The sequence below is a fragment of the Mobula hypostoma genome, chromosome 12 (genome assembly GCF_963921235.1).
Source record: "Mobula hypostoma chromosome 12, sMobHyp1.1, whole genome shotgun sequence".
NCBI lineage: Eukaryota > Metazoa > Chordata > Chondrichthyes > Myliobatiformes > Myliobatidae > Mobula > Mobula hypostoma.
Window position 1 is genome coordinate 5,206,350 of NC_086108.1, and position 144,179 is coordinate 5,350,528.

At 48.1% G+C, this 144,179-nt stretch overlaps 1 protein-coding gene across 1 annotated transcript; it reads left to right on the forward strand.

The window, feature by feature from the left end:
- The first annotated feature begins 10,603 nt into the window (after positions 1 to 10,603).
- On the forward strand, positions 10,604 to 116,780 carry map3k10 (mitogen-activated protein kinase kinase kinase 10). The gene is made up of 10 exons (XM_063063529.1): positions 10,604 to 11,595; positions 82,398 to 82,578; positions 83,250 to 83,398; positions 85,123 to 85,298; positions 86,277 to 86,517; positions 88,579 to 88,713; positions 99,557 to 99,695; positions 104,245 to 104,357; positions 107,602 to 108,303; positions 110,656 to 116,780. Exons 1-10 carry the CDS (start codon positions 10,866 to 10,868, stop codon positions 111,084 to 111,086), a joined length of 2,997 nt encoding a protein of 998 aa, XP_062919599.1. The 5' UTR covers positions 10,604 to 10,865; the 3' UTR covers positions 111,087 to 116,780.
- Positions 116,781 to 144,179: the final 27,399 nt, after the last annotated feature.

A 144,179-nucleotide genomic window follows, 5' to 3' on the forward strand; every position in this document is an offset into this window, starting at 1 on the left:
CAATTCCTGCTGCTGTCTGTAAGGAGTTTGTGTGTTCTTGTTATGTATTTAATACTGTACCTCAGAAATATTTGAGTAATCTTACGTATATAAGTTGGTTGATTTAAGCATTCTTGTTTGTTTGGTGTCTGGAATGTGGATGCAAAGAAGGAGGTGTGTGGAAAAACTATATGTAATTCAGAGGAAGCATTGTAGACACATTGTAACTATAGAATTGCCGTCCTGTCACCTTTGATCTTTAGAATATAAAACGGCATGTAATATTGGGTCAGACAGTCTCTCTTCTTTCAAGAGTGTCTCAATATGATGCCTATTGCTCACTTTTATTGAATAAAACACTCCTATATCCACTAGCTTTAGTATCTCTCCGGTGACTTTATGCATGTCACAACATTAATTACGGGTTATATCTAAAAATACGTTAATTACATGTGATACGTGAGTGCTTTGCTTAAAGTACAGATGAAGTTACACCCATATTTCAGACTCCTGAATTCTTCGGAATTAGTTTACTGTTTTGAAGTTATAAAAGTTAACAGTTCTCCCTATGACCATGTAGCTTTCCTTTGGCTGCTCAGGTTTCCTCCCACAGTGATGGGTTAGGGTGAGTAAGTAGTGGGCAGGCTATGTTGGTGCCTGAGGCGTGGCGACACTTGTGGCCTCCCCGCAGCACACCCCTGCATTGTGTCGGTTGTTGACACAAATGACACATTTCACTGTAAGTTTTGATGTACGTGTGACAACTAAAGCTGATCTTGAAAGATCATTTCATCGCATCAGTACGTCGAGGCAAGGCAAAGGGAAAAGCAATCACAGAATATGGAATAAAGTGTTGGAGAGAAAGTCCAGTGCAGGTCCCATTCCAATATTGATGACGTTCCAATGTCCGACACATTCCAATGTTGGTTCTGTTCCAAAGTCCAATCCTTTCTAATGTTGGACCCATTCTAATGTCACATCTCAGCGGCCTGTGCGATCCATTCCAGTGTCAGTCCCACTCCAATGTCGATCCCGTTCCAATGTCTGACCCGTTTCAATGTCCGACCCATTCCAATATCCAATACATTCCAATATCTGACCCATTCCAATGTTGATCCCATTCTAATGTTGGTTCTGTTCCAATGTCTGACCCATTCCAATGTCGGTCCTATTCCAATGTCATATCTCAGCGGCCTGAAGAACATCGAACCCATTCCAATGTCCAATCCCTTCTAATGTCTGAACCATTCCAATGTCCAACCTGTTCCAATATCGGTCCCATTAAAATGTCTGATCCATTCCAATGTCGATTCCCATTCCAATGTCGATTCCCATTCCAATATCAATCCTGTTCCATTGTCGGTTCCATTCCAATGTGTGATCTGTTCCGATGTCCGACCCATTCTAACTTTGGACCCATTCCAATGTTAGACTTGTTCCAACGTCAGATCTGTTCAAATGCTGGACCCATTCCAATGTTGGATCTCATTTGCCTGAGGGACCCGTTCCAAAGTCAGACCTGTTCCAATGCTGGACTCTAACTCCCTGAATCGTGAGATCACAGATGACCGTGGCTCTGTTACATGCCAGTTGTCCTACTGTAGCACCAGTGAGCCGGGTTTAGTTCCACTGCTGTCTGTAAGGAGTTGGTACGTTCTTCCCATGACCACATGGGTTTCCTCCGGGTGCTCTGGTTTCCTCCCACATTCCAAAGACATATGGATTAGTAGGTTAGTTAATCACATGGGTGACTTCTGAGCAACCACTTGCTGGTGGCAAATAAAATAAAGAAAACAACTAAATACTCTATTAAACGCACTTTTTCTGGTAAATAATCACTGCAAACAATAGCCTGTAATGTCCCTGTTGTTGTTGAACTGTTGAACTGCCTGTACGACATGACCTGACATTTTTGTGGTGAGAACTGAAGTCTTGAAGGTGAAGGAGGGTTGCGGCGCGGTGTGTACCGACCGAATCGAGGCGGCAAGAGGGAAATGAGACAATTAATGGCCATTGCTGGAGGCAATTCAATGTGACAGAACCGAGGCAAGGTGGAGCCTGGGCCCTAGAGCGAGGAACGGCCTGCAGTTTGATCGATTTCAGCACCGAGCCCAATTGGAAAGGTTCAGTATGGGTGAAGTTGAGGAGCCAGGGCTCAGGCCTGAGAACAAGGAATGACCTGAGATTGGGAGGTTTTAAGCGGCAGGCCGGATTGGAGGGGTTAGGGTATCGGGGCCAGAGGTGAGGGACGGGCTGGTTCAACTTGCTGCTCAGTGAGGTCTACTCGTCACTGTGCTGAACTGAAGCTGTGCCCTGCAACTAACAGGCTCCTGGATGGGCTGCAGGGATGGCTGTGGACTCACTTCTGTAAACTTCAGCTTACTTTTACTGTTTGCATGATTTGTCTCTCTTTCTCTGCACATTGAGCGTTAGATGGTCTTTTGTTTTAATGGGCTCTGTTGGGTTTCGTTGTTACATGGCTGCCTGTTAGGAGAGGAATCTCAAGGTTGTATAAGGTACACATACTTTGACAATAAACGTACTTTGAACGTTGAATTGGGCAGCCCGGGCTTGTCGAGCCAGAAGGGTGTGTTACTGTGCTGTACCTCTAAACAAATGAGAAAAGTCAGTGTCCTGGCCACAGGAAGTCACGATGCTGGAAGACTGGAACCGTTGGTCACCAGAGCAGCCTGTCGGAGCTGAGTTACTGGAGTGATTCGTAAATCCCAGTCCCGGGACCGATGGATTAGAGCTGTTTAAACACCAGCTGCTTCATGTTCCTTCCCCAAGGCATTAACAGACCCAAGCACTGACTCATTTATAACCTTAGATTTTTATGGAATGAAATATTCTGCTTTTATTTTGTAACTGGATGCTGGAATATTGTGTTCAGTTCTGGTCCATTATTGTAGGAAGGATATGGAAGGTCTGGAGAGGGTGCAGAGGAGGTTTACCAGGATGCTGCCTGGATTAGAGAGCGTGTCTTATCAGGACAGGTGAGCTCGAGCTTTTTATTTTGGAGCAGCGGTTCCCAACCTGGGTCCAGAGACCCTTTGCTTAATGGTATTGGTTCAAAGCAGGTTGCGAACCCCAGCTTTAGAGCAAAGGTGGATGAGAGGTAACTCGACAGAGGAGTACGTGATGATCAGAAGCATAGATAGAGTGGACAGCCAGAGACTTTGTCCAAGGGCAGAAATGGCTAATATGAGGGGCCATAATATAAGGTGATTTGGGGAAAGCGTAGCAGGGATGTCGGACGTAGGTTTTTTACACAGAGAATGGTGGGTGTGTGGAATATACTGAAAGGGCTGGTGGTAGAGGCAGATACACTAGGGACATTTAAGAAACTCTTAGATAGGCACATGGATGATAGAAAACATGGAGGGCTATGTGGGAAGGAAGGTTAGATCGATCTTGGAATAGGTTAAATCTGCAGCACATCTTTGTGGGCTGAGGAGCCTGTATGGTGCTGTGGTGTTCTGTACTTGATGTTCTATGCCGAGATATCTGGGCCACCCGAACACGTGCTCTGCCAGTCAGCCAGCAAGTGAACAAAAAGGCTTTCTCATCCCCAGTTCCCCCCAAACTTGCTGATCTAGTTGTACTACCTCCAAGTGACCCTGAAGCATTGCTGGATGTTACAAGATGTCATCAAAAATGTTTGATGGTTGGTTGGCAAAAACTCTGTGCGTATATTGACCTGTCCCCATGACCTCTTCTCTCAGGTAGATTTTAATATTGTGTTGGTAATATTGAAAAAATTGATGGGAATGTGTCAGTACCATCAAAAAGATCGTGGTTCAAACAGATGATCTGGTTATTATCTTCTTACTCTTTGTGGGAGCTTTCTGTGCTCCAGTACTTACTTGTAACTTGTTACTGTCATTTCCAGCAGCAATGAAGGTCCTCTATCTCTGTCTGTCCTTGGCCATCTTCTCTATAGTGCCCCATGTGTGTTTCAGGGCCCTCATTTCTGCCTCTACGGTACAGAGCCAATCGTCTTTGGTTTCCTGCGATTCCTCTGCCCAGCAAAGTGCTGCCTTGGTGATGGAGTTGACCACTTTCATCATCACGTGCCAACCCATCCCCAACATCTCCTCCTGATGATTGCGGCCACGTCCTCTTGGTTGCACTGAAGGAGTAGGGCGTGGTTGGAGATCTTTCTTGACCACAAAATACGGAGGATCCAGAGGCTCGCGGTGTGGAATGACGACGGCTCGGCAAGGCCACTCTCAGTCATGCATCAGCAGCATGTCCTGTCAAAGAATGTGGACAGAACACAGTTCTGGTGCAGCTTCACCTTGGTGTGGACACTGTGCCTGGTTGATCTGAAGATGTTTCTCACTTCCCGGAGTCTGCACTGGGACGTTGGTCTCACCTTCGCCATCCTGCAAATGATGCTGCCCAGCTGGGCGAATCTGCCATAACCTTGAGAGGAGGAGGAGACTCTACATTGGGGGTCATGTTCTCAGTCTATCTCTTAGTGACTCCAAGTCCAACTTGTCCACCGAAACAAGTGCTCTCCCAGTCCGTCATCAAGTCAGCAAAGGTACAGTATGTGCTCCATATGACATATAGACCGTGGGGGGCAGGGGAACACTATTATAGACCATGTGGGCACCATGTAGCATAGCAGTTAGTGTAACACTATTATAGACCATGTGGGGGGGACATGTAGCATAACAGTTAGTGTAACACTATTATAGACCATGTGGGGGGGGGGACATGTAGCAGAGCAGTTAGTGTAACACTATTATAGACCATGTGGGGGGGGGACATGTAGCAGAGCAGTTAGTGTAACACTATTATAGACCATGTGGGGGGGACATATAGCATAACAGTTAGTGTAACACTATTATAGACCATGTGGGGGGGGACATGTAGCATAGCAGTTAGTGTAACACTATTATAGACCATGTGGGGGGGGACATGTAGCACAGCAGTTAGTGTAACACTATTATAGACCATGTGGGGGGGACATGTAGCATAGCAGTTAGTGTAACACTATTATAGACCATGTGGGGGGGGGACATGTAGCATAGCAGTTAGTGTAACACTATTATAGACCATGTGGGGGGGCATGTAGCATAGCAGTTAGTGTAACACTATTATAGACCATGTGGGGGGGGACATGTAGCATAACAGTTAGTGTAACACTATTATAGACCATGTGGGGGGGGACATGTAGCATAGCAGTTAGTGTAACACTATTATAGACCATGTGGGGGGGATATGTAGCATAACAGTTAGTGTAACACTATTATAGACCATGTGGGGGGGGACATGTAGCATAACAGTTAGTGTAACACTATTATAGACCATGTGGGGGGGACATGTAGCATAGCAGTTAGTGTAACACTATTATAGACCATGTGGGGGGGACATGTAGCATAGCAGTTAGTGTAACACTATTATAGACCATGTGGGGGGGATATGTAGCATAACAGTTAGTGTAACACTATTATAGACCATGTGGGGGGGGGACATGTAGCATAACAGTTAGTGTAACACTATTATAGACCATGTGGGGGGGACATGTAGCATAGCAGTTAGTGTAACACTATTATAGACCATGTGGGGGGGACATGTAGCATAGCAGTTAGTGTAACACTATTATAGACCATGGGGGGGGGACAAGTAGCAGAGCAGTTAGTGTAACACTGTTATAGACCATGTGGGTCTCACTCCGTAGCATAGTGGATCATGTGACTACTACAGCACCGATAATCAGGGTTCGATTCCTGCGCATGTCTGTAAGCAGCTGACACATTTGCCATGTGATTGTGTGCGTTTCCTCCGGGAGCTCCGGTTTCCAAAGTCGTCCCGGTTCAGCTTAGTAAGTTGTGGGCCCTGGAATCACGTCAACTCTTGTGGGCTGCCCCCAGCACACCCTCAGACCATTTGCCAAGCAATACTTTTCACTGTGCATTCCAATGTTTTGATGTATATGTGACAAATACAACTAATCTTTAATTGTGAAGTGTGTGGTATAGGAACAGGGCCCCAAACAGTCCTTCCAGGCAAGGCAACACTTCACCTGTGAGTCTGTATCTGATGCTCTCGTCGTGGCCTCCTGTTTATTGGTGAGATCCAGTGTAGGTTGGGAGAATGCCTCGTCAAGCACCTTATGCAAATAGCGGGATCTCCTGGCGGCCACCCATTTCAATTCCATTTCCCATTCCCATTCCGACATGTCACTCCAAGGCCTCCTGTTCTGCCACAATGAGGCCACCCTCAGCTTGGGGGAGCAACACCTCATGTTTCATTTAGGTAGGTTTCAACCTGATGGCATGAACATGGATTTCTTGAATTTCCAGTAATTGCCCCCTGCTCCTTCACCATCCCCCGTTCCAGTATCTCCTTACCTGCCCATCACTTCCCTCTGGTGCTCCTCCCCCTTCCCTTTCTTCCGTGGTCTTCCATCCTCTCCTGTCAGATTCCCCCTTCTCCAGTCCTGTATCTCCTCCACCAAATCAACCTCCAGCTCTTTACTCCACCCCTCCCTCTCCCTCTCCCAGTTTCACCTTTCACCCCACCTCCCACCATCTTACTCTGCCTTCCCCCCTTCCCTTCCAGCCCTGCTCAGTACAGCAGACAGCATAATCATCGTCCCGACCATCCCAGACACTCCCTCCCATCAGGCAGAAGATAGCATGCAGCACCAGGCTCAAGGATAGCTAATTATCAGACTCTCGAACAAGCCTCTTGTACAATAAGGAGCACGGTTGGCTTCACAATCTACCTCATTATGACCTTGCACTTTGTTTACCTGCACTGCGCTCTCTCAGTGCCTTTCACACTTTATTCTGCATTGTTGTTGCTCTACCTCAATGCACTGTGCAGAGATTTGATCTGTATGAACAGTGTGTAAGACAAGTTTTTCACTGGATCTCCATACACGTGACAATAACAATAAACCAATACCAATACCAGATCTAGGCAACATCCTGGTTAACCTCTTCTGTCCCTCCCCAACAGTTTCTCCCCCAGCCCGCGGGACGACGGAACTCCCTGCCACCACCTGGTTCTCAGCACACATGAAGCACCATTGGCATTATACCATTTACTTTGTACACTTGTGTTGTAAATGCACCTTACACTAAATGTCAGTCTTCTGGAATATATTTGTTAATTTACTTGTGGTAATATTATTTTATGTGCTGTGTGTGTGAGTTATACGTACTGTGCTGACACCTTGTTTCGTTTGGTGGTCATCCACTGCACCTAGTCCCATTCCCAGCCGTCTCGACTCTGTCTTGCCACTGGATCCAGATGGCAATTGGGAAGAGAGAGTGAGGTTGATGCTACACAACTCTCCCTCACTTAAATCCAAATCACATATGCTGGTCTCGACACCATCATAATGGTGTTGAGATCCTCATACCATTGAATGACAATGAACTTGAACTAATTTATTTAGGGATACAGGCCCTTCTGGCCCAACGAGCCCACGCTGTCCAATTACACCCGTGTGACCAATCACCCTACTAACCCGCACACCTTTTCAATTTCCACCATTGTCTTGAAGGAGTTTGTTTCTTCTCCCTGTTCCCACATGGGTTTTATCCGTGTGCTCCAGTTCCCTCCCACAGTCCAAAGATATCCACGGTCACCGTACTGTTTCTTTAAGTAAATAGAAGGATAAAATCTGGCCATCCTGAATACAGGACAGGCTTGAGGGGCTGAGTGGCCTTCTTGTGCAGCTATTTTCTGAAAGTCTTTTTTAATCCAACTAGTCCACAAGAGACTCTGCAGTTGCTGGAAACTTTGAGCATCAAAGATCAAAGTAAATTTATTATCAAAATACACGTATGTCACCATCTACAACTCTGCTTCATTTTCATGAAGACATATTCAATAAATCCATAATCGAATAATAACCATAAATAATAATCAATAAAAGACCACACCAACTGGTGTGCAAAAGGCAGCCACATAAAATGCTCAGCAGGCCAGACAGCGCCTATAGAGGAGAGTAAATGGTTAAGGTTTTGGGCAGAGCCCTCATCAGCACTGGAAAGAATCAGGGAAGAAGCCAGAACAAGGAGGTGGTGGGGGAGGGGAAGGTGAACAGGCAGGCAGGTGATAGGTGAGGGGAAGGTGGGTGGGGGAGAGGGGGGGATGTGAGAAACTGGCAGGTGATAGGTGAGGGGAAGGTGGGTGGGGGAGAGGGGGGGATGTGAGAAACTGGCAGGTGATAGGTGAGGGGAAGGTGGGTGGGGGAGAGGGGGGGATGTGAGAGACCGGCAGGTGATAGGTGAGGGGAAGGTGGGTGGGGGAGAGGGGGATGTGAGAGACCAGCAGGTGGGTGGGGGAGAGGGGGGGATGTGAGAGACCAGCAGGTGATGGGGGAGGGGAAGGTGGGTGGGTGAGTGGGTGAGGGAGAGGGGGGGATGTGAGAGACCAGCAGGAGATAGGTGAGGGGAAGGTGGGTGGGTGGGGGAGAAGGGGATGTGAGAAACTGGCAGGTGATAGGTGAGGGGAAGGTGGGTGGGTGAGAGGGGGGGATGTGAGAAACTGGCAGGTGATAGGTGAGGGGAAGGTGGGTGGGGGAGAGGGGGGGATGTGAGAGACCAGCAGGTGATGGGGGAGGGGAAGGTGGGTGGGTGAGTGGGTGAGGGAGAGGGGGGATGAGAGAGACCGGCAGGTGATAGGTGAGGGGAAGGTGGGTGGGGGAGAGGGGGGGATGTAAGAGACCGGCAGGTGATAGGTGAGGGGAAGGTAGGTGAGTGGGTGAGTAGGTGAGTGGGTGAGGGAGAGGGGGGGATGTGAGAGACCAGCAGGTGATAGGTGAGGGGAAGGTAGGTGAGTGGGTGAGTAGGTGAGTGGGTGAGGGAGAGGGGGATGTGAGAGACCGGCAGGTGACAGGTGAGGGGAAGGTGGGTGGGGGAGAGGGGGGGGATGTAAGAGACCGGCAGGTGATAGGTGAGGGGAAGGTAGGTGAGTGGGTGAGGGAGAGGGGGGATGTGAGAGATCGGCAGGTGATAGGTGAGGGGAAGGTGGGTGGGTGAGTGGGTGAGGGAGAGGGGGGATGTGAGAGACCGGCAGGTGATAGGTGAGGGGAAGGTGGGTGGGGGAGAGGGGGGGGGAATGTAAGAGACCGGCAGGTGATAGGTGAGGGGAAGGTAGGTGAGTAGGTGAGTGGGTGAGGGAGAGGGGGGATGTGAGAGACCAGCAGGTGATAGGTGAGTGGAAGGTGGGTGGGTGAGTGGGTGAGGGAGAGGGGGGGATGTGAGAGACCGGCAGGTGATAGGTGAGGGGAAGGTGGGTGGGTGAGTGGGTGAGGGAGAGGGGGGATGTGAGAGACCGGCAGGTGATAGGTGAGGGGAAGGTGGGTGGGGGAGAGGGGGGGGGGAATGTAAGAGACCGGCAGGTGATAGGTGAGGGGAAGGTAGGTGAGTAGGTGAGTGGGTGAGGGAGAGGGGGGATGTGAGAGACCAGCAGGTGATAGGTGAGTGGAAGGTGGGTGGGTGAGTGGGTGGGGGAGAGGGGAGGATGTAAGAGACCGGCAGGTGATAGGTGAGTGGAAGGTGGGTGGGTGAGTGGGTGGGGGAGAGGGGAGGATGTAAGAGACCGGCAGGTGATAGGTGAGGGGAAGGTAGGTGAGTGGGTGAGGGAGAGGGGGGATGTGAGAGACCGGCAGGTGATAGGTGGAAGAGGTAAGGTACTGAAGAAGGACTCATAGGAGAGGAGAGTGGACTTTGGGAGAAAGGGAAGGAGGAGGGGGCACCGGAGAGAGGCGAGGGAAAGCGAAGGAGTGAGAGGAGGACCAGAATGGGGACTGGAAAAAGAGAGAACGGGGAGGAGCGAGACATTACCGGAAGTTAAAGAAATCGATGTTCATGTCATCGGTTGAGACGTTTCTGTACTGAATCTCTTGCCAATTTCCCTCAGTTAAACCCAAATCTATCCGCGTAGACAATTGATCAACACTTTTACATATATCACGACAATGCATTTTTACAAGCGTGATTTTGTATTTTCTGCAGCTTCAGAATTATATCGCTCTCTCATACAACTCTACCGGTTGCGTCTGTGCGCGGAAAAAAAATTGAAAACTGCCGAACGCCTTTTCAGCGTCCGCTGCACAGCTTTAAATTGCAAATGCCGTGCTGGGAAGACATACCAAATCCAGCCTACATGACACTGGGCGCACGATGCAAGGGCTGAAACTTTAAGAATGCTTTTACTCAACCCAATATTGATAAAAACCAAGATTCAGCTCAAGAACACAGAGTGCTAAACTGAAATAAAGCAAGAAAAGCTCACGAACATTTTTATTTGCATTCTGCTTTTTAACTACACGCACAATGTCAATTAACCAGTTTCGCAAAGAGCCCGCCCTCTACCGCTTACATTGGTGCAAGGTCGTGCCAATTAGAACGCGTTGCCAGCTTTCTTGGCGTTTATTGGGTAATGTTGCGTGTCATTCACCTGGAGGCCCATCCCATTTGGTGCCCTGACCGGGGTGCGGAGCGGCTGAAGAGCGGCGCGACACGTTGTTCCCTGGGAGTTGTAGTCCTTCAAGCTTCACAGCGGTCGCGTCAGTCCTGGATTTAGAACTACAACTCCCAGGAAGCACTGCGCCGCCGGGTTCCCATGTAACAGCTGAGAGCCCCGGGGCGCTGTGACAAGCCGCAACCAGAACGGAACCCTTGTTTATTTCAACGCGGAAGTAGTGACCTTTTAAATCTTTTTTGTGGGGTGCCGGGGGTTAGGTCTTCTTGAAAATAATGCAATGCAAAAGAATAAAAGGGAGGGCAATAAAATAAGACGCCTTATGCCGAGGGAAAGGTTGCGCGGCTTCTCGAGGCTGGAGATACGGCGAACAGCGCAAGGCTTTCATTAAACCAGCCCCGGGACTCAATGGCCAGCCCGGTGCATGGATGCACAAGTCGGGATTTTTTGCAATGGAGCCAGCAGCGATGAATTGCAGTGGGTCCCCAGCTGCAGAGGCGACCTCATGCAATGGGGACCCACAGAGGCAAGCCCCCGGCTTCTGGACGGCGGTGTTCGACTACGAGTCGACGGCGGATGAGGAGCTGACCCTGCGCCGGGGTGACCTGGTCGAGCTGCTGTCCCAGGACTCCACCGTGTCCGGGGACGAGGGCTGGTGGACGGGCAAGATCAAGGACAAGGTGGGCATCTTCCCCAGTAACTACGTGAGTAACCGGGCGCAGCTCGGCCGGGACCTTCCCTCTCCGCCGGTCATTGACTTCGACGAGTTGCTCCTGGAGGAGATCATCGGCGTCGGGGGCTTCGGCAAGGTGTACAAGGGGCTGTGGAGGAACGACGAGGTGGCGGTGAAAGCGGCCAGGCAAGACCCGGACGAGGACATCAGCGTGACGGCGGACAATGTCCGTAAGGAGGCTCGGCTGTTCGGCATGCTGAGGCATCCCAACGTCATCCTGCTGAAGGGAGTGTGTCTGAAGGAACCCAACCTGTGCCTGGTGATGGAGTATGCCCGCGGTGGAGCCTTAAACCGAGCTCTGGCCGGTAGGAAGGTGCCCCCTCATGTCCTGGTCAACTGGGCGGTGCAGATCGCAAGAGGCATGAACTACCTCCATAACGAAGCCTTGGTCCCGGTGATACACCGGGACCTGAAATCCAGCAACAGTAAGTACGGGCGCCGGCCGGTGATGCGAGTGTTGGTTATATTCAGGTCTTCGTGGTTTCGCAACTCTCCGGCAGCACGGCTTGCGCCGGTGTTTGAATGCGCGGTCACAGAATAGGCCATTCGGCCGACTCGTCCATGTTGACCTCTTTGCCCAGTCAGCTGGCTCTATCTGCCCACGTTTGGCCCGCAGCCCCCTAAACCATTGCTCTCCAGGCACTGATCCGCCAACGGTTCCATTTAATTTCAGAGACTGTATACAGTACACAGTCTGAAATTACTATTGTTCACAGACAATTTAATATCAGAGACTATATACAGTACACAGCCTGAAATTGGTACTCCTCACAGACAATTTAATATCAGAGACTATATACAGTACACAGCCTGAAATTGGTACTCCTCACAGACAATTCAATATTAGAGACTGTATACAGTATACAGCCTGAAATTCTTACTCCTCACAGACAATTTAATATTAGAGACTGTATACAGTATACAGGCTGAAATTCTTACTTTTCACAGACATCCATGAAACAGAGAGGGGGAAAAGACCCCAAAGAATGAATGACAGAAAAATATTTGAACCCCAAAGCTTCCCTCCCCTCCCATGCACAAGTAGCAGCAAAAGCATCCACCCTCCCCCCACTTGTTCCACCAAGAAAGTATCAGCTCCCCAGCATCCACCATGCAATAGCAAAGAGACCATCAAAAACTGAACACATTGACATATTGCAAATATGCTCCCCCTCCCCCTCTCCCTCTCCCAGCCACTATTCAAGACCATCAGATATAGGAGTGGAATTAGGCCATTCAGCTTATCGAGTCTGCTCTGCCATTCCCTCATGGCTAATTTATTATCCCTCTCAACTCCATTCTCCTGCCTTCTCCCTGTAACCTTTCTCCCATGGTATTCCTGGCAGATCACTACCACCCTTTCTGTGAATCTCGCCCTCATCCCCCTTATAAATCTCTCTCTTCTGAGCTTAAATGTACGCTCTCTTGTTTTCAGCACCAACCCCTTTTGTGTGGGGGGGCACTATGTGCTGCCTACACCCCTCATATTCCTCTATTTTCTCGTGTTTATGGATGGCCACTTCACTGTGCAGTCTCTTCGAAGGATGCCTACCTGGAAGAAGCTTAAATATTCTCTTAAACGGGAGTTCAGTGAAACACTCTCATTGCTCCTCCTCTCTAGTCTCTGCTGCCCTCTGATTCCTCGTCTATGTGCTCACCTGTCGCCTTCCAGCTAGCCTCTTTCCCTCCCCCCATCCCCACTCACCTTTTTATTCTGACATCTCCCCCCCTTCCTTCTCAGTCCTCGGCCCGCCACGTTGACTGTTTATTCATTTCCATAGATGCTGCCTGGCCTGCTGAGTTCCTGCAGCATTTTACTTTCGTTCTTTTGGATTTCCAGCCTCTGCACATTTTCTCATGTTTGTGTTTGGGACTGAGGGGTTGCCTGATAGAAGTAGATGTCAGTGCTTTGGATGGTGGAGTTGATGACTTTGTGGCCAAGTTTGTGGATGTTATGAAGATAGATGGAGGGGCAAGGTAGTGTTGAGGAGGCAGAGAGGCTTCAGAAGGATTTAGATTAGGAGAATGGACAAAGAAGTGGCAGGTAGAATACAGTGTCGGGAAGTGTATGGTCACGCGCTGTGGTAGAAGAGATAAAAGAGTAGACTATTTTCCAAATGGAGAGAAAATTGAAAAATCCGAGGTGCAAAGGGAATTGTGAGTTGTGCAGGATTCCCTGAAGGTTAATTTGCAGGTTGAGTCTGGTGGGGAAGACAAATGTGATGTTAGCAGTCATTTCAAGAGGACTAGAGTATAAAAACAAGAATGTAATTTAGAGGCTTTATAAAACACTGGTAAGGCCTCACTTGGAATATCTGAGTAGCTTTGGGCCCCTTATCTAAGAAAGGATGTGCTGACGTTGGAGAGGTTTCAAAGGAGGTTCATGAAAATGGCTCTGGGATTGAAAGGCTTGTCATATGAGAAGTGTTTGATGGCTCTGGGCCTTTACTCACTGGAATTCAGATGAATGGGGGGAGGTGAGAATCTCTTTAGAACCTATTGAATGTTGAAAGGCCTCGATAGATTGGATGTTTCTGACGGTGAGGGAGTCTAAGACCAGAGGGGCCAGCCTCAGAATAGAGGGATGTCCTCTTAGACTGGAGATGAGGATTTCCTTTAGCCAGAGCGTGCTGAATTTGTGGAATTCTTTGCTACGGGCCGCTGGGAAAGCTAAGTCATTAAAGCAGAGATTGATAGATTCTTGATTGGTCAGGGCACGAAGGGAAATGGGGAGACGACAGGAGACTGGGGCTGAGAGGGAAAATGGATCAGCCATGGTGAAATGGCAGAGCAGACTCGATGGGCCAAATGGCCAAATCCTGCTCCTATATCTCATGGTCAGGAGGGGCATAGGCAGGGTGAAATCACATAGTCTTTTTCTTGGGCGAGGGATGATTAAAATCAGAAGGGCAGAAAGGAAGGTCTCAGCCTGAAACAACATCTACTTATCCCCCTCCACAGACGCTGCCTGACCTGCTGAGTTCTCCCGGCATTTTGTGTGTGTTGCTCTGGAATTCTAGCATCTGCAGAATCTCTTCGTTTATTTTATTTTCCCATTTTATTGAGATTTTCTTTTGGCTGCCCGTAAGGAGATGGATCTCAGGGTTGTAGAAAGTATACATACCTTGAAGATGCAGCATGGGACAGACCTTTCTGGTCCTTCAAACCCTGCCACCTAGCAACCCCCCGATTTAACCAAAACCTGATCACGGGAGAACTTACAATCACCAATTCACTACCAAATGGGACATCTTTGGACTGTAGGAGGAAACTGGAGCATCTGGAGAAAACTCACACAGTCACAGGGAGAACATACAAACTCCTCGCAGGCAGTGACGGGAATTGAACCCGGGTCGCTGGCACTGTAAAGCGTTGTGCTAACCACTACACTACCGTGCTGCCTCGTTATTACTGTCATGTGAAGGGCTTTTGATTAGCGTGCCACCTGGATGGTTCGCGCCATACACAAGTGCATGGAGGTGGTAGAAGGAAAAGCAGAATGTACTGGGGCCATAGCTGTCCATGCCCCTCCCATTCACGTACCTATCCAAACTTCTCTCAAACATTGAAATCGAGCTTGCGTGCACCACTTGCACTGGCGGCTCATTCTTTGCTTAGAGGGTAACCACCCTCCAAGCTAAGAAGTTTCCCCTCGTGTTCCCCTTAAAATTTTCACCTTTCACCCTTAACCATGACCTCTGGTTGTAGTCCCTCATAATTTTGTATGCCTCAATTGAATCTCCCCTCAATTTTCTATGTTCCAAGGAATAAAGTCCTAACCTATTCAATCTTTCCTTATAACTCAGGTGTTCCAGTCCCCCAGCAACATCCTTGTAAATTTTCTCTGTACTCTTTCAACTTTATTCACATCTTTCCTGTAGATAGGTCACCAAAACTGCACACAATACTCCAAATAAGGTCTTTCCAATGTCTTATACAACTTCGACATAACATCCCATCTGCTATACTCAGTGCGTTGATTTATGAGAGCCAATGTGCCAAAAACTTTCTTTATAACCCTATCAATCTGGGCCACCACTTTCAATCAACCTTTATTTCCAAAAAAAAAATTACCTTTACTTCATCTTTCGGTGTGTATGAGGTTTCTTCAACAGTCTGGTAACAACAGGGTAGAAGCTATCCTTAAGCCTGGTGGTACATATCCTCGAACCTTTGTATCTCCTGCCTGATGGGGGGGGGGAGAAAACAGAGAGTGACAAGGGAGGGAACCTTGACTGTATTTTCAGCTTTCCCGACGCAGCGGGAAGTGGATAGGGAATCGCTGTAGGTTTTCCATGTAGATAATTAAAGCGGGCCGCCTTCACTGAGATTGGGTGAGACTAGAGCTAGAGGTCATGGGTTAAGGATGAGAGGTGACATGAGGGGAAACGTCACTCAGAGGGTGGTGAGAGTGCGGAACGAGCTGCCAGTGCAGGTGCTGCATGTGAGCTCGACTTCAACGTTTAAGAGAAGTTTGGATAGGTACGTGGATGGTAGGGGTATGGAGGGCTATGATCGATGGGAGTGGGATGAAAGACAGGTCGGCATGGACACATTCATTATGTGCCGAGTCGTATGGCGTGGGCGATCGTGGTCTTTCCATGACCATGATTGTTATGGGCAAATATTTCCACAAAAGTGGTTTGCCATTGCCGCCTTCTGGGCAGTGTCTTTACAAGGTGGGTGACCCCGCCATTATCAATACTCTTCAGAGACTGTCTGCCTGGTGTCAGCGGTCACATAACCAGGACTTGTGATCTGCACCGGCTGCTCATACGACCATCCACCGCCTGCTCCCGTGGTCACTTCACCCTGATCGGTGGTGGGGGAGGGGCTAAGCAGGTACTACACCTGCCCAGGGGTGATCTACAGTCTAGCGGAGGGAAGGAGCGCCTTTCACCTCCTTTGGTAGAGACGTACCTCCACCCCATCACTCATTTTATACGTGGGCTAATAGAAACAAATGTACAAACCCATTTATCTATTTCTTATTGTGGTTTATATTTTTTATTCTGCCTTACAATGTACTGCTGCTGCAAAACAACACATTTCATGACAAATGCCAGTGATATTTAACCTGATTGTGTTTCTGAGACCTGATGGAGGTTTTCAAAATTAGGAGAAGCATAGACAGTGGTGTTCGCAGTCAGCATAATTTGCCCTGGATAGAACTGTCAACAATCGGAGAACAGGCTTTTAAAGTTGGGGGAGGGCGTGGAGGCAGGGGGAAGTTTGAAGGTGAAGTGAGGGGCAAGGTTTTTGTACGTAGTGAGTTTGGGAGTCTGGAGTGGGTTAGTGGAAGAAGACAATTTAGAGTTTGAGGGTTTCAGATCGACAGGTGTACAAAGGGAATGAAGGGATGTGGATGCAGGAGCGTAGTTAGGAGTTGGATTCATGATCAGATTGACATTTTGGGCCAAATGGCCTGTCCGGTGCTGTCCTGTCGTAGGTTTTATTTAAGAAATGAAGGGAAAAGATCCTTGGGGAGCTAGCAGCCTGATAACATCGTGTCAGTAGCAGAGGGATGCAGGCATGCGTTACAAAGGGTGCACTAACTCAACTTCACAGGACTGGGCAGATTCAACATGGGTTTATGACAGGAAATAACGCTTGACTGATCCACCAGCCTAGGAGTATGTGATTAGCAGAATAGATTTAGATTTTCGGTTGGCTTTTATCAGAATCAGGTTTAATATCACAGGCACATGTGAAACTTGTTAACTTTGTGGCAGCAGTACAATGCAATACATGATAAATTACAGTAGTATATATGTGTATTAAATAGTTAAATTAAGATGGGTAGTACAAAACCAGAAATTATATAAAAAGAAAGTAGTGAGGTAGTGTTTATAGGTTCAATGTCCATTTGGAAATCAGATAGCAGAGAAGAAGCTGTTCCTGAATCATTGAGTGTGTGTCTTCAGGCTCCTGTACCTCCTCCCTGATGGTAGCAATGAGAAGAGGGCATGACCTGGGTGATGGGGGTCCCTAATGATGGAAACCATTTTTCTGAGGCACTGCTCCACCATAAGGGAAGTTCTGACACAAGAGATTGGTAACAAAACGAAAGTTGGTGTTGAAGGTTATTTAGTGACATGACTGAGATCTTGTTCTCAGGCAGGGCACACAGGGTGGGTAAGTTCCCAAACCACGTCGAAGTGTACGGCAAATGAAGTTGATCCCTGATTGGTGATTGGACACTGGCCATTTATGGTTTGTGTCACCCATTGGCTAAGAGGAACAAATGTCATATTTCCAATTTGTTAACAGCGCGATATCGGTGATACTGAATCAGGAAGGAGGATGTTAATGGGGGCAAGGATTAGTTTTATTTGTCATATGTAGTTCGAATCTACAGTGAAATGTGCCATTTGCGTCAGCAACCGTCACAATTGAGAGGATGTACAGGGGGCAGCCCGCAAGTTTCCAGCACCAACGTAGTGTGCCCACAACTCACTGACCTGTGTGTTGGATATGTGGGTTATGACTAAAGGCAAGATAGCTGCAGTGGCTTAGCACTTTAGTGCAAGGGTGTTCAATAGTTGCATCAAAAATCAAACTTACAGAAAAATTAGTGAAAATGGTGCCAATGTTTACAAAAAAGGAATCTACTGTACCAGAAAACACAATAATAGCTCTGCACCTGTTATAGAAACATAGAAAATAGGTGCAGGAGTAGGCCATTTGGCCCTTCGAGCCTGCACCGCCATTTATTATGATCATGGCTGATCATCCAACTCAGAACCCCGCCCCAGCCTTCCCTCCATACCCCCTGACCCCCGTAGCCACAAGGGCCATATCTAACTCCCTCTTAAATATAGCCAATGGATTGGCCTCAGCTGTTTCCTGTGGCAGAGAATTCCACAGATTCACCACTCTCTGTGTGAAGAAGTTTTTCCTAATCTCGGTCCTAAAAGGCTTCCCCTCTATCCTCAAACTGTGGCCCCTCGTTCTGGACTTCCCCAACATCGGGAACAATCTTCCTGCATCTAGCCTGTCCAATCCCTTTAGGATCTTATACGTTTCAATCAGATCCCCCCTCAATCTTCTAAATTCCAACGAGTACAAGCCCAGTTCATCCAGTCTTTCTTCATATGAAAGTCCTGCCATCCCAGGAATCAATCTGGTGAACCTTCTTTGTACTCCCTCTATGGCAAGGATGTCTTTCCTCAGATTAGGGGACCAAAACTGCACACAATACTCCAGGTGTGGTCTCACCAAGGCCTTGTACAACTGCAGTAGTACTTCCCTACTCCTGTACTCGAATCTTCTCGCTATAAATGCCAGCATACCATTCGCCTTTTTCACCGCCTGCTGTACCTGCATGCCCACTTTCAATGACTGGTGTATAATGACACCCAGCTCCTTTTGTTCGGTTCGATGTCAGATCGTCTCTGATTACCCACAAAGTTAACTTCCGACTACACATGAATTAGAATATGATGCACCCCACAATGAGTTACAATCATATTACAAAATAAACAGAAGTAGCTCCCTTAAATACAGTGTGCAAACGACATATACACATTTACACAGCTCCATCACTTTAGAAATGGAATATTTCGCCTTTCATATCGGAAAAGGCACCATAAAGACAACCGGAGCCCATCAGCTCAGTTTAGGGCCCATTGTGAGAGTATATGGGGACAGACATTGAAATACAAGAGTGTGTGTGTGTGTCTGTCTGTCTGTCTGTCTGGGGTGTGTGTGAGTGTGTGTAAGTAAATGGGTACATTTACTAAGTGCCGTCTGTCTCACTGTACATCTTCGGAATGGGGAAGGAAATCGGAACGCCCAGACGATTGCGAGGAGAACGTACAGCCTCCTTGCTGAAAGCAGCAGGAATTGAACCCTGATCACTGGCACAGTAAAGCGTTTGATAACCACTGCACTTGCATATACTGAAGCCAAGTCAATGGGTAAGGACATGGCAGGTGCAACAGAATATAAACCAGGAAAAGCAGCGTATTGTTGCATGATGAGAGACTTGAGTAACGTATGTTATCGTATTTGTCGACGTGGAGTGGAAAGTGAGTTTGTAAATCTGACAGGAGCAAAGGATGTTGGGAATGGAGAGGGTGGAGCATTGTGGGAGGGATGTGGGACAGGTAAGGAGTGGGCTGGGGTGGCGTGGATACAGACACACCCAGCCCTGAGAAACCAGGCAAGGTCATTTGATTTCAAACAATTGGTTTATTGATTGTCACACAATGTCTCTCTGGTGCTTCTTGCTTCCTCCCCTCTCCCTTCCTCTTTTCCCAACCATGATTCCCCTCTCCCTGTCCCTTCCCACTCTCAGTCTACAGTAGAATCTGGTTTATCATCACTCACATATGTCATGAAGTTTTTTTTGCAGCACCACTCCCTTTCCTTAAAAAAACTTACCCCTGACATCTCCTCTGTACCTACTTCCAGGCATCTTAAAACTGTGCCCTCTCGTGCTAGCCATTTCAGCCCTGAAAAAAGCGTCTGACTATCTACGCAATCAATACCTCTCATCATCTTATGCACCTCTATCAGGTCACCTCTCATCCTCCGTTGCTCCAAGGAGAAAAGGCCGAGTTCACTCAACCTATTCTCATAAGGCATGCTCCCCAATCCAGGCAACATCCTTGTAAATCTCCTTTGCACTCTTTCTATGGTTTCCATATCCTTCCTGTAGTGAGGTGACCAGAACTGAGCACAGTACTCCAAGTGGGGTCTGACCAGGGTTCTATATAGCTGTAACATTACCTCTCGGCTCTTAAACTCAATCCCACGATTGATGAAGGCCAATGCACCGTATGCCTTCTTAACCACAGAGTCAACCTGTGCAGCTGCTTTGAGTGTCCTATGGACATGGACCCCAAGATCTCTCTGATCCTCCACACTGCCAAGAGTCTGACCATTAATACTATATTCTGCCATCATATTTGACCTACCAGAATGAACCACCTCACACTTATCTGGGTTGAACTCCATCTGCCACTTCTCAGCCCAGTTTTGCATCCCATCAATGTCCCTCTGTAACCTCTGACAGCTCTCCACACTATCCACAACACACCCAACCTTTGTGTCATCAGCAAATTTACTAACCCATCCCTCCATTTGCTCATCCAGGTCATTTATAAAAATCACGAAGAGAAGGGATCTCAGAACAGATCCCTGAGGCACACCACTGGTCACCGACCTCCATGCAGAATATGACCTGTCAACAACCGTTCTTTGCCTACTGTGGGCAAGCCAGTTCCGGATCCACAAAGCAAGGTCCCCTTGGATCCCATGCCTCCTTACTTTCTCAATAAGCCTTGCATGGAGTACCTTATCAAATGCCTTGCTGAAAATCCATATACACTACATCTACTGCTCTACCTTCATCAATGTATTTAGTCACATCCTCAAAAAATTCACTCAGGCTCGTAAGGCACGACCTGCCATTGACAAAGCCATGCTGATTATTCCTAATCATATTATGCCTCTCCAAATGTTCATAAATCCTGCCTGTCAGAATCTTCTCCATCAACTTACCAACCACTGAGGTAAGACTCACTGGTCTATAATTTCCTGGGCTATCTCTACTTCCTTTCTTGAATAATGGAACAACATCCGCAACCCTCCAATCCTCCAGAACCTCTCCCGTCCCCATTGATGATGCAAAGATCATCGCCAGAGGCTCAGCAATCTTCTCCCTCACCTCCCACAGTAGCCTGGGGTACATCTCATCCGGTCCCGGCGACTTATCCAACTTGATGCTTTCCAAAAGCTCCTGCACATTCTCTTTCTTAATGTCTATATGCTCAAGCTTTTCAATCTGCTGTAAGTCATCCCTACATTCGCCACGATCCTTTTCCGTAGTGAATACTGAAGCAAATTATTCATTAAGTACCTCTGCTGTCTCCTCCAGTTCCATACACACTTTTCCACTATCACACTTGATTGGTCCTATTCTCTCACGTCAAGTATGTGAATGCCTTGGGGTTTTCTTTAATCCTGCTCGCCAAGGCCTTCTCATGGCCCCTTCTGGCTCTCCCAATTTCATTCTTAAACACCCTCCTGCTAGCCTTATAATCTTCTAGATCTCTATCATTACCTAGTTTTTTGAACCTTTTGTAAGCTTTTCTACACCATGGTTCCTGTACCCTACCATCCTTTCCGTCTCATCGGAACATACCTCTGCAGAACGCCACACAAATATCCCCTGAACATTTGCCACAATTCTGCTGTACATTTCCCTTAGAACATCTCTTCCCAATTTATGCTTCCAAGTTCCTGCTTGATAGCTTCATATTTCCCTTTACTGCATTGTGATCACTATCTCCAAAATGCTCGCCCAATGAGAGACCTGACGCCTGACCAGGTTCATTTCCCAATACCGGATCAAGTACAGCCTCTCCTCTTGTACGCTTATCTACATATTGTGTCAAGAAACCTTCCTAAGCACAGCTAATAAACTTCACTCCATCTAAACCCCTTGCCCTATGGACATGCCAATCAAAATTTAGGAAATCTCCCACCATGACAACCCTGTTATTATTACACCTTTATAGAAATTGTCTCCCTATCTGCTCCTCGATGTCCCTGTTACTATTCGGTGGTCTATATAAAAAAAAACACCCAGTAGAGTATTGACCCCTTCCTGTTTCTAACTTCCACCCGCAGAGACTCAGTGGACAATCTCTCCTTGACTTCCTCCTTTTCTGCAGTCGTGACACTATCTCTGATCTACAGTGCCAGGCCCCACCTCTTTTGCCTCCCTCCCTGTTATTCCTGTCCCTGAGCCATCCAAGTCTCTGTAATGGCCACAACATCATAGCTCCAAGTACTGATCCACGCTCTAAGCTCATTCGCTTTGTTCATGATGCTTCTTGCATTAAAATAGACACATCTCAAACCATCGGTCTGAGCACATCCCTTCTCTATCACCTGCCTATTCTTCCTCTCGCACTGTCTCCAAGCTTTCTCTGTTTGTGAGCCAACCACCCCTTCCTCCGTCTCTTCAGTTCTGTTCCCACCCCCCAGCAATTCTAGTTTAAATTTTCCCCAATAGCCTTAGCCTGGATATTATCCTCCCTGCCAGGATATTGGTCCCCCTCAGATTCAAGTGCAACCCATCCTTTTTGTACAGGTCACACCTGCCCCAAAAGAGGTCCCAATGATCCAGAAATCTGAATCCCTGCCCCCTGCTCCACTCCCTCAGCCACGCATTGATCTTCCACCTCACTCTATTCTTTGTCACGTGGCACAGGCAGTAATCCCGAGATTACTACCTTTGAGGTCCTGCTTCTCAACTTCCTTCCTAACTCCCTGTAGTGTGTTTTCAGGACCTCCTCCCTTTTCCTACCTACTTTCATTTGGTACCAATATGTACCACGACCTCTGGCTGTTCACCTTCCCACTTCAGGATATCGTGGATGCGATCAGAAACATCTCAGGACAGGAAATAATAAAATATTATTATTTGGGAATAGTGGGTGGAGGTGTCGATCAGCCTTACTGCTTGGGGAAAGTTACTGTTTTTGAGTCTGGTGGTCCTGGTTTTGCATGCTATGGAGCCTCCTCGCTGATGGGAGTGGGACAAACAGTCCGTGAGCAGGGTGGGTGGGATCTCTCATGATGTTACTGGCCCTTTTTTCGCAACCATTCTGTATTTACGTCTTTGCTGGCAGGTAGGCTGCTGCCGGAAATGCATTGGGCAGTTTCGACTATCCGTTGTGGAGGCTTCCTGTCCACCACAGTTCAGTTTCCGTACCGTGCAGTGATGCTCTCGACTGCACATCTGTAGGGTGACGATGTGCATAGTCCAGCGCTGTTCCCGCTCCTCGGAAAGTAGAGGTGTTGGTGAGCTTTCCTCAAGTGTAGAAGTGTTCTAGGACCATGACAGGTTGTACGGGATGTGCACCCACAGGAGTTTGAAACTGCTCGTAGTTTCCATTGCGGTAAAAAAAAAGGGTGTGAGTGTTGCAAATTTTCCTGAAGTTGATAACCATCTCTTTTGTCTAGTTGCTATTGAGGAAGAGGTTATTTGCCTGGCACATGGCCTTGAGCTCTTCCACTTCTCATCTGTAGGCTGTCTCATCGTTGTTGGTGATGGGCCCCATTACTGCTGTGTCATCGGCAAAGGTGACGATGTTTTCGGCCGTGCGGTCATTTGTGAGCAGAGTGTACTGCAGTGGGCTCAGCACACAGCCCTAGGGGGCACATCCACTCTGTAAAGGCCCTTCAATGTTTAATAGACTTCAGTGATATTTTTCCATCATTCTCCACTCCAGGAAGTGGAGGTCTAGAGCCATCAAACAGCCTTTTGTTCCCGGATTGTTCTAGTGAAACTCCTTTGGGACCTCTCCAACGCCAGAACATCCTTTCTTAGATATGGGGCCCAAAACTGCTCACAATACCCCAAATGTAGACTGCTTGAGAGGACTAGACGGGTATTATCTGCAGTCTATGGCAGGGGGATAGGAACCCACACAGAAAAGAAGAGGGAAGTGATGCAGAGACCAAAGCTAGAGTTAGTGAAGAAAAAAGTAAGAGCAGAGGGCAAAAAAGTAAAAAGCAAAAATCGCATAGGTCACTAGATTCAAAAAAGGACAATGAGTACAAGGGCATTTTATCTAAATGCCTGTAGTATTAGAAACAAGGTTAGTGAACTTGTGGCACAGATCAATACCAAGGCATATGATTTAGTGGCCATTACAGAAACCTGGTTGCAAGGTGGAGATGACTGGGAATTAAATCTGAGGGTATCAGGTAATACGGAAAGATAGGCAGGAAGGCAGAGGAGGTGGGGTGGCACTCTTAATTAGGGATGAGATCAGGGTGATTGTGAGAGACGATATAAGATCTACAGAACAGAATGTTGAGTCCCTCTGGGTAGAGATTAAGAATAGTAAAGGGAAAAAAAATCACCGGTGGGTGTTGTCTATAGGCCACCTAATAAAAACATTGCAGTGGCAGAGGTGATTAACCAAGAAATAACTTAGGCTTGTAAGACCAGAACGGCAGTTGTCATGGGGGATTTTAACTTCCAACGTAGATTGGGTGAATCAGGTTGGTCAAGGAAGTCGTGAGGAGGACTTCATAGAATGCATCCGTGATGGCTTTCTTGAGCAGAATGTTAGTGAAACTACAAGGGAAAATGCTATCTTAGATCCAGTCCTGTGCAATGAGACAGGTAAGATTAATGATCTTGTAGTCAGGGATCCTCTTGGAAAGAGTGATCATAGTATGATTGAATTTCGCATACAGATGGAGGATGAAATAGTTAGATCTAAAACTGGTGTGTTAGGCTTGAACAAGGGAGACTACAACGGGATGAGGGAGGAGTTGACTAATGTGGATTGGGAGCACAGGCAATTTGGTAGGACATTTGAGGAACAGTGGAATACTTTCAGAGAGATTTTTCACAGTGCTCAACAAAAGTATATTCCAGTCAAAAGTAAAGACAGTAAGTGTGGGGAGAGCCAGCCTTGGATAACTAAGGAAATAAAAGATAGTATCAAATTAAAAGCTCGTGTTCAAAGTTGCAATGAGTAGTGGGAAACTGAAGGACTGGGAAAACTTTAAAAAGCAACAAGGAACAATTAAACAAGAAATAAGGAAAGGGAAGATAGAGTATGAAAGTAAATTAGCACAAAATATAAAAACAGATAGCAAAAGTTTTTATAAATATATCAAGTGGAAGAGGGTGGCTAAAATCAATGTAGGACCCTTGGAAGATGAGAAGGGGAAATTGATATTGGGTGATAAGGAAATGACTGAGGCTTTGAACAACTATTTTGTGTCAGTCTTCATGGTGGAGGACATGTCTACTCTGCCAAAGAATGATGTTATGGACGAAATGGGAGGTGAGGACCTCGATAAAATCACTGTCACTAAAGAGATAGTGATGAGCTAACTAGAGGGCCTGAAGGTAGATAAGTCCCCTGGTCCTGAGGGAATTGGCGGAGGTTATAGTAGACACGTTGGTAATCATTTACCAAAGTGCTCTAGACTCTGGGCAGGTCCCAGTGGATTAGAAGACAGCAAATGTCACGCCACTTTTTAAAAAAGGATGTAGGCAAAAGACGGGCAACTATAGGCCAGTTAGGTTTACATCTGTAGTTGGGAAAATGTTTGAAACTGTCATTAAGGAAGAAATAGCGAAACATTTAGAAAAGAGTGGTTCCATTAGACAGGTGCAGCATGGATTCCGAAAGGGCAGGTCCTGTTTGACAAACTTACTGGAGTTCTTTGAGGACATAATGAGTGCAGTGGATAGAGGGGAACAGGTGGATGTCATATACTTGGATTTCCAGAAGGTGTTCGATTAGGTGCCGCACAAGAGACTTATAAATAAGATACGGAGGCATGGAATCGGAGGAAGTGTTTTGGCATGGATAGTGGATTGGTTAACCAATAGAAGGCAGAGTTGGTATAAATGGGTGTTTCTCTGGTTGGCAGTCAGTGGTGAGTGGGGTGCCGCAGGGGTCGGTGCTGGGCCTGCAGCTGTTTACCATTTACGTTGATGATTTGGAAGAGGGGACTGAGTGTAGCGTAGCAAAATTTGCTGATGACACTAAACTGAGTGGAAAAGCAAATTGTACAGAGGATGTGGAGAGTCTGCAGAGGAATATAGATAGGTTATGTGAGTGGGCCAAGGTCTGGCAGATGGAATACAACGCTGGTAAATGCGAGATCATCCACTTTGGAAGGAATAATAGAAGAGCAGATTATTATTTAAATGGTGAAAGATTGCAGCATGCTGTTATGCAGAGGGACTTGGGAGTGCTTGTTCATGAATCGCAAAAAGTTGGCTTGCAGGTACAACAGGTTATTAAGAAGGCAAACAGAATGTTGGCCTTCATTGCTAGAGGGATTGAATTCAAGATCAGGGAAGTCATACAGCAACTATACAGGGTACTCATGAGACTGCACCTGGAGTACTGTGTGCAGTTCTTGTCTCCATACTTGAGGAAGGATATACTGGCTTTGGAGGCAGTGCAGAGGAGGTTCATCAGGTTGATTCCAGAGATGAAGGAGTTAACCTATGAGGAGAGGTTGAGTCGCCTGGGACTATACTCTCTGAAATTCAGAAGAATGAGAGGGGATCTTATAGAAACATATAAAATTTTGAAAGGGATAGATAAGATAGAAGTAGGAAAGTTGTTTCCATTGGTAGGTGAGACTAGAACTAGGGGACATTGCCTCAAGATTCAGGGGAGAAGATTTAGGACGGAGATGAGGAGAAACTGTTTTTTCCAGAGTGGTGAATCTGTGGAATTCAATGCCCAGGGAAGCAGTTGAGGCTTCTTCATTAAATATATTTAAAATACTAGTAGGAGAATTAAGGGTTATGGGGAAAAGGCAGGTGATGGAGCTGAGTTTACGGACATGAGTTTATGATCTTATTGAATGGCGAGGCAGGGTCGATGGGCCGAATGGCCGACTCCTGCTCCTATTTCTTAGGATGAGATCTCATTGAGACTTGCAGCATCTCTGTGGGGCTGGACAGTCTCGATGCAGGTTGGATCTTGCCCTCTTGCTGTGGAGTGTCAAGCAGAGAGGCTCAAAGTATGGGCCCGCCCATTTAGGAAAGAGGTAATGACCACAAGAGGTTCTGCAGATTCTTGACATCTTGAACAATGCAGCCAAAACGCTGGAGGAACTCAGCAGGTCAGGTAGCGTCAATGGCGAGTCCTGACGAGTTTCTCCAGCATCTTGTGTAGGAAGAGATGAGCAGTTCATTCACCCAGAGTGCAGTGAGCGTGCAGAGTTCTCATCCCTGGAGGTCTGTAAACTCTGAGAGTAATTCAAAGCCGAGCTCGGTAAATTTCCGGATGTGACAGGAGTTGGGGTGATAGGATCGTGCAAGGAGAAAGGCACTGAGGTGGGACATCAGCCGTGGCCCTGATCACTGGTGGCTCAACTGTCCACATGGAAGTTGTTAATTCTCAAAGGCTGCAGTGTGTCCGGTCAGAAGATGAATGTTGAGTGAACTTGTTGAACTTGGCACAGTGTACACTCATTGACCACAGCAACTCACTCTTTCTGCAGTTGTTTTTACCTGGTGGAGCAGACTGCATTGGGAGCAGCAGATGCAGAATCAGATTAATTAGCTTCTGTTATATTTTTTTTTTATGTCATTCATTCTTTGGGGTTTTCTTCTCTTTCATGGATGTCTGTGAAGAGTAAGAATTTCAGGTTGTATACTGGAAACATTCTCTGATATTAAGTGGAACCAATGAGCCATCACCTCCAACATGAGGTGAAATTTGTCGGTTTACAGCAGCAGGGCTGTGCGAGGGCGGAATGACAATGTAGCAGTTAATGTAACGCAGTCACGGCGCCAGTGACCACTGATCGGGGTGCGATTCGCGCCGCTGTCTGTGAGCAGTTTGTATGTTCTCCCTGTGACTGCGTGGGTTTCCTCTGGGTGCTCCGGTTTCCTCCCACAGTCCAGAGACGTACCGGTTAGGGTTAGTGAGTTGTGAGCATGCTATGTTGGCACTGGAAGTGTGGTGACAGTTCCGGGCTGCCCCAGCACAATCTGTACTGGTTTGAATTGACACAAGCAACACATGTCACTGTATGTTTCAATGTTGCCATGTACATGACAAAGCTAATCTTTTTAAAACAATATTTTAAAATGCCCCCATGATTCAGATTCCACGACCCTCCAAAGCAGAGTAACCCAAAGATTTAGGCTTGCATTCCAGGGTTCAAATCCCACCATGGCTGATGTAATTAAGGAATTGGCCACGAAATTACCATATCATCTCAAACCTGCTTATTCCAACGGTGGCCCCACAGGGAAGTCCTTTCCTGCTGTGGACTGTCTTTGGTTCCAGACCCACCAATGTGATTAACTTTTGAGTGGCTTGTTACACCTCTCAGCTCATGGGATTGAACTCTACAGCCCGTGTTCTCTACTTATTGCTTATTTGTTTATTTATTTTTTCCCCTCTGTATTTGCAGTTTGTTGTCTCTTGCACATTGGTTGTCCGTCTCTGTCGTGTGCGGTTCTTTAATTGATTCCGTTGTTTCTTTCTATTTGCTGTGAATGCCCTCAAGAAAATGAATCTCAGGTAGTACAGAATGACCTCTATGAACTTTGACAATTTTCTTGGAACGTTGAACATTTGACGAGGGCCTTACCAGATCCTCAAAGCCGAATTTTGAAACAAACTTGAGGGCTTTATTTTCTAGGACCCTCCTGATCATTACCACAGAATAGAAGTTCAGATTCAATCTTGATTGTCATTCAACCATACATGAATACAGCCAAGTGAGACATCATTACTCCAGGGCCAAGGTGCAAAACACAATACCAACTATCACACACAGCACAAGCCACATATAAGATAGCAGTAAAATGCAGTTACATACAAAATAAATACAGTCCAAGTCCCTGAGTCCATGGTTATTGCAGCAGTCTACAGTCGAACACAATACATCTTATCTTCTGCCGCGAGAACACTGGAGGCTAGCACCTACTCCTGCAAGGATGCCACAGTGGAGAACTTCTGACTCCCTCCCCAGACGGCTACAAACAGGCTACACTGTGGTCTGAGGCCTAGTCCTTGCTATAACCTAGGTCATGCAGCTTCCCTGCCATCTGCCAATTAAACAATGAACGGGACTTGCAGCATTCCACGTTAGCAATGTCCATTGGGGTCTTGCGACTAAGAGAATGTTCAACTGCACACCATCTTCACGCACCAATGCCTGTCTCACGCAGGCAGCGGTGTGATCCGCGTCAAGCCTAGCTCCTTCAGTCTCGCTGCTAACGAGCAACTCTTTGAGTTCCTAATGTCTTGCGATCGTAACAAATGCAGTTTAGAGAAAGGCAGTAACACCTTTGGTTGGTGTTACCTGTAGTAGTCCGAGTGTGCTGCCTTCTTACTGGAGACAATAGAAGTGAGTTGTGTGAGACAAACTGGTGATAGGAGGCCACCAGGTTCTGATACTTGGTCAGAAAGCTCTATAGGAGATGAAATGTTCTTGGCTTTTTTTATTTGGAGATACAGCATGTCAGGCCCTTCTGGCACAATGAGCCTGAAATGTCCAATTAGACATGGGAGAAATTAATCTACCGGTCCCTATATTTTTGGACTGCGGGAGGAAAAGTTAACTTGCAGGTTGAGTTGATGGTGAGGGAGGCAAATGTAGTGTTAGCATTCATTTCAAGAGGACTAAAATTTCAAAGCAAGGATGTAATGTTGACGCTTTATAGGGCACTGGTGAGGCCTCACTTGGAGCATGGTGAGCAATTTTGGGCCCTTTATCTAAGAAAGCATGTGCTGACATTGGAGAGGGTTTAGAGGAGGTTCACGAAAATGATTCTGGGATTGAAAGGCTTATCATATGAGAAATGTTTTATACTTCTGTGCCTGTCCTCGCTGGAATTTAGGTTTCAATGAGGTCACCCCCATTCTTCTATCAAATGTTGGAAGGTGTCAATAGGGCGGATATGGAGAGGATGTTTCCTGAGGTGGGGGGTTCTAAGACCAGAGGGGACAGCCTCAGAATAGTGGGACATCCATTTAGAATGGAGATGATGAATTTCTTTAGCCAGAAGGTAGTGAATCGGTGGAATTTGTTGCCACAGGCAGCTGTAGAGGCCAAGCTGTTTGGTACATTTAACGCAGAGGCTGATAGATTCTTGATGAGTCAGGGCATGAAGGGATACGGGGAGGAGACTGGGGCTGAGAGGGAAAATGGATCAGCCTTGATGAAATGGTGGAGCAGGCTCGATGGGCCAAGTGGTGGAATGCTGCTCCTATACCGTATAGAAACCGGAACACCACGTGGTCGTGGGGAGAATGTGCGAACTTCACACAGGCAGTGGCAGGAATAGAACCGGGGTCATTGGTGCTATTATGGCGTTATGCTACTGTGTCATCTACTTTACAAAATATTTTCAGAGCTCATTCCCTAAAAAGGGTCCTGTTAGCAGATTCCACAGAAGGAGTTGAGTGCTAAAGAGAGGCAAGGGTACGAGATAAGATATGGATCGCAATGGACAGGCTCAAGGCATGGCCTCCTGTTTGACTTGGCACTGTCCGTGTGGAGTTTGCTCATTCTCCCTGAGACTACACACATTTCCTTCCCCCAGAAGCTCTGGTTTCTTCCCATGTCTCAACACCTTGTTGGTCAGTGGGCCAAACAACTGTGGTAAGCTGTCCCTGGTGTGTAGGTAGACCATGGGGAGAATAAAAATGGGATCACTGTAGAAGTTCAAAGTAAATTTGTTATCAAAGTGCACATATCTTATCATATACAACCTGAGATCCATTGAACAGCACATTTGGAAAGCGGTGAAATCATCGGACAAAGTCAGCATGGATTTGTGAAAGGAAAATCATGTCTGACGAATCTCATAGAATTTTTTGAGGATGTAACTAGTAGAGTGGATAGGGGAGAAACAGTGGATGTGGTATATTTGGATTTTCAAAAGGCTTTTGACAAGGTCCCACACAGGAGATTAGTGTGCAAACTTAAAGCACACGGTATTGGGGGTAAGGTATTGATGTGGATAGAGAATTGGTTGGCAGACAGGAAGCAAAGAGTGGGAGTAGACGGGACCTTTTCAGAATGGCAGGCGGTGATTAGTGGGGTACCGCAAGGCTCAGTGCTGGGACCCCAGTTGTCTACAATATATAATTAAATGCAGCGTCTCCAAGTTTGCGGATGACTTGAAGCTGGGTGGCAGTGTTAGCTGTGAGGAGGATGCTAAGAGGATGCAGGGTGACTTGGATAGGTTGGGTGAGTGGGCAAATTCATGGCAGATGCAATTTAATGTGGATAAATGTGAAGTTATCCACTTTGGTGGCAAAAATAGGAAAACAGATTATTATCTGAATGGTGGCCGATTAGGAAAAGGGGAGGTGCAACGAGACCTGGGTGTCATTATACACCAGTCATTGAAAGTGGGCATGCAGGTACAGCAGGCGGTGAAAAAGGCGAACGGTATGCTGGCATTTATAGCGAGAGGATTCAAGTACAGGAGCAGGGAGGTACTACTGCAGTTGCACAGGGCCTTGGTGAGACCACACCTGGGGTATTGTGTGCAGTTTTGGTCCCCTAATCTGAGGAAAGACATCCTTGCCATAGAGGGAGTACAAAGAAGGTTCACCAGATTGATTCCTGGGATGGCAGGACTTTCATATGAAGAAAGACTGGATGAACTGGGCTTGCACTCGTTGGAATTTAGAAGATTGAGGGGGGGGATCTGATTGAAACGTATAAAATTCTAAAGGGATTGGACAGGCTAGATGCAGGAAGATTGTTCCCGATGTTGGGGAAGTCCAGAACGAGGGGTCACAGTTTAAGGATAAAGGGGAAGCCTTTTAGGACCGAGATTAGGAAAAACTTCTTCACACAGAGAGTGGTGAATCTGTGGAATTCTCTGCCACAGGAAACTGTTGAGGCCAGTTCATTGGCTATATTTAAGAGGGAGTTAGATATGGCCCTTGTGGCTAAAGGGGTCAGGGGGTATGGAGGGAAGGCTGGGGCGGGGTTCTGAGTTGGATGATCAGCCATGATCATAATAAATGGCGGTGCAGGCTCGAAGGGCCGAATGGCCTACTCCTGCACCTATTTTCTATGTTTCTATGTTTCTTGTGGGCATACTGAATAAATCCATAGAATAATAACCATAACAGAATCAATCAAAGACCATCACCCAACTAGGGCATTGAACCACTGTGGAAATACAAAAATAAATAAATAAATAAGCAATAAATATTGAGAACGTGAGATGAAGAGTCCTTGAAAGTTGGTTGTGGGAACAGTTCAAAGACTGGCCAAATGAAGTTGAGTAAAGTTGTCCCCCCAGTTCAAGAACATGATGATTGAAGAGTAATGACTGTTCCTGAACCTGGTGGTGTGGAACCTGAGGCTCATTGTGGTGAGTGAAGTTATCCACACTGGTTCAGGAGCCTGATGGTTGAGGGGTGATAACTGTTCCTGAACCTGGTGGTGTGGGACCTGAGGCTCATTGTGGTGAGTGAAGTTATCCACACTGGTTCAGGAGCCTGATGGTTGTGGGGTTATAACTGTTCCTGAACCTGGTGGTGTGGGTCCTGAGGCTTCTGTACTACCTTCCTAATGGCAGCAGTGAGAAGACAGCATGGCCTGGGTGGTGGGGGTCTCTGCTGATGGATGCTGCTTTCCTGTGACAGCATTTCATGTAGATGTGCTCAGTCTGGGAAGGACTTTACCTGTGATGGACTGGGCAGTATCCACTACTTTTTGTAGGATTTTTCATTCAAGGGCATTGGTGTTTCCATACCAGGCTGTGGTGCCTCTGCACCAAAGTTCACAGTAAGTTTCTTGTCAATGTATATAGATGTCACCACAGATAATCCTGAGGTTCATTTTCCTGCGGCATACTCACTAAATCCACTAACCATCATTGAATCAATGAATGACCAGACCCAGCATGGCTGACAGACAATAAGTGTGCAAAAGACAACAAACTGCAAATGCAAAAGAATCAGATTTATTATCGCCGGCATATGATGTGAAGTTCGTCAACTTAGCAGCAGCAGTTCAACGCAATACGCGATAATATGGGGGGGGGGAAAGTAAATCAATTACAGCAGTACTTATGTGTATACCGAATAGATTTAAATCATGCAAAAACAAAAATATACATTTTTAAAAAGTGAGGTAATGTTCATGGGTTCAATGTCCATTCAGAAATCTGAAGGCCAAGGAGAAGAAGCTGTTCCTGAATCATTGAGTGATTCTGGCTCCTGTACCTCCTCCGTGTTGGTAGCATTGGGAAGAGAGCATGGCCTGGGTGATGGGGTCCATGATAACGGATGTCTCCTTTCTGAGGCAGCTCTCCTTGAAGATGTCTTGGGTATGACAGAGGCTAGTACTCAAGATGGAGCTGATGAATTTTGCGACTTTAGTTTTTTTTCAGTCCCCCCCACCATACCAGACAGTGATACAATCTGTCAGAAAGCTCTCCATGGTACATCTCTACAAGTTTTTGTGTGTTTTAGTTGACCAACCAAATCTCTTCAAACTCCTAATGAAATATAGCTGCTGTCTTGCCTTCTCTATAGCTGCATGAATATGTTGGCACCAGGTTAGAGATACCACCTCAGAGATATTGGCACCGAGGAACTTGAAATTGCTCATTCTTTCCACTTCTGACCCCTTGAGGATTCGTTTGTGTTCCCTTGTCTTACCTCTTCTGATATCTTCAATCAGTCCTTTCATCTTACTGACATTGGGTGCGAGGTTGTTGCTGTGACACCACTCTACTGGCTGGTATATCTCGATCTTGTACGCCCTCTTGTCACCATCTGAGATTCTACCAACAATGGTTGTATCATCAGTAAATTTAAAGACTTTATTTGAGCTATGCCTAGCCACACAGTGATGGGTATAGAGGGAGTAGAGCAATGAACTAAGCACACACCCCTGAGGCACACCAGAGTTGAGTGTCAGTGAGGAGGAGATATTATCACCAATCTGCACAGATTGTGCTCTTCCAGTTAGGAAGTCGAGGATCCAATCGCAGAGAGAGGTACAGAGGCCCAGATTAGGAGTCCTTGAAAGTGAATCCATAGGATGTGGGAACATTTCAGTGATCTGGATAACGATGTGGGTAACTGGATGTCACCAAGGTTGGGAATGTAGTGGAAATTGAGGAAGAACATCAGAGCTTGCAGTGAGATCTGGACCAGCTGGAAAAATGGCAGATGGAGTTTAATGCAGACAAGTGCGAGGTGTTGCACTTCAGTAGGACTAACTAGTGTAGGTTTTGCACAGTGAACAGTAGCGCACTGAGGTGTGCAGTAGAACAAAGGGATCTGGGAATACAGGTTCATAATGGTGTTACGGGTTGACAGGGTCGTTACAAAAGCTTTTGGCACTTTGGTCTGCATAAATCAATGTATTGAGTACAGGAGTACAGGTTTGTTATGTTGAGGTTGTATAAGGCCTAATTTTAGTCACCTACATACAGGAAAGATGTAAATAAGGTTGACAGAGTACAAATTTCACGTCACATGCCGGTGATAATAAACCTGATTCAGATTCTGAGAGAAAATTTACAAGGATGTTGCCGGGTCTGGAGGACCTGAGTCATAAGGAGAGATTGAACAGGTTAGAACTTTATTCATTGGAACATAGAAGACTGAGGGAAGATTTGACAGTGATACACAAAATTATGAGGGGTATTGGCAGGGTAAATGCAAGCAGGCTTTTTTTTCCACTGCGGTTGGGTGGGACTGCAACTGGAGGTCATAGGTTAAGGATGAAAGGTGAGAAGTTTAAGGGGAACATGAGAGGAAACTACATCACTCAGAGGGCTGTGAGAGTGTGGAACGAGCTGCCAGCACATGGTGCTTGCAATTTTGATTTCAATGTTTAAGAGAAGTTTGGATGGAGGGCTATAGTCCGGCTGCAGGTCGATAGGACCAGGTAGTTTAAATGATTTGGCCTGGACCAAAAGGCTGTATTTTTCTTTGAACCTATGACTAAGTTTAAAGCATTGTCATAATAAGAGTCCTTCCCCTGACCTGTTTCCACAGGGAGCGGAAGTGATTGAATGCTGAAGTTACTTTGGGAATTTGCATGTGCAGAGGACATTTGCATTGCACCGAGGAAACAAGCCATTCAGTCCGTCGTGCTGGTGCTTGCCTATTTACTTGGTGGTGCTCAGGGCAGTTCAGGCAGTCCGGGTCCAGTTCCAGCGCCGGCTGTAAGGACTATGTCCATTCTCCCCGTGACTGTGCGGGGTTCCAGCAGGTGCTCTGGTTTCCTCCCACAGTCCAGTCGGTAGATTGGTCACATGGGTGAAACTGGAGAGTGCGGTCTCGTTGGGCCGGAGGGGCTGTCACTGTGCTGTGTCTCAGGATAACCACTCTACTGCTTGTTATGACACTGACGTTCAGGGCAGCAATGGCGGTCCTCCATCTCTGGCCGTGTTCAGGGCTTCTTTTATCTTGCCAGTAGCTTCCCCTCAGTTTTCACCACTGTCAGTCATGCAAGTCCTGGTGGAGACTCAGGAATACCCTCACACTCAGATGTAGAAGGATTCTTCATTGCTGTTTCCATAACAGTTTTGTTTGACCAGTCAGGGTTGTTGGCCCTGAGCTGAACCCCTGAACCTGGAGGACCGGTGGACCATTCTTAGATTGGCCTCTACCCTTTGACCTCTCTGGCATGGGTGACCCTACCAAGAGCCAAAGCGCAAAGCCCTGACTCCAGCCAATGTGGCTCTCCGGGTCATTGAGGCATGCAAATCTCCAAACTCTATGACAAGGTTGTGGTTGTCCTGGAGGTCTAGATAACTAAATAAAATAAATAATGTACTTTTGTTCTCGCTGCTATGTGCTGTAAAGCCTTATCCTCCCCCCTCTCTTACACCCAGCACTTGCCCCCCTCACCTGTGCCAGTGGGAGGAAGTTCCCCATCTCACCCACTCCCCCGGACTGGTGTATCAGTAATCTCTTCTGCTTCACAGCCTCTCCTTCTGGTCTCTTCTTGCGTCACCCCCCGCCCCCCCCCCCATCCACCCCAGATTCTAACCCTTCCCTACAAACACCGGGCAACTTACTGCGGCCTCTTATCCCACATGGGAGGACTCGACATGGTCGCAGGGAGAATGTGCAGACCACACAGACAGGGCCAATGTCAGATGTTATTCCACATGTCCAGTGGGCATAGGACTGTCCCTGTTTCTCAGAGACCTGGAGTTCCCAACCGTTTTTATGCCAAGGAGTGATACCATTAATTGAGGGATCTGCGGACCCAGGGTTGGGAAACCCGTCCTAAAGTCTGTCACTGGCTCGTGGATGAAGCCGATCCTTTCAGTCTCCTGCGTAGATATCAGAATCTGGTTTAATATCATCGACATATGTCATGGAATTTGTTGTTTTGTGGAAACAGTACAGTGCAATACATAAAAAAAACATAAATTATGACAAGAAATGCATATTTAAAAAATCAGTACAAAAAGAGATCAAAAATACTGAATACAAAATAATCTGCAGATGCTGGGGTCAAAGCAACACTCACAGCATGCTGGAGGAACTCAGCAGGTCAGGCAGCATCTGTGGAAAAGATTGGTTGACGTTTCAGGCCAGAACCCTTTGTCCTGTGTGTCTTCATGCTCCTGTACCTCGGTCCCTGACAATAGCGACAAGAAGAGGGCATGTCCTGGGTGACGGGGATCCTTAATGATGGATGCTGCCTTTTGAAGCACTGCTCCTTGTAGATGTCCTGGGTGCTACGGAGGCTCATGATGGAGCTGACTGAGTTTAGATCTGAATGCAGCTTTTTCCGATCCTGTGCACTGCCCCACTCCCCATACCGGACGGTGATCCAGCTAGCTCGAATGCTGTCCATGCTATATCTGTAGAGATTGGCAAGAGTCTTTAATCCTTCTTCAGTCTCTGACGGTGGTGAGAACTTAATGATGGTTGCCACCTTTTTTAGGAAACACCTTTCAAAGATGTCCTCTATGCGGGGGAGAGCACTGCCCATAATGGAGATGTTTCAATTTTATTTTTTTTAATTATCTTGTTTCTTCTTCTAACCAATAAGTCTGAGGTGTCTAATCCTGTTTACAAGAGTAGGCGATGACCCATCAGGTCTGTCCTTCTGTTCATTAATATCATGCCCAGTCTGACCTTGTCATCTCCAGCCTGCTGCCCTCAACTCCTCCTTAGATGAAAAATCTTGGCCTCGAGTATATTTAATTGTAGCAGTTGATAAAACTCCTTGAGTGGTGAGGTGGAGATAGGTAAGCCAGTCCTTCCTTCCTGGGCAAGGTGTAGCACCTGCTTAGCACCCCCCCCCCCCCAGTCAGGGTCACATGAAGCCAGGGGAGCAGGTGGGAGATGGTCGTATGATCAGCTGGTGCTGGTGCATATCACAAATCCTGGTTATGCGACCACTGATACCAGGCAGACAACCTCTGAAGAGTGTTGATAATGGCTGGGGTCACCCATCTTGTAAAGACACTGCCCAGAGGAACACAAAGCCAAACTACTTCGAGAGAAAAAATTTCCAAGAATGGTCATGGACAGGTTACGATTGCCCACATCATACGAAATGTCCCATGATGATGATGATATGGATAGACCCCCTGCGTCACAGTGCCAGAGTCCAGAGTTCAGTCCTGACCTCTGGCGCTCTCTGTGTGGAGTTTGCACGTTCTCCCTATTTTCCTTTAATCCAAAATTATGTCTGCAGTTGCAGCTTTTCCTCGTAAGTAACTCCATTTTAAGACTGTTCATATCCTTTACTTAGCAAAGGAAGAGCACTTCATATTCTGCCCGTGTAGGCAGCAACCCAGTTATAATGGGTTAATTTCTATCACAGGTTCTGTGGGAGCCATGCATCTGTTCTCTACCTGCGCTGTATTGTGTGTTGTACATTTATCATGGTGACTGGGGGCACGTACTCTTGCTTATTTTGTGGCAGATAGTAGCCTGAGACTGGTAGAGGTCATAACTTTAGCTGACCGCGCAGTAATGTTTAGCTTACACTTGGGTAAGACATCACTTTGAGGTTGTACTTTTGCTAATTGCTAATAAAGGAGCGAGTGAAAGATTCGACTTTGGGAGCAGTTGTAGGAGCCGGGGGCACATCGTGCAAGTCCACGGGGTGGCAGGCAGTGGCAGCTGCAGCTGTTTTGTTCTGGTTTGGTGTAGCTACAGAGGTGTGGTACAGTACATCAAAAAATGTTTTGCATGTTATATATACAGATCATTTCATCACATTAGTATACCAAGGTAGAACAGGGAAAAGCAGCAGTAATGGAAGGTAGAATACAGTTACAGAGAACGTGCCATGCAAGCAGATAGTCAGTGCAGAAATCATAGAGACAAACACGAGAGATTCTGCAGATGCTGGAAATCCAGAGTAACACACACAAAATGCTGGAGGAACTCAGCAGATCAGACAGTGTTGATGGTCAGAGTAACACACACAAAATGCTGGAGGAACTCGACAGGTCAGACAGTGTCGATGGTCAGAGTAACACACACAAAATGCTGGAGGAACTCAGCAGGTCAGACAGTGTCGATGGTCAGAGTAACACACACAAAATGCTGGAGGAACTCAGCAGGTCAGGCAGTGTCGATGGTCAGAGTAACACACACAAAATGCTGGAGAAATGCAGGTCAGACAGTGTCTATAGAAATGAATAAACAGCTGACGCTTCAGGACTGGAGAGGAAGGGGGAAGATGCCTGATTTAAAGATTGGTGGTGGGGGGGGGGGGAAGAGGGGAAGGATAATAGCTGGAAGGTGATAGATGAAACCAGTTGGGTGAGGGAGGGGTGAATTCATATGTAATATGCAAAACCTGCGTCCTGAAGAGAATTATCAACAATGTGATCTGTGTTGCAGCTTTGGCCGTCATCATTATGTGCCGGGTCATATGACATCGTCATTATGTGTCGTGTTGTATGACGTGGGCGATCACAGTCTTTCCATAACCAAGCAACACACATCAAAGTTGCTGGTGAACGCAGCAGGCCAGGCAGCATCTCTCAGAAGAGGTGCAGTCGACGTTTCAGGCCGAGACCCTTCGTCAGGACTAACTGAAGGAAGAGTGAGTAAGAGATTTGAAAGTTGGAGGAGGAGGGGAGATCCAAAATGCTAGGAGAAGACAGGAGGGGGGGGGGGATGGAGCCAAGAGCTGGACAGGTGATTGGCAAAAGGGATATGAGAGGATCATGGGACAGGAGGTCCGGGAAGAAAGACGGGGGGGGGGGAACTCAGAGGATGGGCAAGGGGTATAGTCAGAGGGACAGAGGGAGAAAAAGGAGAGTGAGAGAAAGAATGTGTGTATAAAAATAAGTAACAGATGGGGTACGAGGGGGAGGTGGGGCATTAGCGGAAGTTAGAGAAGTCGATGTTCATGCCATCAGGTTGGAGGCTACCCAGACGGAATATAAGGTGTTGTTCCTCCAACCTGAGAGTGGCTTCATCTTTATAGTAGAGGAGGCCGTGGATAGACATGTCAGAATGGGAATGGGATGTGGAATTAAAATGTGTTACAGTAGAGGAGGCCGTGGATAGACATTACAGTAGAGGAGGCCGTGGATAGACAATCCCATTCTGACATGTCTATCCACGGCCTCCTCTACTGTAAAGATGAAGCCACACTCAGGTTGGAGGAACAACACCTTATATTCCGTCTGGGTAGCCTCCAACCTGATGGCATGAACATCGACTTCTCTAACTTCCGCTAATGCCCCACCTCCCCCTCGTACCCCATCTGTTACTTATTTTTATACACACATTCTTTCTCTCACTCTCCTTTTTCTCCCTCTGTCCCTCTGAATATACCCCTTGCCCATCCTCTGGGTCCCCCCCCCTTGTCTTTCTTCCCAGACCTCCTGTCCCACGATCCTCTCTTATCCCTTTTGCCAATCACCTGTCCAGCTCTTGGCTCCATCCTCCCCCTCCTGTCTTCTCCTATCATTTTGCATCTCCCCCTCCCTCTCCAACTTTCAAATCCCTTACTCACTCTTCCTTCAGTTAGTCCTGATGAAGGGTCTCGGCCTGAAACGTCGACTGCACCTCTTCCTAGAGATGCTGCCTGGCCTGCTGCGTTCACCAGCAACTTCTATGTGTGTTGCTTGAATTTCCAGCATCTGCAGAATTCCTGTTGTTTGCTTTCCATAACCATGATTGTTCTCGGCAAATTTTTCTACAGAAGTGCTTTGCCATTGCCATCTTCTGGGCAGTGTCTTTACAAGATGGGTGACCCCAGCCATTATCAACATTCCTCAGAGATTGTCTGCCTGGTGTCAGTGGTCGCATAACCAGGTCTTGTGATATGCATCAGCTGCTCATTCGACCATCCACCACCTGCTCCCGTGGCTTCTCGTGACCAAGGTGGTGGTGGGAGGTGGGGGGTGGCTAAGCAGGTGCTACACCTTGCCCAAGGGTCACCTGCAGGCTAGTGGAGGAAAGGAGTGGCTTACACCTCCTTTGATAGAGATGTATCTCCCCTCCGCCAGATTGGATATTGAAATCATATCAATACCTGCATAAAACTCATTTTGTTCTCAAATGACACAGAACCCAAGCCACGTTTACTAACTTGTTCTGTCTCTGTTTGATCACTGCGAGGAATTTCTTTCGCCAGAGGATGGGGAATCTGTACAATTCATGGCCACAGACAGCTGTGGATGTCAAGTCACTGGGTATATTTAAAACAGAGGTTGACAGTTTCTTGATTAGTCAGGGTGTCAACGGTTACGGGGAGAAGGCAGGACAGTGAAAATAAATCAGTTGCAATCGAATGGCGGCGCAGACTCGATGGACCGAGTGGCCTAATTCTGGCAATAGTCTTATGGTGATGGGGTGGTACAGGCATGTTTTAACAAAAGGGTGAAAGCAAAATGCAAAACTATTAATTACTTTGTTTATTGCGATGTAGCGCAGAATAGGCCCCTCTGGAACTTCGAGCCTTGCCCCCCCCCCCCCCCAGTTTAACTTGAGCCTAATCAGGGGACAATTTACAATGACCCTTTAACCTACTGACCCTCATGTCTTTGTACTGTGGGAGGAAAGTGGAGCAGGCAGTCATGGGGAGAAGGGGCAAACTCCTTACAGGCACAGACGGGTACCTGTGCTGCTGAGAGAATGCTACGGAGTGGGGTTGAGAAGTAAAATAAATCAGCCATGATGTGATGGGCTGAATGGCATTATTTTGCTCCTGTGGTCTTGTTAGGGTCCTTGCAGATGCGCATCTGTGTGAATTCTTTTCCAAGTGCGGGTTAATGGAACATCTGACAGTGAGCTCTGCATCGTCCTGTTTGAAATCCGATATTCCGACTGTTTACACACAAGCATCTAAACGTCCTCTCCCTGCCGCTCATCCGTCACCTCGCCCCGCCTATCGTCCCCCTCCACCTCCCAGCTGTGCTCAGGATCTGAAGGCACGACCCCTGTTCTGTGGTGTGCCGCAGTTCACCGGCTGTGCTGCTGTCTGTCCCCTGGGTGGCTATGCTGCTTTCTCAGAGAGTGCCAACAGGTTAAAACACAGCCTCCCACGGCAGCTGTAATTACCCTCTAATTGACAATTAGCTGGGGAGCAGTTACCACAGGAGGTGAGAGGTGAATGTTTCCCGCTAATGTCGGGAAGTATTAATCCAAGCGTTTCCTCTGTGTTAGAACCATGGTACATATGTTTGCATTGTTAATACAAATAACTCTTTTCACTGTATGTTTTGATAATGTGTTAAATAACAATATAAATGTGTGATAAATAATAATTGTCTTAAAACGTGAGAAATCTGAATAAAACTGTAAAACATAGGGCCATTCAGCCCATCGAGTCTGCTTCACCATTCCATCATGGCTGATTTGTTTTTCCTCTCAATCCCCTTCTCCTGCCTTCTCCCTGTAATCTTTGACGCCCTGACTAATCTAGAACCTATCAACCTCCACTTTAAATATACCCAATAACTTGAGCTCTGCAGCTGTCTGCGGCAACGGATCTCACAGATTCACTGTCCTCTGGTGACATAAATTCCCACTCCCACTCCTCGTCTCTGTTCTAAAGGGACATTGTTCTATTCCGAGGTTGTGCCCTCTGGTCCTGGACTCCCCCGCTGTAGGAAACCTCCTCTCCACGTCCACTCTGTTGAGGTACTTCAATATTTGGCAGGTTTCAATGAGATCTTAACCCCTTCTCCTAAACCCCAGAGCCTTCAAACACTGTGTAATCGATTGTTGAGGACAAACCCCAGCAAGTAGCTGACAGGGTTGGTCGCCGAGTGATAGGAAGGATCTGATTAAGCTGGGAAGGGTGCCGGAAAGATTCACAGAGATGTTACCGTGACTGGAGGAAGTACATCTTACTGGGTGGAGAGGTAGAGATATGTCTCTCCCAATGAAGGTGTTAGGCATTCCTTCCCTCCAATGGACTGCAGGTCACCCTTGGGCGAGGTGTAGCACCTGCTTAGCCCCCTGCCCCCAGGTCAGGGTTTTGGGAGTCAGGCAGTGGATGGTAATATGAGCAGCCGGTGCACATCACAAGTCCCAGAGAGACCCTGGTTGTTCACGTCTAACGACGTGGCACTTAACAAACAAAGGAACTAATCATGAGCCGATTAACCTCTGCTTTAAATATTCCCAATGAATGGGATGATAACGGTGTAGTTTTTGCACACGTCCATCAAACAATCGAAGCAGACAGTGAAAAGCATCATTGGCGCCGACAGCCAACAAGGATGTGCTGGGGGCAGCCGGCAAGTGTCAGCATGGTGCCAGCACCAGCGCATCGTGCCCACGTCTCGCGAACGCGAACTGTTCGTCTCTGGAAGGTGGAAGGAGCGTGCAAACTCCTTACAGACAGCAGTGGCAAATGAACCCACTTCGCTGGCATTGTGAAGCGCCATGCTAGCCTCTGTGCTGGCGAATAACGCTAAGCCGGTGTCCAGTCAACCTCAACGGGACACAGTTACACCTCTGCCCCTGGGGTGAGGCGAGCACGCGGCGTGTCCCAGAGTGTGCCACACTCTCTACGGCTGGGTTGTGAAGGGGGCTTACCTTCTACCCCCAGAGGCACAAATCAACCTCACGTCCTGTATATAAACCCCTGGAACAGCGGAGGCTGAGAGAGGTTTACAAGGTTATGAGAGGCATAGATAGAGTGGACAGGAAGTGTCCGTTTTCCAGGATTGTAATAATACCAGAGGGCATGCATTGAAGATGGGGGTGGGGTGGGTTGAAGGGGGATGTGACGGGTAAGTTTTTTACTCAGAGAGTGGTGGATGCACTGCCTGGTATGGTTGTAGAGGCAAATACATTAGAGGCTTTTAAGAGAGATTTAGATAGGCACTTGAGTATTAACCTCTGCTTTAAGTATTCCCGTTGAGTTGGCTGCGATACAGCATTTGTGCCCATAAGGCACAGGAGCAGAATTTGCCCGTTGAGCCTGCTCCACCAGTCCATCATGGCTGTTTTATTAACACTGTTAATCCCATTCTCCTGCCTTTCCCCGTAACCTTTGGTGCCCTTGCTAGCCCGATAGGTTAGGCTGTCTTCTATAGTGGGGGGAGTCCAGGACAGAGGGCAGAGCCACAGAATAGAAGAAAGTTGATGTAGAACAGAGATGATAACAACAACTTTAGCCACAGGTTATTTGAAGCTGTGGAATTCGTTACTGTGGAGGCCGACTCATTGGGTGTATTTGAAGTGGAGGTTGATGGCAGCTTGATCACTCAGGGCTTCAAAGATTATGGGCAGAAGGCAGGAGAATGGGGTTAACAGGGATAATAAATCAGCCATGGTGGAATGGTGGAGCAGACTCGATGGGCTGAATGGCCTGATTCTGCTCCTTTGGCTTGTGGCTTTATCTAGTCAGGGACCTATAACCCTCCTCTTTAAATACACGCAATGGCTTGGCCGGAATGTGGCAAAGGATTCCGCAGGTTCGGCAACCTCTGGCTTAAGAAATATATTAAACCAGTACTGTTACGCTTTCTTTTACCAAGGTCGGCCTTTCATCTGAGACTTGGTGTGTGTCTCTTTCTCTGCCTGAGAGGGGGAGGTGTTTGTGTGTGGGTAGGCTATGTATGCACGCGAGGGGAGGACATTGTATGTGTGTGTGAGAGAGAGAGGGAGAGTGTGCTCATTAGAGGGATTGTGTGTGTGTGTGTGTGTGTGTACACACACTTGAGAAGGAAGGTGTAAGTCTGTCTGTTGGTATACACGCACATGGGGGAGGTGTGCCTGTTCACTCAGTGAACGAAAGAGAGGGAGAGTGTGCAGCCAATCAGAAGGAGAGAGAGAATCCCAGAAGCCAGCTCCTGGGAGACGAGTTTGGTCTGAGGATGACCCATGGGGTGAGGGGCAGAGTTGTCATCGTGGGGAAGTGCTTGGCTCTGTGTGTGTGAAAGAGATTGCTGCCCCATAGCCTGCTGGCAACTTTAGACCATCAGACCACAACTCTACTCACAAGCATGCTACATCTGCCCTCTGGTCCTAGACTCCCCCCACTATAGGAAACATCCTCTCCACATCCACTCTGTGTCCTCTGGTCCTAGACTCCCTCACTACAGGAAACACCTTCTCCACATCCACTCTATCTGTGTCCTCTGGTCCTAGACTCCCCCACCATAGGAAACATCCTCTCCACATCCACTCTATCTGTGCCTTCTGGTCCTAGACACCCCCCACTATAGGAAACATCCTCTCCACATCCACTCTATCTGTGCCCTCTGGTCCTAGACTCCCCCACTATAGGAAACACCTTCTCCACATCTGCTCTATCTGTGCCCTCTGGTCCTAAACTCCCCCACTATAGGAAACATCCTCTCCACATCCACTCTATCTGTGCCCTCTGGTCCTAGACTCCCCCACTATAGGAAACATCCTCTCCACATCCACTCTATCTGTGCCCTCTGGTCCTGGACTCCCCCACTATAGGAAACATCCTCTCCACATCCACTCTATCTGTTCCCTCTGGTCATAGACTCCCCCACTATAGGAAACATCCTCTCCACATCCACTCTATCTGTGCCCTCTGGTCCTAGACTCCCCCACTACAGGAAACATCCTCTCCACATCCACTCAATCTGTGTCCTCTGGTCCTAGACCCCCCCACTACAGGAAACATCCTCTCCACATCCACTCTATCTGTGTCCTCTGGTCCTAGACTCCCTCACTATAGGAAACATCCTCTCCACATCCACTCTATCTGTTCCCTCTGGTCATAGACTCCCCCACTATAGGAAACATCCTCTCCACATCCACTCTATCTGTGCCCTCTGGTCCTAGACTCCCCGACTACAGGAAACATCCTCTCCACATCCACTCTATCTGTGTCCTCTGGTCCTAGACCCCCCCACTACAGGAAACATCCTCTCCACATCCACTCTATCTGTGTCCTCTGGTCCTAGACTCCCTCACTATAGGAAACATCCTCTCCACATCCACTCTATCTGTGTCCTCTGGTCCTAGACTCCCTCACTATAGGAAACATCCTCTCCACATCCACTCTATCTGTGCCCTCTGGTCCTAGACTCCCTCACTATAGGAAACATCCTCTCCACATCCACTCTATCTGTGTCCTCTGGTCCTAGACTCCCTCACTATAGGAAACATCCTCTCCACATCCACTCTATCTGTGCCCTCTGGTCCTAGACTCCCTCACTATAGGAAACATCCTCTCCACATCCACTCTATCTGTGCCCTCTGGTCCTGGACTCCCCCACTATAGGAAACATCCTCTCCACATCCACTCTATCTGTTCCCTCTGGTCATAGACTCCCCCACTATAGGAAACATCCTCTCCACATCCACTCTATCTGTGCCCTCTGGTCCTAGACTCCCCCACTACAGGAAACATCCTCTCCACATCCACTCTATCTGTGTCCTCTGGTCCTAGACCCCCCCACTACAGGAAACATCCTCTCCACATCCACTCTATCTGTGTCCTCTGGTCCTAGACTCCCTCACTATAGGAAACATCCTCTCCACATCCACTCTATCTGTTCCCTCTGGTCATAGACTCCCTCACTATAGGAAACATCCTCTCCACATCCACTCTATCTGTGCCCTCTGGTCCTAGACTCCCCCACTACAGGAAACATCCTCTCCACATCCACTCTATCTGTGTCCTCTGGTCCTAGACCCCCCCACTACAGGAAACATCCTCTCCACATCCACTCTATCTGTGTCCTCTGGTCCTAGACTCCCTCACTATAGGAAACATCCTCTCCACATCCACTCTATCTGTGTCCTCTGGTCCTAGACTCCCTCACTATAGGAAACATCCTCTCCACATCCACTCTATCTGTGTCCTCTGGTCCTAGACTCCCCCACTATAGGAAACATCCTCTCCACATCCACTCTATCTGTGCCCTCTGGTCCTAGACTCCCCCACCATAGGAAACATCCTCTCCACATCCACTCTATCTGTGTCCTCTGGTCCTAGACTCTCCCACTACAGGAAACATCCTCTCTACATTCACTCTATCTGTGCCCTCTGGTCCTAGACTCCCCCACTATAGGAAACATCCTCTCCACATCCACTCTATCTGTGCCCTCTGGTCCTAGACTCCCTCACTATAGGAAACATCCCCTCCACATCCACTCTATCTGTGTCCTCTGGTCCTAGACTCCCTCACTATAGGAAACACCTTCTCCACATCTGCTCTATCTGTGCCCTCTGGTCCTAAACTCCCCCACTATAGGAAACATCCTCTCCACATCCACTCTATCTGTGCCCTCTGGTCCTAGACTCCCTCACTACAGGAAACATCCTCTCCACATCCACTCTATCCGTGCCCTCTGGTCCTAGACTCCCCCACTATAGGAAACATCCTCTCCACATCCACTCTATCTGTGCCCTCTGGTCCTGGACTCCCCCACTATAGGAAACATCCTCTCCACATCCACTCTATCTGTTCCCTCTGGTCATAGACTCCCCCACTATAGGAAACATCCTCTCCACATCCACTCTATCTGTGCCCTCTGGTCCTAGACTCCCCCACTATAGGAAACATCCTCTCCACATCCACTCTATCTGTGTCCTCTGGTCCTAGACCCCCCCACTACAGGAAACATCCTCTCCACATCCACTCTATCTGTGCCCTCTGGTCCTGGACTCCCCCACTATAGGAAACATCCTCTCCACATCCACTCTATCTGTTCCCTCTGGTCATAGACTCCCCCACTATAGGAAACATCCTCTCCACATCCACTCTATCTGTGCCCTCTGGTCCTAGACTCCCCCACTACAGGAAACATCCTCTCCACATCCACTCAATCTGTGTCCTCTGGTCCTAGACCCCCCCACTTCAGGAAACATCCTCTCCACATCCACTCTATCTGTGTCCTCTGGTCCTAGACTCCCTCACTATAGGAAACATCCTCTCCACATCCACTCTATCTGTTCCCTCTGGTCATAGACTCCCCCACTATAGGAAACATCCTCTCCACATCCACTCTATCTGTGCCCTCTGGTCCTAGACTCCCCCACTACAGGAAACATCCTCTCCACATCCACTCTATCTGTGTCCTCTGGTCCTAGACCCCCCCACTACAGGAAACATCCTCTCCACATCCACTCTATCTGTGTCCTCTGGTCCTCGACTCCCTCACTATAGGAAACATCCTCTCCACATCCACTCTATCTGTGTCCTCTGGTCCTAGACTCCCTCACTATAGGAAACATCCTCTCCACATCCACTCTATCTGTTCCCTCTGGTCATAGACTCCCCCACTATAGGAAACATCCTCTCCACATCCACTCTATCTGTGCCCTCTGGTCCTAGACTCCCCCACTACAGGAAACATCCTCTCCACATCCACTCTATCTGTGTCCTCTGGTCCTAGACCCCCCCACTACAGGAAACATCCTCTCCACATCCACTCTATCTGTGTCCTCTGGTCCTCGACTCCCTCACTATAGGAAACATCCTCTCCACATCCACTCTATCTGTGTCCTCTGGTCCTAGACTCCCTCACTATAGGAAACATCCTCTCCACATCCACTCTATCTGTTCCCTCTGGTCATAGACTCCCCCACTATAGGAAACATCCTCTCCACATCCACTCTATCTGTGCCCTCTGGTCCTAGACTCCCCCACTACAGGAAACATCCTCTCCACATCCACTCTATCTGTGTCCTCTGGTCCTAGACCCCCCCACTACAGGAAACATCCTCTCCACATCCACTCTATCTGTGTCCTCTGGTCCTCGACTCCCTCACTATAGGAAACATCCTCTCCACATCCACTCTATCTGTGTCCTCTGGTCCTAGACTCCCTCACTATAGGAAACATCCTCTCCACACCCACTCCATCTGTGCCCTCTGGTCCTAGACTCCCCCACTATAGGAAACATCCTCTCCACATCCACTCTATCTGTGCCCTCTGGTCCTAGACTCCCCCACTATAGGAAACACCCTCTCCACATCCACTGTATCTGTGCCCTCTGGTCCTAGACTCCCCCACTATAGGAAACATCCTCTCCAAATCCACTCTATCTGTGCCCTCTGGTCCTAGACTCCCCCACTATAGGAAACATCCTCTCCACATCCACTCTATCTGTGCCCTCTGGTCCTAGACTCCCCCACTATAGGAAACATCCTCTCCACATCCACTCTATCTGTGCCCCCTGGTCCTAGACTCCCCCACTATAGGAAACATCCTCTCTACATTCACTCTATCTGTGCCCCCTGGTCCTCGACTCCCTCACTATAGGAAACATCCTCTCCACATCCACTCTATCTGTGCCCTCTGGTCCTAGACTCCCCCACTATAGGAAACATCCTCTCCACATCCACTCTATCTGTGCCCCCTGGTCCTAGACTCCCCCACTATAGGAAACATCCTCTCTACATTCACTCTATCTGTGCCCCCTGGTCCTCGACTCCCTCACTATAGGAAACATCCTCTCCACATCCACTCTAACTGTGCCCTCTGGTTCTAGACTCCCCCACTATAGGAAACATCCTCTCCAAATCCACTCTATCTGTGCCCTCTGGTCCTAGACTCCCCCACTATAGGAAACATCCTCTCCACATCCACTCTATCTGTGCCCTCTGGTCCTAGACTCCCCCACTATAGGAAACATCCTCTCCACATCCACTCTATCTGTGCCCCCTGGTCCTCGACTCCCTCACTATAGGAAACATCCTCTCCACATCCACTCTATCTGTGCCCTCTGGTCCTAGACTCCCCCACTATAGGAAACATCCTCTCCACATCCACTCTATCTGTGCCCCCTGGTCCTAGACTCCCCCACATCCACTCTATCTGTGCCCTCTGGTCCTAGACTCCCCCACTATAGGAAACATCCTCTCCACATCCACTCTAACTGTGCCCTCTGGTTCTAGACTCCCCCAATATAGGAAACGTCCTCTCCACATCCACTCTAACTGTGTCCTCTGGTCCTAGACTCCCCCACTATAGGAAACACCCTCTCCACATCCACTCTATCTGTGCCCTCTGGTCCTAGACTCCCCCAATATAGGAAACACCCTCTCCACATCCACTCTATCTGTGTCCTCTGGTCCTAGACTCCCCCAATATAGGAAACACCCTCTCCACATCCACTCTTGAGGCCTTTCAATATTTGTGTTGGTTGTCCTTCGTTTCTGACGATGACATAACCTGTGGGAGGAGTTTTATGGTGAAAAAGCCATTGCACTGGGGCAGTTCACTGTCTTGGCCTCAAAAGTCTTGGTCCAGTGGTACAAAACATCATCATGTCTAGAGAGTTCCTCGGCTGCAGTGGATAGCTGATGCCTGCTGTGCCTTGTCTTGCCCCTCGCTCTCCACGAAGCGTTGCAGCACCAGCTTCTTGGCAGTTGGATCTCATCCGCCCAGTCCGCCGGAGCTGACTTCGCCTGCTGGGGTAGGCACGTCCCTGTTGGAGGTTGGAGGTTCCCGGCTGCCCTCACCTGGTGTAGCCGGCCTGTCGAAGCAGTGTACCGGGCTGTGGCCGCTGTCGCAGGCAAACGGTTACTTATAGCCTCCGGTGAGAGCTGAGTGTCCAGTGGGGACCAAAGGTGAGTGAGCTGCCCCCGGGCGGAGCACAACAAGCCCACCAGCAGAGCTGCTGCCTCTCCCTGGAAACCCCATACACCCCAGTATTTACTCGGTTTCTATTTGATCCCTGCCCTTTCGTTCTTCTAAACTCCAGCGAGTACAGGCCCAGAGCCGTCAAACAATCCTGCATGAAGCTGCTTTGCGGCCAAAAAGTTCTGTTTTACCTTCATTAGTCCACAGGACTTGTTTCCAAAATGCATCAGGCTTGTTCAGATGTTCCTTCGAACCTTTTGAATGGAGCTTTTTGGCCGCAATGAGCAAAGGTATGTTTGGAGAAAAAAGGGTGCAGAATTTCATGAAAAGAACACCTCTCCAACTGTTAAGCATGGGGGTGGATCAATCATGCTTTGGGCTTGTGTTGCAGCCAGTGGCACAGGGAACATTTCACTGGTAGAGGGAAGAATGAATTCAATTAAATACCAGCAAACTCTGGAAGCAAACATCACACCGTCTGTAAAAAAGCCGAAGATGAAAAGAGGATGGCTTCTACAACAGGATAATGAACCTAAACACACCTCAAAATCCACAATGGACTACCTCAAGAGGCACAAGCTGAAGGTTTTGCCATGGCCCTCACAGTCCCCCGACCTCAACATCATCGAAAATCTGTGGATAGACCTTAAAAGAGCAGTGCATGCAAGACCGCCCAAGAATCTCACAGAACTAGAAGCCTTTTGCAAGGAAGAATGGGCAAAAATCCCCAAACAAGAATTGAAAGACTCCGAGCTGGCCACAGAAAGCGTTTACAAGCTGTGATACTTGCCAAAGGGAGTGTTACTAAGTACTGACCAAACTTTTGCTTCGGGCCCTTTTCCTTTTTTGTTATTTTGAAACTGTAAAAGATGGAAATAAAAAAAAGTTTTCTTGCTTAAAATATTAAAGAAATGTGTCATCTTTAACTTTATGCCTTTTGGAAATCAGTTCATCTTTTACTCGCTTAGCTATTCACAGTAACGGAAATTTTGACTGGGGTGCCCAAACTTTTGCATCATCTGTAGTCCAGCTCTCTTTAGTCTGCTCAGAAAGTGAGATTCACACATAAAAGTTGCTGGTGAACGCAGCAGGTCAGGCAGCATCTCTAGGAAGAGGTACAGTCGACGTTTCAGGCCAAGACGAAGGGTCTCGGCCCGAAACGTCGACTGCACCTCTTCCTAGAGATGCTGCCTGGCCTGCTGCGTTCACCAGCAACTTTGTGTGCTGCTTGAAATTCCAGCATCTGCAGATTTCCTCGTGTTTGCAGAAAGTGACCTTTCCTGACTGTGTTGGATTTGTAAGGTGAAAGGAAAGGAAAAAGAGGGTGATGGAGAAGGAGATGAGTGAGGGAGGAGGGAGCTAAGGAAGGGGACCAAAGGAAGGTCTCCTTCCCTACCTCTGTCTTCCTCTTGTCTATCTATGGGGGTGGGATGGTAGCCTCACAGTTAGTACAGCACTAACGAAGCACTAGTGACCCGGGTTCAATTCCCGCTGCTGCCTGCAATTAGAATCCAGTTGAATATCACCGGCATATGGTTTGAAATTTGTTATGTGGCAGCAGTACATTGCAATACATAATATTAGAAAATAAACAGATGCATATTAAATAGTCAAATCAAGTAAGCAGTACAAAAATAGAAATTTAAAAAAGTAGTGAGATAGTGTTCATGGGTTCAATGTTCATTCAGAAATCTGATGGCAGAGGGGAAAAATCTGTTCCTGAATGGTTGAGTGTGTGTCTTCAGGCTCCTGTACCTCCTCCCTGACGGTAACAATGAGAAGAGGGCGTGTCCTTGGTCAAGGGGCAGGCGGGGGGTCCTTTATAATGGATGCTGCCTTTTTGAGGCATCGCTCCTTGAAGGTGTCCTGGATACCACAGAGGTCACTGCGTTTACATCTGTCTGCAGCTTGTTTCGATCCTGTGCAGTAGTCTGACCATCCCGCCACCCTCCCATACCAGACCGTGATGCAGCCAGTCAGAATGCTCTCCACAGTACATCTGTAGAAATCTGCAAAGGTTTCCTAAACATTTATTATCGAAGTATGTATGCAGTATACAACGCTTCCCCGCAGACAGCCACGAAACAAACACACACCCTGGAATCATTCAAAGAAAAACATCAAACCACACCCCCACCCAACATGAAAAAAACAGATCGCACAAACAGCAAAAAAGAAGAAAGAAAACGAGTGAGAAACATCGAATATAAAATTGAAAATCAGTGCAGGTATATCCAGTGTTCAGTTCGTCTCAATCTAGCACTGCTGAATGAAGTAAAAAATGACCGGAGGAATTGTGCAAGAATCTTCAGCAGGATATGCTGACAGGGGACAGAACAGCAGCTTGCATTTCTGTAGCCGTTCAGCGCATCCTGAAGCATTTTACTGCCAGTGAAATGACCAAGGATGGACTCCAGTCTACTGTAGGAACTTCCCTGCAGTTTAGTCACCCCAATGCAGTGCCGGCAGCCTCGGTTCAATTCCTGCCGCTGCCTGTAAGGAGTTTGTATGTTCTCCCCATGACCACGTGGGTTTCCTCCGGGTGCTCTGGTTTCCTCCCACAGTCCAAAGACCTGTGGGTTAGTAGGTCTCGGGTGTAATTAGGCGGTGTGGTTAGAAGGGCCTGTTACTGTCCTGTATCTCTAAATAAATAACGTTTATAGTAATTCTATGGAGAGTAATAGATACAGACTTTAAAGTGAGAAGACAGCAAGGTATTCATGAGGTTAAGAGTGTTGTCTGTGTGTGTGTTTGTGTCATGGTCTCTACACCAGATCGGGGCACCACTGTGGCGTAGCAGTTACTGTGATGCTATTATGGCTCGGCACTTTGGAGTTCAATTCCTCTGTAAGCAAGTTTTAACTTCCCATCCTGTGTGCACGTGATTTCCTCTGGGTGTTCCAGTTTTTTCCCACAATCCAAAGGGGTACCGGTTAAATGGACATTGTAAATTGTCCCTTGATTAGGCAGGGTTAAACTGGCGGGTTGCTGGGCAGGGCGAATAGAAGCTCTGATGGACCTGTCTGTCCATACTGTATCTCTAAATAAATAAATCCTGGTCTCCAATTTCTTTCACCCACAGTCCAACGTGCACTCCGATCAGATTCCTTCCTATAACTATATAACAATTACAGCATGGAAACAGGCCATCTTGGCCCTTCTAGTCCGTGCCAAATGCTTTCTCTCACCTAGTCCCATCTTCTTCGGCCCTTTGCCTCTCACACCCAACACCTCCTAGCTTTCCCCTTCCCTACCCACTCATCTTCCCCCTCACCTATCACCTGCCAGCTGGTATACCTCCCTCCACCTTTTTATTCTGGTTCCTGCCCCTCTTCCTTTCCAGCCCTGATGAGGGTTTACAGCCCGAAACGTCGACTGTTTATTCCCCTCCGTTGATGTCACTTGACCTCCAGCATTTTGCACGTGTCTGTCAGGATCTCCAGCAGCTGCAGAATCTCCTGTGTTTATGATCCAGTTGAAACAGCGAGCTGTTGGTCTCTGCTTTCATTGTTGCAGGTGTGATCTCTCTCCCTTGCTAGAGAGAGAGAGAGAGAGAGAGAGAGAGAGAGAGAGAGAGAGAGAGAGAGAGAGGGAGAGAGTGAACCTGTTTGAGACATCGAAGTGTTGGGATGTGGACTGTAGTTTTTGATGGACTCTAGGTTAAGGGCTCTTTGGGGGCTTTGCTGTTGCTGGTGTGGTGGGGGGAGAGGGTCAGTGCTTTTGCTGGAGCAAGTGGGGTGAGGGGGAAGGGGATTTTGATTTTTCTGTCGATCATTTTTTTTCCTGTTTTGTGGCTGTCTGTGAAGAGTAAGAATTTCAGATTATATACTGTGTACATTCTCTGATACGAAATGGAATCGTTTGATCCTGTACCACCTCACCTTTTGGAACAAGACCTGCCTCGTTTATCCTGAGCATGCAACGGTTGAACGGATCTGCGTACAGATACCACCCACCGTCCTCTCTGAGGCGGATCAGAATCGTCCCCAGCAACGAAGAAGGGGCAGGCAGACCTGTGTGCTAAATGCTCAGCTTGTATTTTTTTCTGTACTTGTTTTAAGTTCCAACCCCACTGAATATACAGGGTCTAAAATGTCCCTGTGCTGAGAAATAGATACATTGGTTTTGGTTGGTTCAATGGGGGAGATCAGTGGAGACATTGGAGATACCTGTACTTGCAATGTAATATTGCTAATGAAAGATTAATTGCCTCACCCATCAGACTGAAAGCGAGCCTCATTAGTAATTGCTCTACTCGGTGTCAACTAGGGAAGTGGGAGGGAAAATATGAGCAAAAAGGTGTCACCCATCATTACGGGCCCCATCACCCAGTCCATCGGGTGGGGTGCAGGAGCCTGAAACACACACTCAGCGATTCAGGAACAGCTTCTTCCCCTCTGCCATCCGATTTCTGAATGGACATTGAACCCATGAACACTACCTCACTACTTTTTATTTCCTATTTTTTCACTACATTTTTAATTAAACTATTTAATATATATACAATTGCTGTAATTCACAGTTTTCTCTCTATTATCATGTATTACATTGGACAGCTGCTGCAAAGTTAACAGATTTCCCGACATATGCCGGTGATATTAAACCTGATTCCGATTCTGTCGGCGGTTCAGCGCACGTTAACACTTTCACCTCCTGGGTTGGGGGGTAGTGTGGGGGGGGGTGAGGGAAGGCTGACACTATAATATTAAGGGCTAGCGCTAACAATATTATCTGTGACTGGATGTGCTATCGTTCGTATATATGGTGTGTGTGACTGTCTGTACTGTGTTTGCACCTTGACCCCCGGCAGAACACAGTTTCGTTTAGCTGTAGACACGGGTATTAAACTTGAACTTGATGGGACATCGACTAGTAAACAGTCTCAAGAGATTCTGCAGATACTGAAAATCTTGAGTAACACACACACAGACAGACACACACACACACAAAATACTGGAAGAACTCAGCAGGTTAGGCAGCCTCTGTGGAAATGAATAAACAGTGGATATTTCGGGACTGGAGAGGAGGGGGGGCAGACACCAGAATACGGAAGTGGAGGGAGGGGGAGGAGCACAAGCTGTCGGGTGATAGGTCAGACCAGGTGAGGGGGAGGGTAGGGGAGTGGGTATGAAGTAAGAAGCTGGGAGGTGATAGGTGGAAGAGGGAAGGGGCTGAACAAGAAGGAATCTGATAGGACAGAGGAGAGTGGACTATCTAAAAAGACACTGCAGACTGTAACTTGGAAACAGCGAGCTCTTGGCCTCCCCACTCACTGTGGAGGGAATGTTACCTCCGTGAGAGGGGAAGTCTGTGGGATGTCAGACTGTGGTTTCTGATGGCCTCTAGATCATGGTCTCTTTGGGGGCTTTGCTGTTGCTTGGGTGGAGTTGGGGGGGTTAATGCCTTTGCTGGAGCAAGTGTGGGAAGGGGCGAGGGGGGAAGGTTGATGCTGCTGCTTGTGCATGGGAGGGGGAGGGGGCCTTGGGGTTCAACATTTTCATGTTATCATTCTTTGGGGTTTTTCTGTTTTGTGGATGTCTGTGAAGAGTAAGAATTTCGGGTTGTATATTATATACAGTCTCTGATATTGAATGGAACCATCGAACCATAGGAAACTGGGAAGGTGGTGGAGAACCGGACAGAGGTCTGGACAGGTGAGAAGAGAAGGGGGTGAGAGGGTAGCCAGAATGGGAAATGGGGAAAATAGAGGAGGTGGGAAAGTGGGGAAATTACCAGAAGTTAGAGAGATTGATGTTCCTGCTGTCAGGTTGGAGGCTGCCCAGGTGGAATATGAGGTGTTGCTCCTCTGTTCTGAGTGAGGCCTCATCGTGACGGTAGAGAAGGCCGTGACTACAACATTTCAGCATGGGAAGGCAAATTGAAATGGAAGACCATCTCCCCCCCCCGGGGAAATCCTGCCGTTTGTAGTGGGCAGAGTGAAGGTGATCAGTGAAGTGGTTCCCGTCAATCTACATTTGGCCTCACCGACGTAGAGGGGGCCGCGCTGTGTGCATCAGGAACAGTAGATGAGCCTGCGAGACTCGCATGTGACGTGTCACCTCACCTGGAAGGACTGCGTGAAGCTGAGCTTTGCGTGTCTGGCCTTGGCTTTGAGGTCAGACGGACAGAGCTACCGCCCGCGTGTGTTTGGATGAGAGTCCCGTGGGTCAGTCCAACTCCCCCGTTGTGCAAAGCCTCTCGCACGGGTAGGGTTCTCATCTTGGGTCTGCAGGCCTACGTCTGTGCCTGCTGCAGGCTTGGCCTGGGGCGAAGAGACTATGTATGTGGATGGAGGGATGGACGAGAGGGAGGGAGGGAGGAGTGGTACTTGCTTTTCTGTTGTTGTCGTCTGCGTTTTCCTGCTGATCGTCGTGGCCACGTTATATTGGCGCCGGAATGTGCGGAGACACTTGCGGGCTGCCCCAGCACACTCTCGGGTGCGCTGGCTGTCGCATTTCACTGTATATTTCGATGTGCATGTGACAAATAAACTTGAGTCTTGACCTTGAACACTATACTGGGGCAAATCTTGAATGAAACCCTGAGGTTTGAGACCATCTTGCGTGCGGCTCGTTACCAGTGTCTGTATACTCTGGTCTCTCCTGCACGTTGTCAACCCAAGAGTCGCTTTGTCCCCAGTGGCCTGACCGACGCACTTAGTTTCAAGGACTCTTCATCTCATGTTCTTGATGTTGATTGCTTATTTATTTATTTATCTTTTTCTTTTTTCTTTTTGTATTTGCAGTTTTTTACCTTTCGCATATTAGCTGGTTGTCCATCCTGTTGGCAATATATCTACTTTGGTAATAAATTTACTTCGAACTTTGACCTCTGTAGAGGCACACAGATCGGAGACAGCCCCGTTAAGACTGTGCAGGCCGCTAGGTCCCTGTCCACACTCAGCCCCCTACCTCTCCCACCTAATACCACCATGCTTCTCATTTCATCACCCCTTCCCTACCCACCGCTTTCCCCCCTCACCTGGTCTCACCTATCACCTGGCAGCTTGTACACCTCCCGCCTTCCGATGCTGGTGTCTGCCCTCCTTCCTCAGTCTTGATGAAGGGACTCGGCCCGAAATGTCAACTGTTTATTCTCCTCCAAAGATGCAGCCTGACCTGCTGAGATCCTGTGGTATTTTGTGTGTTGCTCAGGATGTTTGAAGTGGCAGAGGTTGAGGGCGGTGACGATTAGCTTTATATGTCTCGCGTACATTGAAACATATGGTGAAATGTGTCATTTACATCAGCGATGTGCTGGGGAACAGCCCGCACCAACAAAGCGGGCCCACAACTTACTAATCCTAACCGGTGCGTCTTTGGACGGTGGGAGGAGACCGGAGCACCCAGAGGAAACCCACACGGTCACGGGGAGAACGTACAAACCCCTTACAGACAGCTGTTGGAATTGAACCCGGGTCGTACAGCTGACCTGTAAAGTGTTACACCAGCCGCTACGCCACCATTGTAAACAAAGTATATAAAATTCAACGATTCAAAGCACATTCATTATCAAAGTACATACACGGAATGCAACTCTGAGATTTGTCTTCCCGCAGGCAGCCACGAAACAATAAAACACCGTGGAACCTGTTCAAGCAAACAGCAAACACCCAGAGCGCCAAAAAGAACAAATTGCGCGAATGGCAAAAAGCAATCAGATAACAGAGAATATCGAACGTCAAAACAGGAGTCCAGTTCAGTTCAGTGCCGCTAGTCGACTGCAGGCTGCAGGGCAAAGCGTTCTTCGCAGTCTGCATTGATCAAACCGCCCAAACACAGCAAAAATTCGGTAACCAGAATCCAGAAACACGTGCACTATAACCTTCAGGGTCCACAGCCTTGTAACGTGGATCCCAGGACTCCTGCACTTGCCTCCAATAGCAGCAAACATGAGGGAGAGGAAGACAGGTCAAATGCAGATAAATGGTGCTGAATACCCACCCGTCTTCTGCTCTCGTCCTCATCGACTTCAAACTTGCTCAACGTCTCAATCGGAGAGAAGCAAAGGAGTCGATCACGGTCTCGCACCCTCGACATCTCAATCGGAGAGAAGCAAAGGAGTCGATCACGGTCTCGTACCCTCAACATCTCAATCGGAGAGAAGCAAAGGAGTCGATCACGAGCTCTAGGCCTCAGGCTGCATGCTCCGCTCCGAGCCTCACCAAACTCCCTTGGAGACAGCAAAGTGTCAAATCACTCCATCGGCCCAAAACCACACCATCAAAATGTAAATCACAGGTTCCAACTGCGTGCGGTTTAGAACTTGAATCGTATTTGAAAGAAGTAAATAAGTAGTTTTGTGAGCTGTCAGCAGGACGTTGTCACTGGTCGCGGTGCTGTTCGCCCTACCAGCTTGAAGAATGTGAGAGACACAGAGTAGGGAGCTGGTGTCTTTTCCCAGGAATGAAATGTCAAGTATTTGAGGTGATAGAGAACACATTTAAATGAAATGTGCAGGGCAAGCTTTTTTTTCTGACACAGAGTGATGGGCTGCCGGGGTGAAAGTGTTCAAGGAACTTTGTTTAGATGGACGCATGAACGTGTGAGGAATGGGGAGATGTATGTCATGTGAGCAGCTCTGGGCCCCTTGTCTAGGAAAGGATGCGCTGTCATTGGAGAGGGGCCAGAGGAGGTTCACGATAATGATCCCAGGAATGAAAGGAATATTTGGTGGCTCTGGGCCTGTACTCACTGGGGTTTGGAAAAATGAGGCATCTCATTGAAACCCAATGAATATTGAAAGTTCTGGATGGAGTGAATGTGGAGAGGACGTTTCCTATAGTGGGGGAGTCTAGGACCAGAGGACACAGCCTCAGAATAGAGGGTTGTCCATGAAACAGAGATGAGGAGGAATTTCTTTAGCCAGAGCTAAAGGGTCTGTGAATCTGTGGAATTCATTGTCTCAGACAGCTGTGGAGACCAAGTCACTGGGTATATTTAAAGAGGAGTTTGATAGGTTCTTGATTAACCAAGGGTTCAAAGGTTATGGGAAGGAGGCAGAGAATATTGTATCATTTCTTAATGCATGCATTACTAAATGACAATAAAAGAGGACTGCGTGTCCTCATAATCTTAAAGAAAAGGGACGAGAGGGGTCACAGTAGACAGCACAACAGTTTACAGTACCAGGATAACAGAGACGAGAGGGGTCACAGACAGAACAACGCTTTACAGTACCAGGAGAAGGGGACGAGAGGGATAACAGACAGCACAACACTTTACAGTACCAAGAGAACAGGGACAAAAGGGGTCACAGTAGTTGGCACAACTTTAGAGTATCAGCAACCCAAGTTCAATTCCCACCACTGCCTGTAAGGAGTTTGTAAGTTCTCCCCATGACTGCCTGGGTTTTCTCCGGGTGCTCCAGTTTCCTCCCACAGTCTAAAGATGTACCCGTTGGGAGGTTAATTGGTCATATTGTAGGTTTTCCTATGATTAGGCTAGGATTAAATCGGGGGATTCACAGGTGGATAGGGTAGTTAAGAAAGCTTATGGGGTGTTAGCTGCTGCCTGTGAGAAGTTTGTACGCTCTCCCCGTGATTGCGTGTGTTTCCTCTGGGTGCTCTGGTTTCCTCCCACAGTCCAAAGATGTACCAGTTGCGTGATTAGGCTAGGGTTAAATAGGGGATTGCTGGGTGGTGCAGTTGAAGGGCCTATCCCACAGTGCATATAGATAGATCAATAGACACAAAGACAAGCCAGCCACGATGGAATGGCGGAACAGTCTCGATGGACTGTATGGCCTGATTATGGTCTTGTGTGCAGGCAGAAGAGACATAATTTAATTTGGCATCACGATTGACACACCTTTGTGGGCGGAAGAGGTTTCATATAATTGGGCATCAGGTTCAGCAGACTTTTGTGGGCCGAAGGACCTGATCCTGTGGTGTGTCGGTGGTTAGATCCAAATCCGTAGTCACATCGCGGGCCGCAGCATGCCGCACTGGCTGATAACCACCACCAGAGCTGGAAAGACACACCCTATTGGACCTGTGCTCCCAGAATTCATCAGCAGCTCAAGTGGGAAGTTAAAGTTCAGGGTTTGTTTTTGATAGGTAAGTATGTTCTGCAATTGAAGGCAGGGGTGGGGGGTGGAAGAGGGTGATGTTCCTTATTTCGACATCTGATGGAACTGTGTGTGTAATGCATTATGTACAAGGATGGCAAATTCTGCATTAGTTTTCAGAATCAGGTTTATTATCACATGTTGTGGAATTTATTGCTCTTTTTATTGAGATACAATGTGGAATATGCCCCTTCTGCACCTTTGAGCCAGACTACCCAGCAAACCTCCCCGAACCAACTCAACCTGAACCTGATCGCGGGACAGTTTACAATGACTGATTAACCTCCCGACCGGTACGTCTTTGGACTGTGAGAGGAAACCCAGGGAGAACGTACAAACTCCTTACCGGCAGTGGTGGGAATTGAACCCTGGTCGCCTGCACAGTAAAGTGTTGGGCTGACTACTAAACCACTGCGCTGCATTCTCCTGCCTTCTCCCCATAACCTTTGACGCCGATGGATAATTGAGGGATCACAAATGAGCAGGAATTTGTTCAGCCTGAAGGTGGTGAATCTTTGGAATTTATTGCCACAGATGGCTGTGGACACCAGGCCATTGGGTATATTTTTAACACAGAATACTCTGCAGATGCTGGGGTCAAAGCAACACTCTCAAGGAAACCTTCAAGGGTTCCGGCCGGAAACGTCAACTGATTGTTTCCATGGATGCTGCCCGACCTGCTGAGTTCCTCCAGCGTGTTGTGGGTATATTTTTAAAGCAGAGGTCCATAGGTTCTTGATTAGTCAGGGCGTCAAAGGTTACGGGGAGATGGCAGGAGAATGGGGTTGAGAGGGATGGTAGATCAGCTTGTTGAAATGGTGGAGTAGACTCGATGGACCGAATGGCCTAATTCTGCTCCTATTTTCTATGGTCTTTTAATGCTTGGCCAGTCAGTAATCGTTACTGATTCCGTTCTCGTGCTTGCATCGAGCTGGTGTCTCCCCTTGTTTGGCTCAGAGCCGTTTTGACTTGGGTGTCCTTGGTGATAACACCTTTGGGCTGTTGTAGAACTGGGAGGGGAAGGTGTCAAGGCGGATTGGGCTTGGCAGGAAGCTGGATAATCCTCAGAGGGAGGGAGGGCAGTAGATAACATCGGTCGGGAACAAACAGTGGGAGGGGCACACATGTAGCCAAAGGCTACTGACACATAGCGGTGCAGATAGTTTCAGCTACTGAGAGATGGGTGTGGATGGTGGTGGGAGTGTAGTTTCCAATCATAGGGGACAGTTGGGTGTGGAGACGTATTTTCCCACGCCAACCCACCCTCCACCCCCTCCACAGATGTACTATATAATCTGTTTTATGTATTTATATTTATTGTGCCTTTTAAAATAATTGTGTTCCTTATCTAACTGTGTTTTTATTTCTGCTGAATCTGACCTGGAATAGCAATGATTTTGTTCTCCTCTACACGTATACTGGAAATTAAATTGAACAACCTTGAATCTTTCTGAGCTAACATGTTTAGAAACTCTTTGTGGGATTGGAGACTCAACTGAATTGTGTTTTAGCACCAAATAAAATACAGTGAGACATAGGAGCAGAAGTAGGCTGTTCATCTTGCTTCGCCATTCCATTTATCAGCCTTCTCAACCCCATTCCCTTCCCTTCTCCCCGTAACCTTTGATTCCTTATCTAATCAAGAACCTATCAACCTCCACTTTAAATGTACTCAACAACTTGGCTTCCATAGCAGTCTATGGCAAAGAATTCTACAGATTCGCCACCCCCAGGTAAGGAAATTCCTTTACATCTCTGTTCTAAAGAGACATTCTTCTATTCTGAGATGTGGCCTCAGGCCCCAGTCTACCCCACTATAGGAAACATCCTCTCCATGTCCACTATATCTAGGCTATTCAGTATTCAAAAGGGCTTTCAATATTTGATGGGCTCCCTCGGCCCTTCAGTGGGCGATATGTTATACACAGAAACACCTCTTCATCCACAGAGCCCAGCTTGATAGTATTCAAACCAACTTTTCAGAAATGTGGAAAGAGCCGATACAGACACAAACCCCCCGGGACGTCCTGAAAGAGCTTCATTGATGGACATTCCACATAATCCTTTATTCAATGTTGTCTTATTAGTAGTTTTTAAATTGCCAATTTTTGTCTTAGTATGATGTTATTTTGCTAAACCAAAGCTGAGACTTGTATCATCTATCTCTCACACTCTCTCTCTCACACTCACTCACTCGCTCTCTCTCTCTCTCTCTCTCTCTCTCTCTCTCTCTCTCTCACACACACACACACACACACACACACACACACACACACTCACTCACTCACTCACACGCTTGACACTTGGGGCCGCGTGAGGAGGAACCCAGCAACAGAAAGTAAAGCAAAGTTGTTCTGGGTACTGGTTTATGGTTCTCACATATTTGGCCATTTACCCCCTCGAGACCATTCAGCCATTCAATCATGGCTAACCTATTTTCCCTCTCCTGCCTTCTCCCTGTAACCTTTGACGCCCTGACTAAGCGGCAGGCAGTAGCTTTGTGGTCAGCGCGTCGCTTTACAACGCCAGCGACCACTGATTGGAGTTTGATTCCTGCCACCTGCGAGGAATTTGTACGTTCTCCCTGTGAATGGAGGGGTTTCCTCCTGGTGCTCTGATATCCTCCCACCTTCCAAATACTTACAGGTTAGGGGCATGTGGGCAGTTATGGACATGTTACACCACTGTGCAAAAGTCTTAGGTACATATATAGCTGGGGTGCCTAGACCTTTGCACAGTACTGCAGTAATTTTATGTATTGCACTGTACAGCTGCCACAAATAAAAACAAATTTCATGACGTATGTGAGCGATGATAAACCTGATTCTGATCTGGGTCTCTATTGTGGACTGAGAGTGGGAAGGGGGACAGGGAGAGGGGAGTCATGGTTGGGAAAAGGGGAAGGGAGAGGGGAGGGAGTGGGAAGCATCAGAGAGACATTCTGTAATGATCAATAAACCAGTTGTTTGGAATCAAATTATCTTGCCTGGTATCTAAGGGCTGGGTGTGTCTGCACCCACACCACCCTGCCCCTGGCACTCTTCCTGTCCCACACCCCTCCCGCGGTGCTCCACCCTCACCATTCCCAACATCCTTTGCTCCCGCCAGATTTACGGACTCATTCTCCGCTCCGCTGTGCAGTAGTCCGAGGCACCATAGATATATGTGTGTGTGCCTAAGACTTTTACACATTACGGTATGTTGGTGGAGGAAGTGTGGTGATACTAGTACGTTAACCGCAGCTCAATCCTCACTGGTTTGACACCAACGACACACTTCACTGTATATTTTGATATTTCAGTGTGCGTGTGACATATAAAGCTAATCGAATCCTGAATCAAGAATCCAGCGACCTCCGCTTTAGATATATGCAGGGAGATGTATGGATGGCGGGGTGGAGGTACGTCTCTACCAAAGGAAGTGTAAGGCGCTCGCTCCTTCCCTCTGCTAGCCTGTAGATCACCCTTGGGCAAGTCCCCCTCCCCCCGCAAATCAGGGTCAAGTGAAGCCATGGGAGCAGGTGGTGGATGGTCGTACGAGCAGCCAGTGCAGATCACAACTCCTGGTTATGTGACCACTGACACCGGAGAGACAATCTCTGTAGAGTATTGATAATGGCTGGGGTCACCCATCTTGTAAAGACACTGCCCAGAATAAGACAATGGCAAACCACATCTACAGGAAAACTTGCCAAGAACAATCACGGTCATGGAAAGACCATGATCACCCATGTCATACAACACGGCACACAATGAACAGACAAAATAGTCATAGAGCATTACAGCACAGAAACAGGCCCTTCAGCCCATCTATCTGTGCTGAACGGTCATTCTGCCAAGTCCCATTGACCTTAGCCCTTCATACTCCTCCATCCATGTACCTGTCCAAATTGAAACCGGGCATGCTTCCACCACCTTTACATCGAAGGGCCTGTTCCTGCTCAGTGCTCTCTGCAATCCACAGACTGAATTGCTCCTGGACTGGTAGCTGTGCCTTCAGTTGCTAGGATCGGGGTTGCAGAATTCCCTCCTTGATCACCCCCTCGCCATTCGTTACATCCATTCTCACTGAGCTCTCGGCTGTTCCGCTGACACCTCGTGCATGTCCGAGTGGATCCCTCTTGGGTAATAGCTGCTGCTGGACATGGGAACTCCTTTCTACATCCCTCCCCCTCCACCCTCCTACCTCTCTCTGGCCAAGCACCCCTCTTTATTTCTGGAGCCCACCAACCCCAGGTTACAGGGAAGTCCCTGACTGCTGTCTGCCTAGACAGAGTCAGAATCAAAGGTTTATTTAATATCAGAGAATGTATACAGTGGCATGCAAAAGTTTGGGCACCCCGGTCAAAATTTCTGTTACTGTGAATAGCTAAGTGAATAGAAGATGAACTGATCTCCAAAAGTCATAAAGTTAAAGATGAAACATTCTTTTCAACATTTTAAGCAAAACCCCCGTTTGACTGCAAGAGAACTTCAGGAAGATTTAGCAGACTCTGGAGTGGTGGTGCACTGTTCTACTGTGCAGCGACACCTGCACAAATATGACCTTCATGGAAGAGTCATCAGAAGAAAACCTTTCCTGTGTCCCCACCACAAAATTCAGCGTCAGAAGTTTGCAAAGGAACATCTAAACAACCTGATGCATTTTGGAAACAAGTCCTGTGGACTGATGAAGTTAAAATAGAACTTTTTGGCCGCAATGAGCAAAGATATGTTTGGAGAAAAAAGGGTGCAGAATTTCATGAAAAGAACACCTCTCCAACTGTTAAGCATGGGGGTGGATCGATCATGCTTTGGGCTTGTGTTGCAGCCAATGGCACGGGGAACATTTCACTGGTAGAGGGAAGAATGAATTCAATTAAATACCAGCAAATTCTGGAAGCAAACATCACACCGTCTGTAAAAAAGCCAAAGATGAAAAGAGGATGGCTTCTACTACTGGATAATGATTCTAAACACACCTCAAAATCCACAATGGACTACCTCAAGAGGCGCAAGCTGAAGGTTTTGCCATGGCCTCACAGTCCCCTGACCTAAACATCATCGAGAATCTGTGGATAGACCTCAAAAGAGCAGTGCATGCAAGACCGCCCAAGAATCTCACAGAACTAGAAGCCTTTTGCAAGGAATAATGGGCATAAATCTCCCAAACAAGAATTGAAAGACTCTACAGAAAGCATTTACAAGCCGTGATACTTGCCAAAGGGGGTGTTACTAGGTACTGACCATGCAGGGTGCCCAAACTTTTGCTTCGGGCCCTTTTCCTTTCTTGTTATTTTGAAACTGTAAAAGAAATAAAAAAGTAATCTTGCTTAAAATATTAAAGAAATGTATCATCTTTAACTGTATGCCTTTTGCAAATCAGGTCATCTTTTACTCGTTTAGCTATTCACAGTAACAGAGATTTTGACCAGGGGTGCCCAAACTTTTGCATGCCTCTGTACGTCCTGAAATTCGTACTCTTCACAGACATCCATGGAACAAGAAACCCCAAAGAATGAGTGGTAGAAACAACAGGTTTAATGTCACTGTTGTAAAATGTGTTGTCTTGTAGCAGCAGTACATTGCAATACCTAATAATAAAAAATATTTATTACAATAAAAAATAAAAATTAAATTAAGTAGTACAAAAAGAAAGAAAAAGTAGTTCAATGTCCATTCAGAGATCGGATGGCAGAGTCCCTGAATCATTGCATGTGTGTCTTCAGGCTCCTGTACCTCCGTCCTGATGGAGGCAATGAGAAGAGGGCATGACCTGGGCAGTGGGGTCCTCAACGATGCACACTGCCTTCTTCAAGCATGGTCTTTTGAAGATGCCAGGGAGGCTGTTGCCCATGGTGGAGTTGGCCGAGTTTCCCACTTGCTGCGGTTTTTCCCGATCCTGTGCCGTAGCCCCAGATGGTGAAGTGACTGGTTAGAATGTGCTCCACTCAGTGTCACTGGGCAGCGTCTGCAGTGTCAGGAGAGTAAGGCATCTGTGTGCCAGGTGGCTGGGATCCAATCCTCCTGGTGACATGACTGACTACCAGCTCCACACCCCCTGGCTGTTCACAGGAGTATTTGAATTCTCAGTACTGGTCCCTCACAGCAAACTGCACCGTTTGCTTCAACAGCCAACGCAGTCCGAGGGTTATTTGTATACAGAACTGTGCAAAAATCTCAGGCACATTTATATAGCTGGGGTGCCTAAGACTTTTGCACAGTACTGTAGTAATGTGATGTATTACACTGTAATGCTGCCGCAAAAGAAAAGTAAATTTCGTGGCATCTGTGAGTGATACGTGATTCTGATCTGGGTCTCCATCGTGGACTGAGAGTGGGAAGGGGACGGAGAGGGGGATTATGTTTGGGAAGGGAGAGGGGAGGGAGCAGGAAGCACCAGAGAGACATTCTATAATGATCAATAAACTAACCGTTTGGAATCAAATGACCTTGCCTGGTGCCTCAGGGCTGGGTGTGTCTGTATCCGTTCCCCCCTCCCAGCCCCTGGTTACTCCTTCTCAGCCAGCTATCCCAACCCCCGCAGCGTTCCACCCTCGCCATTCCCATCATCCTTTGCTTGAGCAACAGCAGTGTCGTTGGTAACCGTGGGGGCGCCATTCTCAATCACAGGCTGTAGGACTTCGTCCAGCCTGTGACCCGTAGGTTTATAGAGAGGATCAGTGCATGTGAACCAACTACAATCTTTAGGCTGGGGTGGGGAGCGGTGGGGTAACATCCCACAATGGCACAGGGAGCTGCGATATCTGTGGCGACCGCAAGGCTGTAGATTGAGGATTGGAGTTTTCCTTCTCCTAGAAAGACTGTCCAACAGGGCAAACAAGTTCGCATCTACCCAGGTTTGGAACCTGAGTTGTCCTTCTCCTAGAAAGACTGTCCGAAAGGTCTAACGAGTCCCTTCTACCCAGGTTTGGAATCTGAGTTGTCCTTCTAGAAAGACTGCCTGACAGGGCTAACAGGACCCCACCTATCCAGACAACAGGAATTCTGCAGACGCTAGAAATTCAAGCAACACACATCAAAGTTGCTGGTGAACGCAGCAGGCCAGGCAGCATCTCTGGGAAGAGGTACAGTCAACGTTTCAGGCCGAGACCCTTCGTCAGGACTAACTGAAGGAAGAGTGAGTAAGAGATTTGAAAGTGGGAGGGGGAGGGGGATCCAAAATGATAGGAGAAGACAGGAGGGGGAGGGATAGAGCCAAGAGCTGGACAGGTGATAGGCAAAAGGGATATGAGAGGATCATGGGACAGGAGGTCCGGGAAGAAAGACAGCGGGGGGGGGGGGAACCCAGAGGATGGGCAAGGAGTATATTCAGAGGGACAGAGGGAGAAAAAGGAGAGTGAGAGAAAGAATGTGTGTATAAAAGTAAGTAACAGATGGGGTACGAGGGGGAGGTGGTGCCTTAGCGGAAGTTAGAGAAGTCGATGTTCATGCCATCAGGTTGGAGGCTACCCAGACGGAATATAAGGTGTTGTTCCTCCAACCTGAGTGTGGCTTCATCTCTACAGTAGAGGAGGCCGTGGATAGACATGTCAGAATGGGAATGGGATGTGGAATTAAAATGTGTGGCCACTGGGAGATCCTGCTTTCTCTGGTGGACAGAGCGTAGGTGTTCAGCAAAGCGGTCTCCCAGTCTGCGTCGGGTCTCGCCAATATATAAAAGGCCACATTGGGAGCACAGGACGCAGTATATCACCCCATCTGTTACTTACTTTTATACACACATTCTTTCTCTCACTCTCCTTTTTCTCCCTCTGTCCCTCTGAATATACCCCTTGCCCATCCTCTGGGTTCCCCCCCCCGCTGTCTTTCTTCCCGGACCTCCTGTCCCATGATCCTCTCATATCCCTTTTACCAATCACCTGTCCAGCTCTTGGCTCCATCCCTCCCCCTCCTGTCTTCTCCTATCATTTTGGATCTCCCCCTCCCCCTCCAACTTTCAAATCCCTTACTCACTCTTCCTTCAGTTAGTCCTGACGAAGGGTCTCAGCCTGAAACGTCGACTGCACCTCTTCCTAGAGATGCTGCCTGGCCTGCTGCGTTCACCAGCAACTTTGATGTGTGTTGCCCACCTATCCAGGTTTGGAATCAGAGTTGTCTTTCTCCTAGGCTGATGAGCCCAGCCTGCCCACCCAGTTACACCACTGGGCACTCAATCACGCCGTGACTTAGCAAACTCAGTAAGAACAGGGACGCCATGTGAAGGCGCTGCTGTGGGCACAGTAGTGTAGGAGAGGCCATATGCAAGTGATCTCCTGCGTGCAGAGTCCTGATACAGGTTGCTGAAGAGATAATGGATGCATTGGTCATGATTTTTCAAGAATCATTTGATTCTGACATGGTTCCGGAGGACTGGAAGATTGCAAATGTCACTCCACTCTTTAAGAAGGGAGGAAGGCAAAGAAAGGAAATTATAGGCCAGTTAGCCTAACCTCACTGGCTGGGAAAGTGTTGGGAGTCTATTATTAAGGATGAGGTGTCAGGGTACTTGGAGATTAATGATAAACCAAGTCAAATTCAGTATGGTTTCTGTTAAGGGAAATCTTGCCTGACATCTGTTAATCGAGTTCTTCGAGGAACTAACCAGCAAGGTGGACAAAGGAGTGGCAGTGGATGTCATTTACTTGGATTTTCAGAAGGTATTTGATAAGGTGCCACACAGGAGGCTGCTTAACAAGATAAAATCCTATGCCGTTACAGGAAAGATACCGGCATGTATAGAGGAATGGCTGACAGGCAGGAGGCAGTGAGTGGGAATAAAGGGGCCCTTTTCTGGTTGGATGTCAGTGACTAGTGGTGTTCCTCAGGGGTCAGTATTGGGACCGCTACTTTTCACATTGTCAATGATTTGGACAATGGAATTGATGGCTTTGTGGCAAAGTTTGAAGATGATATGAAGATAGGTGGAGGGGTAGGTAGTGCTGAGGAAGCAGGACTTAGACAAGTTGGAAGAATGGGCAAGAAATGTGTCAGATGGAATACAGTGTTGGGAAATGTATGATAATGCATTTTGGTAAAAGGAACAATAGTGTGGACTATTATCTAAATAAGGAGAAGGTTCAAATGTCAAAACTGCAGAGGGACTTAGGAGACCTTGTTCGAGACTCCCAGAAGGCTAATTTGCAGGTTGAGTCTATGGTAAAGAAGGCAAATGTAATGTTGGCATTTATTTCCAGGGGAATAGAATATAAAAGCAGGGAGATAATGCTGAGCCTTTATAAGACACTAGTCAGGTCACACTGGATGGGCTGAATGGCCTCATTCTGCTCCTATATGTTACGTTTAGGGTTAGTAAGTTGTGGGCATGCTATGTTGGCATGAGAAGCCAAGTTTAATGGATTCTGTTTCTGCCTGTATTGTCTGTGAGGGGTTAATGAATAACCAAATGTCTTTGTTGATGGCTGTTTTTAGTTTCTGCCAAGGGTTTCAACTGCAAAATGGTGCAATTGCTTTGAATGTTGATTGTCTTTATCACATCCACCAACTTGGCGTTGGAAGCATGGCAACAGTTATTTGCTGCCCCCAGCGCACCCTCGGACTGTTATCGCAAACGACACATTTCACAGTACCTTTTTAATACACATATGACAAGTAAAGCTGATCCTTATCTTGTTCCTCTGACAGGAATAATCGGTCACTTTTGATGTCGGGGCTAATTGCTGCCACAAAAACACGGCCAAGGTGCCATAGCTTCCTGGTTGGTTCCCGCTATGGGCAGGAGTCAGTAGAAACTGACCGCAAATATTGGCAAGATCACCCTTTACTAGGCACTGTCCAGTTACGTGTGTGTCTCTCTCTCTCTCTCTCTCTCTCTCTCTCTCTCTCTCTCTCTCTCTCTCTCTCGCTCTTTCTCGCGCTCTCTCTTGCACTCTCTCACTCTTTCTCTCTCTGGCATGCTCTCTCGCGCCCTCTCTCTTTGTCGCCCTCTCTCCCTGTCATGTGATCTCTCTGTAGTACTTTCCTTCTCTGTTGCACCCTCTCTCTCTGTCGCACTCTTCACTACTGCTCTCTCTCTCCTTCCTCTCTGCCACTTCCTCTGTCCCTTAGCCGCGCTCTCTCTCTCTCTGCTGCTCTCTCTCTCTCCCTCTGTCACGCTCTCTCTCTGCCGCGCGCTGTCTCTCTACTTCACTCTGTCCCTCTGCCGCGCTGTCTCTCTCTCTCTCTCTCCGCTGTGCTTTCTGTGGCACACTCTATGTGCCTGTGTCGCGCTCTCTGCCTTGCTCGCTCTGTGTAGGTGTGTATCTCTCTCTGTCTATAAAATACTGTCAATCCCAGGTACATCAATACAATAAATGGCAGAACCAGTTCGAGGGGCCGAGTGGCCTTTTCCCTTGTTAACAAGGGAGATACATTTTAAATTTGGGAAACTCCTGGGGAGGAGCCCTTGGGTGGGATTTGGTGGATGCGGGCTTTTTGCCTGAAACAGAACTGCTTGGGAGGTGACAGAGTTGGTCATTTCAGTGTGGATGTCTGTGGACCTGCCTTCTCTTCTGGGTTTTGGTCTATTTTCATACCTCCTGGAGTCAGACCAGCTCACATGAATGAGGGATTTGATCCCCTGAAACAATTTGCATAGGGCACGAACATCTCTGCGCAGTGACAGATCTTCGCCAGACAAACATTGTGTTTGTTTAGCGCAGTGTGGGTTTTTTTTCTCTCTCCAAGAGCTTTCCTTTGTTGGGCTTTGCACGCTCTCAAACAAACATCGTTGGATCAGTCAAGCAGCTTAACCCTTGCTATGCCGATACAAATCTCGTTGGTCTCCGTCCTGATACAGCGAGTGCCTCCTGGAAGTTGGACGCGCATGTGCCTGTGGTGGGGTGGGTTGGGGGAGATGCCACAGTGTATGGTAGTCCTTCATAGAGCAGGGAATTGAGATCCAGCCAGCACGGTAGCGTTGTGGTTAGCAGAACATTATTATGGTGCCAGCATCCCAGGTTTAATTCCTGCCGCTGTCTGTAAGGAGTTTGTACGATCTCCCCGTGACCGCGTGGGTTTCCTCCGGGTGCTCCCGTTTCCTCCCACAGTCCAAAGACGTACAGTTCAGTAGTCCTGAAGAATGATTTTGGCCTGAAACATCAACTCTTTATTCCTCTCCATGGATGCTGCCTGACCTGCTGAGTTTCTCCAGTGTTTTGTGTGTGTTGCCTCAGGTTAATTGATCATGTGGGTGTAATTGGGTGCAAGGGCTCGTTGGGCCTGAAGGACCTGTTACCGTGCTGTATCCGGAAATAAAGTAAGTAGAAATCTTGTGATGCAATTGTAGTCAGCAAAATTGGGAGTGAATGTGCTTAGCTGGTGAGACTGTGCGAGTCCGCTGGGGAAATCGAAGCCCGATGCCTGCATGTTTGAGTTGGCTGGAGGCCAAAGAACATGGCCTGACCTGGGTTAAAATGGCCCAAGTTGTATAGACTTTCATTGGTTCCGTTCTGGATTTATTGAGAACACTTGCTTACTGTCCACTAAACCACGCGGGTTTGGGGCAGCGATGGTGGCCCTTCATCTCTGGTAGTGGTCAGGGCTTCCTGTCGGTTTTCACTCCTGTCAGTCATGCAAGTCCCGGGTGGAGACTCAGGGATACCGTCACACTCAGGTGTAGAAGGATTCTTCATTGATGTTTCCGTAACAGTTTTGTTTGACCTGTCAGGGTTGTTAGCCCTGAGCTGAACCCCCGAACCTGGAGAACCCGTGGACCACTCTTAGTCTGGCCTCTACCCTTTGACCTGTTTGGCATGGGTGACCCAACCAAGAACCAAAGCATAAAGCCCTGACTCCAGCCAACATAACTCCCCAAGTCACTGAGGCACGCAAGACTCCAAACCATACGACAAGGCTGTGGTCCTCTTGGAAGTTTTACTGAGTTTGCCTGCAAGAAGATGTACTTTGATAATGAATTTACTGAACTTTGAACTTTAAAGGACTGTCCTCAGCAGGGTGTGCTGGAGACAGTCAGGCCACGTGTGTCTGGAGTCACAAACTGGACCAGTAAGGGATAGAATCTTTACTGAACTAAATAGGTTTTCACAACCACCTGCTAGTTTCCTGACACTAAATGGAATGGAGAAGTAAATTATGCAGCGAATGCGGGGAGCCTGCAGGGACATGTAGCTGGATTAAGTGAGTGGGCAAGGGTCTGGCAGATGGAGTACAAAGTTGGTAAATGTGAGGTCATCCACTTTGGAAGGAAATATCAGTCAATAGAAGGTGTCTTGATAGAGTCAAGATGAGAAGAGGCATAGTTCAAGTGGATAGCCAGAGACCCCCTCCCCCACCCCCAGGAAAGCGAGAGATAAGATCAAGGCAGGGAAGTTGTTTCCTTTGGTGTGTGAGACTGGAACTAGGGGACATCGTCGCAAGATTTGGGGAGGTTAGATGTGAGGATATGAAGCTTTTCCCCGAAGGTAGTGAGTTTGTGGATTTCTCTATAGAGGAAGCAGGAGTAGTAACTCATTGAGTACACTAAAGCCACAGTTCAATGTTTGCATAGCGTGGGCGTTAAAGGTAATTGGGCGAAAGGCAGGTAGGTGAAGCTGAGTCCATGGCCAGATTAGTCATGAATGGTGATACAGGCTCAGCTACAACCCACTGCAGTCTCTTGCAATCCTCTATATTGATTCTCCACACCAGGGGGTGATGCATCCATTCAGGACCACATCGGCATCATAGTGTGCTGAGTCGTATGACCGGGGCGATCGCGGTCTTCCTTCTGTCTTTGCCCGTGAGGAAGTCCCCCTTAACGCTGCAGTTCTTACTCTTTTCTCCACCCATGGCCATGATTGTTCTTGGCAAATTTTTCTGCAGAAGTGGTTTGCCATTGCCTTCTTCTGGGCAGTGTCTTCACAAGTCGGGTGACCTCCAACCCATTATCAATATTCTTCAGAGAGCGTCTGCCTGGTGTCAGTGGTCACATAACCAGGACTTGTGACCATCCACCACCTGCTCCCCGGCTTCACGTGACCCTGTTCGGTGAGGGGGGGCTAAGCAGGTGACCTGCAGGCTAGTGGAGGGAACCACATATCTGTAGAAAATTGCACAAGTGTTTGCCGGCAAACCGAATCTCCCGATGAAGTGGGGCTGCTGCTGTACATCTCTGTGAATGTGTTGGACCCAGGGTAAAGTGGCAAGGGGCAAGATTCAGCGTGATCTCCCGTGCATGGAGAGAAAAGTGATGGGACAGATCTTATTGGATGTTTTTGCATCTGTATTTACTCACACGACAGACAACATTTTACTAAGTCCTTTGAATGTGTTAATGTTCTGCCTATCCACAGGTCTGTGTGTGGGCAGGTACGGTAACATCCAGAAGACATTTGAATAAGTATATAGATGGGAAGGGTTTTGAGGCTTAGAGAGCAAATGGGACTAGCTTGGCTAGCATGAACAAGTTGGACTGAATAACCTGTTTCCTTGCTGTGTGATTCTGACCCAACGACTCTCTCCTGGAGGAATGTCACGAGCTTCACAATGAACAGCAGGGTCTTCGTGTCAGGCAAGGAAGTAATGAATGTCTGGTTCAACACAAGTCTGGAGCCCCTCTGCTAGATTAGAGTGGGGTCCCATGTTGACATTCCCCACCCCATCATTGTAATGTTACACACTCCCCCTCTCCGTCAGGTGAATGTAGGCATGGAGAAGGACGTTCAGCATGCTTGCAAGCTCTCTGCCTGATCTACTGCCTCAGCGACACACTCCAGCCCTGGCCCTATCCCTTAAATCCTTTAATCTCCAAAGGACTCCTGGTCTGTACAAGATGATAAGAAGACATAGATCCAGTGGACAGCCAGAGACCTTTTCCCGGGGTGCATGTGGCCAATACTAGGGGGCATCATTTTAAGGTGTTTGGAGGAAAGTATTGGGGGGATGTCAGAGGTGTAGACTTTTGAGTAAGTTCACTGGCTGCCCGCCCCACCTGTCCTTTCTGTGGCCGGGAGGAGTCAACGTATATGGAGTGTGGGAGGTTGTGGCCTCTACTTGAGTATCCGAAGGGGCTGGTTACACCCCATGCTCTTGATCTGTGGTCTCCAGGCACGGAGGAGAGAGGGCCACCCAGGGGGTCTCCAGGTCGGCTTTCCCCTGGGCCGAGATAGCCAATCACATGTCCAAGTAGGGGCACCCAAGGGCTGTGTCCAAACCGATTGCCTCTCCCTCTTTTGGGGGTTCACCTGTGCCTGGGTGTCCCTGCAGAAGGAGCACATGTTCTTGATGGACATAATGGCAGGTTTCTGAGAACAGTGGGCCCTTCAGGGTGTCCCCAAGCCCTTGGGGCCAACAGAGTACTTCTGAATCGACATGCATTCAGAATTAGGTTCATTGTCACTGACATATGTCAAGAAATTTGATTTTTGCTGCTGCAGCACAGTGTAAGAAATAAAAAAATACTACAAGTCACAACTCATTTTCCAAAATTTCTTTTATTTTTAAGAACAGTCTCACTGTAAATTTTTTCATTTTTGTGATCTCAGTTGGTCTGTAGCACCAATTCATTGGAAATCAGCCACTTCTGACACCATTTTGTGTTCATTACTGAGGGAGAGTGCAGAGCTCACACCAGCACACCAGCATGTAGGATATGCAACTAAACTATATTGGCAACCCTACTGGTACAGTATGTGAACTCCTCCCATGTGGGCGTGGCTAGCTGAGTGGCATGGGAATAACAAGTTCAAAGTAAATCAAACTACATATATGTCACCACGTACAACCCTGGAATTCATTCGCTTATGGGCATACTCAATAAATCCATAGGATAACTGTAACAAATCAACAAAAGACCGCCCAAGTGGGGTGTTCAACCAGAATGCAGAGGACAACAAACTGTGCAAATATAAAAAGAAGGAATAATAATAATAATAATAATAATAATAAATAAGCAGTAAATACCTAGAACAGGAGATGAAGAGTCTTTGAAAGTGAGTTCATAGATTGTGGGAAGATTTCAATGAAGGGACAAGAGAAGTTGAGTGAAGTTATCCCCTTTGGTTCAAGAGCCTGATGGTTGAGGAGTAGTAACTGTTCCTGAACCTGGTGGTGTGGGTCCTGAGGTTCTAGTATCACCTTCCTGATGGCAGCAGCGAGAAGAGAGCATGGCCTGGGTGGCGAGAGTCCCGGATGATGGATGCTGCTTTTCCTGTGACACCGTTTCATGTAGATGAATGTGCCTGTGATGGAGCTGGCTAAGTCTACAACCCTCTCCTCAGCTTTTTCCGATCCTCCATACCAGGTGACGAAAAGCCAGTCAGAGTGCTCTCCACAGTGCATTTGTAGAAAATTGCTAGGGTCTTTGTAGACATATCAAATCTTAAGCAAAGGAAGGGTCAACATTTTGGGTTAAATTAGAACCCTGCATTACAGCCCTGCATGCAAGGTTTCAACTCAAAATATCAGCGGTCCCTACAGACGGTGCTCAGCCTACTGAGTGTCTCCGGCAGATTGTGTGTTGCTTCAGATTCCAACGCCTGATATCTCAGCTGTCTGGTTGCATCACCATCTGGTATGGGGGCTCCAATGCATAGGAGGGAGAGACAGCAGAGGGTTGTAGAGTCAGCCAGCTCAGCTCCATCACGGACACAACCCTCCTCAGCATCGAGGTCACCTTCCCTGCCGAGGAAGGAGGTGTCGGAGTCGGCTGTGTGCCGCTCGGTTCCGTGCTGGGGTGGGGTCTGGCCCCTCCCGTCAGTGCTGCCCCCTGCTGTTTGCTCCTGGGAGGACAAGCTGGATTGCGTTCATCTGCAGATGTACTTGTGCAAGATGAGGAATTGCTGTGGGCTTGTCCTTGCAGAAACATGGCTCCAGGACAATATCCAGGTACCATTCCCTTATGACACTCAGGGACTTGGACTATATATTTCTAATATTATTATTATTTTTATATATCTTTCAAGCTGTTGTAATTATTTGTGTTGTGTGTGGCTGTGGGTACTGTGTTTTGCAGCTTGGTCTCAGAGAAATGCTGTTTGGCTGTATTCATGGTTGAATGAAAATTAAATTGGACCTGGAGAAGTAGATGCCTCAGGAAGGCAGCATCCATCATTGAAGGCCGTCACCATGCAGGGCATGCCCTCCTCTCCTTGCTACCATAAAAAGAGGGGTGGTTATTACTGGACCTGTACTTGTTAGAGTTCAGAAGAATGTGGGGTGCTGGAGGAACTCAGCAGGCCAGGCGACATCTATGGAAAAGAGTACAGGCGACGTTTTGGGCTGAGACCCCGCTGAGTTCCTCCAGCCCTTTCAGTGTGGCTTGGATTTCCAGCATCTGCAGGTTTTCTCTTGTCTGAGATTGAGCGGAGACCTCACTGAATGTTGAAAGGCCTCACGAGAGTGGATGCAAAGAGGCTGTTTCCAGTAGTGGGGGAGTCCAGGACCAGTGGGCACAGTCTCAGAATAAAGGGACGCCCATTTGGAATGGATGTGAGGAGGATTTTCTTTAGCTGGAGAGTGGTGAGTCTGTGGAATTTGTTGCCACAGGTGGCTGCCGAGGACAGGTCATTAGGTGTATTTGAAGCAGGGGCTGATAGATTCTTGCTAAGTCAGGGTGTGAAGGGATATGGACAGAAGGCAGGAGACGGGGGCTGAAAGGGAAATGGATCGTCCATGATGAAATGGCAGAGCAGCTGCCTAATTCTGCTCCAATGTCTCACGATCTTACGTTAAACAGGAAATGAGGTAACCGAGCTGTATACAGCAAGTTCACACCATGTACTAAGAGATGAACAATAACGTGGCCATGGTGTAGCTGATAGACCCGGTCACTCAGAAACCCAGTGACCCAGGCTCAGTCGTGACCTCCAGCGCTGTCTATGTGGAGTTTACACGCTCTGCCTGTGGATTTCTGCGTGCTCAGTTTCCTTCTGTATCCCAATGATGAGCAGGGTTGATGGGCTAATCAGCCAATGTAAATTGTCCCCAGTGTGTGTCTGAGGGGCGGAATCTGGGGAAGGAGAGGTTGTTTATCTACATTTATTTATTTGGAGTTACAGTGCAGAACAGGCCCTTTAGTTATTTATTTATCTGTCTATCTATATTTATTTATTGGGGTACAGCTGAGAATAGACCCTTCCAGCCCTTCAACCTGCACTGGCAGCGGCCCACGCGCTCACGGGGAGAACGTACAAACTCCGTACGAGCAGCGGTGGGAATCGAACCCAGCTTGCTGGTGCCTAATACTGTAACACTAATCACTACAATACTATGCCGCAAACTGGGTGCAGGTGTCCCTGCTTTTTGTAAATCAGGTTAGGGCACGGCGATCTTTGCCCCGTGCCGTCCCGGGGTGGGGCCTCATTTACTCACTCACATTCCTGGGTGGTTTGGTAGCTGGGCAGGTGGGGGGAGGAGGTTAACCCAGACGAGGCATGTAAACTGATCTTTGGCCACACTGCTTTTGGCACAGGGCCCTTGGTGAGTTGGCATTCAGATGGTGTTGTGATCAACCCCTCCCCCTCTTTAAAAAGAATTGTTAGTGGTTTCTATTTAAGAAAAAGTTCTGCCCTTCTATAAGACTGCTCACATCCAATTCAAGTTGAATTATCGTTCGACCATACAGCCGAATAAGACAGTGTACCTCTGGAGCCAAGGTGCAAAACATACACAGCGCATTCAAAATAGCGAGCACGCACACAGCCATGCAGAAAAAAACCACGTATATAACCCGAGTCCCTGAGTGACATGTCCCGCAAATTGACGGTGCAGTTCCTGGGAGTGTGCAAACATACGCACGCAATCCAGCCTGTCATTCCACCGACCGAACACCGGAGGGCAGCACCAACGGGAGCCGCCAGCCCCCAACTGAGAATGGACGCCACACTTAGCTGCCTCTGGCATCTCCACTCCTGGAGTACGGCTGCAGGCAAGCCTGTGGCTCGTGGCCTAGTCCTCGCCACGACCGAGGCCATGCAGCTCCCTCACTGTCTGTCGCGCCAAGGGAAACAGGCCTGCAGCATCTTGCATTATCGATGTCCAAAGAGAAACATCCAAGTCAACCACCCATGGTCACAATGCCTTCCCGCACCAACTCCCATGCCTTCAGTGCCACCCAGCAACACGGTCTTTGCCCAGTCCAGCACCTCTGCCAATGAACAGCTCACGGGTGGCGTAGACCTGTAATACCCAAAGTTCTTGAAGTCCGGCGTTGTCTTGCAAGTGTGAAAAAGGCATTTAACAAAGAAGAAAGGGCCCCGAGAGGCTGCCCCATCCAAACGCACCACCATCTTACCAGAAGCTCTCTTCTCTGATATCCCTCAATCCTCACAGCCGGCAAAGTACTTTGTTTGTTTATCTATGTATCTATTTATATATTTAGATTGATTCATTCATTTATTGAGATACAGCATGGAATAGGCCCTTCCATCACTTTGAGACATGCTGCCCAGCGACCCCCCGATTTAATCTTGGCCTAATCACAGGACACTTTACATTGACCAACTAACCCACCAAGCAGTACGTCTTTGGACTTTGGGAGGAAACCGGAGCACCCGGAGGAAACCCACGTGGTCATGGGGAGAACATACAAACTCCTTACAGGCAGCGACGGGAATTGAACCTGGGTCACTGGTACTGTAAAGTGTTAAATTAACCACTGTGCAACTCCGCTGCCCTGAAGTGAGGTCACATTTGTCACGTGTGAAGCATGTAGGCGGTTGTTGGGTAGCGGGGGGGTAGGGGGTGCAAATAACCCCAGCTGGTGAGGGACAACTGTAACGTTCAAGATGATTGTTGATATCTTCAAATTCTAGATTTGTATTTTTTTTTCAAGAATTGTCCCAAGTTAAGCAGCTGCCCCAGTTAACCGGAACCTACTGTAGTTAGGAACACAAGATATAGGAGCAGAATTAGGCTATTTGGCCCATCAAGTCTGCTCTGCCATTTCATAATGGCTGATCCATTTTCCCTTTCAGAAGCAATCTCCTGCCTTCTCCCCGTACCCTTCATCCTCTTACTAATCAAGAATCTGTCAACCTCTGCCTTAAATATACCCAATGACTTTGCCTCTACAACTGCCTGTGGCAACAAGTTCCACAGATTCACCACCCTCTGGCTAAAATGGTGGTTGATAGATTCCTGATTAGCCAGGGCGTGAAAGGTTTCGAGGAGAAGGTAGGGGGATGGGGTTAAGAGGGATAGTAAATCAGCCATGATGGACCAAATGGCCTAATTCTGCTCCAGTCTAAACAGCCAATATTTTTGGGCCAAGACCCATCAATAGATGATTCCCCTCCATAGATGCTGCCTGAGCAACTTGTGTGTCATGCTTCAGATTTGTACAGAATTTCTTGTGTCATTTAAGCTAGCCAGCTCCTTAAAGCTGTGTAAACTGGTGCCTGAGTGCAGGAGGGAGCGACAGGCCACAAGAGGCTGCCGATGCATATCAGAATCAGATTTAGTATCACCGCTGTGTGTCGTGAATCATTGAGGGTGTGTCTTCAGGTTCCTGTACAGTCTCCAATCACCATCTGAAATTCTGCCAACAATAGTTGTATTGTCAGCTAATTCATAGATGACATTTGAGCCGTGCCTCGTCACACAGGCATGGGTCCAGAGGGAGAGCAGGACAGTGAAATCTGGAGCGACATGCAGTTTCCTGAAGGACCTCAGCAGGTCGAGCATCGTCTGTCAGGAGGGAAGGAATTGATGAGCATTTCGGGTTGAAACCCTACATCCTGACCAGGGGAACGGGAAGTAATGGGAATTTGGTGGGGAGGGGCGGAGGATGGGGAGAATGAGGTGGAATAAAATGGGATCAGTGTAAGGGCAAAATGCTGGAGGAACTCAGCAGGTCAGGCAGCATCTGTGGAGGGGAATAAACAGTAAATGTTTCAGGCCGAGACCCTTCTTCAGGCTGGAAAGGAAGGGGGAAGATGCCAGGACCAGGACGAAGGGGGAGGGGAAGTACTGCAAGCTGGCAGGTGATAGGTGAGACCAGGTGATGAGATGGGAGGTAGATGCTCATTAGTCAGCATGGACTCGATGGGCCGAACAGCCTGTTTCTATTCTGAAAAAGTCTATAATCAACCTGATTCCATTCCCCGGCTGTCTAACATATCCAGAAAACTCCTGTACACCCACCTCGAGCAGTGAGTTCTAACCCAGCCACTTACTGAGTGAAATTGCATTTCTTTTCCTTGCCCTTTCTCAAACCCTTCTATGAGTTGACATACCATTGATCCTAGATACTGACCCCTTTAACTTATTGACCCTAGATACTGACCCCTTTAACCCATTGACCTTGGATATTGACCCCTTTAACCCACTGACCTTGGATACTGACCCCTTTAACCCATTGACCGTGGATACTGTCCCCTTTAATCTATTGACCCTGGATACTGATCCCTTTAACCCATTGACCCTGGTACTGACCCCTTTAACCCATTGACCCTGGATACCAATCCCTTTAACCCATTGACCCTGGATACCAACCCCTTTAACCCATTGACTGTGGATACTGACCCCTTTAATCTATTGACCCTGGATACTGACCCCTTTAACCCATTGACCCTGGTACTGACCCCTTTAACCCATTGACCTTGGATACCAACCCCTTTAATCCATTGACCTTGGAAGTGACCACTTCCCAATCTGTACTGTCAGTGGAAGCTGCCATTGCACTTAAAAATGAAAGATAAGCTTGATAAGCTCTCCCTTATTAGGGAGAGAGAGAAAACCTGTGGTTTGTCTAACGCCGGGTGAGACACGAAGTCTTTGGGGTAACTGCAAGTCTGTGTCTTTGCTATTGCCGAGCTCACGCTTGTGCTCGGAGGTGGTGCTGATGCGTTTTTTTTTTGCCGGTGGGGGGAGGGGGGATTGTTGCTCGCTGCCGTTTACAGGTGGGAGAGGGGAGCTGGGGGAGGACTTTGGGGTTCTCACGTTTAACTGTCATTCATTCTTTGGGGCACTTCTCTGTTTTCGTGGATGTTTGCGAAGAAAAAGCATTTCAGGATGTATATTGTATGCATTTCTCTGACATTAAATTGGACCTTTGAAGGTTTGATTTGATAGTTGTGGAGGACAAGCCGCTGGAAATATTGAAAGCAGAGATTGATAGGTTCTTGGTTAGTAAGAGCATCGAAGGTTACCGGGAAAAGGCAGGAGAATAGGGTTGAGAGAGTGGAAATATCGGCAATAATGGAGTGGCAGAGCAGACCGATGGGCCAAATGTTCTAAATCTGCTCCTGTAACTTGTGTCCTATGACTTGTCATGTGTACGTATGGTGTCATTCGTTGTTTGCGTCAACGGCCAGCACAATCCAAGGATTGCGCTAGGAGAAGCCCACAAGTGTCGCCATGATTTTGGCACCAACGTACCACACCCACAGCTTACTAACTCTAACCGGGACGTCTTTGGACTGTGAGAGGAGACTGGAGCACCTGGAGGAAACTATGTAGTCACAGGGAGAACGTACAAACTCCTTACAGACAACAGTGGGAGAACGCGCAAAATGCTAACTACTACGCACCCCTCCAGACTGTTCTTCCCCCTCAAGAGACCCTTCTCATGTTTCATTCCTTCCTATGAAGGAGGCCATTTGGACCATCAGGTCTCTGCTAGCACTGACCAATCCGATCAATCCCTCCCCAGCTTACATTCCTGTACTGGGTGACGGAGCGGAGATACATCAAAGGAGTTTTAAGGCACTCCTTTCCTCCACTGGCTTGCAGGTCACCCTTGGGCGAGGTGTAGCACCTGCTTAGCCCCCGAGCAGAGTCATGTGAAACCATGGGAGCAGGTGGTGGATGGTCGTATGAGCAGCCGGTGCAGATCACAAGTCCTGGTTGTGTGACCACTGACACCAGGCAGACAATCTCTGAAGAGTATTGATAATGGCTGGGGTCACCCATCTTGTAAAGACACTGCCCAGAAGAAGGCAATGGCAAATCACTTCTGCAGAAAAGTTTTGAAGAACAATCATGGTCATGGAAAGACTGTGATTGCCCACGTCATACGACACGGTGTATGATGATGATGTCATACGACACGGCGTATAATGATGATGATAACATCCCTTCAACCTACTTGTCCAACGGCTCCACGACTAATCACCGTCTGTTACGGTGGGGGTGGGGGGCAGCTACTGCACCGGATTGAAATGAGCTGCAGAGGGTTGTGAACTCAGTCAGCTCCAACATGGGCACTAGTCTCCCCAGCGCCCAGGGCATCTTCAAAGAGCAATGCCTCAAACAGACACCGTCTGTCATTACTGACCCCCATCACCCAGGACATGTCCTCTTCTCATCGTTACCATCAGGGAGGAGGTACAGGAGCCTGAAGACACACACTCAACGATTCAGGAACAGCTTCTTCCCCTCTGCCATCAGATTTCTGAATGGACATTGAACCCATGAACACTACCTCACTACTTTTTATTTCTATTTTTGCACTAGTTATTTAATTTAACTATTTAATATATGCATACTTACTGAAAAAGTTACAGTTTCTTACTATTATTATGCATTGCAATGTACTGCTACCACAAAGACAACAAAGTTCATGGGATACCCAGTGATTCTCCAGTAGGGAGTGTATACAGGGTGCACCGTGGCCGGGGAAGGGGGGGTGATTAGCCTTGTCTTTCGGAGGACCAACCAGGCAGTGAAGATTCCTCACGAGCTGGGAGGGTGCTGGCGAGATATTGCCGTGCCCTTGGATCGTTTTAACTCCCCCCTCCTCCTCTGCTCGTTACAGTTCTGATCCTCGAGAAGACAGAAGATGATGACCTCACCAACAAAACCCTGAAGATCACGGACTTCGGGCTGGCACGTGAGTGGCACCGGACGACCAAGATGAGTGCGGCTGGCACCTACGCGTGGATGGCACCCGAGGTCATCAAGCTGTCCCTGTTTTCCAAGAGCAGTGACGTGTGGAGGTGAGTCACAGCCGGAGAATGAACCCAGGCCAGCGAGCAGTCCACACTGCGTCAGTGTCAGAGCACACGCGGGAGCCACTTTCTCGAGCCCCTTCCCCCATCCGCTGCACGGGCAGAACCTCCCAGTGCCATCCGTTTCAGTTCAGCTTCCCAGTCCCATTCTCATAGATCGATCCACAGTGTCCTCTACAGTCACGACGAGGCCACCCTCAGGGTGGAGGAGCAACAGCCCCTATTCACTCTGGGTAGCCTCCAACCTGATGGCATGAATCCCTCCTCCTCTCCCTCGCCCTCTTCCCCTACCCCTCCCCTATTCCCATCACCCTCACCCTCCCTCCTCCTCTCTCCCTCTCAACCCTCCCTCTTCCTCCCCCTCAACTATACTCATTCTCCCCCTCTCCCCTCTCCCTCGCCCTCTCACCTACCCCTCCCTCTCCCCTCCCCTCTTCCCCCTCTCCCTCTCTCCCTCTCCCCACTCACCCCTCTCCCCTCTTTGCCTCCTCCTCCTCCTCCCCCTCACTCCCTTCTCTCACTCTCTCCCTCCCTCACTTACACAAACACTCTCTTGCACACTTTCTCACTGACTCTCTCTCGCACACCGTTGCTGTCTGTTTCGCGCACTCTAACTCTGTCTCCCGCACACTCTCTCACTCACACTTTCTCCCTCCCAGTTTTGGAGTGCTGTTGTGGGAGCTGCTGACGGGAGAGGTGCCGTACCGGGAGATCGACGGGCTGGCCGTCGCCTACGGAGTGGCCGTGAACAAACTGACCCTTCCCATCCCTTCCACCTGTCCCGAACCCTTCGGCAAACTCATGGAAGGTAGGAGCAGGATCCGATTCTGCGGCATCCTGGAGTTGGTTTAATGTTGTCATGTGCACTGAGATACACTGAAAAGCTTTTGTTTGCCTGCTGTCCTGACTGATCATCAAAGGTTTCAGTATATCGAAGTAGTCACCTCTAGAGTACTGCACGGAAGTCTCAGGCACGTGCATAGCTAGAGTGCCCAAGACTTTTGCACAGTATGGTAGTAATTTAATGTACTGCACTGTACTGCTGCAAAAAAAAACAAACTTCGTGACAAATGTGAGTGATGATATACCTGATTCTGATCTGGGTCTCTATTGTGGACTTGGCCACACTCCCCCCTAATCAGGGTCACGTGAAGCCATGGGATCAGGTGGTGGATGGTCGTATGAGCAGCTGGTGTGGATCACAAGTCCTGGTTATGTGACCACTGACCCCAGGCAGACAGTCTCTGAGGAGTATTGATAATGGCTGGGGTCACCCGTCTTGTAAAGACACTGCCCAGAAGAAGGCAATGGCAAACCAGTTGTGTAGAAAAATTTGCCGAACAATCACGGTGGGGAGACCATGATCACCCACGTCATACGACACGGCACACGATGATGATGTCATGCATAAATTATGAGGAGACTGGATAGGGTCAATGCAAGCAGGCGTTTTCCACTTAGGTTGAGTGAGATTAGAGGTCATGGGTTAAGGGTGAAAGGTGAAATATTTAAGGGGAACATGAGGGGAAACTTGATCAGTGGGGAACAAGCTACCTTCACAAGTGGCAGATTTGGATTTGATTTCAATGTTTAAGACAGATGGGAGGGGTATGGAAGGCTATGGTCCTGGTGTAGGTCCTTGGGATAGGCAGATTTATAGTTTAGCACAGACTAGATGGGCCAAAGGGCCTGTTTCTGTGCTGTAGGGCTCTACCACTCTACTTGGAAGGTTGTCAGTACTGTGCTCGAGGCCAGCCTGAGACCAGTTTCCGGTTTATTGTCACCTACAGTACACATGTATACTGCCAAACGAAACAACGTTCCTCCAGACCAGGGTGCACAATACAGTACATATAACTCACACACAACACATATTACCACAAATAAATTAACAAATAATTAGGTGCACCACACAGTACATATAACTCACATACAGTAATATGACCACAAATAAATTAACCCATAATAAGGTACATTTACAACACGTTAAAAAGTAAAGGGTATAACGCTGCTGGTGTTTCATGTGTGCTGAGACCTGAGTGATGGCAGGGAGTTCAGTCTCACAGCCTGGGGGAAGAAACTGTTTCCCATCCTAACAGTCCTTGTCCTGATGATACGGTACCTTCTGCCTGAGGTAGGGGGTCAAAGAGATTGTTGGATGGATGGGGAGGATTATTGACAAGGGCCCTGTGTACACAGTGCTCCTGATAAATATCTCTAATGGGTGGAAGAGAGACCCTGATGATCCTCCCAGCTGTCCTCACAATCGTTTGTAGGGACTTGTGGTCAGCTGCCCTGCAATTCCCACACCAGACAGTGATGCAGCTGGTCAGGACATCCTCGATGTGCTTCTGTGAAAATTGGTTAGAATGGTGGGAGCCTCACTCACCTCAATCTCCTCAGGAAGTAGTGTTGTGATTTCATGTTGGGGAGTCGGACAGGCTGTGTATACACAGGGTGCAAATGTAAAACGATGCCCCAGCTGGCACTCAAGGCCACTGTGCTCCTCACCGCGAGTGTGTTTGCCTGCAGACTGCTGGAATTCCGACGCACACAGCAGACCGCCCTTCAGGGACATCGTCTCTCAGCTGGTGGCCATCGAGCAGTCGACCCTCTTCGAGATGCCGTTGAACTCGTTTCACTCGCTGCAGGAGGACTGGAAGCTGGAGATCCAGCAGATGTTCGACGAGCTGCGGACGAAGGAGAAGGTAGGCGGGCTTTGAGCCGGGAGCAGGCACGGGGGTCCACACTCGCTCACCCTCCAACTCGGATAGACGGTGGGTGGTCCTGGAGGAGATAGCAACAGGCTCGATCGTGTGGAGGTGCTGAGGGGTTAACGCTGGCAGAGCAGAGAAAATGGGGCAATTAAGCAAAAAGGTAATTTGGCCACTCGGGGGAGATTTCAACAGGGCGTTCGACCTGGGACTTCCTGAGGGTTCTTAGCCCAGAACACCAGTCAGAACTGAAGGATTCTTGATGGAACAGGGCTGGGGGGGGGGGGGTGAGTGGTGGCAGGGAGTTCAGTAATCTCATGCCCGACACCCCCAGGACCCTGCAGGGCTCTGAACACCGGGGACACTGCATCTCTCGTTCCCCCCACCCCCACCCCCGGACGCTGCATCACTTGTTCTCCAAGAAAACTGCATCTCTCGTCCCCCCTCCCGGACACTGTATCCCCTCCCCCGGGACACTGCACACTGCATTCCCCCCCCGGACACTGTATCCCCTCCCGGACACTGTATCCCCTCCCCCAGGACACTGCACACTGCATTCCCCCCGGACACTGCATCCCCCACCCCGGACACTGCATCCCCCCCCACAGATACTGCACCTCCCCCTCTTCCCAAGACACTGCATTCCCCCCCCGGACACTGTATGCCCCCCCAGGACACTGCACACGGCATCCCCCCCCCCCGGACACTGCATCTCCCCCCCCCCCCGGAAACTGTATCCCCCCTCCCAGGACACTGCACACTGCATCCAACCCCCCCCGGACGCTGTATCCCCCCCCCGGACACTGCACACTGCATCCCCCCCCCCGGACACTGCACCCCCTCCCGGACACTGCACCCCCCGGACACTGCACACCCCCTGGACAATGCATCCCCCACCCCGGACACTGCACACCCCCCCACCCCCGGTCACTGCACACCCCCCCAGCTCTCCCTGTGGCCGTGCCCCCCCAGGAGCTGCGGAGCTGGGAGGAGGAGCTGTGCCGGGCGGCGGTTCAGCAGAGGAACCACGAGGAGCTGCTTCGCCGCCGGGAGCAGGAGCTGGCCGAGCGGGAGATCGACATCGTCGAGCGAGAGCTGAACATTATCATGCGGCAGCTGTACCAGGAGAAGCCCCGCGTCAAAAAGCGCAAAGGCAACTTCAAGAGGAGCCGCTTGAAACTGCGGGACGGGAACCGCATCAGCTTACCGTCAGGTGGGTCCGCGACCTCGCCCATCCCCGTGCCTCAGCGAGCTACAACCGGCAATTCCGTCCTCAGTCCTGACCCGACCCTGCGCTGGAGGCAGCAACTGGCCCTTCACCCATCCCTACCCGTGCCGCGGGCTAGAACAGGCCAATCGGCCCACAATCTCCATCCCTACCCATACCGCGGGCTAGAACAGGCCAATCGGCCCACAATCTCCATCCCCACCCGTGCCGTGGGCTAGAACAGGCCAATCGGCCCACAATCTCCATCCCTACCCATACCGCGGGCTAGAACAGGCCAATCGACCCACAATCTCCATCCCTACCCATACCGCGGGCTAGAACAGGCCAATCGGCCCACAATCTCCATCCCTACCCGTACCGTGGGCTAGAACAGGCCAATCGGCCCACAATCTCCATCCCTACCCATACCGCGGGCTAGAACAGGCCAATCGGCCCACAATCTCCATCCCCACCCGTGCCGTGGGCTAGAACAGGCCAATCAGCCCACAATCTCCATCCCTACCCATACCGCGGGCTAGAACAGGCCAATCGGCCCACAATCTCCATCCCTACCCATACCGCGGGCTAGAACAGGCCAATCGGCCCACAATCTCCATCCCTACCCGTACCGTGGGCTAGAACAGGCCAATCGGCCCACAATCTCCATCCCCACCCGTACCGCGGGCTAGAACAGGCCAATCGGCCCACAATCTCCATCCCCACCCGTACCGCGGGCTAGAACAGGCCAATCGGCCCACAATCTCCATCCCCACCCGTGCCGCGGGCTAGAACAGGCCAATCGGCCCACAATCTCCATCCCTACCCGTACCGTGGGCTAGAACAGGCCAATCGGCCCACAATCTCCATCCCCACCCGTACCGCGGGCTAGAACAGGCCAATCGGCCCACAATCTCCATCCCCACCCGTACCGCGGCCTAGAACAGGCCAATCGGCCCACAATCTCCATCCCCACCCTTGCCGCGGGCTAGAACAGGCCAATCGGCCCACAATCTCCATCCCTACCCGTGCCGCGGCCTAGAACAGACCAATCGGCCCACAATCTCCATCCCTACCCGTGCCGCGGCCTAGAACAGGCCAATCGGCCCACAATCTCCATCCCTACCCGTGCCGCGGCCTAGAACAGGCCAATTGGCCCACAATCTCCATCCCTACCCACACATTGCAGGTTAGAACAGTCCAATATGCCCACAATCTCTATCCCTACCCACACACTGCAGGTTAGGACAAGCCTTTCGTCCCATAATACTTGTCCCTACCCATCAGTGCAGGCAAGAACAAGCCAATCGGCCCACAATACTCTACTGAAATAATTAACCAAGTAATTAACCAGTTAACTAAACTCATTTGTTCTGCGTAAGCCTTTTCCACTCCTGCGCTCACTGTGCAAGGTTTAAAGGGGGCCCTTGGTGGATGCCAGGGCGAATGAGTTCATCAGGCGAAGGGATCTATTTCAACAGAGCTTTTCCCATCCCTTTCCAGATCTTTTCCAGTGCCTCTCATGCCACTGAAATGTCTTACTGTCAGATTCAAAGCAGCCACCATGTGTACATGATGATCCCACAACCAGCAATGCCATGGGGGTGTCAGTCAAGGGATAAGCACTGAGCCCAGATCAGTGGGAGGGGGGGAGAATTGTCCCGCGGTCACATCTCCCCCTCTGGTTTTCAGACCAGGAAACTCTCCTGTCCCCCCCGTGTCAGTGTGCCCACTTCCTCAGCCCCTCTCCTGCGGTCCCGCCTGTGTTTGCGGCTCGAGTCCCAGGTCTGCGGAATTGAACCCACGACCTACAGAGGGCACTGGGCAGCAGGCTGAGCCTTTGCAGGTGTGTTTGTGCGGAGAATGATATTTCCTCGGTAGGAATGGACACAGTTAAATCCGAGTTTAATTATCAGGCAACCATACCCATGTATACAGCCCAACGAAGCAATGTTCCTCTGGGGCCACGGTGCAAAACACAGCACCAACAGCACACAGCACATATGGTTATGCTATGATATAGTTGTGCTTTGTGGTTGTTACTGAGGCTGATTTCTGCTTGTTCCAAAGGGTTTGAGCACAAGATCACGGTGCAGGCCTCTCCCACGGTGGACAAGAGGAAGGGGCAGGGGCAGGGACAGGGGCTCAGTGGTCTGAGTCCTCCTGGCAGCCCCCTCATCATCCCCAGACTCCGCGCCATTCGCCGTAAGTCTGCCCGTGGTTCCCACTGCCCCAGTTAAGGTGAATGGGACCCGTAAGTAACTCCAGAATCAGAAACGGGTTTATTCTCACTGATGTACGTCATGAAATTTGTTGTTTGGAGACAGGAGTACATCGCAAGGCGCAGGTGCGTAGACCAGGCAGGCATTCTGACAGAATGAGAGAGTAAACGAGGAGTAGTGAGGTAGTGTTCACGGGTTCAATGTCCATTCAGAAATCGCATGGCAAAGGGGAAGAAGCTGTTCCTGAATCGCTGAGTGCAGATCTTTAGGCTCCTGTAACTTGTTGTTCTTTCCCTCCACTAGCAGCTGGTGCTTATCACAAGTCCTGGTTATGCGACCACTGACACCAGGCGGACAATCTCTGAAAAGTGTTGATACTGGGTGGGGAAAATTGGCCAAGAACAGTCATGGTCATGGAAAGACCATGATCGCCCACATCATATAACATGGCACGTAATGATGACGTCATAAGACACAGCACAGAATGATGATGTCATACACCACAGCACATGATGATGATGATGATGATGATGACTTTGCCCCAGTGGTAGTAATGGGAAGAGGGTATGTTCTCGGGGGTGGGAGTCCTGAATGATGCATTCCGCATTTTCGTCACATCACCTGTATAACTGTTGCCGTGCCTTTGTCACAACTGCATCAATGTGTTGGGCCCAGCTCCTACGACCTTTGTTCCCCAGATCTACGTGTCTTGCTGCAGAGGGTGGGGGGCGGGGGACAGCGGGTTTGCACTGCCCTGTTGTATAACTGCGCTCGCCTAGCTGTGTTGTGGGGGTGTGGGGAGGGTTTTGCCAGTGGGGTGGGACATCTCTCTAGAACCAGACTCGCTTACTGCCTGTTACACCGCTGGTGTTTAGAGCAATAATGAAGGTCCTCCATCTCTGGTGGTGTTCAGGGCTTCCTTCATTGTGTCAGTAGTTTCCTCTCAGTTTTCACTCCTGTCAGTCACGCAAGTCCCGGGTGGAGACTCAGGAATACCATCACACTCAGGTGTAGAAGGATTCTTCATTGCTGTTTCCGTAACAGTTTTGTTTGACCAGTCAGGGTTGTTAGCCCTGAGCTGAACCCCCGAACCTGGAGGACCGGTGGACCACTCTTAGTCTGGCCTCTACCCTTTGACCTGTTTGTCCTGGGTGACCCTACCAAGAGCCAAATCATAAAGCCCTGACTCCAGACAACGTAGCTCTCTGGGTCAAGCAAGCCTCCAAAACTGCGACAAGCTAATGGTCATCTTGGCGGTCTGGCACCAGACCTCGAGGTCAGTCCCGGGAATCTCGGTCCTCTCTTTTCCGGGTTCCAGCTCAGTGCTGTTTCTGTCAATGTTGTGAGATCTGCCGAGCTGTAGGGAAGGGACTGACCCTGGAGATACTGTCCTTGTGCAGCAGCATGGGGAATTCCTAAATCCGGATCCCTGACGGGACTCCTGAGAGCACAAGGAGCAGGTGATGAGGTGGGCAAAGACAGACTGGGACACTGGCAAAACGCTAGAGGAACTCAGCAGGTCAGGACAAGACCAGACCATTCATCAAGTCTGTCTCAGCCCGAAATGTCGACTGTTTATTCAGTTCCATAGATGCCGAGTTCCTCTCGCATTTTGTGTGTGTGCGTTGCTCTGGGTTCCAGCATCTGCAAGATCTCTTGTGTTTTAGTGGCCTGGTGCACTGAGGTGAGACATGGGGCTTGTGTTCTGAGACATGGCGTGCCTCACTAATGGAGCGACACTGCCCTCTTGTGGGCACTGCAGGTGTGAACTTGAATTCCAAGTTTGTGGAACTTCCATGTAATCAACGTAATCAACATTGATTTCTATAAATGCCTGTACGTAATCACTCCCTTTTATTTCCCTTCGCTTCCCCTCCCCTGCCCTCATCATCTGCCTTCCTTTCTCCTGTGGCCCACTGTCCTCTCCTATCAGATTCCTCCTTTTCAGCCCTTTAACACTTCCACCTAACATCACACACAAAATGCTGGAGGAACTCAGCAGGTCAGACAGTGTTGATGGTCAGAGTAACACACACAAAATGCTGGAGGAACTCAGCGGGACAGACAGTGTCGATGGTCAGAGTAACACACACAAAATGCTGGAGGAACTCAGCGGGACAGACAGTGTCGATGGTCAGAGTAACACACGCAAAATGCTGGAGGAACTCAGCAGGTCAGACAGTGTCGATGGTCAGAGTAACACACACAAAATGCTGGAGGAACTCAGCAGGTCAGACAGTGTCGATGGTCAGAGTAACACACACAAAATGCTGGAGGAACTCAGCGGGTCAGACAGATCGATGGTCAGAGTAACAACACAAAATGCTGGAGGAACTCAGCAGGTCAGACAGTGTTGATGGTCAGAGTAACACACACAAAATGCTGGAGGAACTCAGCGGGACAGACAGTGTCGATGGTCAGAGTAACACACACAAAATGCTGGAGGAACTCAGCGGGACAGACAGTGTCGATGGTCAGAGTAACACACACAAAATGCTGGAGGAACTCAGCAGGTCAGACAGTGTCGATGGTCAGAGTAACACACACAAAATGCTGGAGGAACTCAGCAGGTCAGACAGTGTCGATGGTCAGAGTAACACACACAAAATGCTGGAGGAACTCAGCGGGTCAGACAGATCGATGGTCAGAGTAACAACACAAAATGCTGGAGGAACTCAGCAGGTCAGACAGTGTCGATGGTCAGAGTAACACACACAAAATGCTGGAGGAACTCAGCGGGACAGACAGTGTCGATGGTCAGAGTAACACACACAAAATGCTGGAGGAACTCAGCGGGACAGACAGTGTCGATGGTCAGAGTAACACACACAAAATGCTGGAGGAACTCAGCAGGTCAGACAGTGTCGATGGTCAGAGTAACACACACAAAATGCTGGAGGAACTCAGCAGGTCAGACAGTGTCGATGGTCAGAGTAACACACACAAAATGCTGGAGGAACTCAGCGGGTCAGACAGATCGATGGTCAGAGTAACAACACAAAATGCTGGAGGAACTCAGCAGGTCAGACAGTGTCGATGGTCAGAGTAACACACACAAAATGCTGGAGGAACTCAGCGGGTCAGACAGTGTCGATGGTCAGAGTAACACACACAAAATGCTGGAGGAACTCAGCAGGTCAGACAGTGTCGATGGTCAGAGTAACACACACACAAAATGTTGGAGGAACTCAGCAGGACAGACAGTGTCGATGGTCAGAGTAACACACACAAAATGCTGGAGGAACTCAGCAGGTCAGACAGTGTCGATGGTCAGAGTAACACACACAAAATGCTGGAGGAACTCAGCGGGACAGACAGTGTCGATGGTCAGAGTAACACACACAAAATGCCGGAGGAACTCAGCAGGTCAGACAGTGTCGATGGTCAGAGTAACACACACAAAATGCTGGAGGAACTCAGCAGGTCAGACAGTGTCGATGGTCAGAGTAACACACACAAAATGCTGGAGGAACTCAGCGGGACAGACAGTGTCGATGGTCAGAGTAACACACACAAAATGCCGGAGGAACTCAGCAGGTCAGACAGTGTCGATGGTCAGAGTAACACACACAAAATGCTGGAGGAACTCAGCGGGTCAGACAGATCGATGGTCAGAGTAACACACACAAAATGCTGGAGGAACTCAGCAGGTCAGACAGTGTCGATGGTCAGAGTAACACACACAAAATGCTGGAGGAACTCAGCGGGACAGACAGTGTTGATGGTCAGAGTAACACACACAAAATGCTGGAGGAACTCAGCAGGTCAGGCAGCGTCTCTGGGAAAAGTTGACGTTTTGGGCGTTGCTCGGATTTCCAGCATCCGCTGATGTTCTCTAGTTTGTGGTTTGACCTCTTCCACCTGTCACCTCCCAACTTCTCACATCCCCCCCCTCACCCACTCACCCTCCACCTCACCTGGTCTCACTTATCACCTAACATCTTGTACGCCTTCCCCTCTTGCTCCTTCGTATTCTCTGGTCTGCCGCCTTCCTGATGGGGAGTCTCGGCCCAAAGCATCGACTGTTTATTCCTCTCCATAGGTGCTGCCTGACCGCGCCCCCCCCCATTTGTGTGTGTGTTGCTCTGGAATCCTCACCTGCACTTCAAGTACACGTTAACAGGGACACACACACCTCCTGTACCGTAGAAAGTGGCCACTGCGTGGATGTTTGTGGTCTTCAGCTGCTAGAGCACTCCAGACCTGCACACCACTGCCGTAACGCCTGATTGATTGAGTTCCTGTCGGCTTGAACCCGTCTGGCCATTCTCCTCTGACCTCTCTCATTGATTAAGCACTTTCACCACAGACCTGCCACTCACTAGATTTTGTTTTTTTGCACTGTTCTCTGTAAACTGTAGAGCAGGAGTTCCCAACCTGGGGTCCACAGACTCCTCAGCTAATGGTGGCGGTCCATGGCATGAGAAAGGTTGGGAACCCCTGACTCTGGAGACTGTTGTGTGGAAAAATCCCAGCAGATCAGCCTTTTCTGAGATCCTTAAACAAACTCCCCCACCCCCAGTCTGCCACCAACAATCAATCATTCCACGGTCAAAGTCACTCTGATCACATTTCTTCCCCATTCTGACGTTTGGCCTGAACAACAACTGAACCTCTTGACCATGTCGGCATGCTTTTATGCACTGAGCAGCTGCCATATGATTGATTAATTAGATATTTGCATTAATAAGCAGGTGTACCTAGCAAAGTGGTCACTGAGAGTAAGTTATCATAAAATGACATAAATTACACAACAGAAAACGGATCCCACCAGCAAACATATCTTTACTTCCCCCCCACCCCTGCTTTCCGCAGGGATCACTCCCTCTGTGATTCCCTTGTCCATTTGTCCCTCCCCACTTCTAGCCGAAGTGCTACCCCTGCCCAATCACCTCCATTCAGGCCCCAAACAGCCCCTCCAGGTGAGGCAGCACCCCACCTGCGAAGCTGCTGGGGTTGTCTGTCTTGTCCGATGCTCCTGGTGCGGCCTCCTCTGCTTTGGTGAGACCCATCGTCATAAATTGAGGACCACTTCATCGAGTATCTTTGCTTCATCTGCCAGAAGTGGAACTTACTTGTGGTGAATCATTTTAATTCCCATTCCAACACTTCAGTCCCCATTGTGCCAAGATGAGGTGAACCTCAGGGTGGAGGAGCAACACCTTATATTCCACCTGGGTAGCCTCCAAACTGATGGCATGAACGTCGATTTCTCCTTCCAGTGAACCAATTTCCCTCTTCCACTATTCCTCACTCTGGCCTCTTACCTCTTCTCACCTGCCTATCACCTCCCTGGGTCCTCTCTTTCTTCCCATTCTCCTATCGTCTACTGTCCTCTCCTATCAGATCCCTTCCTCTTCAGGCCCTTATCTTTCCTACCCACCTGGTTTCACCCATCACCTAGCTATCCTCCTTCCCCCTACCCCCCCCCCCACATTTTTATTCTGGCATCTTCTCCTTCCTTTCCAGTCCTGAAGAAGGGTCTCAGCCCGAAACGTCGACTATCTACTCTTTTCTATAGATGCTGCCTGATCTGCTGGGTTCCTCCAGCGTTTTGTGTGTGTTGCTTTGAATTTCCAGCATTTGCAGACTTTCTCGTGTTTAACATGACATTATGATTTGACAGATTAGGATAAAGGGCAAGAAAGTGGCAAATAGAAACATAGGAACATAGAAAACCTACAGCCCAATACAGGCCCTTCGGCCCACAAAGTTGTGCCGAACATGTCCCTACCTTAGAAATTACTGGGCTTACCTATAGCCCTCTATTTCTCTAAGCTTCATGTACTTATCCAAAAGTCTCTTAAAAGACCCTGTCGTATCCGCCTCCACCACCGTTGCCGGTAGCCCATTCCACACACTCACCACTCTCTGAGTAAAAAACTTACCCCTGACATCTCCTCTGTACCTACTCCCCGGCACCTTAAACCTGTGTCCTCTTGTGGCAACCATTTCATCCCTGAGAAAAAGCCTCTGACTATCCACACGATCAATGCCTCTCATCATCTTATACACCTCTATCAGGTCACCTCTCATCCTCCGTCACTCCAAGGAGAAAAGGCCGAGTTCACTCTACCTATTCTGATATGGCATGCTCCCCAATCCAGGCAACATCCTTGTAAATCTCCTCTGCACCCTTTCTATAGTTTCCATATCCTCCCTGTAGTGAGGCGACTAGAAATGAACACAGTACTCCAGGTGGGGTCTGACCAGGATCCTCTATAGCTGCAACATTACCTCTCGGCTCCTAAATGAAATACAATGTTGGAAAATGCATGGTCATGCACTTTGGTAGTAGAAATAAATATGTGAACTATTTTCTACATGGGGAGAAAATCCAGGAATCTGAGATGCAGAGGGACTTGGGAGTCCTTGTGCAGAACACCCTGAAGGTTAACTTACAGGTTGAGTCAGTGGTGAGGAAGGCAAATGCCATGTTGACATTCATTTCAATAGGTCCAGAATACAAGAGCAAGGATGTGATACTGAGGCTTTATAAGGCACTGGTGAGGCCTCACCTTGAGTATTATGAACAATTTTGGTTCCCTCATCTTAGAAAAGATGTGCTGGCATTGGGGAGGGTTCAGAAGAGGTTCTCAAGGATGATTCCAGGAATGAAAGGGTTATCATAGGAGGATCGTTTGATGGCTCTGGGTCTGTACTCACTGGAATTCAGAAGGATGAGGGGAGGATCTCATTGAAATCTTTCAAATGTTGAAAGGCCTAGACAGAGTAGATGTGGAAAGAATGTTTACAGTCTAGGAATAGAGGGCACAGCCTCAGGATAGAGGGCGCCATTTCAAAACAGAGATGCGGAAAAATTTTGTTAACCAGAGGATGCTGAATTTGTGGAATTTGTTACCACATGCAGCTGTGGAGGCCAGGTTGTTTGGGTGTATTTAAGGCAGAGATTGATAGGTTCTTGATTGGACATGGCATCAAAAGTTACAGGGAGATGGCTGGGAACTGGGGTTGAGGAGATTAAATAAGAGGGTCAGCCATGATTGAATGGTGGAGCAGACTCAATGGGCCAGATGGCCTAATTCTGCTCTTGTGTCTTATGGTCTTATGGTGTCAGCAGGTGATGGCTGATAACTGTGGTCCACGGGTCCAATGAAGGCTGGAGGCCCAGCCTGTACAGTGTTTGGAGGACTGTCTGTGTGTGTGGGTAGATGGGAGGGAGGAAGGGGCTCGTTTTGTTGCTGCTGAACACCGTGGACACACTAAGTTGGCGCCGGAATGTGTGGTGACACTAGCGGACTGCCCCCAGCACGTCCTTGATTTGTGTTGGTTGTGAATGCAATGGTGCTTTTCACCATATGTTTGATGTACACGGGATATAAATCTGAATCTGCACCTGAATGTTTGTGCAAACTGAGGTAGGCATAATCCGATGGAGAGGGAGGGATTTTCAGGTTGAGGGCAGTGGAAAGAAGCCATTGTTGAATGGTCCCAGAATGCACCTGAACACTTAACAGCCGACAAGGTATTTCATAACCTGTCAAAGCTGAGGCATTGTGGGAAATTCTGTAAGTGTCAACACCGTGGCATTGTGGGAAATTCTGCAGCATCCAATATCAAAGACCCCCATCCAGGCCTTGCTGTCTTCTCACCACTGCTACCATTGGGCAGGAGCCTCAGGTCCCACACCACCAGGTTCAGGAACAGTTACTACCCCACAACCATCAGGCTCCTGAACCAGTGTGGATAACTTCACTCACCACAATGAGCCTCAGGTCCCACACCACCAGGTTCAGGAACAGTTATTACCCCACAACCATCAGGCTCCTGAACCAGTGTGGATAACTTCACTCACCACAATGAGCCTCAGGTCCTACACCACCAGGTTCAGGAACAGTTATTACCCCACAACCATCAGGCTCCTGAACCAGTGTGGATAACTTCACTCACCACAATGAGCCTCAGGTCCCACACCACCAGGTTCAGGAACAGTTATTACCCCACAACCATCAGGCTCCTGAACCAGTGTGGATAACTTCACTCACCACAATGAGCCTCAGGTCCCAGACCACCAGGTTCAGGAATAGTTATTACCCCACAACCATCAGGCTCCTGAACCAGTGTGGATAACTTCACTCACCACAACTCTGAACTGATTCCACAACCTACGGACTCATTTTCAAGGACTCTTCATCTCAGGTTCTTGATATTTGCGGGTAAAGCTTTCTCGCTATTGAGCACGTCTGCACAAAACACTGTCTTTACAAGGCGGGTGACCCCAGCCATTATCAATACTCTTCAGAAATTCAAGCAACACACATCAAAGTTGCTGGTGAACGCAGCAGGCCAGGCAGCATCTCTAGGAAGAGGTACAGTCGACGTTTCGGGCCGAGACCCTTCGTCAGGACTAACTGAAAGAAGAGCTAGTAAGAGATTTGAGAGGGGGAGGGGGAGATCCAAAATGATAGGAGGAGGGGGAGGGGTGGAGCCAAGAGCTGGACAGGTGATTGGCAAAAGGGATATGAGAGGATCATGGGACAGGAGGCCCAGGGAGAAAGAAAAGGGAGAGGGGGGGAAATACCCAGAGGATGGGCAAGGGGTATAGTGAGAGGGACAGAGGGAGAAAAAGGAGAGAGAGAAAAAGAATGTGTGTATATAAATAAATACCGGATGGGGTATGAGGGGGAGGTGGGGCACCAGCGGAAGTCTGAGAAGTCAAGGCACTTCACCTGTGAGTCAGCTGGGGTGATATACTGCGTCCAGTGCTCCCGATGTGCCTTGACTTCTTAAACTTCTGCTAATGTCCCACCTCCCCCTCGTACCCCGTCTGTTATAGTGAGACGGAGTGCCTTATATCTCTCTGGAGTAATTATAATTACAATAATTTATTTATTCATCACTTTTAATACAGACGATGTAGTTCAAAGTGTTTTACAAAGTGCAATCATCCATGGAGGGAACAAAGAGTCAACATTTTGGGCCAAGACTCTTCATCAGTCTCTCAGCCCAAACGTCAATTGTTTATTCCTGTCCGTAGATGCTGCCTGACCTGCTCAGTTCCTCCAGCATTTAGATGCTCAGTGTATTGCTCTGGATTTCCAAGCATTTGCAGAATCTCTTGTGTTTATGGAAGGCTGGAGGAATTCAGTGGGTCGCGTGGCATCTCAAAGTTCAAAGAAGTTCAAAATACTTTTATTATCAAAAAGTAGGTATTCAACCTTGAGATTCACCTCCTTACAGGCAGCCACAAAACCAAGAAACCCAATAGAACCCATTACAAAATAGAAGTCTGTCAAACACCCAGTGTGCGGAGAAAAAAAAACACAAATTGTGCAAACAGTAAGAGTGAGCAAAGATCATTCAGAACTGAAGTTCAGGAAAGTGATTCCATAGCCACGAAGCCGGCAGCCCGATAGCTGCAGGCCGCAGCCTCGGTTCAGCGCAGAGACGAGTGAAGTTCATGGAGAGACGAGCTGAACAGTCCCATCCCTCGCCTGCAGCCCCTGACCTTTCCAATCTGGCCCGGTGCTTAAATCGTCCAAACCTGATGTCGTTCCTCACTCTGAGACCCAGGTCCTGCTGCTTCAATATGCTGTCAGGCCTGGGCCCTGCCGCCTCGATTCGACCATTGACATTTGAGGCTGGGACCCTTTATCTCGACTGAAAACACCCACAAGACAAAGGAGCAGACTTAGGTCATTCAACCTATCGAGTCTACTCTGCCACTTGCTTCCCACAGATGCTGCCTGATCTGCTGAGTTCCTCCTGCATCTTGTCTTGTGTTCCTGAGGAAACGTTCAGCTATCACACATGGCAGTGAGCATATAACACTGGATAACACATTTTTTTCAAAAGGGTTGCTTCCTCAGAATTTTTTTTTGTTAATGATAGACCGCTTGAAGCTGAACACAAATATAATTTCAGACCACCTGCACCACAGAGGAATTTGGAGAAATGAGAAATTAACTTTTATTGAATATAATGTGTTTAATTGCATAACAGTGTTGTCACTTTGCAATAGTTCAACCGAGCTAAAAATGTTTGGTTGTACTCAGTTTCTGAGTCTCGCTTAAGTGTCCGACAATAATCAGCCAGCATTGATGGATTCCAGTTGCCCTGATACCGTTTCTCCATGACCGCAATGTCCTGGTGAAATCTTTCACCATGCTCGTCACTGACAGCGCCAAGATTTGCAGGGAAGGAGTCTAAATGGGAATGCAGAAAACAAATCGTTAGTGACATGTTGCACTTCATGGTTTTGTATGCTTGAAGCATGCTTTCAACCAGCTGCATGTAGTTTGGTGCTCCGTAGTTGCCAAGAAAACTTTCAACAACTTTAGTGCCTTCCATGTGATTTTCTCCGGTCCCACTAAAAGTTCTTCGAATTGCCTGTCACTGATGACCTCCTGACTTGTGGACCAACAAAAATGCCTTCCTTAATCTTAGCATCAGTTATTCTGATTTGAATTATGAATTGAAATAACAAATATAGGCGATTTAAAAAAATAATGGTGCGTGATAGGGAAATTTTCCTGGTGATTTTCCCAGAAGTATTCAGGAAGCAAAATCTTTTTTGTCCAGTGTTAACGGCTTCAGTTAAAGGCAAAATATCCGGTGAACTCGCCTGTGAGATTGCAGCCATGAATTTCTCAGTGTCCACCCGCAAGGTCAGATAATTCCTCACCTGAAAGGCCACATCAGTAACACTGCAGCCCTGGCGCCCAGAGTTTGACGTGTGAGGGTCGGGGAGCTGGACGTGAACCCACGATCTGCTGCCCGTGGGCGAAGGCGTGACCCACGGGGCTGCGATGTCAGCGAGGGGTGCTGCGGCCTGGTGCGTGACTGTGTTGTTTCCCATTTGGCAGTGACTCCGGGCGAGGGCTGCCAGACCTGGGGCCGGACTGCGGTGTACAAGCACGAGGAGCTCGAGGGCCACAAAAAGAAGGGGAGAACGTGGGGGCCCAGCTCAACTCAGCCAAAGGAGCGGCTTGGCGGTGAGGAGAGGTGAGTTCTTCAGGAAGGCCAATGCAATGTTGACAAGTACTGAACATAAACCAGCGTTAGAGGTGATGAGAGGCACAGGTTGGGTGGACAGCCAGGGACGTTTTCCCAGGGCCAAAATGGCTTACACCAGGGAGCATAATGTTAAGGTGATTGGAGGAAAGAATAGGAGAGGATGTCAGAGATAGTTTTTTTTAACACAGAGAGTGGTAGGTGTGTGGGGCACCCTGCCAGAGTTTGTAGAGTCAGATACATTAGGGACGTTTAAGGAACCTGGAGGACCGGTGGACCACTCTTAGTCTGGCCTCTACGCTTTGACCTGCTTGGCATGGGTGACCCTACCAGGAGCCAAAGCACAAGACCCTGACTCCAGCCAACGTAGCTCTCCGGGTCATTGAGGCATGCAAAGCCTTCAAACCCTACGACGAGGTTGTGGTCCTCTTGGAGCTTATAGTAGAGTGGGTAACAGAAATTGGTCCTTACAGAATTCACAAATAACCACCAAAAATCAGGGCGGTGGAATAAAAAATTGCCCTAGTGTGGCCCTGTGGGCCCGATTTCTCACTGGTGTTGCTAACCGAAGGGTCGCAGGGAGCTGGAGCGTCGAGACAGCGGGTGTGGCTGTCAGAGGCCTCTCCACAGGTGATCGCTGTGGTAGGAGTGATATCTCTCCCTCTCCCTGTCTCCCCCTCTCCCCCTCTCCCCGTCTCCCTCCCTCCTTCCCTCCACCCAAGTCTCGAGTCAGCGGGACTCAAAATGAAAGCAGCGCTACGGACTGTAACATGGAAACAGCGACTGTTTGTCTCCCCTCTCACTGTGGAAGCGGTGATATCTGTCTCTCCCCTGTCAGTGAGAGAGAGGGCCTGTGGGATAGTGAACTGTTGGGATGAACAGTTAGTTTTTGATGGACTGCAGACCATGGTCTCTCCTTGGGACTGTGCTGGTGCTTGTAGGGTGGCTGGTGGGAATGGTGATGTTTTACGCTAGAATAAGTGGGGGGAGGGGAGGGTTGATGCTTTGCTGTTTCTTGTGCTGGGGGGGGTTCGGGGTTCTAACTCTTTCTGTCTTTTGGGTTTTTTTTCTGTTTCATGGATGTCTGTGGAGAGTAAGAGTTTCAGGTTATATATTGTATACGTTCCCTGATATTAAATTGAACCGTTGAACCATATGAAATTTATGGGGTCGGGATTGGAGGTAAACAAACAGAAACTTATTTTTTTCAACTTGTGTTTTTAAATGGACCTGCAGAGAACTTGACTTTGTGTTATCAGAATCAGACTTAATATCACTGATGTATGTCGTGAAATGTGTTGTCTTTGTGGCAGACCCGCTTTGAAATACATGATCATATAGAGAAAAAAATTAAAAATAAGCAAGTAAGTCAGTAAATCATTACAGTAAGTATATATTTGTATATTAAATAGTTAAATTAAAGATAGTGCAAAAACAGAAATAAAAAGTAGTGAGGTAGTGTCAGTGGATTCAATGTCCATTCAGGAATCGGATGGCAGAGGGGAAGATGCTGTTCCTGAATCACTGAGTGTGGGTCTTCAGGCTTCTGTACCCCCTCCCCAAAAAAAAAGCTTTTGACTGTAATGTAACCGGACTACAGCGTCATCAATCAGGGTTCAGTCCCCACCGTTGTCTGTCGGGGGTTTGCACGTTCTCCCCGTGACCACACGGGTTTCGTCCGGGTGCTCCAGTTTCCTGCCACATTCCAAAGACATACGGGTTAGGATTAGTAACATGGGTATTGGTGTGATGGCATCGGACACTTGGGGGCAGAGTTCGTTGTTGGCGCTGTTGGGCGTATTCTGGAGTTAGAGTATAAACCAAATGCTAATTGCAACAGGAACCAGTCTTCAGGCCTGAATGATTGTAGATGGAATTTAAAATGGAGCTCAGATCAGTGGTGTTCCTGGACTTGATTACAAAGCAGGAAGCACTCCGTTGACCTGAGATGACTGCTTATGCATGAATGCAGCTCAGAGAGAACAGTAATTAACATTCAAAATGCCGGGGGAACTCATTAAGAGAACATTCGCTTTAGTCACCATGTGTACATGGAAACATACAGTGAAATGTGTCATAAAACAACAGTCTGCAGATGTGCTGGGGGCAGATCACAATATTGCCACACTTCCGGCAGGTCAGGCAGCATCTACGGAGGTGAATGCTAAACACCAGAGAGTCTCCAGATGCTGGGAATCTTGAGCGACACACACAAAACGCTGGAGGAACTCAGCAGGTCAGGCAGCATCTACGGAAATGAATAAACAGGCGATGTTTTGGGCTGAGAGTCACAAAGAAGGGATCCACTCTGAAACGTCGACGGTTTATTCATCTCCATGGACGCTGCCTGACCTGCTGAGTTTCTCCAGCGTTTTGTGTGTGTTCCCAGCGCTGAATAAACAGTTGATGTTTCAGGCTGAAAGGAATTAGTTTATTATTGTCATCTTTACTGAGATATAGTGAAAGGTTTTTGGTTGCATGCCATCCAGACAGAATATTTCACACGTAGGACTATAGGACATGGGAGCAGAATTAGGCTACTTGGCCCATTGAGTCTGCTCTACCATTCTATCATAGCTGTTTTATTTTCCCTCTCAGCCCCATTCTCCTGCCTTCTCCCCTGCATAAGTACTGTCGAGTATCTCTCCATGAAGTCTCACAAAACACAATAGCAACACTGCGTGGATCTTCATCAAGCACCTTCATTACTTGGAAGGGGAAAGTTCACGTCCACTCCCACCAGGGATGGCTGGAGACTTCCAACAAAGCACTATTTTTATATATGAGAATGAGGCGAGGTTACTATTTCCTGCGAGCTCCGTCCATCCGATCATCAACCAACACATTTGTTGTCATCTGCCATCTGCGGCTGAGTTGTCTCTGCTACTTGCTTATCCTTGCACAATGTTCGGTCCACTGGGTGCTTGTAGTCGCGTATTCCTTTAGTGAGCACATTTCTTGTAGCTTCCTCTTACTACTTTAGTCACGTACATAGATTGCAACATATTAGCTTGGCAGTCTGGGGTTGTACAACTCCATTTTGTCACATCAAACAGTTACGAAGTTCAATGCATATTCCCACAATATACAGAGGTGTACTTAGGAAAACAGAGCACAGAATAGCGTGTTACAGTTACAGAGAGAGTGCAGTGCAGGCAGACACACCAAGTTCAGGACCCACAACCATTCAGGAGCCTTATAACAGCTATCCCTAAGCCTGGAGGTACGTGTCTCAAACTTTTGGATCTTCTGCCCTTTGGGTGGTAGGAAAAGGGAGAAAACACTTGGAAATTTCTACAGATGTACCGTGGAGAATGTGCCATTCTAACTGGCTGCATCACCGTCTGGTTTGGGGGGGGGGTCTTCACTGCACAGCATCAAAGTAAGCTGCAGAGAGTTGTAAAATTAGTCAGCTCCATCATGGGCACCAGCCTCCATAGTATCCAGGACATCTTCAAGGAGCAATGCCTCAAAAAGGCAGCATCCATCATTAATGACCCCAATCACCCAGGACATGCCCTCTTCTCATTGCTACCATCAGGAAGGAGCTACAGGAGCCTGAAAACACACACTCAATGATTCAGGAACAGCTTCTTCCCCTCTGCCATCCGATTTCTGAATGGACATTGAACCCATGAACACTACCTCACCACTTTTTTAAAAATTTCTATTTTTGTACTACTTATTTAACTGTTTAATATATATAGTTCCTGTAATTCCGTTTTTTAAATCTATTATCATGTATGGCAATGTACTGCTGCTGCAAATTTAAAACTTTCATGACATATGCCGATGATATTAAACCTGATTCTGATGTCTGGGCTGGGAGAGGTCTTTAGCTGCTTTCTCGAGGCAGAACGAATCATTAGAAGGGAGGCTGGTTTCCGTGACGGGCTGAGCTTTTGTGGACTGAAGCTCCCAGTCAGATATTCCTACAGGGTGGGTGTGCATTCGATCTGGGGCGACGATATCCTCAGAATTGGAATCAGTTTTATTCCTAGGACAGAGTCAGTGTGTGTTCAATTTGGGGCGACGATATCCTCAGAATTGGAATCAGTTTTGTCATCACTAACGTGTCGTGAAATTTGTTGTTTTGTGGCAGCAGTACAGAGCAAAAGTATTTTTTTTAAATACTTTGCGTTTCATTAAGAAATGCATAAAAATAAATAAGTAATGCAAAACAAGAGGAAAGAAGTGATGTTATGTTTGTCCATTCAGAAATCTGAAGGCAGAGGAGAAGGAACTGTTCCTAACGTATTGAGTGTGTGTCTTCAGGCCCCTGTTCCATGTCCCTGATGGTAGCAGTGAGAAGAGGGCACGTCCTGGGTGGTGGGGGCCCATAATGATGGATGCCACCTTGAGGCTCTGCTTTTTGAAGCTGTCTTCGTCGGTGGGGAGGCTAATGCCCATGGTGGAGCTGGCTGAATTTACAACTCTCTGTGGTCTTTTCCGATCAATCCCACGTATTCGGGTGTTGAAGTTTTCAGGGTGCTTGCGTTTGCTGATCTCCGACCATACGTTTGCTTTTTGACGTTCGCAGGTTGAAGTCTCTGGGAGATGGCAGCAAGTTCTGGTCATCCAGTGCCCCAAGTTTGGGGAAAAGCCCCCGGCACCTTCCCATTACAATGGGATTCGCGAGTCTCACCGAGATGGGTAAGTACTCAAGCACATGCTTAAACTGAGAGGTCGAGAAATCGCGACTCTCCCCGCAGTTGGGTGCTTCAGGAACACAGGACAAGGTTGGCGGGATGGTGCACAAACAGGGAAATTTACCGGGCTTCCTGAGGGTGGATTCCTGCTGGGGAAAGACTTGGGAAGAGGTGGGATGAGACTGGTCTGGAGATCTTCCATTCACAACCTAGGCGCATGCCCAGCATCTTCCATTCAACGAAGTCTCCTGTTTTGAGATTGAAGGGTAGAAGGCAAGACACAAAATGAGATCACAAAAATCAGCAAAGCCAATCATGACCGCATCATCAGAAACAGAATCAGGTTTAATATCACTGACGTGAAATCTGTGGTTTTGTGGCAGTACAGTGAAATGCATAAAATACTATCAATTACAATAAAAATAGACAGTATAAAAATAGCACAAAAAAGAGAAAATTAATAAGTGTCCATGGGCCATTCAGAAATCTGATGGCAGTGGACAAGAAGTCATTCCTAAAATGTTGAGTGAGTGCTGTTAAGCTTCTGTACCTCCTCCCTGATGGTAGCAATGAGAAGGGGGCTTGTCCTGGGTGATGGGGGTTCATGATGGATGCTGCCTGCTAGAGGCACCGTTCTCTGAAGATGTCCTGGATGCTGGGGCGGCTCGTGCCCATGATGGAGCTGACTGAGTTCGCAAACCTCTGCAGCTTTTTTTCCGATTTGCACCTCCATACCAGATGGTGATACAACCAATCAGAAGGCACTCCACAGTACTTGTGCCATTGCCATTTAGGGCAGCAGTGAAGGAACCCCATCTCCATCTGTCCATACACAGATAAAGGAGGATTCTTCACTGCTCTTGTTTATTGACCAGTCAGGGTTGTTGGCCCTGAGCTGACCCCTCAAACCTGGAGGACCGGCTGACCACTCTGAATGTGGCCTCTACCCTTTGACGTGGGTGACCCTACCAAGGGCCAAAGCATAAAGCTCTGACTCCAGCCAACATAGTCCTCCAGGTCATTGAGGCACACGAGCCTCCAAACCCAGTGAAATGGTCGTGATCCTCTTGGAGGACTCCACAGTACATCTGTAGAAATTTGCTAGAGTCTTTGGTGACATACCAAATCTTCTCAAACTCCTCATGAACTATAGCAGCTGGCATGTCTTCATAATTGGGTTGATACGTTGGGGATGTTATTGAGAGGTGACTGTATAAGCCCGAGAGAGAACTCCCCTCCTCCTCCTCCTTGCTCAAACATACCAAAATCCAGAGAGGTGACACATCCACCAGAATATTTGACACCCATCTAACTCAATCAGTTATACAGCTCTTCAAATCGTCCATACTGACCATAGTGTCCATCTCAGCCAGTTCCCTTTGCCTCTCTCTGTTGCCCACACACCTGCCCAAATGCCTTTTAACTATTGTTGGGAGTTATTCCACAGGGAAACACCAACTGGTCCTTGTGGAAATGAACAGTCCTGACAAAGGGTCTCAGCCCGAAACGTTGACTGCTTGTTTCCACGTATGCTGCCCGACCTGCTGAGTTCCTCCAGCGTTTTGTAGGAGGATACAAGATGGATGGGCGGGATCCGTCATAATACCTAGGGCCCTGCATATGCAGCCCTCCTGATAGATGCCCCCAGTGAATTATCGAGAGACCCTTATGATCCTCTCGGCCGTTCTTACCGTCCTTTGTAGAGACTTCCGATCTGATGTTCGGCTGCTCCCAGACCAGATGGAGATGAGTTTGTCAGGATGCTCTCCATGGTGCTCCTGCAAAATTCAGTTAAAATAGGGGTCCCTGTGGTCCTGGTGATTTTATACACCTTGATAAGGCCACTGCTTGGTCCTCTAAACTCCTAGGAATAGAGTCCTAACCTGCCCAACCTGTCCCTCAAGTCCCTGGTGAAGTTCTATCGAACTTCTGTCCACCCTTTAATGACATAACGTCTGACCAGCTTGTGGTCCTGTTTGGACCAGGTTAGGCAGGGATGAGTTTTAAGTTGATACCCTGACAGACCCCCTGTGTACCAGAATGGCGTTGCCACCCCTCCTGAGTCCCCGTCTCCTGGGGAGAGACAGTAAGGCACGGCAGCAGGACTGGGCCCTTTGGCCGTCAACGTGCAGGTAAATCTTCTCATGTCCTGAAGTCTGAGCTTGGCACGGTAACCCTCAACATAGTCTCCCTTTCGCCCAGAGGGAGTGTCGGGTTCTGATGCTTTTAATCCAAGGTTCTTTGTATTTTCTAGAGGCACAAAACTTGGCACTTCACGATCGTTTTATTAAGCACTAATAGAACAAAGAAAATTGGAAACATAGAGAAGGAGAGGTCTAGTAGAGGAAGGAAAAGCAGAAGCGATGTAGCGGGCCAACGTGTTCAACTCTTTTTATACCATAGATAAGAAACATTCCATTCAAATTTGTAGATAAGAATTTTTTTTTCTTGTACTCTGTATTCTTATATATATATAAATTAATAAAAATATTGGAATAAAAAAATTAACCAATCAGACAGCCCCTCTTCAAATAATTGAATGCCAGAGAACATTCATACAGAATTGTAACCACAACAGGGTACACTGAACAATTGCACATACATATGGTGACCATTAGGAAGCATACTACACAGTTACGTGCATTTGGGTTCTCTTGTTCGTTACGTGCCATGTCTTATGACGTGGGCGATCATGGTCTTTCCATGACCATGATTATTCTTGGCAAATTTTTCTACAGAAGTGGTTTGCCATTGGCTTTACAAAAAGGGTGACCCCAGCCATTATCAATACTCTTCAGAGACTGTCTGCCTGGGGCCAGTGGTCGCATAACCAGGACTTGTGATCTGCACCAGCTGCTCATACGACCATCCACCACCTGCTCCCATAGCTTCACGTGACCCTGTTCGGGGTGGAGGGGAGGGGTGTCTAAGGGGGTGCTGCTCCTTGCCCAAGATGACCTGCAGGCTAGTGGAGGGATGGAGTGCCTTACACCTCCTTTGGTAAAGACACATCTTCCCCACCCGGCCACCCAACTGGTAGTTATATAAAATGCAAGCAGACAATTAATTGTTAAACTGCAAAGAAAATAACGAAGAGTAATTGGCTGCAAAGTTCTTGGGAAGGCCTCGTCAGAGATGGGAGCACAGGCAGGATCTGCATTTTGTTCAGGGGTGGGTTGGCTGCTGATTAACGAGCTGCGAGCGTGTCTCCCCTCACCCACTCACTCTCTCCCTCCGTCTCTCCGCAGAGGGCCTGACTCCCAGCACAGGAGGATCCCAGCGCCCACTCCAGTCTCCAGGCCTCCAGGACAGCGAGGGGAGCACGGCAGAGGAGTGCCCGACCCTACTGCCAGGGTTGGGGGACAGCCCGAGCCGGGGCGCCCATCGGCGGAGGAGGGATCTGGCGCTCCTGGGCTGCGCCAGCATCCTGAGCTCGGTGGGGCTAGGCCTCGACCTGCTGGAGCTGGGCCGGCAGCAGTCCGCACAGGAGGAACAGGAGGCCCGGGAGGAACGACGCAGGCCCGAGGGCCTCTTCCAGTGGGGAGGCCGCAGCCGCTGCTCGAGCAGTCCCAGCCGCCGGCCCTCGGCCTTGCCTTCTCTGGAGGTCTCCTCCTCCGTCACCCTCCTCTCCCTCTCCTCCTTCTCCGACTGTAACTCCACTCGCTCCCTGCTGCGCTCCGACAGCGAGGAGGGCGGTGGAGGGGGCCAGGAGGAGGGGTCGCAGAGTACCACTGCCCCCCGTGGCAACCCGCTGGTGGACCTGGCTGCCGAGAGCTTCAAAAAGGAGCCTGGGCTGTCCCTCACCCCCACCCATGTCAGCGCTGCCTCCGCCGTCAGCCACCGGCACAGGAGGATCCCGTCGGACGGCGCGATCCGTCAGCCCCCGGCACCGGGGCGGGCGCACAGGAGGACTCCATCAGATGGCAGTTCACAGGACCTGACAGGAGCAGGTAAGCGACTGGGTCCATTTCTTCCACCGCCTCGCACTCCCCTCACACCCCTTCCTTTCCTCCCCAACCTCGGCGTCTCCCCCCATCCCTCCTTCCTTCTCCCGTCTTTCTTTGCCCTTTCCCACTCCTCACTCCACCCTCCTCCGCACCATTTCCTTTCCCTCCTCCTACCATCCCTCTTCCCTCACCATCCTCCCCAAGCTTGCCCCCTCCTTGTCTCCCCAAAACCCAACCCCCTCACCCCTCCTTCCCTTCCCTCCCTCGCCCTACTCCCCTCTTCGGGCCCCCTTTTTCTCCCCCTTGCTTTCCTTCCATCACATCCCAACCCCTCACCTCCTCTCCAAGTCCTGCCCCATCCTCTTCCCCCTCACCCTTCCACCCTCTCCCCTCCAACCTACCCCTCACCCTCCCCCTCACTTACCCCTCCTCTCCCACCCTCTTCCTCTCCTTCCTCCTGAACCTCTCCGAAATTGGATGGCAGAGGGAAAGAAGCTGTTCCTGAATCATTGAGTGTGTGTGGCAATGAGGAGAGGGCATGTCCTGGGTGCAGGGGAGTGGGGGGCGGTGACGGGGGTCCATAATGACAGATGCCGCCTTTCTGAGGCGTTGCCTTTTGAAGATGATCTTGATACTGGGGAGGCTGGTGCCCACAATGGAGATGGCAGAGTTGACAACACTCTGCGGCTTTTTCCGGTCCTGTGCGTCGGTGCCTCTAAACCTAAGTTCAAAGTATGTGTGTATGTATGTATGTGTGTGTATATATATATCAAAGTGTATATATATCAGCACGTACATCCCTGAGATTTGCTTTCTTGCCGGTATTGTTCATTAAGTCCAAGAACCACAATATTCTATGAAAGACCACACCCAATAGGGCAGACAACCACAATGCAAAAGACTGTAAATACAAAGGAAGAAAAAATAATAATAATAAAGAAATAAGCAATAAATATGGAGAGCATGAGCTGAAGAGTTCATGAATGTGAATCCATACGTTGTGGGAACATTTCGATGATGTGACAAGTGAAGTTATCCTGTTTAGTTCAGGAGCCTGATGGCTGAGGGGTAATAGCTGTTCCTGATCCTGGTGATGTGAATCCTGAGGCTCCTGTACCACCTTCCTGGTGGCAGCAGCGAGAAGAGAGCCTGGCCTGATGCTGGGCAGGCTGGAGGAAATATGCCCCTGTGGATCCTCGATCCCGAGGACCAGGATGCTGAGTCACTGGCTTTGGTGTTTGGAAACTGGAGGATTTGGTAAGGTCAAGAAGGGAAGGGAATGACCCCTAGGCAGGTCGCGACGAGAGCTCAATCCCAGCCTCCAGCGCTATCTGTGTGTGAGGTCAGCAAGTTCTACTTGTGACCAGGTGGATTCCCCCGGGTGCTCTGGTTCCCTCCCACGTCCCACGACGTGTGGTACCACTGAGATGATTGGTCGCTGTAAACTTCCCTTGTGGGTGTCCAGAGAGTCAGGGTGTTACTGGGCAGCTGTTAGAAAATGGGTCGCAGTGATATAAGTGGGGTGGGGAAATAGGGCTGACGGGATTGGTCAGCACTGGCCAATGGTCCAACTAGTCTTCAGCTCTGGCCAATGGTCCATATGGTCATCAGCTCTGGCTAATGGTCCAAGTAGTCTTCAGCTCTGACCAATGATCTGTATGGTCATCAGCTCTGACCAGTGGTCCCAGTGGTCATCAGCTCTGGTCAGTGGTCCCAATGGCCATCAGCTCTGACCAATGGTCCCAATGGTCATCAGCTCTGGCCAGTGGTCTGTATGGTCATCAGCTCTAGCCAATGGTCCCAATGGTCATCAGATCTGGCCAATGGTCTGTATGGTCATCAGCTCTGGCCAGTGGTCCGTATGGTCATCAGCTCTGGCCAATGGTCATCAGCTTTGACCAGAAGTCCCAATGACCTTCACAGTAAAGAAATAAAAATGAGAATGGTGCCTTTAGGGGCAGAACAGGCTGGAGGGGCACAATGGTTGGCAAAACACTTTACAGCAGCAACGATCGGGTTCAAATCCCACCGCTGTCTGTAAGGAGTTTGAAGGAGTCCGCGTAGGTTTCCGCTGTGTGCTGCAGTTTCCTCCCACATTCCAAAGACATACGGTTTGGGAATATTGCGTTATGGGCGTGCTATGTTGGCTCGAGAAGCGTGGCGACACTTGCAGGCTGCCTCCAGCACATCCTCAGACTGTGTTGGTCATTGATGCAAACACCACGTTTGGCAGTACATGTGACAAATAAAGATAATCTGTATCATATTTGGGATCTGATGTCCGTCCCGGTTAGTTGGCCACTGAGCTACTATCCACCACAGTGCACTTACCTTGTCTTCTCTTTCCTTCCCAAGGCTCTCTGAAGGATCCCTCGGAGATCCCTCGACTCCCGGACCCTGCCTCCTTCCTATCCCCCATCCTGCGGCAGAAGGCCTCGGACAAGAACGCGGCGCTGGAGAGGCCAAAGACACTGGAGTTTGCACCCAGACCCAGGCCTTCGGCGGGGAGGCCCCGGATCGACCCCTGGCGTTTCGTCTCCCTCAGCCGGACCCTCAGCTCTTCACCAGCCAGCAGCACCGAGACACCCAGCAACACCGACTCTGGCGGCAGCGCAACTGACGAGAGACTCTGTCCCTCCGGTCTATCCGGCTCGGACACGGGACGCAGCCTGCTGGACACGGACATGGAAGGGCAGACAGCGGACGGGACGCTGCCTCTCTGCCGAGCTGATCTGGCTCCCCACAAGGAGTCTATCTACAGCGTGGAGGAGGGTCATATGCGTTGAGACCACCAGGCCCCAAACACGTTGCCCCTGGCAACCAGCTACTTAATTTGTGGCACCTTGGCATGTTGCTGGGATTGGTGTTTTGATTGGGCGGCTTACGCCACTGACAGGATTTGGCATTCTGATTGGGTGGCTCATACCACTGACAAGATCTAGTGTTCTGATTGGGTGGCTCAAATCCTTGACCATAAATTGGCAGGATCCTCTGTTCTGATTGGGCAGCACAAAGTTTTGAACCGTCCATTCTGGGTGCAAGATTGAACATCCAGCCACCTGATTGGATCGCGCATCATCCGAGTGGCCAGGCCTCAGTGGTTGAAATGTTTAGCCTCAAAGGTGATGGTAATGGGGCAGGCCTGGCCACAGTAAATTTTCTGTCACCCCACAGGAGAGTATTTCAGCAGAAGATCAAGTGGGTTTCCAGCTCTCCCTCCTCCTTGAATTAGGCCTTCGGGCTGCTCTTGCTGATCAAACGGGGATCAAAGAAAACAGCACAAATGCTCCCCACCCTCTTAGAACATCCAGCAATGTTCAGGAGAACCTTTGGATTCCAGAGATCCCAGCACTTTCCCCAGAGAAGCAGACCTCTCTGATCCATGAAGCCAAACCGTCCCTCCTATTTTCCCCTTGCACCGACCCTTCGCCGTTGAGGGGTGATGCTTTCTGCCTTTGGAGCAGGATGTAAAGTTCTGCTGCCAAAGCGGCCTCCAGTCAGGAAGGTGGCCTGATTGAAGGATTTCTCCTCTGCTGTTATGGTCTAGGTTGTTTAATCCTCTAAGCAACAATGGGGATTAGAGACTTCGGGGTACAATTGCATCTTGGACTGGCACACCAAAGCCAAAAGTTGGAGAACCATTGTGTCAGCACCAGGTTACGAGTTGAAGGCAGCCATTGTGTTTTGGGGAAAGGGCCAGTGGGGAAGCTCAAATGGGTTCCAGGCTCCAGGAATCCTGTCTTCCTGACCTACTGCAGTCATGGAGAAAGGGAACCTCATGGATGGGAGCCAGCTTTATTATCACTGACTGATATCTTGGGAATCGTTGTTTTGTGCAGCAGTGCAGTGCAATACATACAGTTACCATAAAATGCAATAAAGGTATCAAAATAAATATGTAATGTAAACAGAGAGCAAACTAGTGCGGTAGTGCACACTGAGTGTGTATCAAGGCACGACAGCGGCTATGTTCCATTAGGAGTTTGAGGAGATTTAGTACGTCACCAAAGGCACTCGCAGATGTACTGTGGAGGGCGTTCTGACTGGCTGCATCACCTTCTGGTATGCTGGGGGCGTGCACTGCGTAGGATCGAAATAAGCTGCAGAGACTTGTAAATTTAGACAGCTCCATCATGGGCACTAGTCTCTGTGGTATCCAGGACACCTTCAAAGAGCGATGCCTCAAAAAGGCGGCATCCATCATTAATGACCCCCATCGCCCAGGACATGCCCAGGGAGGAGATACAGGAGCCTGAAGGCACACACTCAACGATTCAATAACAGCTTCTTCCCCTCTGCCATCCGAATTCTGAATGGACATTGAACCCTGAATACTACCTCACTACTTTTTAATTTCCATTTTTGCACTACATATTTAATTTAATTATTTATCTATATATATAATTAATGTAATTCCGTTTGCTCTAGTATTATGTATTGCATTGTACTGCTGTCAAAAATACAACAACTTTTGCGACAAGTGATATTAAATCTGTTTCTGATATCTTCATGCTCCTGTATCTCCTCGTTGAAGGTAGTAATGAGAAGAGGGTATGTCACAGGTGGTGAGGATTATTAATGATGGATACCACTCTCCTCTCCAATCATATTCCTTCTTCTTCAGCCCTTTTCCTCTTCCACCTATCACCTCCCAGCTTCATTCTCCCTTCCCTACCTACCCAACTTCCCCCTCACCTTCCAGCTTGTACTCCTTCCCCCATCTTATCCTGGCTTCTTCCCCCTTCCTTTCTAGTCCCGATGAAGGGTTCCAGCCCGAAACATTAACCTTTTATTCCCCCCCACAGACTGGCCCTCTGAGTTCCTCCAGCATTTTGTGTGTGATTTACATGTGGATTTGTTGCAATCAGAGCAAGTGGCCGAAAACGGCGGTGGAAGCAGGTTCAAGTCCCAGAATCAAACTGGATCTCCTGCAGCCCAGGAGAATGTTCACTCCATTTATTTCCTGTGTTGGCTCTTTGGTAAAAAGCCCTGAAAAGAAAATACTTGTGGGACAGTGCAGAAGAGAGCAGGAGGAGAGACGAGTGGCAGAACTTGCTTTGAGAAATGAGGGACCAGAAAATGAATTCTAAATAGAATTGCCATGGAACAATCTAGATCTGGTGTCCGTGTTGGGTTCCTTAATAAACTGTGGTACAGTGTAGCTGTTTAATGAATCTACAAAAAGTCCCAATATAAGGTCTCAGCCCGAAACATCGGCTGTTTACTCAATTCCATAGGTGCTGCCTGATCTGCTGAGCTCCCCCAGCGTTGTGCGTGTGTTTTGCTCTGGATTCCCACCACCCACAGAATCTTGTGTTTAAATCTTCCCCGAGGTTAAGCGTTGCTGGCCTCGTTGCTTGAACTTTTCTGGTTTCTGGGACTGAACTGAGTGGTTCTTGGAGAGAAGATATTTCTGCACAGCTTTAATGGTGAAAGGGGACTATTTTCTAAGTGGACAGAAAATTCAAAACTCTGAGGCGCAAAGGAACTTGGGAGTCCTCGTGTAGGATTCCTTAAAGGTTAATTTGCAGGCTGAGCCGGTGGCGAGGGAGGGAAATGCAATGTTAGCATTCATTTCAAGAGGACGAGAATATAAAAGCAAGGATGTAATGTTGAGGCTTTATAAAGCACTGGTGAGGCCTCACTTGGAGTATTGTCAGCAGTTTGGTCCCCTTATTTTAGAGAGGATGTGCTGAAACTGGAGAGAGTTCAAAGGAAGTTCACAAAAATGATTCCAGGATTGAATGGCTTGTCATATGAAGAATGTTTGATGGCTCTGGGCCTATATTCACTGAAATTCAGAAGGATGAGAGGTGACCTCATTGAAACCTATTGAATGTGGAAAGGCCTCAAAAGAGCGGATGTGGAGAGGATGTCTCCTATGATGGGAGAGTCTAGGACTAGAAGACACAGCCTCAGAATAGAAGGGTGCCTTAAAATGGAGATGATGAGGAATTTCTTTAGCCAGAGGGTAGTGAATCTGTGGAATTGTCACAGGTGACTGTGGAGTCCAAGTCATAGGCTGTACTTAAGGTAGAGGTTGATAGATTCTTGATTGGTCAGGGCATGAAGGGATATGGGGAGAAGGCAGAAGACTGGGGCTGAGAGAGGAAGTGGATAAGCCATGATGGAATGGTAGATCAGACTCGATGGGCCGAATGGCCTGCATGCACACCTTCGTAAATACAGGTCAGATTCAATTAGTAAATCTTACTGCAGGAAAGGAGTTAAATGTGTCATCTGCTGCAGTGAGTGGTGACGGACCACATTTGGACTTAAACCCAGGTCTATAAAAGCCAGAAACCATTCATTACATCACTGAAAGAAATCTATTAAACAAGGAAGCAATTTAAAATAAGGGGGAAACACTCTCTTGACCAATTGGCCTCCCCCACCTGGTAATAATCAACACGAGATAGATGACTTAGTGGTTGTGGAAACTGTGAGGTGATTCACTTTGGAAGGCTGAGTTTGAAGGCAGAGTACAGGGATTGTCAGCAGTGTGGAGGAGCAGAGGGATCATTAGTCGGGGGACTGAGTTCAAGAGCCTCTAGGTAGTGTTTCAGCTCTATAAAACTCTGGTTAGACCACACTTGGGGAATCACCTACCACCTTGTACTCTTCCTCCCCTCCCCCCACCTTCTCACTCTGACTTCTCAACAACTTCTCCAGCCCTGAAGAAGGGTCTCAGCCCGAAATGTCAACTGTTTGTGCTGCCAGGCCTGCTGAATTCCTCCAGCATTTTGAGTGTGTTGCCTTGGGGTATTGTGCTCAGTTCTGCTCGCTTCACCATAGGCAGGATGTGGAAGCTTTAGAGCAGGTGCAGAGGAGAGTTACCGGGATACTGCCTGGATTAGAGAGCGTGCCTTTTGAGGAGAGGTTGAGCAAACTAGAGCTTTTCTCTTTGGAGCGAAGAAGGATGAGAGGCGACCTGATAGAGGTGTACAAGATGATAAAAGGCAGAGATCGAGTGGACAGCCAGAGACTTTTTCCCAGGGCAGAGATGGCTAATGTGAGGGAGGATAATTTTAAGGTGATTGAAGGAGAGTTTGGGGGGGATGTTAGAAGTAGGGTTTTTTTTTACACAGGAAGTGGTGGATGCGTGGAACATGCTGCCAGAGATGGTGGAAGAGGCAGGTGCATTTGGGGCATTTAAGACACTCTTAGATAGGCATATGGATGAAATGAAAATGGAGGGTTTATGGGGGAAGAAAAGGGTTAAAGGGTTGGCATAGCATGGTGGACAAAAGGGCATGAACTGTACTCTACCGTTATTAAATCTTTGCTTTTGATTTACTGATGTCTTCCAAGCTGGAGACTGATTAGCCCCCAGTGACTTTCTCCATAATCTGGCACAGCTGGTATTCCCTGCTAAGGTTAACGGTTCACTGTACCTCGCGCTATCAAACTTTTCTCATAACAGAATATTCTCTCGGAGTCTGACCTCTTCATTAACTGGGTGAGAGCTGCACGAAAGAATTGTGTTAATCTCCAGTAAAAGTGACAGCCCCATCCTTAGCACAGAGTATTACTTGGTGGTCACCTGAGCACCGGCCTGTCAATGCAAATATCTAATCAGCCAATCATGTGGCAGGATGTCAAAGCATAAAAGCATGCAGACATGGTCAAGAGGCTCATTTGTTGTTCAGACCAAACATCAGAATGGGGAAGAAATGTGATCTCAGTTTGCTTTGACCATGTAATGATTGTCGGTGCCAGATCGGGTGGTTTGAGTATCTCAGAATCTCCTAGGATTTTCATGCACTACAATTTCTAGCGTTTACAGAGGATGGTACTAAAACCAAAAGCCAACCAGTGAGTGGCAGTTCTGTGGGAGAAAAAGCCTTGTTAATGAGAGAGGTCAGAGAATAGACAACTGGTTCAAGCTGACAGGAAGGTGACAGTAATTCAAATTAAAACATTAAAAAATTAAAACACATTAAAACGGTGGTGTGCAGAAGAGTAGCTCTGAATGCATAACACATTGAACCTTGAAGTGAATGGTCTACAGCAGCTGAAGACCATGGACATACACTCAATGGCCACTTTATTAGTTACCTCCTGTACACCTTCCTATAGAAAACACTTCAGAAGGAGTTTGAGAGAATTCCAATCACTGTATAATAAAAGAAGGAAAAATATTAATATTTTTTTCCTTTCAAACTGGGACCACTTGTGCCCAATCATTGCAATCTCAGTCAGGTAACACTAATTAAATATGTAAATTATGTAAATGAAGGTAAATAATATGCAAGCACCTGCCCACGCACTGTAAGGACATACTGAGGATGCAAAAAATAACTTCATGGGAGATGTAATATAAACTGTCTAGGAATGATGTTTAAATTTTTAACTCTGTGTAAATACCTGTAAATTATTATCTGAAATTTGCCAGGATTTCCTGGCTGATTTATCCTTAAATTATACCGTGAGGCAAATGGTGGAGCTGTGATTCGTAGAGGAAATTAAAACGATTTGTCAGTGAGCGGCTCATTGTTTTTATTTGTGAATACTTATCTCTGATTTTAATTCAACCCATGCAGTTGTAGTCATAGAGCACTACAGCACAGGAACAGGCCCTTCAGTCCACCTAGTCCATACCTGAGCTGTTATTGTGCATAGTCCCATTGACCTCACGCCTGGACTATGGCCCTCAATAGCTCTCCCATCAACGTACCGATCCAAATTTTTCTTAAATGATGAAATTGAGCCTGAATCCATCACTTCTGCTGGCAGCTCGTTCGCTCTCAGCGTGAAGAAGTTTCCCTGAAATATTTCACTTCTCACACTTAACCTATGACCTCAGTGGAAAATCCATCTCTAAAACTTCCACATCCTTCCTATAATGAGGCGACCAGAACTGAACACAATATTCCATGTCTAGTCTAACCGGAGTTTTATAGAGCTGCAACGTGACCTTGTGGCTCTTGAACTGCAACACCTGACTAATGAAGACCAACACATATGCTTTCATAACAACCTTATCAACTTGTGCAGCAACTTCGAAGGATCTATTAATGTGGCCCCAAGATCCCTCTGTTCATACACACTGTTATGAATCCTTACCCCATCTGCAAATTCGACCTTCTGAAATGTGTTTCATTGTCTCTTCACTCAACCCCGAAACATCTGGACAGCAAAGATGCATAGACCAGGAGACTGTATCGACTATAGCTCAGCATTCAATACCATCATGCCCTCAAAACTAATCAATTGTCATGGTCCGGATCGAGGTCCCTTTAACTTTACTTTGTTTATGCTACTATCTGGACCATTGACTCCCTGTTTTCCTTTGGTTCCCTGTTTTCCCGTGTCCCTCGGCTTTGGTGATTGGAGGCAATTTACTCTCAACTGAACCGGTAGTTTATAGTCTCCGGCTTTCAGCTGTTCGGCGGGAGAGCGTTTGCAAAGTCACCAAGGTACAGCGTGCCAATGTCATCTGGCCGGAGCAAGCCTAGTCTCTGCCTGAAGCAAGTGCCGGTAATTTGCCTTTCCTCACCGGAGCAACCCTGTCAAGTTACCTCGCCAAAGCGCGCCTGCAAAGTTTCCTCACCGAGGTGGGTCCATTAGTTAACCCACCGGAGGGAATCAAGAACCGCTGTCTACCGTTCCCGGGCTGAGTTGAGAGCTCGCCGCTACCTGGCGGCATCCATGTACCAAGTCAAGTCCCGTCCCTGGCGGTCTGTGATTCCTGTCCTACCCCTCAGTCTGAATCCCTTCTCTGCCCCTCTCACCTCTAGCCCTTGTCTGCAGCCCTCGCCTGCCCCTCGGTCTAGTTCTATCGCCGGAGCTAGATAGGTACTGTCTGGTGTTCTTTCGTGTTGGTCTTGTCTTGTCCTCGCCTCCGTGGGGTAAGTCTGGCCGTCTTGTGTTGCCCCGCGGGGGGTCATGTCTTGTCTCGTCTTGTCCTCACCTCTGTGGGGTAAGTCAGGCCATTTTGCCGTTGCTCCGAGGGGGGTCATGAGTCCCGGCCCTATGTCCTGTACCCAAGGAGGGATCCCGACTCTGTGTTCTGTGTATGTGTCCATGGTTCCATGTACCTGCTCTCCGAGACCGAGGCTCTGTGTTCCCATGTTCCTCCTCTCCCTAGCCCATGTCATGTCCATGCCTGGTTCTGGGGTCCTTGCCCAGTCCCTGGCTCGGAGTCCATACCCTAGCCTCTTCATTTCACCTGTAGTTCTGGGAGCCGATTCCGAGTCCAAGCCCAGACCCCTAGTCCCAGCCTAGTCGTAGTCCTCAGTCCTTGTCCAGTTCGCTGTTCCTGCTTTTGCTTTGCTCTCCTGGTATCGAACAATAAACTAAATCTAAGTAACCTCACAAGATGTGTCTTGCATTTCGGTCCACCCTTGCTCCCAATGCCCCCCTATTGTGACATCAATAAGCTACCAGACCTTGGCCTCAATGCCTCCTTGTGCAGTTAGATCCTCGATTTCCTCACTTGCAACCCCAGTCAGTTCGGACTGGCAGCAACATCTCCTCCATAATCTCCATCAGCACTGGTGCACCACAGGGATGTGTGCTTAGTCCCCTGTTTGACTTGCTTTACACTTATGACTGTGAGTCTAAGCACAGCTCCAATGCCATATTCCAGTTTTCTGACAACACCACTGTTGGCTGAATCAAAGGTGGCGATGAATCAGCATAGAGGAGGGAGAACGAAAATCCGGCTGAGTGATGCTACAGCAACAACCTCTCATTCGATGTCAGAAAGACCAGAGAGCTGATTACTGACTTCAGGGGGAGGAAACCAGAGGTCCATTAGGCAGTCCTCTTTGGAGGGTCAGAGGTGGAGAGCATCAGCAACTTTAATTTCCTTCAGATGATCATTTTGGAGGAATTGAACTTAAATGCAATTACGAAGAAAGCCCATCCTCCGGCGTCTCCAAAGGGACCCTACCATTAAATATATCTTCAGCTCCCTTCCTCTCTGCTTTCTGCAAGAATCACTCACTTATCCATTCATCCCTCCCCACGACTCTCCCCCAGTGCTTATCCCTGCAAGTGGCCCAAATTCTACACCTGCCCTTTCACCCTCACCTCCATTCAGGGCCCCACCCAGTCCTTCCAGGTGAGGCAGCACTTCACCTGCAAATCCACTGGGGTGGTCTATCGTGTCCAGTGCTCCCAATGTGGCTTCCTCTACATCGGTGAAGCCCACCGTAAACTGGGGGACTGTTTTGTCAAGCACCTCTGCTCCACCTGACACAAGTAGGACTTCCCACTGGCCAAACATTTAAATTCTGATTTGCATTCCCGTTATGATGTGCTCGTCCAGCCTCCTCTTGTGCCAAGATGAGGCTGCCCTCAGGGTGGAGAAACAACACCTTATATTCCACCTGGGTAGCCTCAAACAGAGTGAATATTGATTTATTGATTTCTCCTTCCTGTGAACAAATTTCCCTTCCCCCCCCACCTTCTTCTATTCCCCACTCTGACCTTTCACTTCTTCTCACCCGCCTTTTACTTTCCCATGGGTCCCCTCCTCCTTCCCTTTCTCCTATGGTCCACTCTCCTCTCTTATCAAATTTCTTCCTCTCCAACCCTTGACCATTCCCACCCACCTAGCTTTGATCACCTTCCAGCAAGCCTCCTTTCCCTTCCCCTCCCCCCACCTTTGAATTCAGACATCTTCCCCCTTCCTTCTCAGTCCTGATGAAGGATCTCGGCCTGAAGCATTGACTGTTTACTCTTTTCCATAGATGCTGCCTGACTTGCTGAGTTCCTCCAGCATTTTGTGTGTGGTACTTCCTTAGAAATTTGCAAAAATTCGGCATGATGTCTAAAATTTTAACAAACTTCTGTTGATGTGTAGTGGAGAGTATATTGACTGGCTGCATCTCCAATGTGTGGGTATGGAAACACCAATGTTCTTGAATGAAAAATCCTACAAAAGGTAATGGATACAGCCCAGTCCATCACAGGTAAAGCCCTCCCCACAACTGAGCACATCCACATGAAATGCTGTTGCAGGAAAGCAGCATCCATCATCAGGAACCCCCACCACCCAGGACATGTTCTCCTGTCACTAATGTCATCAGGAAGAAGGTTCAGGAGCCACAGGACTCACATCACCAGGTTCAGGAACAGTTATTACCCCTCAGCCATCAGGCTCTTGAACCAAAGGGGATAACTTCACTCAACTTTACTTGCCCCATCATCGAATAGAGCCTCTGGAGGCAGACAGGTTCTATGGTGTTTCTTTGTTTTGTGGCTGCCTGTAAGGAGACAAATCTCAAGGTTGTATATAGTAGACATACTTTGATAATAAATGAACTTTGAACTTTTCTGGGTTGAAGTGTATCTGCCACTTCTCAGCCCAACTCTGCATCCTATCACTGCCCCACTGCAAAATGCAACAACCCTCCACACTATCCACAACTCCACCAACCTCGGTGTCATCTGCAATCCTCTCCTCCTCCTGCTCCCTGCATACCTGAAGAGCAAGGCTCCAGCGATCAACGCACCTAAGAGGTGGCCGTGTTCAAGAACTCATCTGAAGATCTGAATGACTACACCAGGGTCGTAACAGACTTTATTATAACAACTGTGTGTCCCCACAAAATCATTCAGGGTTTTCCCCAATCAGAAGCCCTGGATGAACCATGAAATCTGCTGAGAGCCAGATCAGAGGCGTTCAAGTCTGGTGATGAAGAATGCTACAAGAGGTGCAGGTATGATCTCCGGAAAGCCACCTCTAGGGCAAAGTAGAGATTCCGGACGAGACTGGAATCAACGAGGTATGTTCGACAACCGTGGCAAGGTTTGAATGCCATGACCTCCTACTGTGCTAAATCTTGCGACATAGGGGCAGCAGGGCTTTGCTTCTGGATGGGCTCAATGCCTTCTGTGCTCACTTTGATCACCAGAACAGGGGGGAACCATTGTGCACCCCCATGTCTCCGGATGATCCTTGGGTCTCGGTATCTGAAGGTGACGTGTGGGCTGCCCTTAAAAGAGAGTGGATCCAAGGAAAGCACTCGGTCCGGGTGGAGTACCAGGCTGAGATCTGTGTTGACCAACTGGCTCGTTTGTTCACGGATATTTTCAACTTCTCGAGCCAGCAGTGTGTGGTACCCACCTGCTTGAAGCAGGCTTTAATCATACCGGTGCCCAGGAAGAGCTTGGGAACCTGCCTCAATGACTATCGCCCAGTAATGTACATGCACAGTGATGAAGTGTCTTGAGAGGTTGGTGTTGAAGCATATCAGCTCCTGTCTGAGCGGAGACTAGATCCACTGCTGTCTGCCTACCGGGGCAACAGGTCCACAGCAGATGCTGTCTCGTTTGCTCTTCACTCAATCCTGGAACATCTGGCAGCAAAGATGCATACATCAGGATGTTCTTTATCGATTATATGGCTCAGCATTTAACACTATTATCCCCTCCAAACTAATCAGTAAACTCCAAGAGCTGGGCCTCAATACCTCCATGTGCAGTTGGGTCCTCAATTTCCTCACTTGTAGACCCCAGATTGCTTGGATTGGCAAAAACATCTCCTCCACGATCTCCATCAGCACAGGAGCACCACAGGGATGTGTGGTTAACCCCCTGCTCTGCTCACTTTACACCTACGACTGTGTGGCTAAGTACAGCTCCAACAGCATATGCAAGTTTGCTGATGGCACCAGTGTTGTGGACTGTATCAAAGGGGGTGATGAATCGGCGTTCAGGACTGAGACTGAAAGTTTGGCTGAGTGTAGGTATCACCTCACCACCCAGGCCATTTGCTTTTCTAGTTGCTGCATTCAGGAAGAAAGTACAAGAGCCTCAGGACTCACACCACCAGGTTCAGGAGCAGCCTCAACCATCAGACTCTTGAACAGAAGGGGATAACTACACTCATTCTATTTCTGATGTTCCCACAACTGATGGTCTCACTTTAAGGACCTTTTATCTTGTTATTTCATGTCCTTGTCATTTATTGTTATTTATTTATACATTCATTTGCACTGTTTGATGTCCATTGATTCTGTTTACAGTTACTGCTCTATAGATTTGTTAAGTATGTCTGCAGGAAAAAGAAACTCGGGGTGTATATACTCGAACAATAAATTTTACTTTGAACTTTGAACTTTGATCTTACTAACCCACATTTCCACTTCCAAGCCATTTATGAAAATCACAAAGAGATGGACTCCCAGACAACGTTCCCTCGATTTCTTTCTACAGCTACATGGACCAACCATTGCGCTGATTAGGAAATTCTTACATGGCCTGAAAACTATGCAGCACTTTTTAAAATATAATATGGATAATATGAGTATTTAGAATGAAAATGGAAAAATCACCAACTTTTGAACTTATTTATTAATTGAAGGGTGTAATGAAATGTAGTACGTCAAAAAAAATCTTTCACATTTTGTGAAGTTTTAAAAGTACAACAGGCTGGTGGTTTATTAATAATGAGCTTCATTTCATTTCATGAGACTTCCATTCTGTGTTTATTGTTACAATTTGTAACAGTGTTGTAACTTAAAACATGGACAATGTAAATACAGTGAAGCTCTAAAATGTTTCAAAGTAAAGGTTGTGGTACATTTATTAATTAGAAAATTTATGGGTTATGTTTATTAACACATGATTACAGTGTGTTTCACATATTAACATAGACTTCAAAATTATATTCAGATAATTTCAAATTGTATCAACATAAGTTCAAAATTGTATTAACATTATCTAAAAGAAAATTCCAGCTGTTTAGTAACAAAGGCTATGTGCATGGGTGCATTTCAGTTACTGCAAGGCTGTGCACCCATGCAGCTTAAAGGGAACAGTGGTCTGAAAACTGATCCCGGCAGGGAACGCTATTGGTTATAGATGTCCAGGCAGAATATGCTCCATTTACTACCAACCCCTGCCTTCAAATATCTACACCACTCATGAACCTCTGTAAGTTCACCTCCTGATCCAGGGAAAGGAGTCCTGGTTTATCCAGCCTGCCCTTGTACCTCAAACCCTCCAGTCCCAATAACATCTTTGTGAAACTTTTCTCCAGCTTAACCCCTATCCTTCCCATAGTGTGGGCTGACCAACAGCTGTAACGTGGTGTCCCAGCTCAGTGCCGTGACCAGTGAAGGTAAGCGAGCTGTATGCGGCCTTCACCAACCCCACACATACTCCCCCCCACCTCCCTGCGATGCCCCTTTCAGGGAACTATTTACATGTATTAGCAGTGCGATCACTCAGGTCGAGAACGATGTTCTCCTGAGGGGTTACTCCCTTAATGGAGAATGAATGTGTGTGACTCTGTTTAACGTGGGGAGGCTGAGGCACAGGTGGCCACCACGTGATCTTTAACAGAAGGGGGTCAGCGTCCCGTAGTGTGGCATCCGAGACCGCTGTGGGCCCTGCTGTGCTGCAGTCTTCCTCCACCCTCACCACCGTAGCGACGTGTTGTCATCTTCTGCCATTGAGGTCTTGGTTGGATCGCGCTTCATCTGGATCCTCCCTCCTGACCTTACCACCGTTGGTGACCTTACCGGGAGCTAAGCTCCAGACAGTATTGCTCTAGGGACCTCAGGAACTCACAATCCTCTCCACCGTCATGGGTAGTCATCATCGGAGAAGTACTCCATGTATCTGCACATCTGGCTGTTCACAATCCTCTCCACCGTCACGGGGTAGTCATCATCGGAGAAGTACTCCATGTATCTGCACATCTGGCTGTTCACAATCCTCTCCACCGTCACGGGGTAGTCATCATCGGAGAAGTACTCCATGTATCTGCACATCTGGCTGCTCACAATCCTCTCCACCGTCACGGGGTAGTCATCATCGGAGAAGTACTCCATGTATCTGCACATCTGGCTGTTCACAATCCTCTCCACCGTCACGGGGTAGTCATCATCGGAGAAGTACTCTATGTACTTGCACACCTGGCTGCCACAGTAGAGGCAAGTACGTTCGAGACATTTCAGAGACTCTTTTTGTTAGGCACATGGGTGATTGAAGAATGGAGGGTTACTGGGGAGGGAAAGATTAGATTGATCTTGGGGAAGGATAAAGGGTCAGCACAGCACTGTGGGCTGAAGGGCCTCCACTGTATAGTAATGTTCTGATGTTTTTTGTTCAAAGCCACCCACTCCTTACTATAGAGCAGTGTGGTAGAGGTCGGTTCCATCAATTTTTAAGAGCAGGATCACAGAGCCTGAAAGCCATTAACCCTTACGTTCCTGAAAAACTAGGTTCTCCAATCATGGTCAGAGAATAAAGGATTAGAGTGCTGTTTGAAACAGAGATGAGGAGGAATCTCTTTAAATTTCAAAGTACATTTATTATCAACATATGTATATGTTATACAATCTTGAGATTCATCTCCTTACAGGCAGCCGAGAAACAAAGAAACCCAAAAGGACATATTCAAAAAGGGAAAACCGTCAAACCCCCAATGTGCAGAGGGAAAAAAACAGATCTTGCAAACACTAAAAGTAAGCAAGAAGCACTCAGAACTAAGTGAATCCTCAGACGTGAAGCCAGGAATCACCACAGCCGGAGCAGGCTTCAGTTCAGCACAGAGCCAAGTAAACGTTGCAGAGCAGCGAGCTGAACTGGACCATCCTTCACCCCCGGTCCTGACAGCCTGACTTTTTCAATCTGGTCCGGAGCTTAAATCTTTCAAATATCAAGTCGTTCCTCACTCTGGGGGTTGGGCATCGACACCATGAATCAGCCCAGCACTTAACTTAATAAGACCATAAGACCATAAGATATAGGAGCAGAAGCAGGCCATTCGGCCCATCAAGTCTGCTCCACCATTCAGTCATGGGCTGGTCCAATTCTTCCAGTTATCTCCGCTCCCCTGCCTTCACCCCATACACTTTGACGCCCCGGCTAATCAAGACCTATCTATCTCTGCTTAAATACACCCAGTGACTTGGCCTCCACAGCCGCTCATGGCAACAAATTCCACAGATTTACCACCCTCTGACTAAAGCAATTTCTCCGCATCTCAGTTCTAAATGGACATCCTTCAATCCTGAAGTTGTGCCCTCTTGTCCTAGACTCCTCTACCATGGGAAATAACTTTGCCATATCTAATCTGTTCAGGCCTTTTAACATTTGGAATGTTTCTATGAGATCTCTCCTCATTCTCCTGAACTCCAGGGAATACAGCCCAAGAGCTGCTAGGCGTTCCTCATTCGGTAACCCTTTCATTCCTGGAATCATTCTCGTGAATCTTCTCTGAACCCTCTCCAATGTCAGTATATCCTTTCTAAAAAAAAGGAGCTCAAAACTGCACACAATACTCCAAGTGTGGTCTCACGAGTGCCTCATAGAGCCTCAACATCACGTCCCTGCTCTTATATTCTATACCTCTAGAAATGAATGCCAACATTGCATTAGCCTTCTTCACCACCGACTCAACCTGGAGGTTAACCTTTAGGGTATCCTGCACAAGGACTCCTAAGTCCCTTTGCATCTCTGCATTTTGAATTCTCTCCCCATCTAAATAAGAGTCCGTGTTCGCCATGATGCGGAACTTTTCTTCCGCCGTCTCCGTCTCCGAGCCTACTTCTTCGGCAAGGACTCTTCCACCCCCACCGATGACCCCTTCTCCCGTCTTCAACCCTCCTCTTCTTCATGGACACCCCGCTCTGGTCTTCTGCCTGCTCTGGATCTCTTTATCGCTAACTACCGACGGGACATCAACCGTCTCGACTTCCCTGCACCTTGTCCCCATTCCAACCTCACTCCTTCGGAACGCTCTGCTCTCCACTCCCTCCGCACTAATCCTAACCTTATTATTAAACCCGCCGATAAGGGGGGTGCTGTTGTAGTCTGGCATACTGACCTCTACCTTGCCGAGGCACAGCGACAACTCGCGGATATCTCCTCTTATTTACCCCTCGATCATGACCCCACTAAGGAGCACCAGGCCACTGTCTCCCACACCATCACCAACTTTATCCGCTCAGGGGATCTCCCATCCACTGCTACCAACCTTATAGTTCCCACACCCCGCACTTCCCGTTTCTACCTCCTACCCAAGATCCACAAACCTGCCTGTCCTGGCCGACCTATTGTCTCAGCTTGCTCCTGCCCCACCGAACTCGTTTCTGCATACCTCGACACTGTTTTATCCCCCCTTGTTCAATCCCTTCCTACTTATGTTCGTGACACTTGTCACGCTCTTAAACTTTTCGATGATTTTAGGTTCCCTGGCCCCCACCGCTTTATTTTCACCATGGATGTCCAGTCCCTATATACTTCCATCCCCCATCAGGAAGGTCTCAAAGCTCTCCACTTCTTTTTGGATTCCAGACCTAATCAGTTCCCCTCTACCACCACTCTGCTCCGTCTAGCGGAATTAGTCCTTACTCTTAATAATTTCTCCTTTGGCTCCTCCCACTTCCTCCAAACTAAAGGTGTAGCTATGGGCACCCGTATGGGTCCTAGCTATGCCTGCCTTTTTGTTGGGTTTGTGGAACAATCTATGTTCCGTGCCTATTCTGGTATCTGTCCCCCACTTTTCCTTCGCTACATCAACGACTGCATTGGCGCTGCTTCCTGCACGCATGCTGAGCTCGTTGACTTCATTAACTTTGCCTCCAACTTTCACCCTGCCCTCAAGTTTACCTGGTCCATTTCCGACACCCCCCTCCCCTTTCTAGATCTTTCTGTCTCTGTTTCTGGAGACAGCTTATCCACTGATGTCTACTATAAGCCTGCTGACTCTCACAGCTATCTGGACTATTCCTCTTCTCACCCTGTCTCTTGCAAAAACGCCATCCCCTTCTCGCAATTCCTCCGTCTCCGCCGCATCTACTCTCAGGATGAGGCTTTTCATTCTAGGACGAGGGAGATGTCTTCCTTTTTTAAAGAGAGGGGCTTCCCTTCCTCCACTATCAACTCTGCTCTTAAACGCATCTCCCCCATTTCACGTACATCTGCTCTCACTCCATCCTCCCGCCACCCCACTAGGAATAGGGTTTCCCGGTCCTCACCTACCACCCCACCAGCCTCCGGGTCCAACATATTATTCTCCGTAACTTCCGCCACCTCCAACGGGATCCCACCACTAAGCACATCTTTCCCTCCCCCCTCCCCCCGCATTCCGCAGGGATCGCTCCCTATGCGACTCCCTTGTCCATTCGTCCCCCCCATCCCTCCCAACTGATCTCCCTCCTGGCACTTAACCGTGTAAGCGGAACAAGTGCTACACATGCCCTTACACTTCCTCCCTTACCACCATTCAGGGCTCCAAACAGTCCTTCCAGGTGAGGCGACACTTCACCTGTGAGTCAGCTGGGGTGATATACTGCGTCCGGTGCTCCCGATGTGGCCTTTTATATATTGGCGAGACCCGACGCAGACTGGGAGACTGCTTTGCTGAACATCTATGCTCTGTCCGCCAGAGAAAGCAGGATCTCCCAGTGGCCACACATTTTAATTCCACATCCCATTCCCATTCTGACATGTCTATCCATGGCCTCCTCTACTGTAAAGATGAAGCCACACTCAGGTTGGAGGAACAACACCTTATATTCCGTCTGGGTAGCCTCCAACCTGATGGCATGAACATCGACTTCTCTAACTTCCGCTAAGGCACCACCTCCCCCTCGTACCCCATCTGTTACTTATTTTTATACACACATTCTTTCTCTCACTCTCCTTTTTCTCCCTCTGTCCCTCTGAATATACCCCTTGCCCATCTTCTGGGTCCCCCCACCCTTGTCTTTCTTCCCAGACCTCCTATCCCATGATCCTCTCGTATCCCTTTTGCCTATCACCTGTCCAGCTCTTGGCTCCATCCCTCCCCCTCCTGTCTTCTCCTATCATTTTGGATCTCCCCCTCCTCCTCCCACTTTCAAATCTCTTACTCACTCTTCCTTCAGTTAGTCCTGACGAAGGGTCTCGGTCTGAAACGTCGACTGTACCTCTTCCTACAGATGCTGCCTGGCCTGCTGCGTTCACCAGCAACTTTTATGTGTGTTGCAAGAGTCTGCCCATTTATTTCTTCCACCAAAGTGCATGACCAGACACTTTCCAATATTCTATTTTATTTGCCACTTCTTTGCCCATTCCCCTAAACTATCTAAGTCTCTCTGCAGGCTCTCTGTTTCCTCAACACTACCTGATCCTTCACCTATCCTTGTATCATCGGCAAATTTAGCCACAAATCCATTAATCCCATAGTCCAAATCATTGACATACATCATAAAAAGCAGCGGTCCCAACACCGACCCCTGTGGAACTCCACTGGTAACTGGCAGCCAGCCAGAATAGGCTCCCTTTATTCCCACTCTCTGCTTTCTGCCAATCAACCAATTCTCCACCCATGCTAGTAACTTCCCTGTAATTCCATGGGCTCTTATCTTGCTAAGCAGCCTCATGTGCGGCACCTTGTCAAAGGCCTTCTGAAAATCCAAGCACACCATGTCTACTGCATCTCCTTTGTCTACCCCACTTGTAATTTCCTCAAAGAATTGTAGTAGGTTTGTCAGGCAGCATTTTTCTTTCAGGAAACCAATTTTGGCCTATGTTGTCATGTGCCTCCAGCTACTTCATAATCTCATCCCTAACAATCAATTCCAACAACTTCCCAACCACTGATGTCAGGCTAACAGGTCTATAGTTTCCTTTCTGCTGTGTCCCACCCTTCTTAAATAGTGGAGTAACATTTGCAATTTTCCAGTCATCTGGTACAATGCCAGAATCTATTGATTCTTGAAAGATCGTTGTTAATGCCTCCGCAATCTCTCCAAGCTGCTTCCTTCAGAACCCGAGGGTGCATTCCATCAGGTCCAGGAGATTTATCCACCTTCAGACCATTAACCTTCCTGAGCACCTCTCAGTCGTAATTTTCACTGCACAAACTTCATTTCCCTGAAACTCTTGAATGTCCGGTATACTGCAGATGTCTTCCACTGTGAAGACTGATGCAAAATACGCCCCTCCGTTGTTTGGAGGAGCCTGGAGGGTTACGAACTGGTCGTGGGTAACTGGGACGAGCAGGGAGGATGCTGTGGTTGGCATGGACCAAATGAACTTCATCTGATCATTTCCAACTTCCTACCCCACCAAAATTTCCCTGCCTCTAAGACTTACTTGTTTTCTCTTCAGTCTGAAATGTCATCCTTCCAACAGATGCTACTTGATCCACTGAGCCTTGCTAGGAATTCTGTTTTTATTTCGGATTCAGATTCATTTATTTGCCACACGTACAGAGAAATTACAAACAACATCCAAGGCGGTAGTGTATTGGTCAGCACAACGCTTTACAGTACCAGCAACACAGATTCAATGCCTGTCACTGCCTGTAAGGAGTTTGTATGTTCTCCCTGTGATGTACTGGTTGGTAGGTTAATTGCTTTTATTTGAGAAACTTCGCAGAATAAGCCCTTCTGGCCCTTCGAGTCGCACCACCCAGTAGTTCCCCCAGTTTTAACCCGAGCCTAATCACGGGACAATTCACAATGACCAATTAACCTACCAACCAGTGTGTCTTTGGACTATAGGAGGAAACCAGAGCACCTGGAGGAAACCCATGAGGTCATGGGGAGAACATACAAACTTCCATACATGACCTCCTCTACTGCCATGATGAGGCTAAACTCAGGTTGGAGGAGCAACACCTCATATACCGTCTAGGTAGTCTCCAGCCCCTTGGTATGAACATAGAATTCTCCAACTTCCGGTAATTCCCTCCCCCTCCCTTCACCTATCCCTATGTCACTCTGCCCCCTCCCCCAGCTGCCTATCACCTCCCTCATGGTTCCGCCTCCTTCTACTACCCATTGTGTTTTCCCCTATTCCTTCTTCACCTTTCCTGCCTATCCCCTCCCTGCTTCCCCTCCCCCACCCCTTTATCTTTCCCCTTACTGGTTTTTCACCTGGAACCTTCCAGCCTTCTCCTTCCCACCCTCCCCCCACCTTCTTTATAGGGCCTCTGCCCCTTCCCTCTACAGTCCTGACGAAGGGTTCCGGACCGAAACATCGACTGATCATTTTCACGGATGCTGCCCGACCTGTTGAGTTCCTCCAGCGTGTTGTGGGTGTTACAAACTTCTTACAGGCAGCGGCAGGAACAGAACTTAGATTGTCTGCACAGAGATTGGTCCTGGTGCCTCCAGTTTCCTCCAACATCGTAAAACAATGGTAATCTGTCCTGTGACGAGGCTCAGGTCAAACCGGGGGACTGCTGGGCAGTGTGGCTCCAAGTGCCAGAAGGGCCTATTCTGTGCTGTATCTCAATAAGCAAGGACATGCTGGGGGCAGCCCGCAAGAGTCGCCACAGATTCCAGCACCAACGTAGCCTGTTCACAATGTTCAGCAGATCGAAACAAGACAGCAACAACAGAACAAAACAAATCCGTTTCCCAGCCGGCCACTTTTACACACAGATGAGATGCCTCCGAGCCTCCAAGTTTTGGCCCTGGACTCTCAGAATCAGGTCGAGAACCCCCCCAGTCCCTGACCCGCTCTCAGGCTCAACCTTCGGGTCTCTACCTCTACACTCGCTGAGCTCTGGACATAGCCCTTTTGGCTTTGCCTTCCAGACTTCACCGACCTCTGGGTATCAACTCGAGGACCCGCCAGTCATAGGTTTGACTTCAGGACTCCAACCTCATGACCTGAGGGGGGTGGGGGGAGGGGTAGTCACAGGCCCTCATGACTCCCACCCACACAGACCTCCAACTTGGAACCTGTGTGTGCAGTTACTTCTACCTTTCAAAATCGGGAGTGCATCTGTGTCTGTAAAGGTTAATAGCAGATCCTGTGTGAGCTGAAGAACAGTTACTCTCCAGCTGGTCGAAAATTGAAGCCCACTGAATACTGAGAGGCCTAGATAGAGTGGACATGGTGAGGATATATTTTATAGTTGTGGAGTCTTGGACCAGAGGGCCCGGCCTCAGAAGAGAAAGACATTCCTTTAGAACAGAGATGAGGAGGGAGGAGGGGTGAATCTGTGGAATTCAGTGACACCGATATTTGTGGAGGCCAAAGCATTTGGTATATGTAAGGCAAAGGTTGATAGGTTCATGAATAGTTGGGCATCAAAGGTTATGCGGAGAAGGCAGGATCTCCAAGCAAATGGCCTCATACTGTTCCTATATCTTACGGTCAGAGTAATAGGGACTGGGACCAGAGGGCAGGAGCTGGGATCGCTAAGCAAATGGCATCCTACCAGGAGGTGGCAGTGTGGAGCCAGCAAACGGAATCTCCAGCAGGGCCGTGCTGGTCAGGCGAGGCAGAAGCCAGCCTCTGCGAAAGTCAGTCCAGGTAGCAGAAGAGGAGGGAGGTGGCGATGAGTGGAGTTCCACCGACGGTCTGAAATAACGGCCAACAACCTTTATTCAACTCCCCCCAGGAGTTTGTTCGTTCGACCTGTAACTGCGTGGGTTTCCACTGGGTGCTCCAGTTTCCTCCCACAGTTCAAAGACATAGCAGTCGGTAGATTAATAGGTCACCGTTATCATAATGTGCCGTGTTGTGACATGGGCGATCATTGTCTTCCAATAAGCATGATTGTACTTAGGAAACTTTGTCACATGGTGTGAGCAGAATTATCTGCAGCTTAATGTGAAAAAGACTAAGGAGCTGGTGGTAGACCTGAGGAGAGCTAAGGTACCGGTGACCCCTATTTCCATCCAGGGGGTCAGTGTGGACATGGTGGAGGGTTACAAATACCTGGGGCTACGAATTGACAATAAACTGGACTGGTCAAAGAACACTGAAGCTGTCTACAAGAAGGGTCAGAGCCGTCTCTATTTCCTGAAGAGACTGAGGTCCTTTAACATCTGCCGGACGATGCTGAGGATGTTCTACGAGTCTGTGGTGGCCAGTGCGATCATGTTTGCTGTTGTGTGCTGGGGCAGCAGGCTGAGGGTAGCAGACACCAACAGAATCAACAAACTCATCCGTAAGGCCAGTGATGTTGTGGGGATGGAACTGGACTCTCTGACGGTGGTGTCTGAAAAGAGGATGCTGTCTAAGTTGCATGCCATCTTGGACAATGTCTCCCATCCACTACATAATGTACTGCTTGGGCACAGGAGTACATTCAGCCAGAGACTCATTCCACCGAGATGCAACACTGAGCGTCATAGGAAGTCATTCCTGCCTGTGGCCATCAAACTTTACAACTCCTCCCTTGGAGGGTCAGACACCCTGAGCCAATAGGCTGGTCCTGGACTTATTTCCTGGCATAATTTACATATTATTTTTTAATTATTATGGTTTTATTACTATTTAATTATTTATGGTGCAACTGTAATGAAAACCAATTTCCCCCGGGATCAATAAATTATGACTATGACTATGACTATAAACTTTTCTACAGGCATTGCCTTGTTCTGGGCAGTGTTTTTACCACAGGTGACCCCAGCCATTATCCATACTTTCCAAAAATTGTCTGCCTGTCATTAGTGATCACATAACCAGGACTTGTGATCTGCACCGGCTGCTCATACGACCATCCACCACCTGCTCAAATGGCTTCACGTGACCCTGATCAGGGAGGGGGGCTAAGCAGGTGCTATGCCTTGCCCGAGGGTGACCTGCAGGCCAGCAGAGAGAAGGAGCGCCTTACACCTCCTTTGGTAGAGACGTATCTCCACCCCAGCAACCCACTAATTGATCAATGGGTGTAATTTTGCAGCACGTTGGACCAGAAGGCCCTGTTCCCATGCTGGAGAGACACAAGAGACAGCGGATTCTGAAATCTGGAATGGTTGGAAGAATTTGGCGGATCGAGCAGATTTTTGTTCAGATTCCAACATCTACATCCTCCTATGTCCCTTCTCGGCCTGCTGAGTTCCTCCAGCAGAGTGTTTCTGGCTGAAATAAAGGCAAGTGTCCGATCCTTGTTTGGACCAAAGTGGGTGACAGCATTATTGATTTATTGAGATACAATAAATAGATACGGCCCGTCGAGCCTCGCTGCCCAGCAATCCCCTGATTTAACCCTAGCCTAATCACGGGATAATTTACAATGCCAATTCACCTACTAACTGGTACGTCTTTGGACTGTGGGAGGAAACCAGGGCACCCGGAGAAAACCCACGTGGGAGAACGTAAAACTCCTTACAGGCAGCGGTGGGAATTGAACCTGGGTCGCCTGTACTGTAAAGGGTTGTGCCAACCACTACGCTACCGAGCCGCATATGGAGGGCCTACACCCGGTCCACAGGAGAGAGCCGGTGTTTCTCCTCTCTCCTTCTCCTCTCTTTTTCCATTCCCCATTCTGACTCCACTCATACTCCTTTCCTTCTCCTCAAATGCCCTTCACCTCCCTCTGGTGCCCTTCCTCTTTCTCCCACAGTTCACTCTCTTCTCCTATCAGCTTCCTTCTTCTTCAGCCCATTACCTTTTCTCCCAGTTTCCTACTTCATTCCCCCTCTCCATCCACCCACCTGGTCTCACCTGAAACCTGCCAGCTTGCGGCTCCTTCCCCTGCCCCCACCGTTTTATTCCAGTGTCTTCCCCCTCCCTTTCCAGTCCTGATGGAGGGTTCCAGCCCAAAATGTCGACTGTCCATTCAATTCCATAAACGTGGCCTGACCTGCTGAGTTCCTCCAGTAATTTGTGTGTGTGGCTCAAGATTTTGATTTATTTACCCGAGACTGTACCCAAATTGGTATTGAGAGTCAAAAGCCTTGTTTTCTTAAACAAAGTTCTAGTCCAGTTCTGCGTCCCCTCTTGAAGGGGAAGCACACTAGCGCCAGCAACCAGATTGATCTGTTCAATTGCTTTTAAGTAGCGATCAATTTTTTAGTCACACTTGAAACGTCGTTACTAACTGTACAGACCTTAGCTGCAGTTGTGGTTCTTAGCTGTAGCAGGCTGAAACAGGAGTGATGGTGTATGATGGTACCTTTCAGATCTGCTCACTGGAGTCACCTTTATCGATGCATTAGTGCCTCAAAAATGCAGCATCCGTCATTAAGGACCCCCTGCCATTTTAATTCACCATCGCAGTCCCACTGTGACCTCTCTCCAATCTCTTGCACTGTTGCAACAATGACCAACACAAGCTCAAGGAACAAGAGAAAGATTAAAGATTAGCTTCATTTGTTCAATGTACACTGATATACTTGGGTGGTGGGGTGGAGATATGTCTCTACCAAAGGCGGTGTAAGGTGCTCCCTCCCCCCCACTAGTCTTCAGGTCACCCTTGGGCGAGGTGTAGCACCTGCTTAGCACCCCCGCCCCTTGATTTTTTCTGCATAGCCTTTTTTTATTGCAGACGAATCTCAAGGTTGTATATGGCATACATACTTTGATAATAAATGTACTTTGAACTTTGAACTTTGAACTTTTGCATGTTAGTTGTCCGCCCTGTCGGGTGCGGTCTTTCATTGATTCTGTTGTTTTTCTTGGATTTACTGTGTATGCCCACAAGAAAATGAATCTCAGGGTTGTATATGGTGATATATATGGTATGTACTTTGAACATTTCAGGTTGTTCAGCAGTTTTTCAAAGAGAGGGACGTTCCGCTTGCCAACATTCTTGCTAGGACACCGTTGACGACAGGACACCACTGTGTGGTTATTACTTTCTGTACTTAATATAATTACTGTTCACTGTGCAATTCACAGACACCATCTTGTTGCAAAAACCCAAGCCGATTGAGAATTCGTCTTTAGCGTACAAGTCCATTCAAGAGTCGGATGACAGCAAATGAAAGCAGTCCTTGTGCTTGGTGGCATGTGCTCTCAGGCAGATGTTTGTATTTGTGCTTGGGGAGCGAGAGAAGGCCAAGAGACGGATATGATCAGCTGATTTATTGATTTATTTATTGAGCTACACAGTGGAACAGACCCTTCCAGCCCACCGAGCCCTGCTGCCCAGCAACCACGCCTCCCCCCCGAATTAACCCTAGCCTAATCACCAATGACCAATGACCAATTAACTTACCGACTGGGAGGAAATCAGAGCGCCCAGAGGAAACCCACACAGTCACAAGGAGAACATACAAACTCCTTACGAGGCGGGAATTGAACCCAGGTCACTGGTTCTAACCACTATGCTACCGTGCTGCCTGGGATGGGAAAGAGCATTCTGAGCATTCTGAGAACCCTAAGGTTATCATGCCAATAAAAATTTTCTTCTTGAACAGAACCATAGAAGGCCCAAAATCCTCAGCACATCGGGTGGCCTGTGGTAGCAGTCAGCAGAATGCTATTGCAGTGTGGGCATGCTATGTTGGCGCTGGAAGTGTGGCATCACTTGTGGGCTGCCCCCAGCACATCCTCGGATTGTGTTGGTTGTTGTAACAAACAGCACATTTCACTCTGTATTTCGATGTACACTTGACAAATAAGGCTCATCTATCTTTTTAAAAATCAGGTTTTTGTACTTCTGTTCAAAGATTCTTCACCACTTATCAGGAATCTTCTGATAAAAGACCATTCTTTCATTCTGTGCCATGTCGTATGACATCATTCATTCTGTGCCGTGTCGTATGACATCATTCATTCTCTGCCGTGTCATAGAACATAGCACATAGAATAGTACAGCACAGTACAGGCCCTTCAGCCCACAATGTTGTGCCGACCCTCAAACCCTGCCTCCCATATAAGCCCCCCACCTTAAATTCCTCCATTTACCTGTCAAATAGTCTCTTAAACTTCACTAGTGTATCTGCCTCCACCACCGACTCAGGCAGTGCATTCCACGCACCAACCACTCTCTGAGTAAAAAACCTTCCTCTAATATCCCTCTTGAACTTCCCACCCCTTACATTAAAGCCATGTCCTCTTGTATTGAGCAGTGGTGCCCTGGGGAAGAGGCGCTGGCTATCCACTCTATCTATTCCTCTTATTATCTTGTACACCTCTATCATGTCTCCTCTCATCCTCCTTCTCTCCAAAGAGTAAAACCCTAGCTCCCTTAATCTCTGATCATAATGCATACTCTCTAAACCAGGCAGCATCCTGGCAAATCTCCTCTGTACCCTTTCCAATGCTTCCACATCCTTCCTATAGTGAGGTGACCAGAACTGGACACAATACTCCAAGTGTGGCCTAGCCAGAGTTTTATAGAGCTGCATCATTACCTCACGACTCTTAAACTCTATCCCTCGGCTTATGAAAGCTAACGCCCCATAAGCTTTCTTAACTACCCTATCCACCTGTGAGGCAACTTTCAGGGATCTGTGGACATGTACCCCGAGATCCCTCTGCTCCTCCACACTACCAAGTATCCTGCCATTCACTTTGTACTCTGCCTTGGAGTTGTCCTTCCAAAGTGTACCACCTCACACTTTGTGTCGTTTGACATCATTCATTCTGTGCTGTGTTGTAAGACATGGGTGATCATAGTTTCTGACCATGATAGTTCTTGGCAAGTTTTTCTACAGAAGTGGTTTGCCATTGCCTTCTTCTGGGCAGTGTCTTCACAAGACGGGTGACCGCAACCATTATCAATACTCTTCAGAGATTGTCTGCCTGGTGTCAGTGGTCACATAACCAGGACTTGTGATCTGCACCGGCTGCTCGTACGACCATCCACCACCTGCTCCCATAGCTTCACGTGACCCTGATTGGTGGGGGGGGTGGGGGGCTAAGTAGGTGCTACACCTTGCCTAAAGGTGACGTGCAGGCCAGTGAGTAGAGGGAAGAAGCACCTTGCACCTCTTTTGGTAGAGATGTATCTCCACTCCGCCACCCATTGGCCTCAATTGTGAGCCCTCATTCTCTCTCCACAGATGCTGCCTGACCCATCTGAGTAATTCTGTTACCAGCCGCTTTCTGCTTTGATGTCAGACTCGCGGCATCTGCAGGTTTTGCAGTGTGTACCTGAAACTGGAGCTGCCTTGGGAGGTCCCGAGATCTACACGTACACCTGGGAGACACCATTTCCACCCAGAAGGTCATGTCTTAGCAGTGAGGATCTGTGCAACCCTGGATATTTCAGAAATATTCACTCTCAGGTTTTCTTCCAAGTTGACAGCATTTTATAACTATCCAAAAATAGCATCGTTGCTAGGTAACCAACTGCCTGAGGAGCTTACTTGATTGGTTGGTGTCAGGGCATGCTATTTTCCCAGCTGGTGGCACAACACAGCCAACAACTGTTTAACGGTCCTTAGCCTGTCTGCCAGTATCCATGTCTGACGCTCCTGGGAATCCTGAAAGATTTCAACTCCACGCAGACATCTTTAATTTTTATTTATATTACTCAGAGAAGCAGCTGGGAACAGGCCCTACAGGCCTGGTGAGCCGTCCCAACCAGCATCCCACCTGTGTGACCCTAGCCTAATCATGGGACAACTTATAATGACCAATTAACTTACTAACCGGCACTTCCTTGGGACGTGGGAGGAAAGGGGTAGCTGTGGAGGCCAAATCATCGGGTATATTTAAGGCAGAGATTGATAGACTCTTTATTGGTCAGGGCAAGAAGGGATATGGGGCAAAGGCAGGAGATTGGGGCTGAGAGGGAAAATGGATCAGCCATGATGAAATAGCGGAGCAGACTCGATGGGCCAAATGGCCCATTTCTGCTCCTATATCTTATGGAAACCCACGTGTTCACGGGGAGGACGTATAAACTCCTCCAGATTGTGCCGGAACTGAACTCCGGTGCCCTGAGATGGAATAGTGTTGCTCTAACCGTTACCCTGCTGTGACAGCCACGCTTGCTGTTTCCTCTAATCTGTGCGAGTGTGCGGCCGCGCAGTAACTGAAACACTCCCGTATGGCCGTGCAGTAACCGGCACGCTCCTGCACATCCCCGCAGCAACCAGCACACTCCCGCACGGCCGCGCAGTAACTGAAACACTCCCGTATGGCCTTGCGGTAACTGGCACGCTCCCGCAGGGCCGCGCAGTGACCGGCTCGTTCCCGCACGGCCACGCAGTAGCTGAAATGCTCCCACGCACGTAGCCCTTGTTGCCACGCTGCTGGAATTGGATGCAGCTAGAAAAAATTTACAAAACGTGGAAGGTTTTCTTTGTCGTACTATATTTCATTACACCCTTCAGTAAATAAATAAAATCCAATGTATGTGAATTTTCAGTTCTCATTCTAAATATTCATAATATGCATATTACAAAATAAAAAAATCTAAAATGCTGCAACACCCACAAAAATGTCGGAAGATCTCAGCAGGTCAGGTAGCATCTGTGGAAAAGAGTAGATCGGGACTCGGGACAACAAAGCTGTTTACTCGTTTCCATAGATGCTGCCTGACCTGTTGAGATCCTCTGGCATTTTGTGTGTGTGTTGCTTTGGAATTCCAGGATCTGTAGATTTTCTTGTGTCTGTGATTTCAAGTGCCATGCAGTTTTCAGGCCGTGTAAAAATTTGCTGCTCAGAGCAATGGTTGCTCTGCGCAGTTGGGGAAAAAAATAGAGGGAGATTTTCCCATGGTTTTCATGAGAGCTCAGCTTAAGACCTAACCACCTGTGGTTTGAGCTGTTCAAAGCTGAGCTCCACTGGAGGAGAGAAGTCAGAACCCTTGGCGTTCTCATCACATTTGGCATCCCGGAGCGTTTTACAGTGAACTCTTTTCTGAAGTGTGTACGCAGTTATAACGGTGGCTCATTTCGGATAGATGCCTCTTGCATTGTGATAGTCAGCAAATAATTGATGATGTTAGCTGGACGTTAATTACTAGCCCCAAGGAAGCATGAGACACTCCCCACCTCTCCTTGACCTCCGCGTCCTGGGGGGGTTTGCGTTGCAAGGAAATAGGCTGAAGGCAGCACAAAGTTCCAGAGCACAGAGCTGTGTCACCTGTATGCCAGGGCAGGTCAGGGTGCACCAGTTCATCAACAAATCAGAACTCACACTCAGTGGCCATTTTATTAGGTACACCGGTGTACCTGTTAATGCAAATATCTAATCAGCCAATCAAGTGGCAGCAACTCAATGCATAAAAGCATGCAGACACAGACAAGAGGCTCAGTTGTTGTTCAGACCAAACATCAGAATGGGAAAGAGTGTGACCTAAGCGACTTTGACCAAGGAATGTTTGTTGGTGCCAGATGGGTGGTTTGAATATCACAGAAACTGCTGATCTTCTGGGATTTTCACACACAACAGTCTCAAGAGTTTACAGACAATGGTGTGAAAAACAAAAAAAAAATCCAGCTAGTAGCAGTTCTGTGGGTGGAAACACCTTGTTAACGAGAGAGGTGAGAGGAGAATGGCCAGACTGGTTCCAGCTGACAGGAAGGTGACAGTAACTCAAATAACCACACGTTACAACAGTGGTGTTCAGAAGAGCATCTCTGAACACACAACACACTAAACCTTGAAGTGGACGGACTACAGCAGCAGACGATCACACCGGGATGCACTCCTGTACCTAACAAAGTGACCAGTGAGTGTAGAATATTGCAGCTGGCCCTTCAGCCCATCTAGTCCTTGCCAAACTGTTACTCTGCCTATCCCATCGACCCACGTCTGTACCACAGCTCTGCATACCCCTGTCATCCATGTACCTCTCCAAACTTCTCAAATGCTGTAATCAAATCCTATCTTCCATGTTATATGTTCTGCATTATTGCAAAAAGACAGAATGTATGGTGATATCCAAAAAGAAGGATAATCCTATGTGCAAGCTGAAAATAAACGGGGAAGACATAAAACAAGTACAGAACTTCTGCTACTTAGGAAGCTGGGTGACATCAGATGGCAGGTGTGACATGGACATCAAAAGAAGAATAGGGATGGCAAAAGACACCTTTACGAGAATGAAGAGTATACTGACCAACACTAAACTAGGCATGACAACCCGCCTCAGAGTACTGAAATGTTACGTTTATCCAGTTATGTTATATGGATCAGAATGTTGGACAATATCTAGTAACATGCGGAAACAAATTGTAGCAGCAGAGATGTGGTTTTTGAGGAGGGTGCAAAGAATATCACGGATGAAACAAATATCTAATGAGGATGTCATGAACAGAGCAAACACAAAAAGAGAAATAATGTATGAGATCATGAAAAGGCAACGTAACTTCATTGGACATGTGATTAGGAAAGAGGAGTTAGAATGCATGGTAATTATGGGAAAGATTGAAGGGAGAAAGCAGAAGGAAAGCAAAGACAAATAATGATGGAGACAGCAGCCAGAGAACTGGAAATGAATACCAATGAACTGACCCACTTGACCCGAAACAGGATAGTGTGTGGGCCATGGCAGTCAAAGCTCAAACTGGGCACAGCACCTGATGATGATGATGATTGTTTCTGAGCATTCGAGGACCAGGGGTGTATGGAGTGTCCAGGGAGGGATAGCATCTCTGGTGAAGGGGCAGGTCACTCACCTTTGGTCCTCTCCAGACACACAGCTCTCACCTGTGGCTCCAGGTAGCTGTTTGCTTGTCACGGTGGTCACACCCCAGGTACACCGCTTCATCCCCTGGTGAGTTAGGGACACGCCTGTCTTAGTCAGCTCTGGTGGACTGGACAGGTGAGATCCAACGGCAGGAAGACAGTTCTGCAACACTTCGTAGAGAGCAAAGTGCATGACAAGGCATCATAAACAAAAGATATTCTGCAGATGATGGAAATCCAGAGCAACACACACAAAATGCTGGAGGACACAGCAGGCCAGGCAGCATCTATGGAGATGAATAAACTGCCGACCCTTCTTCGTGACTCTCAGCCCAAAACATCGACTGATTATTCATTTCCATAGATACTGCCTGACCTGCTGAGTTCCTCCAGCATTTTGTGTGTGTGATGACGAGGCACAGAAGACGTCATGGTCATCCACTGTAACCAAGGAAGACCCCAGTTTGTGACGCTTGTTCGTATCACTGGACCCCGACTTCTGAGGTTCGAGAGAGTAGAACTGCTTCAGTGCCACACATTTTCAACTTTAAAAACTCTCCTGTACAGGTTTCCTGTCGTGGTCAGACTTGATGGTCAAACCATCACTTAACTACCTCTTGGCAATTGAGAGTAATTATTTGAAAGCTTCCACCACGGTGGTGCAGATCTCTAGTTGGATAGCCAGTCCAGAGTTTAACATCCCTCCTTGATATCGTTCTGCCAGAAAAATACGCAGCAGGCAACACTTAACCTAACACAGAGCCTACATATAAACTAGAACAGGATCCAGCTGCAGAGAAATTAAATCCTGCCGCGTGTCTCTAGCTCTGACCTCAGAAGGGATTCGCACGGGGGCATCAAACGTGGAGGGAGTCTGTAGTTTTAAATTTCTGGCCACTGTTACCTGTAAGGAGTTTGTACGTTCTCCCCGTGACTGCGTGGGTTTCCTCCGGGTGCTCCGGTTTCCTCCCACAGTCCAAAGGCGCACTGGTTGGTCATTGTAAATTGTCCTGTGATCAGGCTAGGGTTAAATCAGTGATTGCTGGGCGATGTTGACTCGAAGGGCCAGAAGGGCCAATTCTGTGCTGTATCTCAATAAATAAATAAATATTTGATTACCTGTTCTTGTGCGATTACAAGGAAGGTATCCTGGCATTTTAATTTTCTTCGGAGGCTGAGGAGGTTGAATTTGTCACTGAACACTCTTTCTTTCTTTTCTTTTTAAATCTTTTTATTGAGTAAGTATACAAAAAAGGTAAGCCATATAAACATTAATACAATGTTAAAGTACAATAAAATTCCAAAAGATAACAATACCAAAAAGAAAATACTACAAACAATGTAATTTAAGCATAAGAAACCAAGATAACATAATAGTATACTAGATTTTATATATATCAATGGAAAAAAAAAGAAAAAAGAAAAAAAAACCCCCCAAAAAAAAAACCCACCGTGCAACTACCTAAAAGCAAAGCAAAGCAATGGGCTAACTTGAAACCAAACAGAGTTAAACTTAAAATCACGTCCTCAATCCCGACCTCCATTAAAACAGTGAAAAAAAAACAAGAAGGGTAAATATTACATTAAATGAAAATATCGAATAAAAGGTCCCCAAATCTGTTCAAATTTAAATGAAGAATCATAAAGGTTACTTCTAATTTTCTCCAGATTCAAACATAAAATCGTCTGAGAAAACCAAAAAAAAGGTAGTTGGAGCATTAAGCTCTTTCCAATGTTGTAAAATACATCTTTTCGCCATTAAAGTAAGAAATGCAATCATTCTACGGGCTGAAGGGGAAAGATTACTAGAAATTTTAGGTAGTCCAAAGATAGCAGTAATAGGGTGAGGAGAGATATCTATATTTAATACCTTAGAAATAATATTGAAAATATCTCTCCAAAAAGTTTCCAAAGTAGGGCAAGACCAAAACATATGAGTTAAAGAGGCTATCTGCCCCGAACATCTATCACAGAAAGGATTAATATGCGAGTAAAAACGCGCTAACTTATCTTTGGACATATGTGCTCTATGAACCACTTTAAATTGAATTAGGGAATGTTTAGCACAAATAGAGGAAGTATTAACTAATTGTAAAATCTGCCCCCAATCATCCACAGAAATGGTAAGCCCCAATTCCTGTTCCCAATCTACCCTAATCTTATCAAATGGAGCTTTCCTAAGTTTCATAATAATATTATAAATCATAGCCGATGCACCTTTCTGACATGGATTAAGGTTAATTATCGAATCTAAAATATATATAGGAGGAAGCATTGGAAAGGAAGAAAGTATAGTACTTAGGAAATTTCTAACTTGTAAATATCTAAAAAAATGTATTCTTGATAAGTTATATTTATTAGATAATTGTTCAAAAGACATAAGGGAACCATCTAAAAATAAATCCAAAAACCGTAAAATACCCTTAGTCTTCCAAGTTTGAAAAGCGCGATCCGTAAAAGAGGGAGGAAAAAATATGTTACCTAAAATAGGAATCGCTAACCCGAATTGATTAAGATCAAAAAATTTTCTGAATTGAAACCAAATGCGCAAAGCATATTTAACTATCGGGTTAGAGACCTGCTTAAGGCGTTTCGAATCAAAAGGAAGAGAGGAACCTAAAATAGAACCAAGTGTATAACCCTGAACGGATTGTAATTCCAATGCTACCCATTTAGGAATAGATAGTATGTCCCGGTCAAGTAACCAAAATTTCATATGTCGAATATTAATAGCCCAATAATAAAATCTAAAGTTAGGTAATGCTAAACCTCCATCTCTCTTAGCTTTCTGTAAATGTATTTTACCCAGTCTCGGATTCTTATTCTGCCAAATAAATGAAGAAATTTTAGAGTCAACTTTATCAAAAAAAGATTTAGGAACGAAAATTGGTAATGCCTGAAACACATATAAAAATTTTGGCAAAAAAAACATCTTAACTGCATTAATACGACCAATCAAAGTTAAATATAAGGGAAACCATTTAGATGAAAGTTGAGTAATATGGTCTATTAATGGTAAAAAGTTAGTCTTAAATAAATCTTTATGTTTACAAGTAATTTTAATCCCAAGATATGAAAAGTAATTATTAATCAATTTAAATGGAAATTTATAATATAAGGGAAGATGTTTATTAATCGGAAAAAGTTCACTCTTACTAAGATTTAATTTATAACCTGAGAAAAGACCAAATTGTGCTAATAACTCTAAAACAGCAGGAATGGATCTCTCAGGATTAGAAATATATAAAAGTAAATCATCAGCATAGAGTGATAATTTATGGGACTTTAATCCCCGAGTTATCCCAGTAATATTTGAAGATTCTCGAATAGCAATTGCAAGAGGTTCTAATGCAATATCAAATAATAGGGGACTAAGAGGACAGCCTTGTCGAGTACCACGAAAGAGAGGAAAAAAAGGTGAGTTTAAGGAGTTAGTACGAACCGAGGCTACAGGGGAGTGATATAACAGTTTAATCCAGGATATAAATTTCAAGCTAAAATTAAACATTTCAAGCACCTTAAATAAATAAGGCCATTCTACTCTATCAAAAGCTTTCTCGGCATCTAAAGAAATAACACACTCAGGAACATTTTGTGAGGGAGTATAAACGATATTTAACAATGTACGAATATTATAAAAAGAGTAA

What these genes read in the sequence shown, in the direction of transcription:
- map3k10 (XM_063063529.1), top strand. Translation starts at nt 10,866, where the DNA reads ATGCACAAGTCGGGATTTTTTGCAATGGAGCCAGCAGCGATGAATTGC. An exon ending in GGACCTGAAATCCAGCAACA is followed by an intron (nt 11,596 to 82,397) that starts GTAAGTACGGGC and finishes TGCTCGTTACAG; the next exon opens with TTCTGATCCTCGAGAAGACA. An exon ending in CAGACTCCGCGCCATTCGCC is followed by an intron (nt 88,714 to 99,556) that starts GTAAGTCTGCCC and finishes CCCATTTGGCAG; the next exon opens with TGACTCCGGGCGAGGGCTGC.